General features: G+C 32.0%; 3 protein-coding genes across 3 annotated transcripts; 2 read left to right on the forward strand and 1 right to left on the reverse strand.

Moving 5' to 3' along the window:
* Positions 1–24,849: 24,849 nt before the first annotated feature.
* On the forward strand, positions 24,850–50,858 carry LOC143068964 (metabotropic glycine receptor-like). Its single transcript, XM_076243376.1, has 11 exons — positions 24,850–24,968; positions 26,628–26,754; positions 27,129–27,437; positions 28,760–28,828; positions 29,883–29,992; positions 30,550–30,767; positions 31,413–31,551; positions 36,288–36,393; positions 47,743–47,898; positions 48,552–48,651; positions 50,558–50,858. Exons 1-10 carry the CDS (start codon positions 24,883–24,885, stop codon positions 48,633–48,635), a joined length of 1,404 nt encoding a protein of 467 aa, XP_076099491.1. The 5' UTR covers positions 24,850–24,882; the 3' UTR covers positions 48,636–48,651; positions 50,558–50,858.
* Positions 50,859–52,768: 1,910 nt separating this feature from the next.
* On the forward strand, positions 52,769–70,268 carry LOC143068970 (metabotropic glycine receptor-like). The gene is made up of 13 exons (XM_076243386.1): positions 52,769–52,847; positions 55,099–55,564; positions 57,362–57,529; positions 59,330–59,456; positions 61,592–61,900; positions 62,734–62,802; positions 63,490–63,599; positions 65,566–65,783; positions 66,481–66,619; positions 67,297–67,402; positions 67,879–68,022; positions 68,277–68,377; positions 69,506–70,268. Exons 1-13 carry the CDS (start codon positions 52,793–52,795, stop codon positions 69,507–69,509), a joined length of 2,016 nt encoding a protein of 671 aa, XP_076099501.1. The 5' UTR covers positions 52,769–52,792; the 3' UTR covers positions 69,510–70,268.
* A 2,209-nt stretch (positions 70,269–72,477) lies between these two features.
* Positions 72,478–94,988, reverse strand: LOC143066803 (metabotropic glycine receptor-like). The gene is made up of 11 exons (XM_076239612.1): positions 94,979–94,988; positions 94,051–94,519; positions 89,672–89,839; positions 88,338–88,461; positions 83,188–83,301; positions 81,054–81,163; positions 80,215–80,432; positions 78,999–79,137; positions 77,920–78,025; positions 73,393–73,548; positions 72,478–72,800 (listed from the first exon to the last, which is right to left on the reverse strand). Exons 1-11 carry the CDS (start codon positions 94,986–94,988, stop codon positions 72,681–72,683), a joined length of 1,734 nt encoding a protein of 577 aa, XP_076095727.1. The 3' UTR covers positions 72,478–72,680.
* Positions 94,989–120,429: the final 25,441 nt, after the last annotated feature.

A 120,429-nucleotide genomic window follows, 5' to 3' on the forward strand; every position in this document is an offset into this window, starting at 1 on the left:
AGTCCCAAGATTCCAATAAGTTGTGCCAAATACGGCTAAAGAAATCTTTTCCAGGGATAAGAAAATCCTTAATTTCTCGAAAAATTCAAAGTTTTGTAAACAGGAAATTATTAAAAATGTCGCATGTAATTGCTATTGATATCAACACCTAAGTGCTGACTACTGAGCTGGTGATACCCTCGGGGACAAAACTTCCACCAGCAGTGACATCGACCCAGTAGTGTAAAAAGTTATCAAAGTTATTTAAATTGTGTTCAGTGAAAATGTACGTAACACTATATACGTTTCCATGATACAGTGTATAGTCAGAAAGTAGATAATCCTATGGAGACTAATTGGCTCCTTTGATAGCAGATTTATTCCTGTATTGCTATGAATCGCAGTTTATGACTATTCATGTTGCAGTCCCGGGTAATGTACCTGGTAACTGATATGTCTTATGTTGAATGGTGTGTGTGTTTTTATCCGTTTCGGAGTATGGTGTAGCTATCCTTGATAAGTTTAATTGAATATTTTCCCCAAATGGCTTGCCTCATTTTATTTGTCTTATATTGTACATTGGAAAACTGTATGGTGAGTTTAAAAGTTTTATTTTAGCGTCTTTTAGTTCAAACAGAATAGAAATATAAAAATATTTCTCTGAAGTAACCGTTTTGTTATTAAAGTGTGATTGATATTTGTTTATAAGATAGTATTGAGGCAACAAGGGATATGTATTAAATGCACTTTTATTAAAAGGAAGAATTAAGTGTTTTTTCCGTTTTTGTCAATAATTTTTATGTCTAATTATTTTTTAACACGTATGGTATGACATTTTTTGTTGTTTTATTTAACAATATGTAAGCAAAGTTTTTTTTAAGTAGATATGTACTTCCGGCTTGCATGTACATACAGTCTTGAAGATGTTATACCCATTAAAATTATGGAAACAACATCATAACAAAGGGGGACGAAAGATACCAAAGGGACAGTCAAAACATAAATCTAAAACAACTGACAACGCCATGGCTAAAAATGAAAAAAGACAAACAAACAACAGCACACACGACACAACATAGAAAACTAAAGAATAAACAACACGAACCCCACCAAAAAACTAGGGGTGATCTCAGGTGCTCCGGAAGGGTAAGCAGATCCTGCTCCACATGTGGCACCCGTCGTGTTGTTTATGTGATAACAAATCTGGTAAATAGTCTAATTCGGTAGGTCACATTCATGAAAGGGAAGGGGATTGTAGTTACGACGTAAGGAACATATCCGAGATCATTTGTGAAACGGTCATTCCATAACGGTCAACCAACTCGTGATGGCGTCCGTAAAATTTACAACCTTATTCTTAACTATATAGGATTCTTTCGTCTTGGAAGACAAGGTTTATTGTTCAGTGCTATGACTTGTTTTGTTAGCCTTGAGGTTGACCCTGATTTTGATGTTATTTGTTCTCAACTGAAAAAAACCTTAAAAGTTAGAAATTTGCAAAGACATGGTGAATATAACAAGCACATACGCTAGTGCAGAGGGTATTAACTGATGTCGTATTATAACGAATGGAAAATTGGTGTAGGTGATTAATTTTGCTGATTATTCTGATTTGTTCAGAAACGACTTTCGGGATACAAATTCATCACTTAACCATACTTCTATAACAAATATAATTTGGTTTAACAATAATTGAACCTTAAATTTTGCATTTCCGTAACGACCAAGGTAGTCGTATGTTTTTTAATAGTTAGGAAAGGGGGAATGTAACTTTCTTTGTATTTAAAAAAATATTTTAGACAATTCCAAATATAAATGGTACTACTTTACATAACTTGCAATGTTTTGTATTTTAATAACTACGCTTGCATATAGATTGGCTGTGCAGGATCATACTTAAGATATAATTTAGATGAATGTGAAATATAAAGAAAAATATATGTGTAAGAAATCTATGCTCCTTACACGCCCACTACAACATTTATTTGATACAAAGTTTATAGAAATGCAGAGCTTGAACTTTTTTGTAGACTGAATATACCTGTATTGCCTTATGTGTATCTTTTGGTTATTTGTAACGGTTGCTTGTTTTCTTATTGGTATGTGTAGATCATGATCCTCAGACATGGTTTTAAGAAATAATTAACTACAAATACTATTGTTTAAAACAGAAAACATGGTATATACATTTCTAAACACAATTTAAATATATTTCTTTAATTTCTAAATGAAGTTATTGAAACAAAGGTTGCAAATTCCAAAAATAATTTGACGTAAGATTGCTTTCAATTTCTGATTTGGTCACGTTTGGTTTTGATGATTTCAGATGTTTTCGTTTTTTGACTTTTCAAACTTTTGTTATCGTGATGACTGATTATTGTTTTCTAAATATAAATGTTAAGGGGACATCAAAAGGTTTTTATATTTATCGACACTATTTATTCCAAAATAATGAACGAAAAACAGTTATGACAGACAGCAACAAACGAAAACAACCCGAGTACAGGCTCAGGACTTTGAGAGGCACAATGATATGTTGGGATTAAATACGTTTTATCTTTGATAACTATTTACACCACTGGGTCGATGCAACTGTAGTCAGCACTTCGGTTTTGACATGAATATCAATTATATGGTATTTTTTTTATAAATTTCCTGTTACAAAACTTTGAACTTTATGAAAAACTAAGGATTTTCTTATCCTAGATATAGGAAGATGTGGTGTGAGGCATAGATAACCTTAGCCGTATTTGGCCCAATTGTTTGGTATTTTTGGTCCTCAATGCCATTCAACTTTGTATATGTTTGGCTTTATAACTATTTTGATCTGAGCGTCAGTGATGAGTCTTATGTAGACGAAACGCGTGTTTGGCGTATAAAGTTATAATCCTGATACCTTAGATAACTATTTGAGCGCTCGACCTTTTCCATTTATTTTTATAACTATGGGGAGCCAATATACCTCGTGACCATAAACGAAGATAAAAATAGTAACAATTGTTGAAATCAGGATAATCGAGTTAACTTTGACTGTACTTTGGTCTTCCATTTATTCCCCTCGCCTGATGGTTCAGGAAGAATACATCACTGATTGGAAATATGTTTCAATAGCTGGAGTAAAGATGCCAAATAGCCTGTAACATTTTCATATCCAGCCAGTTTCGGATGATATTTTTTCTAAATTTTCAAATAGCAACTCAAAGTTTATTTTGAAAGAATGGCAAAACGCAATTATTATTTATTGAACAACAACGATAACATACAAAAATAAAAATGGATTTGAATCAGTATATTTCTGTATTATCACAAATACTTCAGACTTTGACCTGTGTTTAATTTGAAAACAATATCGAAACCAATAAGTACTTAAAAAAGTATATTTGTAATGTTCCTTATCATTGTAAATGACAAAGTTCATATCTATTCAACGAAGCTCTTGAGAAAGAGGGAAGTATAAGCTTGAAGAAATAATCTATTGCATTTAATAAACCATTAAAACGTAATTGGAAAGAACTCAAAAGACGTTTTCTTGTGGAATATTGAAAGTAAGTTTTACAATCATTGTAATTGTTTCTTTTAAAAAAGGAATAGACAATAGGATTAATATTTTTTTTGAAGACATAGTTTACTTTTGCAATTAAGCCAGGATTGCAGAACGCTGATTTTTTTTCAATATGTTTGACATTAATATGTAAAATTGAAAGGATTGAAGATAATTGCATTATACTATCTTGGAGAGTCAAATTTTGCAAAGAAGAACATAAGAAACTATAGTAAGATAGGCTTGTATCTGAGGTAAATTTTTATCAAATGTACCAGGCTAATAATTTGATAAGCCAGACGCGCGTTTTGTCTACATAAGACTCACCAGTATCGCTCGGACACAAATAATTAATTTCCAGCATTTTTTTTTTGGATTTGGTTTTTAGTGTAGGCGGTTTGTTAAAAAAGATAACAGGATCTAGCATGATGGCCGACGAGATAACATGTTCAACATAGATCAAATAACATAATGTGAACAAACACTTGGCGCTGTATGGCATTTGATTTTCTTTGTATATTTGTGTATTTCTACGTGTGTCTCCATTTTGAATTGGTCTCTGACTTTTGAATTTTTAAAAACTCTTTTAAAGAATGTACTAATGTGAGGTTAGACAGATTTTTTAGACTCAATCAATTATAACAAATGCAAATATCAGGTCTGATTCTGCCTTTCCAGCCATTTAAAACAAATAAAATTTCTCGAAAAGGAGTTACATCACCTATCAAGATTTTGAGCTTATGTTTGTCCTTAACTAATGCTCTTCCGACTTAAAGAATCAATTTTAATTTCTTGATTTTTTTTAAATTTCACGTTAAACCATCCTGCTGGATATATTTTAAAATCTACCTTTTATGTATCTTTATCGTACAGCGGGTAAATTATCATGTTGTGAATGGTTTAACGCCGTCACGTGGTGACCCCCGATAAGACCGTAGGGGTTAGTAAATTTCATAGGGGGTCCAAAACGCGTTAATGGTGACGTCATCTATTTATATTGTTGTGTTTCATTGTTTATTTTACAACAAAACGCAGCAGAAAGTCCAGCGTGGGTCAGTAGCGAACCATATAACTTATAATGTCATTATATCTGCCATCCCTTAATAACAATAGGAATCAAAATTGTAACATTGTATGATCTAAGAAACATATATAACGACACTTTGCAACGAACAAGGTAAAAATCATTGTTATAAAGTACTTTTTTAAAAGTTAAAAAAAACCCAAATCGGTCTTCAAGGTAAATTAAAAACAGAAAGTGTCTTAACAATGGAAAAAATTAAATGCTCAAGCACATCAAACCAATGGAAAACAACTGTCTAATTTCTGATGTGAAATTAAAGTTAAACAATAAAGACAACATGTGATACACACGTCATAAACTCTGCCCAAATGACAAGTGAGCTTTTTCCTTCACTTGACGTCCGGCGTCCGCCGACCTCCGTCGTCGTCTGTCATACGTTGTCGGTCGTTATCGTTTACTTTTACAAGAGTCTTCTCCTCTAAACTACTTGGCGAAATTAAAGAACAAACATATTAAGTATGATTTGTGTAACTAGTTTACAAAATGTGCCAAGATAACCCACATGGCTAAAAATAGAACACAGGGGTGAAATCCAAATTTTGTCTATTATCTTATTATAAAAAAAGATAAATAAAGAAATTCTCATAGGGCATACTTGTTTAACATGTTGAGCTTTAACAAAGGGTTTCTGACGACTTTTGTAGGTGTGTAACTGTCCTTAAATGACTATTGTTTTCTTCATGTTTGTAATTTATCTTAAAAGCTATAAAAGATGGAGAGAAAGTCGTAAATGATCAGCAAGTCAAGATGTACGATTAAGTTCACAATCAATTTTGTCCCCGAGGGTATCACCAGCCCAGTAGTCCGCACTAAGGTGTTGACATGAATATCAATTATATTGTCATTTAATAAATTTCGGGTTACAAAACTTTGATTTTTTCGAAAAAATAAGAATTTTCTTATCCTGGGAATAGATTACCTTAGCCGTAATTGGCATATTTTTTTTGAATTTTAGTCATCGATGCTCTTCAGCTTTGTACTTGTTTGGTTTTATAACTATTTTGATCAGAATGTCACTGATAAGTCTGATTTAGACGGAGCGCGCGTCCGGCGTATTAAATCATAATCCTGGTATCTTTGATAAAAATTAACACCACTGTATCGCTGCCAATGCTGGTGGCCGTTTTGTCGTATTTTAGCCGTATTTGGCACAATTTTTGGGAATTTTGAGTCCTCGATGCTCTGCAGCTTTGGTCCGGGTGTAAATATTATGATAACAAAAATTAGTATACATTTTCAGAAAATATCAATTTATTTGTACTCGTTTCAAACATTTCATTTTCTAAATTTCATTTTTGTACAATAATTATTTTCAGACAAAGTACGTATTTCAAACATTTTTTTTTCGAGAAACACGAGCCTATGTATCATATATTCTAAATGTCATCTTTAAAACGTGATCAGAATAATCAATTTGTCTTTTCGCATAGATGATAATTTCAATAGTTTCTTTTTATCGTCGTATATTATATTTTCTATTTATCAAAATACAGATTCTAAAGTCTGATTCAGTTTCAGGTTCATACAGATGTCGTTAAAGATGAAAACAGTTCTCATAATCTTACTAAGTCTTACAGGAGTTACATCCTATATCATTCACAAGACAAATGGAACTTGCCAGTTTAATCGGCTGTGTTTCTGCTACAGTGGATATCCCCACTTACTTGTAGATTGCTCGAATAAATACATGAACAAGATTCCGAAATGTCCACCAACTGTTGATATTCTGAATCTACATAATAATTATTTAGAAAGTATACCTGATAAAGCATTTGCAAATCTTCAGGAACTCCTAGAACTTGATATTTCTTCCAACAAACTCACAATTATTAGTATCAATTCATTTGAGGGATTACACAAGTTAAAACGATTGAACTTGGAGGACAATAGACTAAAGGATAGTAATTCGTTTCCCTCAGGTGTTTTCAAATATTTGGTTTCCCTCATTTATTTGAATATCAAATTTAATAATAATGAAGAATCAGCATATAGCATAATCCCAGATGATGTTATATCAGACCTAGTTAAGCTTGAAAGTTTGGAACTAGATGTAGTTGCAATTGATCGTCGTTTAGGCGTTTGTGTCTTTGGAGAGGGATTTTCTAGTTTATCAATTCTTAAAAGAATAAAAACAGGAGAATGTCATATCGATATTGTGAACAATGAAACGTTTTCCAACTTGCAACATCTAGAATTTATAGATCTATCTAATTGTGTTATTTATAATTATGTAGCTGGAACACTAAGCGAGAGAACACAATTGATATATCTGGATATGTCAAACGTTCCCATGCAAATTGACTCCTTCAAGGACTTATTCACGGTAGATATACAATCCTCTAAGGTGAAAATTGTAAAAGCAAATGGTATGCTTGAACTTTCAGCTGATCTTCCGCTGTGCTTTTTTCGAATCTTGAATGATACTGGTATTGAGGAACTTTATATTGCCAATAACAGTTTTGTTGTTGCTGAAAATGTTCACATTAAGATGTGTAATGCAGTTCCAACGACATTAAAATTAATAGATTTTTCAAACAATAAGCTGACAAAGTTTTGCTTTGAAATACCATATTTGGTTACACTTAATTTGAAAAATAATTTTCTTGCACGATATTTGGAGCACAATTCATACATGGATAACGATACCGGTATTTCTCAATTAGAAATGATAGATTTGTCTTTTAACGAAATCAATTCTCTCAGTTTCACAATTTTTCATTTTCAACCAAATCTGAAAATTATAAATCTGAGTCATAATTTTCTATCAAATATTACGTTCGACCTTTCACACAATATCAATTTGCAGCTCTTGGATTTGTCAAGTAATAGGATAAAACTGTTTGAAAAAGGTACAATGGATTTAGTATCATCTATTGCCAAGAATTCGAAACTAACAATTGACCTGACCGGTAATACTCTCCAATGTAATTGTCGAGCACTTCCATTTCTAAGATGGATGAATCAGAACAAGTATGTGTTTTTGAAAATTCAATCATACAAATGCGTATCCGAAAATGAGGCTATCATTCAATTGACAAATCTCCCTAAGACTGTTCATGAAATTGAAAAAGAATGTACGTCGTATACAGTTGTGATAACATGTTTATCTATAGCAATAATATCATGTGGTATAGCTATAGCATCAGGATTGATATATAGATATCGTTGGAAAATTCGTTATTTGTATTATCTGTCAAAAAGCAGATATTACAGTTATAAACCAGTCGATTTTAGTACACACACTTACAAGTACGATGCTTTCGTTAGCTTTTCAGAAATTGACCTTCGTTTCATCAAAAACGGTTGTATACCACAACTTGAGATAAACAATAATCTTAAGCTATGTATTCACCACCGTGATTTCATGCCCGGTGAAGACATTACCGTAAATATAACAAATGCAATCCACAACAGTAGAAAAACTATTTGTATCATTTCTAGAGCCTTTTTGGATTCATACTACTGCAAATTTGAATTTAATATGGCTAGAATGGAAAGTATTTACTCAAGAGGTGGAGAAAATATTTTGCTTTTAGTATTTTATGAACAAATACTTCCAAGAGAAATGCCTCTTGTCATGTTAGAACTAGTTCAGGAGCACTCATATATTGAATACCCACACGATGCTCAAGGAAATGTTGTGTTTTGGAAGAAACTCAAAGACGCAATAGCTTAAGGTTGTATGGGAGTTTAAATTGAAAATGAGAGAATTTGTTTATATACTTTGCCAAACTATTGTAAATATTGTCATATGTTCAAAAATATAATAAAAATCATAGGTCACCGGGAATTACGTAAGAGAGTTTGTGATGTCTTTCGTTTATTGAAGATGTTTGTTGGTGTTCTGCAGTTATCATGTTGCGTCGGCTATTATATTATTTGTTTGTGCATTTTACTGTGATAAGTATTCTTGCTTGTGTTTTTGCTGCATTTCTGTTTCATAATGTTATTTTAGCGTTTTTAAATATTGTCATGTAAGCAGGAGGTTTTGCTAATCATTTTACCTGGTTTAACCCATCATATTTTCTTGTTTTTGTTATTATAACACAAGCTGTTTCCTTTTCAATATTCCAATTTTGTCCGAATTGATTTTTTTTTCAGAATTTTTTTCCTCAAATTTTTGTTCCCAAATTTTTTTTCCTTCAATTTTTTTTGGTCAAAATTTTTCCTCAAATTTTTCTTCTCAAAATGTTTTTTCCTCAACTTTTTTTTTCTCAAATTTTTCCTTCTAAATGTTTTTTCTATAAATTTTCTTCTTCCAAACTTTTTTTTCATTTCCTTATATTCAGTTTCTATTTCCTTATTAGATTTTTATTTCCTAATTCGGTTTCTTTTTCCTTATTTGATTTTCATATCCTTATTTGGTTTCTATTTCCCTACTCGGTTTCTATTTCCTTATTCGATTTTCAATTCCTTATTCGGTTTCTATTTCCTTATTTGATTTTTATTTCCTTATTCGGATTTTATTTCTATATTCATTTTCCATTTCCTTATTCTATTTTCATTTCATCATTATGTTCTATTTCCATATTTGATCTTCATTTCCTTAATCGGTTTCAATTTCCTTTTTAGATCTTCATTTTCTTATTTGATTTTTTCATTTCCTTATGCGTTTTCCATTTCTTCATTCGAACTTCATTTCCAAATTCGAATTTCGATATTCATTTCCCTATTTGGCTTTTATTTCCTTATTTGCTTTCCATGTCCTTATTCGATGTTTGATTTTAATTTCCTTTTTCGACTTTCATTTCCTTATCCAATTTTCGTTTCGTGGTTTCTATTTCCTTATTCGATTTTCATTTCCTTATTCAGTTTCTATTTCCTTATTCGATGTTTCTATTTCCTTATTCGATTTTCATTTCCTTATTCAATTTCATTTCCTTATTTGGTTTCTGTTTCCTTTATCGATACTGATTTTCATCATTCAAGTTTGATGATATTATGCAGAATTATAGTCCTTATAAATTCTCTGAAATATTTTGTTTTCAACATTTTTCTTTTAATGCTTGAAGATGTTTACTTAATTTTGCATATAGTTAAGGTAGCACAATACAAAGATTTTGTTATTTCCAATCACTAACCTTGGAAATGCTGTAATCTTCTTATGAATGCATAGAAAATAATAAGAGGTATATATAGATAGTTAAAAGATTAATCTTTTAAATTAATTCAATATTTTTATTATGCAATCATTATGTAATGAATTATTATGTAATTAGTGGCAAAATCTGGGTAAGTTCACTTGAATGAATTTAGTTCTATCATCTCTTTGACTATGCAAAAAAAATTAACAAAATCTTAGTCAACACATCATGGGCGTCAAAATAGTGTCTCAGATTGTCTCCATGTATTCCATTCTCCCATAAGTCTCTAATTAGTGTAAACATCCTAACCACATAAAAGAAGATAATGTTTAATTAGGTGTAAAATTTGTTCTATACATTCTATTTGAAATCTGAGACACCCTGTTGTAGATAATGGCCATAGGAAAAACATATAATAAATTCAACCCTTTAGGGATACCTATGCAGAAGCTAATTTCATTTGAAAGTGGAAATTTGGTGAAAAATATTTTAGACACAGTTAACATTATAATTGGTTACATAATTGTTGCATAATACTAACATTGCATTAATTTGAAAGAGTAATCTATTAGCTATCCAAAACAACCACTTTTATAAATTTTGAAGCATTATTAAAAAAGTCACAGCATTTTAAAAATTTGAAGTTGGAGTTATAAAATCTTTGTATTGTGATACCTTAAACAATGACAAGTAACAGATCAACTGCGTATTGTGTTTCGGTCTGATGATATTTTTGCAAAGTTGTGGTCCTCGGACCTAGAAAATTCATAAATTTCCATTTATTTTTTTAATTTAAGATTTTGATTTGATATTTGGTTTATAGTTTTACCATTACAAGTTACTATTGGTCTATAATGTTACTATGTTTCGTTTGGTTGATTGATTACTCAGCTTAAGGATGTTCTTAGATGAGGTTAGGTGAGAATTAAGAAATTAAGAAATTAAAATTGATACTTTAAGGGCATGCGATACAGTTTTGATCCCGTATTTACAGTCTGATGAAAATATCTATATAGGCTATTTTTTGCCTTATTAAATCAAATATGTAATAAAAAATATACCTTCATGTGCTACTTTTTGAGTTTAATGAGGTCGAAATTTTGTATATTTGCTAAAAATTCGGATTTGTGGCCGTTTTTTCCCTTTCGAAAGAAAGCTTGAACTTTTTTGTTTTACAAGATAAACACAAATTGTTTTTTGTTTAATTATTTGTAATTTCTGTATTTTATAAGTATCTATGCATTTTTTATTGAAAAATTACTCATATTTATCAAATGGTCATGACTTGAGAAAAAAAACGTATTTTTTTGCTGTATATTCATCACAATTAGAAAAATTGCACTATTTACAGTTTTATAAAATTTGGTCCACATAATCTCCCTGCAAAAAGAAACAAAATGTCGTTTTGAAAAATAGGAGTCCTTGCACTCGTTTTTAAATTAAATCTGTTTGAATGATAAAAATCAGTCGAAAAATGCATCTTTTCCCGATATGTCATAGTTTGACGTCGCGAAAATAATATTTTACGTTAGCAACGTCATTACCTCCCCTGTAAGTGTATCGTATGCCCTTAAGCCGGTAGAGCATTTGTTAAGGATAAAATTAAGCTAATAATATTGATAGGTCATGGACCTTCTTTTCGATATATTTGAGATTTAAAATATGGCGGGAAAAGGCTGACTCAGAATTTTACCTTATATTTACATTGGTATTATTTGAGTCTCAAAACCAAACAAAGAAAATCAAGAATCTTCTTAATTAAGTCTTATATGAAAAAAATAAATGGGTGTTATGGGGCAAAATATTTTACCTGGTATTGTATGGAAAAACACCAAGGAGTCCTAACATTTGACACGAATTCCAAAACCTCACCGAAGTACATCCTTAAGGGGACTCCAGAGGACACTGCTTAATATTGATACCATTAAAAAAGCTAGACCAAAGGCAGATGGATGGAAGTCGTATGATAGGGACCGCTGTGGAAATTTCTTTTGGGCTAGGTTCTTGCAGGAACATATATATTGATATACAATTCCAAAATTCTTGCTTAAAAGATAACCGTGTATATATGCATCGATGAATGCAACCGAAAATATACAGCACCGTGTATGCAACTTCAAATATGCACCAATGTATGCAATCTCAAACTACACGACACATACCGGCATTTACTAAAATGCGGAACGATGGAACAACGGAATAACCTAAAATGCGGACAATTACAAATTACAGATTACGGAACATAGTTACTTTTACCTTATTATTCTCCGTTGTTTCGTCGTTTAAATATATGTTATTTTACAAACGAAAAAAAATCACTGTGACTCCGTCATCTGTACAATATCTTCAAAATGTATCTTAGGCAGATGAACGCATTTTAACTGTATGCAAGTTCATGATGGCACACGGAACTTTTATGTGACATACAACATTGGCATCTGTGTCGAATTCGACCATTAACGTGTTTAATATTTGTATTATTAATAATGTGGAAAACAAAAGCGCCTTGAATGGAGAAATTTTTCAAGTGAGCCGTTTACATCACTTGGCCTCAGTCGTCCGTTAACTTTTTGCATTTTGAACGTCTGCTAGAGAACCACTGAATTGCATGAAATCAACCATAGCATGCATATTCCTTATGAGGTGATGACCACATGTTGTTACTTTGTAGCCGATTTATCATCAAAGATGTCCGCCAAAGGCGGTTTAATTTAACTTAGGACCCTGTGGGAATACATACAAATATCTTCAATAGATTCACATTGCTGAAGCCTTATGTCCTCGTTTAAAAAAAGAAATCAGCACTGACTGTTATGTATTCAATCCCTACTTAAAAAATTCACAAGTAATAAAATAATCATTATACATGTAGTTTTGGTTTTAGACTGATAAGAACTTATTTATTAAACGCCTGTCAAATGAAATTTATTGGTATATAACCTAGCCTAACTCAGTCACAAACTAATAAAAGTACGAATGACTTTTATGTTATGTTTGTGGAGGGAAAAAAAGAAAATGACATTTGAATAAGGGAATAAAAATAAAATAAGGAAATGCAAATCTAAAATTGAATAAGGAAATGGAATTAAAATAAATAAACGGAATTAAAATAAGGAAACGGAAAGAGAATAAGGAAATGTAAATAAAAAAAAAATAATCGAAAAATGAAATATAAATAGAAAATTGAAGAAAATGCTAATTAATAAGGAAATAAAAAGCAAATAAGGAAAAGTAAGTTGAATAAGGAAATAGAAATCAAATAAGGAAATGCATATCAAAATTCAAATTAGGAAATGAAGTTCGAATAAAGAAATAAAAAGTGAATAAGAAAATGAAGATCTAAAAAGGGAAGACATAATCTTTCAATCAGTTAAATTGAAATCTGAAGCTGGCATGTCAGTTAGCTGCTAGTAGCCTGTTGTTATTTATGTATTATTGCATTTTGTTTTATTTCCTTTGGTTACATATTCTGACATCAGACTCGGACTTCTCTTGAACTGAATTTTAATATTTGTATTGTAATGCGTTTTCTTTTCTACATTGGCTAAAGGTATGGGGAAGGGTTGAGATTTTTGCGCCTGTTCCAAGTTAGGAGCCTCCGGTCTTTGTTAGTTTTGTATTATTTTTAATTTTAGCTTCTTGTGCACAATTTGGAGTTTAGTATGGTGTTAATTATAACTGAACTAGTATACATATTTGTTTATGGGTCGGTTGAAGGACGCCTCCGGGTGCGGGAGTTTCTTGCTGCATTGAAGACCTGTTGGTGACCTTCTGCTGTTGTCTGTTCTATGGTCAGGTTAATGTCTCTTTAATTGACACATTCCCCATTTCAATTCTCACTTTTAATTGAAACAGATTACGGATAAGAAGATCTAATAAGAAAATAGAACATAATGATGAAATGAAAATCGAATAAGGAAATGAAAATTGAATAAGGCAAAAAAAAAAAAAAAAATACGTGATAAGGAAATGAAAATTAAATAAAGAAATAGAAACCGAATAAGGAGATGAAAATCGAATAAGGAAAAAGAAACTGAATAAGGAAATTAAGATCGAATAAGGAAAAAGAAACCAAATAAGGAAAGAGTAAACTAATAAGGAAATAGAAACCGAATAAGGAAATAAAAATAGAATAATTAAATAGAAACCGAAAAAAAAAAAGAAACCAAATAATGAATAGTTTTTTTGTTGTCTTTATTTTGTTTATTTTTTTCTTATCTAAAGAACATTTGAGATATGGATATGTTGTTTTATGTATCTATATCAGCATTCATAATCTTGAGATTCGCTCTCATGGAAAGTTATGAGACCTAGAAAAAGAAATGCATATTTATTATTGAAGAAAATTTAAATACACATTTCGTCGTTATCTGTTGACCCCAATGTACATGATGTATAATTGAATGATTCTGACTTGAAGTCCTATACGTTAATACAACAACTTTTAATTTGTTTATTTGAATCACACTAGTTTGATTACTTATATGAACAGTTTTGTAACGTACATGTCGTATGGCTATTCAAATCTAAACATGAATAATTAACATTAATAAACTTTAACATTCAACGATAAAAATGGTTTATGTAAATCAACACGTATTATCAAAATAAACAACACATCAAACGGTTCTCAATCTCACGGGTATATCCAATGAAGACAAACAGACTTGAAAAAAGTCAACATGATAATTGCAATTCAAATACTGAATTCTCATTGGTAGAATCAAATGGAATATTAAAGATGTACTACGACATTGTGAACGTTCTTAAACTACCAAACTAATTTTTGCGTCCAAATATGCAATGTTATAAAATAGTAAACACATCCGTAAAGCTGCATTCTAGCGTTGACGTTTTACATGAATTTGTTCAGAATCAAATTTCCCTTTCTAAATTTATCTTTCATATCTTATTTAGAAAAAAAAACCCTTTCATAAAAAAACTTATGACTAATCTTTATCTTTTTTTTTTCGTGAAATCAACTCCTGGTTTTTATTTAAGTTCGCTAGACGCGTGTTTCTTTTTTACTTAAGACTCCTCGTGGGTGACAACAGAAACATAATAGTGGAAGTTCATATCACCTAACAATTAAAGATATCTGAAAATCTAAAATTCCTTATTGTTGTGAAGTGCAGAACTGGGAAGAAAAGCTGTTTTTGTTTTGTTTTCTACCACCAACAAAAATGTAAACATTGAAACACAATAATAAAGAAAACTGACAACAGCAGAGCACAATGGCGGGATATACAAGTACCGAACCACGTCTAAAGAATATTACCAAAAATGGACCTACAGTTAATGTTGATAATTTACTAAGACATATAAAAGAACACAATAACATGTTGTGAACATGATAAGCAACGTCATTTCCTAGAATATATACATCAAAATCATCATATATTATTTGTGAACTTGATACGGAATAGTTATCAACTAGGTCTTGGTATCTTCCGGTGATTTTGTTTTAGAAAGAACGATACGTTCTTTGGTAGAAGCCTGGGTCATCAATGTTTATTCAGACACTTGTGAAGATTTACAAAGTATGAGAAGAAGCGGGAAGCTCTTGAATAGTGAATGAGTTGTGAAACATATATTCCATATGCAGGTGAAGTTGTTATATTGGTATTAAGGTTGAGGAAATTTGTACTTAAAAAAAATATGTTTCGTTGTAAAAGATTCTGGTGATTGTTCGATCGCTGATGTCATACTCCTTCTTTAAATGAGGCGAAGGAAGCCGTGTCTTTTATTACTTTAATTTCTAGTTCTAGAGGATATACTAATAGAACCCAATCAGAAAACTTTGATGAATATAAAAAAACAAGGATGTGTCCATAGAACACGGATGCCCAAATCGCACTATCACTTTATATGGTCAGTGGACCGTGAAATTGTGGCAGAAACTCTACTTGGGCCTCAAAATTAAAAGATCATATCATAAGGAACATGTGTACGTAGTTTTAAGTAAATAGGACTTCAACTTCATCAAAACACTATCTTGACCAAAAACTTTAAACAAAAAACTTTACCCTGCAGCGGGACAGACGGACGACCGGACGAACAAAAGAACATATGGACTAACGGACGGACAAACGGACGCACAGACCAAAAAACCATAATGCTCAACATTGGGCAAAGATTATAACTGTATACGATGCACTCAAATAATAATAACAGCAGCGGGCAGTATGCAGAATGCCGTACGCGGAATTCCCTAAACGAGCAATGCTATATATCATTTGATTATTTGAAGACAAGCATAATATAAGTTATCTACGTTCATTTCCGTAGATATGGATATTTTAACACCCTGAAGTACCCCAGTAAACCATGAGGCGTAGTATTGGTTTTGTAACGACGTGTGTTAACCAATCAAAATCCTGGATATATACTAAGCCGGGGATAGAATAAAAGAGGGACGAAAGATACCAAAGGGACAGTCAAACTCATAAATCTAAAACAAACTGACAACGCCATGGCTAACAGAAAAACAATAGTACACATGACACAACATATAAATTATTCACCTACTTATAATATGTAAAGTGTAATAAACTGTTTTAGGCATTACATGACACAACAAGTGCTTTTGAATGTTAAGAATTGTACAAGCTCCGAATTGTGAAGATGAATATAGATAAAGGCAACAGTAGTATACCGCTGTTCAAAAGTCATAAATCGATTACGAGGGAACAAATCCGTGTTGCAAACTTGAACCAAGAAAAACAATGCAACAACAGAAACACATATTCAAAAAAGAAGTTATGGGTTGAACCTGGTTATGTGGCTAGTTAAACCTCGCGCTTTATGGCAATGTTAAATTTACCACTGGAATAACAGCATTACATTGTGAAATTTATCATTGTTTAAAAAAGACTGTTTACTTGCTTAGTGGTATTAACCATATATTGATTCTAAAAAAACTCTCAAGAACCTCTGGATAACTTTAAATCGCGATCTTTCTCTAAAATTATGTATATCAAAAATTGTAATTTTAGAGAAACCTTTATACTACTATTTCTAATGTGAGATTGACATATCGTTTACACGAAATAATAGACAATTCTTTTCAATACATAAATGATAGCACAAGCTATACATTTATTGCTAGATATACCACCATACAGTATATTTTGTGAACATAAACATAAAATATTATACACTGATGCAAAAGTGTTCAGTATTCTAGTATTTCATCTTGACAATATGTTTTCTTAATTTGGAGGTAGACTTTTCACGGTATTTCTAATGGAACGAACAGTGCACCTCTGAATTCATTCAGTCAAGAAAATCAAAGGCGAATTTATTTAATTGCACATTCAAAATATATTGATGATGTTTTCTATGAACAATCCAAACTTTTGTGATTGAGTTGCCTAAATATGATCATTAGAACTAAAAATTACAGAAAACCAGACACGGTTCCCTTCGTTTGATGTTTAGATTTATTCCTCGAATTTGATGTTAGCGGTCATCTCAGTACCAAAGTCCATGACAAACTAGACGATTTTAAGTTATAAAATTTTTAAATTAAAATTTTCCCCCACCTTAGCTTCACCTCGTCTCGACTTTATTCTAAAGCCAATTTTTGATGATATTCTTTTGGCGTGGCTCGGAATTTATACATCGCGCCGTTGTAATATTGAGCTTTGGTCATTATTTGTAATTATATTGAGGTAAAGCTAGGAACTTTTCTTTTGGAAATCTCATTGCATTTTTGTAATTTTATTTTTTGTTTACTAACCGTTCAAATTAACGAATTCTTAATTTCTAGTCACAACTAAATTATATTTAACAGCCTATGTTGTTTTCCTACTGATTTCATTTAGGATGGTAATTAACTAAAACTAAAATGATGGAAAACATGCATTTAAAACGAATTCAAATGCTGATTTGATACTTTTTTTATCAACCGGGGATCCAGTAATAGTATATGTTTCAAACGTATTAATTTTAAGGTTTACGTTTTATTTAGTTTAATGTGTTACACAACGGTACAGGGAAATAACAAAGTAAACGACAGCAGCTGAACGTTTTAATCACCACATTCTATTGTTAAGGAACTATTGAATATCTTAATGATCAAACTTAATGTTTATCAAACTGCTGTATATCCATTGAAATTGTTTTCCGATAAAGTTTTCTTGAAATTTTTATATTATTATCATAGAGTCAAAGTATTGTGAAAAATCGTTTTAGCCAAGGTGTTTCGTAGCATCTTAAAGTGTTTTTTTTTTTTATCATTTTGCAATGCTTTGATTTTGTATATTTCTTAGATAATTTTCAAGTCTTTAATTAATTTTTAAATAAGAACATTACAAGACCACGTTTTACTGCACAAGTAAACTTCAACTTATTTTGATTTTTGTTTACATTATTTTAAAATTATTTTAATCATAAAAATCATACTGTAATGTTGATAAATGGCTCCGGACATTTTTATAACGTTTATAGACATTTTTGTTCAGATTTGTTAGTAGGCCTAGAATATAAAGGCAATCATCTACTAAGAACAAGATGTATATTTGTTTTTCATAACGGATACACCTCAAATCCTACAACTTTATTGGTTCAGATCACTTTGGTTAATTCTAGAAAAAGATATTGATTTTTGATTATTATCTTTTCCGCAATAATTACCCCACAGAAAATGTGATTTCAAATTCTAATTGCTTCAACTCGGTTGACATCAGATCAGAGTAAGGATGCTCGTACTGATAGAATTGATGTTATTTTGGCAAGCGCATGTGAACCTTGCAGGTAAGGTTACTAACTTATATTATGTTTGAAAAAAAAACAACAAAAAAACCCCATATTTTTTTTTTAAATTTCAACAAACTTTTTGAGTCTAAAACTATACTTGGTGAACTGAATTTTGAATGGCAATCTGAAGATACTTTTAAAGTAATTGTGTTTTGCGTTAATGTAGGGTTTTGGCTTTAACATTAATAGAATTAATAATTTTTAATTTATTTTTGAATAATTATTATATGCATTTCTGCACGTATAACTATATTAAGAAAGCCATTTGGCTTTGTATCTGTGATTGTGTATATAAGGTTTATCATAGAAGGCATACGAAACTATAATAGAATCAATTGCATGCATTCGATCAGTGAATTTATGTTAACGGTTAAAGAACAGGAACAACTCTAAAAATCAGATGTAAACGTTGTACAATTAAGCAACATTATGTAGCACCTTTTGTAAATCCATATGTAAATTGATGCAGGAGTAAATAATTTGAAGTACTACTTACAACTGTTGATGCGTTTACTGTATGAAGAGCTGGTGTACAATGTATTAAGCGATTACGAATCTATAAAATTAAATTTTATCAATATTGTATTCTGTTGACATCTTTAATATTTATTTCCTTTATTACCAAGGACTGTAAAATATAGATTTTTGTCCACACAATTTTATTTGAAACGATTTGTTGTTGCTATGAACACTTCCGTTTTAAAAATACAACTATATGGAATGACCAGATTCATTAATTTGAGTACAAAGCAATCAGTCTCGACATGTAGATAAATAAACTCATCCTGGATACAAGAAGCGCGTTTCGTCTGCAATATAATCATCAGTAACGCTTGCATCTAAATCGTAAGAAAAAAAAATAAAGTACCAAGTTCATGAATGTTTAGGATTGAAAATTCAGAAAGATTCTGCTAAATAAGGTAATTTACTCCTGTGAAAAAAAAACCAACATTAAAAGGACCCAATAAATAAACTAGAGGCTATAAAGAGCCTGTGTCGCTCACCTTGGTCTATGGAAATATCAAACAAAGCACACTGTCCAATATTGTCGACGCGAATAGACCATGACAGAAATCTCTGTATTGCTGATCTTGTATTACTTATCTTTTAGTTTGTTTAGTTTCTGAGACTTACTTATAGATCTTGCCTTGCCCTTGTGATTTAGAGTGTTTTTTATCTATCATTATGAGACATAACAGAATAAAATGTTTCTCTCTAATTATCAGTTTTCATGATATACGGCAAAAATGAAGAAAAAAATATCGTTAAATTTGAAATGTATGATGTATGGGCAAGACCTCCTTTAAGAATTTTTTTTAACAGTTTTGACGTATACATGGACAATTGAAAGTGCTCATTATCTTGAACAGACTTTCTCTTTTTATAAGGGTTCAAAAAATAATATACAAGACGTGCTTTTAACCCCTATCTTCAGATACCTTTATGATGATTGTGGTCAGCTTTGTTTAAATGTGTCTCGGTAGTTTCATACGAGAAGAATTTGTAAAAGATTACAAAAATTTACAAAACAAATGTCCCAAATTAACTTCGAAGGAAAATAATTCATACAGGGGTCAATTGGCCATTTTAGACTTGTTGACGTATTTGTCGATTTTAGTTTGCTGAACAATTTTGCAGTTTATCTCTATTAAGATAATAACTAAAAAATGTAAAATTTCCTTACAATACCCAATTTTGAGACAGCAATCCATCAACAAGTTGTCTGATGTGTGTGAAAATTTCAGGGCAGAGGAACCTGATGAACATTTTTATCCCAGGTCAGATTTGCTTTAAATGATAAAGTATCAGAGCTATAAGTCAAAAACTGCATTTTACCCCCATGTTATATTATTAGCCATGACGGCCATCTTGGTATTTTTTTTAACTTTATATCCTAAGGATGATATAGGTCAAGTTTGGTTAAATTTGGCCTAGTATTTTCAGAGGAGACGATTATTGTAAAAACTTACAAAAATTTACGAAAAGTCGGGTAAAGTTGATTCTAAAGGGCAATAACTCTTGAGAGGGTGAATTGACCATTCTTGACTTATTTGTAGATCTTATTTTGCTGAATAATTTTGCTGTTTACAGTTTATTTCTATCAATTACAATATTCAAGATAATAACCAAAAACTGCAAAAAACTTTCCTTAAAATTACTAATTTCGAGTTGTCTGATGCATCTGAAAATTTCAGGGCAGATAGATCTTGTTCTGATAACCATTTTAACAAGAGTCAGATTTTCTCTTAATGCTTTAGTTTCAGAGCTATAAGGTAAACACTGCATTTTACCCCATATTCTATTTTTAATCATGATGGCCATCTTGGTCGATGGGCGGGGTCATCGGATACATTTAAAAACTAGATACCCGAAGAATAATTGAGCTCAATTTTGGTTTCATTTGACAAAGTAGTTTCAGAGAAGAAGATTGTGCTTAAGTTAACGGACGACGACGGACAACGGACACCAAGTGATGAGAAAAGATCACTTGCCTCTTTATTGCCAGGTGAGCTTAAAATGAACCGAAACCGACATATCATTATAGAAAGAAAAAGACCAAATCACAAACAACAGTATACAAAACAAATACAACAGACTGAAAAACACGAAGGGTATTTCTGATTCTCATGAGTCAAGTGACGACCATTTTATTCAATTTTCACTTTTCTATATAACCATTGCCTGTCTTCTTTTATATTTTATTGGACCAATTCTCATTTTCATTCTGTGCTGGGGGAAAGTTGTCAGTCATTACCAGACCAAAATAATCCTATCCTGTCAAGCAAAAGGATAGGAAACGGAAAACTACTTTTGTTTTTAATTCTTAACGAATTTAACTTCACCGATACGGTTCTTTTCCCTATATAAATGAACATTGGATCATGCAGTAATTGGATAATCACACAATCAAATATAAGGTATTGGCTAGAAATATAAATTAAAAACACCTCGACCACAAAAAAGAAGTGATCAAATTAAAAAATATATAAGAAGCTATACAAAAAAAAAAGAAGTATGAATATCATTTTGTAGCTGCTGTTGAATACCTATCATTTGTGAATTTTCTCTTAAAATGTATTGTACCAAGTCAGGGATATGGCAGTTGTTATCAAATAGTCCGTTTCTATATGAGTTAGCGTTTGATTTTGTAGTTGCTCAGTGTCTGTTTTTCCGTTATTATCCTCTAATAGTTGATATGTTTTCCTTTTTAGTTTAGTGATCGGGATTTTGTTTCGCTCAATCAATTTTAAATGACTATTGAACAGAGATATACTACTATTGTTGGATTTATTTCCCTTTCAAACTACGGCTGAACACTAGGCCAAAACAAGAAAAAAAAAACCCACATAACTACTATTTGAAAATAAAGAAAAATAAAACAACTGTAATCTAAAAATTTGTAATTAATTATTGTTGATGTGGTCTAACATTTCCTCTAAAATAACATGATTTGTATTTCTGTGAGGGCTTCAACATGCAGTACCATTTGAGAAGAAAGTGTCCAAAACCTAGTAACAGATCAGTTATAACTATATATATTTCATAAAAGTGACCAGATGACCAATAGCTATTTTTGTTAACGTGATTCTGTAACAAAAGTGGATACCCTACTGAGGTCCAATTAAGATATCTAAAATATTCATTACAAATTGTATTTTTGAACAGGAGGTACTGACAAAGAAGCTGCAAAACTGGCTCTAGAATATGTAAGCAGAATCGAACAAAATCCCTGCTCTGGTGGTACCGAAGAGACTTTGGACCTGAACGTTAACCATACCGAATGGGAAACATATGTTCAACCTGCAATTCTTACAGCAAACTTCATCACATCAGTGATCCTTGAAAATAATGGTTCACTCGATTACTTTACTGATGCAATGTTTTTCTCTCTCGTGAGGAATATTGTAAATAGTCATACAACACTATTCGGAGCATGCATAGCAATAGAACCCGAGATATATTCAAAATATTCTTTGTTTGCACCATACGCTTACCGTAAGAATGGGATTTTGTTTGCTCATGATATATCTCTATCATATACATATCAAGACAACAAAACCGTGTGGTATTTTGAACTTAAGAACAGGGTCTGGGAAAATGCAACACGAACAGTGTCAAAAACCAAATATAGGTAATAAAGTGTAAATAATTTTGTTTCGTGTAATACATATCTTTCTTTCAGGTTTTAGGATACATTTATTTATAAAAAAATGTTCTAGTCTAGTAAAATTGTTTAACAGGTCCAAAAGAGACTGACTTTTTATAAAGAAAAATCTATATCACGCAGGATATGATAACCCTTTCCTAAAACTTGACATCATATTGCTCAGAAATGACGTTTTTATACAATTTTTTTAAAATAACATTTACCATTCATTAAGCACGATTAAAGTCGTAAGCAGATTCCTTCTATAAGTGATTGCCCTTGATTGATAATTTTAACCATTTTATTTTGTATTTTCAGTTTATTTCAGAAAAAAGTGAAATATTGTTTATACCACCAATTAAAATCAAAATAATATCTACAAATAAGCTAAGATTGCCGAATATATTAGTACTCCTTAAAAGAGTTAACATAGTTAATGCCATTTTTTAGTGATTCTTTTCTAATCTTAATATAAAAAAATACAGAAAAATAGTATTAACAAATTTAAAATAAGGCCGAAACGGGGGAGTTCATAAAACTTGACAAAATTAAGTACTCGAACATATCAACGAGCTGGAACAGATGGAAATAAACTGTCATGTCCCTGACATGATATAAGAAAATACAAAAAATCCTTGTATAACTAAAATTATCAGTAAAATTATATCTACGAATAAATCAACATGATCAGAATTTTCAGTTGACTCCTTTTATGATTTTCATCACTTGACAGACATTTTTTGTCCCTTTTAGTTCTATTACTGGTAAGTATACCTAAAAAAAATAGAAACTGTCATTAGCAAAACAGATCTAAAAAAAAGTCAATATGACAAAAGTTCTAACTGGACTTACTGAAGTATTTACACCGAATGAATATTTTTTCTCCGAAAACCATATGTTTTTAAAGAGAGACCGAAAAAAAAAATAAAAAAAATAGGACATTATAAGATCCAATAATACATTTACATGACATAAATTATCAGTGAACTCCACTATAGTATATATGAGTTGTTGACCTCAAAAACATAAACACTTATTATAAATTTCGTGTGTTCGAAGCAATTTACGGGAATTTTCCTCATTAACTATAGACACACTGAAACGTAAAAACCTTTATGACCTAATGGAACTTAACTATATAGCTAACTTCATATGCGTCCAACTTTGTTCGAGGGAATAGTTTCTGAGTGGTTTCTTAATTTATGAACGATAGTGATGATTATTATCATGATTTTGCATTTTAGCTTTAACCTTGCTATATTAAGTGAAAATAAATAATTCCAACATTAACAAAAGCTGTTGCTTATTAACTTGAAACTTTAATGGAAAAGATAAAAACTCAGTCCAACAAAATCTATTAGATAGACAGGAGTTTGGGCAGCATAAGATAAAAGTGTAGTATTGTATCAATATTAACTAAACATACCAGCTAAGCGATACAGATTCCGTTGCACGTAAAAGGACCATTGTACTAATATTTCAAATTGTACGAAAGTATCAGACTTTTATATATAACAAAGTTGGAAAATCCTGGTAAAGTTAAAAATACTCTTAATTAACATATTCTAAAAGGTGACAGTTGTTATCCATTTGTTTGATGTGTTTGAGCTTTTGATTTTGCCATTTGATTATGGGCTTGACTTTTCCATGGAGTTGAGTATCTTGGGTTTTTACTTATTTTATTAACCCTTTCAATAGATTACAACTTATGTACAAGTTATTTCATTACAGATGTGTTACACTTATACATTTGAACGCTCCTACATTCTGTAGATTTGTGTTACACAAGATGACGTTCTTTTTTCACGGTTAATGATGTTTTTACACTAAATCCATGGATGTTGGATGTGTTTTGATTTATATTTCATTCTTTGATAAATGATATTTTTATTATTGCTATTGGCTTTGAATATCTTTCTAAAACTGCGATTAATATCAGATATTTGTTTTAATTTTTTTTTTTTTGGGGGGGGGGGGAGGGGGTTACATAAATCAGGCCGTTTTATAGTGTGCTATGTAGTATGGTTTTTGCTGATTGTTAAAGGCCATAAGGTGATATATAGTTGATATCATCTACTTTATTTAATCTCTGTCGTCGAGTTGCCTCATTTGCAATGATACCACACCTTTTTTATTTTATATTGACGCATTTTTTATTTTATATTGACACATTTTGTTATATGTTTTTACATGGATATAGATCCTGGTAAAATAAACATTCTGTTGAAATTAAACCCGGTGTTTGCTTCGTTTTAGGTCAGGTAATACCTCGTTACCTGGAAAAAAGATGGTTTTTCTTTCAGCCAAGCTAGAAGACGGTCATTGGACTAAGCCGTACTTTGACTGTGGAGGAGGGAACATTTGGATGGTAACGTATGCATCTCCAATATTTTCATTGGATTTAACAGGAAGACCCAAATTTCAGTAAGTGTCACATGTGAATGATTTCTTCTGCATATATATGTTTCCTATGTTAGTTAACAATTAGATGAAAGCATGCATATCATACAAAAAATCAGCTATAAAACCACTAAATATATTATAGTAAAATCGGTCGGTATAATAGTTATAGATAGAAAATAGTAAAAAAAAACAATTAATTTGAACACTTTATTTACAGTAAAAGAAGGAAGGGAATATTACTCAATCACTAATATTTTATTACAGCATTATAGAAAGTGTATACTTTGATTACTTGCCTTAACGTTTGATCCTTAGCGTTGGTTAGACATGAGTTGTAAGGAAAATGGGATTTTACAAACCACTCTGAATTAGCTTGTTTTGACAGACTATATTACCATAGCTGAGGTTTTTCTCCATTTACCTTTCAATTTTTGACTCATCTACACTGCTTTTCAAATATATATATGTAGGACTCTAAAGTGCGATGGGGACGCTAAAGTACGATGGTTACGCTAAAGTGCGATGGTCTACGCTAAAATGCGATGCCTACACACGCTAAAATCCGATGGTCCGCGAAAGTATAAAGTCTGACGTAATAAACGTATACTATGGATTATGACGTGAACAGTCTTTTATATAGTATACAAACAAAAAATGAACATGCCGAAAGATAAATGTAGAATATTTGATTAACAACTTTAAACCAAATGTCCTTGACTTACTCATTTTAAACATAACCGTGCTTTGTCGGCTGAGGCAAATGTGTATTTTTTGGGATGCTGAAAGAAGGACTTGTGTCCTGCAGTCGACTATCTTACTATACAGATACAAAAGAATACGCATAAGTATCCTTTATCCTGGTTCTATTAGAAGCTAACGGATACATTGAAATAATTGTTTATGTAGCAGTTTACTTTCCGGTCCCCGTTAAACTATTGTCGATTTTGTTGAAAATTAAAGTCGGTAAAATAAAAGTACATGTTTTCATGCGTAAATCATAAATTGTCTGCTAAAAATTAGTTTGTACATTGTAGGAAAATACAACCTGTATTTGTATTCGCGAAAACAAATATTTTGTGAAAAAAGAAGAAAGCTCGGAGAAAATTGCATTTCTCTCATTTAAATTAAGAATGTTTTATACAAATAAATGTTTCACAATAAAGGATTTGTATTTGTAAATTACAATGACGACGTTAAGGGGAGATATGCACAATAGTGATAGACTGTGTGAGCGGCAAGCTTCATCAATTATCCAATATTTGATACGCCCAAATTTCTTCTTAATTTAGAAACAATGACTTAAGCCTACCGGTAATTATAAAGCCTTTCACATGTGTTATAAAACCTTACCATATCGTAGCTTTTGCAAAAGGAATATTTATTATATCCGTGTTCCATAAAGTTTTTAGCCCTTTTGGTCCATCGCACTTTAGCGTGATAAACCATCGTACTTTAGCGAACAAACCGCCGTCGCACTTTAGCGTGATACACCATCGTACTTTAGCGTAGACCATCGCACTTTAGCGTGACCATCGTACTTTAGAGTACCATCGCACTTTAGAGTCCTACATATATATATTTTTTTTTATATTAAATTGTAGTATCAAAGTTATTTTTATATAATTTTAGAGGTAAAGCGTCAGTTGATATAGAGTTGACAAATATTGACATTAACCAGTGTGACCTAGACACGAGACACAGTTACAGTGATTTTGACGTATTTCGGGGAACGCACAGATGTCCTTCTACAACAGAAGTAATCTAATATTAGAAAACTGTTAAATAGTCTCTAATTCAACCAGTCTTAAGTATATGGTTCATTTTCATTTTACATATTTACATCATGAGATTTTTAACGGAACTGTATATATCATGCTACATATTAGAATGAGGTCAAATTCCTGAAAACCTATTTTGTCAAAAATGAAAAAGACCATTTAGCTTTACAATTAATATTACGGGCGAACGATTTCATGGATATATTGAATACAAAGTAGTTGCTGAAGTTATCTTTATAGCGAACAGTATTTATCGCCTGTGAAAGCATAGTTCTATATACTTTGATAAGAAAACAATGCCTTATGTAAAAGATGTATTTAATTAACAATACTCACATTTTATTTTTTTCAGTGCAAGTTCTTAAAAGGACAAGGTTTTAAAAGAGGTGCTTATGAGTGTTTCTGCACCAAAGGATACTACTTTCCAGATATGAACGCTCAAGTAAAGGCTTTCAGTGGTTTGGAAATGGAAAATTCTTCCGATACGGCCCAGTATAAGTGTTTACCTTGTAAGGAAGGATGTTCCAAATGTGTTGATGACTCACCATGTCTTTACCAATTCCAATTTTTATTCCGGTTCCTGCTTTTATTGGCTAATCTCCTGACCTTTATTGGTATTGGAGTGTTATTTGCAACTACAGTTTACTTTAGGGATGAATCGGTATGATTTATATTCATTTTGTGAGGTCTCAATAAGTACACGTTTAAATGTTACCTGTTTTTTATTGTTTTTTTTAATCACAACTAGCGTAAAGTATTCCTTTTAACTTAAACCAAGGTAATTATACAATTAATTGTCAGAGAGCTGAAATTAGTAAAAAATATGAAGTTATGATTAAAAAAAACCCCAATTGTTCAGTAATAAAAAGTGGATAATGGATAAATGCTCGATTTTAGCATAGAACAACAACCATACGAATCTATAAATGAAATAGAACTGTAAAATGACATCTTAACGTGTTTGCCTTCGCTGTCCATAGCCGTGCCAAACTCAAAATTCCCCAGTGTCATTACTGCTGATAGAACTTGATCGGTCTTATTTATTTTATTTGTTCTTTGCTTCTGAAGAGAAATGATGCAAAATATTTGTTACACCGATCGTACTTTGACTGAAAGACAAGCCGATAGAGAATATACACGAGGAAAATTATGTTCTTATCAGTCCTACATCTTGCTTAAGGACTTATAATTTTATCTTAACAAATATTTATGACACTCAAACGCTTCTCATTTATAATCAAACTTTTGATAATAATGCTTTTAGGAAAATTAATTTAACAAATTATAAAGGTTTTCTCTTCGGGCTTTCAAAGATAATCATGAGGATGAAATTTTCGTTTGAAGACTGGTCTGCAAATCAGATAAAACGAGCACAATTGTTAGAATTGGAATGCAATAATATTAATTTTAAACACACATTATTTGATAAATGAATGATTTCAACTACAAAATCACATTATACAATTAAACTCAAATTGGCAACACTATCTGATTGAATGTTTCAACAAAGTGGAGTTTGTATTTTAATCAGAAAAAATAATAACCATACACATCAAAATGTAATGCACTACATATAGCATACTCTTATCAAGGGCAAATTCCATATTCTACGTCAGAAACATTACAGTTGTTATCTATTCGTTTGTTGTGTTTTAACATTTTATTTTGCCATTGTATTTGGGACTTTTGCGTATTGAATTTTCCTATTTGGTATTTTGATTAGTTTGATTTTTAGCATTGCCAATCAACATCTACCTCTTGGTGCTCAATACTCTACAAATTCGTACTTTATTTGGCTTTTCTAATTTCTTTTTTTTTTAAGTCGAGCATCACTGATGAGTCTTTGTACACAATTTCATTGCTGGTATCTATGATTAGTCAATTCATACCAATTTATGATTGTAGGAAGTAAATGTGATAATAAAAAAACCAAAAAAACCCCATATTTTTGAATTTAATGTATCAAATATTTCTTATCACTAGGTAATGAAGGCCGGAAGTCCTATTTTCTTGATGCTTATGTGTCTTGGAGGTCTAATGATATGTAGTACGGTAGGTATCATAAGTTAAAGATTATTAAATCACAGAGATGTATTTCTTGTGATTTCAGAGATAAATTGACATATTTTATAATCAAGTCGTCGCGGTTATTTGTTTAAATATGAAGTATGCTAAAATATATGTTACAATTTAAAAACATATTCAAAAAGTACTATTCTTTCGATTGCTTGAAAACCTTTCGTTGTCGTTATCTTACAATTTTATGTTTAATTGAGGTCTGGAGCTGATATTTCAGTTAACTGCTAGTTGTCTGTTGTTATTTATGCATCATTGTCATTTTGTTTATTTTCTTTTGTTACATCTTCTGACATCGGACTCGGACTTCTCTTGAATTGAATTTTAATGTGCGTATTGTTATGCGTTTACTTTTCTACATTGGCTAGAGGTATAGGGGGTGGGTTGAGATCTCATAAACATGTTTAATATCGCCGCAATTTTGCGCCTGTCCCAAGTCAGGAGCCTCTGGCCTTTGTTAGTATTGTATGATTTTAATTTTAGTTTCTTGTGTATAATTTGGAGTTTTGTATGACGTCCATTATCACTGAACTAGTGTACATATTTTAAAGAGCCAGCTGAAGGACGCCTCCGGGTGCAGGAGTTTCTCGCTATATTGAAGACCCATTGGTGGCCTTCGGCTGTTGACTGCTCAATGGTCGGGTTGTTGTCGCTTTGACACATTCCCCATTTCCTTTCTCGATTTTAAACATATGTTCTTAAATTGGTTTGCCGTCTACAAGCATAAATTAGAGTGTTGAATAATATATGATGGTTTACCAGTGGTAGCATAGATAATTTACTATGCTTTGTTTTGTGAACTGTTGTTTGTATCTTTATAATTATTTTTTTGATTTTGCTCATTGCACTGTCAATTTGTTTTTAACATATGCGTTAGCATTTTCTTTTAGTATCGTTCGTCTCTTTAAAAATTAAATTGAGTTGCACGGTTGATGATTCATTTACGTGTTCAATATATCGTTTATTAATGTTATTGTGCTGATTTGGTTTTGAAAGTTAGATCAATAATGAAATATACATTTAATTTTAGGGATTTTTCGCCTATCCTCAGCCTTCAGAATTTCTTTTTATTACACAGCACTGGGTATTTCATACAGGATTCTGTTTAATGTATGGCGCACTGGTAGCAAAGACTTGGAGGTATATAAATATGGAAGTATAAATCACCTGATTTAAATCAAATAAACTCATCATAGATGCCAGGATTTAAATTGTGTATGCCTGACGCTTATACGTTAAAAAGGCCAAAAGGAATATAATCGCGATAGTGATTTTGAGATAGCCAGGTCGTCTCGGGAGCAAGTTATCTCGATGAAAACATTTACTTTAAAAATAAGCATTTTCTGCTTGGTTTATCAAAAGTTAATTTCTGAGCAAACAAAACAACAATTACTGAAACTGTTGAAGTTCAACTTTGCACGATGGTTCTATATTTTGAACAGTTATATTACTTATTTAACTTGAAATATACAAAAAAGAAGATAATGCTAATCAAAACATGTTCTTGTTTTCATAAATGCATTTTCACACACGAATCATCAACAAAAAAGCCTTATTTATATAATATTTTATATGAAACGAAACTATGTAACTATTTGAATGGATTGAATAAGAGTGTTAGTTTAATATTAATTAATATTTTACTGATTGAATGATATATTTACTATATCATAATAATTTCATAATTTGTTTTTCAGAATAGCTATTATATTTAGATCGGCAGACAAATTTAAAATCGTTTACCTGCCCGATAAGGAGCTACTAAAGCGGTTTTCTCCACTTATTTTCATTCTTGCTTTATGTCTTCTTATTTGGACAACATCGGAAAAAAGGAAAACACAAACTTTGAAAACTTCCAATCATCTGAAATATGAAGTTTGTATGAGAAGTTATTGGCTATATGCTATTAATTGTGGTATGTATTTAAAAAAATGTAAGAATTAGAGAGTACATATATTCAAGTTTCAGTTGTTGATATGGATTAACTTAAATAATGGAAACAACAAGGTTGATATAGAGTTCAAATTGTGAGGATTTAGAAATCATTTAATTAGAACATCTCTGATTAAATGTTTTTAAGATGAAAGCAATTATATATTATTTATATATATAAACAGATAGTTATATTTTACCGTAAGCATATATTCCTTTTGAAGCTTAGATTAATTTTATACCAAAAGCATCTGACATTTTGCTTTTCTTATTGCCAATAAAGTCTTATTGTTAGATATTTTTTTTGTAATTATATGACGGTTTCGAAAAAAAATCATACAAAAAATGTTGCATCTAAGAATGTTATTCACTTAACTCATTACACATCAATCAGGAATTTGATTAATTTGCAAATCAAATATTTAAAAAAAACCAGTAGATACTACTGCCTATTTAATCTACAACCTCCCTACAACAACAAAAAACATAATCCAGAACCAAAACAAACAACAACAGAAAGTTAAAAAACACCCAATCAACCTTGTTAGAAAAACAAATAAAAACAAACAAAACAAACCAAACAAAAAAATCATATTTCTATGTTATAAACTTTCGTCTTTGATTTTAGTCGAAGCTTTTCTCCTTATGATTGGTGTGTACATGTGTTATATTGGGAGAAAGGCACCTGGACATTTCAATGAGAGTAAATACATGACTTGGGCTGTCTATAACGGAATCCTCCTCGGAAGTTTTCTTTTGATCCTGATGTAAGTGGACATAATCACATGAACAATGTAAATAGTAGGGTTTATACCCAATTGATGCACAACCCACAAAATATTTTATTCTTCAAAAAAGCGACACCATTTTCAATTGTGTGTCTTCCTTTTCAATATTAAAAATAAACGCCTTTCTATATAATTGTAACATTCCCAAACGTGTCCTTCTCATCAAACGTGTCCGATTCCCCCTAACCTGTCTATTATCCCCAAATGTGCCCGTAATATTCATTATCCCGAAACGTGTCCGATTTCAGAACCCCCGATAACTGTTATTCACCAAAACGTGTCCACTTTTACACGCCAGAGCGTCGCACGTCTTTTAGCGTTATTACACTCATTTACCGAATGAAATAACGTTTACGGCTTTCTATGATGGAGGACACAGTAAATGAAGTTGGTATTTATTAGTTTAGTTTGTTCGATGCCGGTTATTAATGATTATCATAATTGAAAATTCAATCTTTAACATATGAATTACCTTTTTACTGTATTTGCTTATTGGCCAGTTGCAAGTATTTCATGCGCATTTTGAGCGAACATACAAATGATTCTTGTACGGTTGAAATATTCGTTTACTATGTAAATTATTTTGTACTAATAAACTACGATGATGCTTTTATATTATCCCGAATATAACATGGCGGACTTTCAGCAGAATTTACTTCCTTTTTTCAACTCTCAGTCTGGTATTGAAAAAGCTCTTCAAATCCTAAACTGGTTGTCAGGTTTTTTTTAATAAATTTCAGGTTTCAGGCATCACTAAAGACACACGAACATGAGACATAACTCAAGTGTCAAATATTTCATGCATTATTTGAACGATATTATGTCAGCAGAAATACATTTGTCCTTTCGGGGCCTTTTATAGCTGTTTATGTGGTATGGGCTTTACCCATTGTTGAAGGCCGTACGGTGACCTATACAATGTGGTTGTTAATTTCTGTGTCATGTGGTCTCTTGTGGAGAGTTATATCATTGGCAATCACACCAAATCTTCTTTTTTATACTGTAGATAGGTTCTATTATCATACCAGGAATTAAGGATTGGACCTAAATGTTTACGGTTATTCGGGGTTAACACTAGTTGGGATTTTAATTAAAAAATTCAAGAGCGAGTAAAAACGATTTTTTTATGACTTCAGTTAAAATTGCGCAGTTAATGGGAAATTCTTTCTACACGAGATATTTGATTTTATATTTACAATTAAACTGAGCATGACTGCTTACATTTACATTCAACATAGCTTAACGAACTTTTACCCAGGTTATTCTGCCGGTTAAGAAAAAAAGACCTAAAGTTATTTTCTATTTCTTAATGAAATAGCAAAATGAGTATTAGTTAATGAAAAAGCAATTACCAAATAACCTATGTATTTATAATATTGTCACGAATGACATTTCCAGTAAAAATAAAAATATGGACACATTAGAAGGATTGGACACGTTTGGGTGTTTATTAAAAATGGACACGTTTGGGTGTTTATTAAAAATGGACACGTTTGGGCGTTTATACAAATGACATGCTTTGGCGCTGTTTCACAACTTAGACATGTTATGCAGTTCAGTAACGTCATGCGGACACGCTTGGGGGAATCGGACACGTTTGGGAGGAAGGACGCGTTTCTGAGTGTTACATATATATGGGCACAGGATGTTTGCTCTTTTTTACCTGTGAAACGATAGGACATTTGCGCTTCAAATACTATGGACATTTCCGCTTTAAATTTTGATTCACCTGTATTAATTGACCGGACATTTGCGCTTATAACCTATAGTCGTATATCTTTAATTTTAATAAGAAGTAATAATTACGTAAATAAATTCAACTTATATTTGTCATTAGTTAGTTCACATTAAAACAGTCTTAGATATAGAGTTTAAAGTTATAGAGACTAGTAAGGGAACAAAATTATATGTCATGATAGATTTTTATATATATCGTTTTGATCAAACCTTCAAAAGTGAAGATCTTTCTTGGATATGTACCGAGAAAAAATGTAATGCTAGAATTAAAACGGACATGCACAGAGACCATGAAAAACAACTCGTGCTGGATTGAAAGATGTTGGTGAGAATTCTTTGCAACCTAAAGATTTTCAGTCAGTATCAAAAGCTGTGTGCAGAGTTAGAAGAAAATCTCAACCAAATTTGCCTAAGTCAAGAGAAGATGTTCACTCTCTCTTCGACGGTTATCCTGAGTACGACCATTAAAATCCGAAAAAAAATCTTCAAGTCAGTGATAGAGAAAACGAAATAATCATTTGTTTCATTTGCAAACAATTTAAACTCTGCCTGGTCAGGCCTGTCAGTCCCAATTAAGCCCGGGTAAAGAACAGGGAGTAATGAAAACCAACTATTACAAAAGCGCAAATGTCCTATGTAAAAAGCGCAAATGTCCTTTTTTAAAAAGCGCAAACGTCCTATAATTTGAAGCGCAAGTGTCCAAAAAATAAAGCGCAAATGTCCTATGAAAATGCGCAAACGTCCCGTGCCGATATATATATATATAGCGGAACAAAGTATTTAAACAAGCTCCTCCATATATAAATGTTAAATGTCATCTTTGATATACGTTTAGATTATTGAATACTTTTGCTAGTAGACAAAAAGAAAAAGCACCTTGCGAAATTCTTTAATTTTACTTTCCGATATATTGATGATGTTCTATCATTGAATAACCCATATTTCAGCCAATACTTACATCTCATATATCCAAGTGAACTTGAAATTAAGGATACCACTGATACTAGAAGGACTGCTTCATACCTTGATCTTTTCCTCAATATTGACGTAGATGGACGACTTCACACGAAAATCTATGATAAACGGGACGATTTCAACTTCCCAATTATCAATTTCCCATTTCTCAGCAGTAACATACCCTCTGCCCCTTCGTATGGTGTTTACATATCACAATTGATACGTTATTCTCGTGCTTGTTCACATTATACGGACTTCATATACAGGAGTGTGCTCCTTACGCAGAAACTGCTCCAACAAAGTTATGAGGAGGACAGATTAAAATTGACACTCCATAAATTTTATGGACACCATCACGATTTGGTGGATCCATATGATGTTTCGTTGACCAAACTAGCTAAGGACATTTTTACCACATGGTAGATTGTGTTTTGTCATAATGTCGTCTAATCTTTTAATTACCAAACGTGACTTATTCCCGATTGTGACTGTTTTGCCGAGTGTGAACTCGCATTACTATAAGACGTGGTACGGTACTTATCCTTCCCAAATTCATGTATTTAGTTTTAATGTTTAATGTTATATTTGTAATTCTCATCGGAGTTTGTCAAATGTGTTGACGTCTTTTCTATTATATTTATGTGTTATGGTAAAGAAAATTAATCACCGCCTTCATTTATCAGATTTGATTTCGTTCAAAGTAATCAGTACGATATTTTACGTTTGAAGTTAGATTCATAACAAACCGAACATAGTTTTATAATATAGTTAATTGCTACCTCAGTTTTATATTAATAAGAATTAAAATGTGCTTTGTTATTAAATGCAATATCAGTATTTAGTTCAAATATATAATCTTAAATTAATCCTAATTCTATCTTATTCATTCTTATGTGACGTCATTTTTCATTTTTTGATGCTCTGTTTTACTAATTCAAATGACGTCATTTTTTCCTCATTTTTCAGTTTCAAATAGGACGTCACTTGGCGTAGAGGTTTAAACGTATTCGGATGTGTCTACTTTTGTGTTTCAAATGTCTGGTTATGTAAATGTATTTCAGTTGTTTCCTGTAATTAGTTAATACTTCAGCTTTATCATGTACATCTTTTGAATATTCATTTTATTAAATTTACTGTTTGCAAAAGTATAAATTACTCTAAATTATAGGGATTTTCTGGTAACTTAACAGAAAACCCTTGCCGTTTTTGGCACAACCTTTTTGATCTTTTGGTCCTCGATGCTGTTCAACTTTGTACTCGTTTCGGCTTTCAAACTTTTGTATCTGTGCGTCACACATAGGTCTTGTGTGGACAATATACACTTCTGGCGTATTAAAATTTTGAACTTGTTGCCTTTTGTTGGCTGTTGTTCGTGTGATTCTTTGTCAGTTGTGTTCTCCAATTTATTTATATTGTAGTCCTGTGTTATATTTCACATGGCCATAAAAGTGCGAGGTTTGGCATGCCACAAATACAGGTTTAACCCACCATTTTTCCCTTTAAAAATGCCCTGTACCAAGTCAGGAATATGGTCATTGTTATATTATAGTTCGTTTCTGTGTGTATTACATGATAACGTTGTGTCGTTTGTTTTCTCTTATTTTTGAGTGTAAATTCACATTGCGATAAGACGTGTCACGGTACTTGTCTATCCCAAATTCATGTATTTGGTTTTGATGTTTTATATATATTATTCTCGTGGGATTTTGTCTATGTGTGTTACATTTTAGTGTTATGTCGTTGTTCTACTCTTATATTTAATGCGTTTCCCTCGGTTTTAGTTTGTTATCCCGATTTTGTTTTTTGTCCATGGATTTATGAGTTTTGAACAGCGGTATACTACTGTTGCCTTTATTTATCCGTTTATATAGAGGAGAAATGTATTTGATAGTTAGACAAGTGTATTTTCGTGAGCTATAATTAGTATTTTGAAACCGATGTCAGTACACTTATGTAATTCTGCAAAGTTAATATATTAATTTGCCTTCATAAACATTACATTACATCAATCTTTTTTCCAGACATTTGATTGGCAATTCGTATGGTCCAGATATACTATACCTGTTCCAATGCCTTCAAATTCAAGTGTTTGTTACAATAACTTTGACTTTGATATTTATTCCTAAGGTAAGCAAGCCTAATAAATATTTGTTTTATTCTATTTAAGTTTTCCCAAATGTTCTTATGAATATGGTATAAGATCGTGACTGTAAGCTCTGTTAATAGTGTTCCCAATAGGAGTTAAGAACGACATGTTTTCCTATTGTAGATTATGTACTTTCAGCTCGATATATTTGAGATGTGTGTATTATTGTAGCAGTCGTACGTAAAATGTTTTTTTTCTCTCGGTATTTTTAAATTAATTATTAATAACTTAAATGCGTTGAATAAACCTCGCGGTCGGAGTTGACTATACGGAACAGGTTGTACATGTACTCGTAAATGAAGATCGTACGGTGACATTTGAATGTCAAAATCCGCACAATTGGATTTATCTTTGATATTTGTCTAAATGGCAATCATACCAGATCTTCTTACTTTTCTTACTAGTTTATAAATATCAGTTTTATATGTATGAAAAAAGATGTGGTATGATTGTCAATGCGACCACTCTTCACAAGAGATAACATTTCAGGAATTAGCAAATATAGGCCACCGTTCGGCTTTCACAATGAGCTAAGCTCATACCGCATAGTCAGTTATAAAATGCACCGAAACGAAAAATGTAAAACATTTCAAACGAGAAAACTAGCGGCCTAATAAATGTATGTATCAAATAATGAACGAGCTAACAACGTCAACCACTGAATAACAAGCTCCTGACTTGGGACATGTACGTAAAAATGTGGCTGGTTAAAACATGTCAGCAGCCGCCCAACCCTCCCTTAATAGTACGGTGACCATACCCAATACTTTTTAGATTTAATCGTCAAACATACTATATGGCTATATTATATATCATTGGATTCGGAAAAATGAGTACTATTGAAATATCGATGTCGTCAAAAAGAAATGTGGTAACAGTTTTGCATAAAATGGGGTCAAAGATCAAATTCTGTTTTTATTTTTTCTTCTTCTATACTTTCAAATTTTGAAGAAATATACAACAATTAGGTTAAATTCTAGATACATACATTTTCTTATATCAATTTTCAATGAATCATCTCGAAAATGTAAAAAAGAAAACTGAAAAAGAAATCGATTTATTCTGGAAATTGGCGTTTTTCAAATATTTGTTCTATTACACAAAACCAACACATATTCTGTTAAAATTACTGTAGTTACCTTGCCGGCTAACATCCAACCTCATCAATAAATGATGAATATAATTTTTACCTGCATCCTTCTGTCATGAAGGCATATTTTGCATAAGACATTCATGAAATTCATTAAAACTAAAAAGCACTCAATTATTCGAAAATAGTTACAATTCAACATTCCAATCAAAGAGATCCACACAACAGAATTATATCTTCTGGTTAATTGTCAAGGAACATGATTTGAAATTTCTTCATAATTCTGACCCTTTACAGGACCAAAGCCCCGGACATGTAAGGTTTTGTAGTGAAAAAACACACGACTCTTTCACATGCAGATTTTCCTTCAATGAAGACACAAGATCCTGCAAGAACTTTGCTGAAATATGTCTTTTAAAATACACGGGGTGTAATGAATCATTTTACTCTCGCCAACCGTATTCTAAAGGTGACCGGATAGGGGTTTAGCAATGTGTAATGCGTTTCAAATTTTTAGTTTGAAACGAAGTACGTAAAACATACTGTTTCAGTGCCGTCTCGCAGGAATGTAACCTGACTAAACATACATCTTACTTGTGGTAAACTTGAATAATTATTATGATGGAGTGGTTTTAAAGAGATAGTTCTGATCATAAACCTTTGAAATTATCTTTCATGCCAAAACAAGGGCTTCATCATTGTCAATATTACCGAAACTCTAAACACAACTGAAATAGTCGTGCGTGTCCTTCGAAGTCTTGTAGACAGTTTGTATACCTACTCTAAACAGAGACGAAGTTGCGTCGCATCCGGTAAGTACATATGCAGCAGGCAATAGTTTACAAATTGTTGGGGAAAGACAGACACATAGTTATTGAATGTGTGAAAATCTCCGCCCATCATTTACACTGCTAATGTTCCACATCTGCAACCACAAGTCGCTTGTATGTGTCCTATTTTTATAGTAGCGAACACACAAAACAATTACAATTCTATAAGAGGTCTGTATGATTGTTCTTCCACTCTTTCACATTTCCTTTAACTCCGTGTCAAAGTTTAAGGCATTGGGTATAGGCCTTCTCTTGAGTGCTGAACAAGTTACGACAGCCATGAACAGTGTTGGTATAAATAACTAAGTTTCAAACGTTCTGACTATGTAAAGCTCACATCAGGTGGAATCTTATCGGAATTGTCAATGTTTTCTAGTCAGGAATACTTCTCCGCTCTATAATCTGATACACTTTGATGGAAGCTGTAGTCTCTGTGCGGCGTTCCCTTTCGGCAGACTTTATAGAGTTGTTCGTGTCGTAGCGGTCAAAAACATGTGCTACTATGTGCGCCATAGAAATTCATTGGGACATATTATTTTAATAGTAAGCTGCAAGGTCGCCGCATGTTTTATCTTTCTTAGCATTAATAAATTGAACCAATGCCATACCATCTCTTATGTAAGTTGTGAGCGATGATATAAAGGAAGGTAGGGAAAGTGCACAAGAGACTTAAGATTCGAATTGCTTCACAAAATCCTACTTGCATGATTTTCTCATGGTGCCGTCATTTTGAAAAGGGGATAATAGAATGGGTGCGACAACACATGTTCTATGATAACATCATCTCTACATTTTGCCGAAATTAGTGCACGTCTAATTACAGGTTATGGATTGATGCGACCTGAAAGTATTTCCCCCGATTTATTTTTCAGGTTTGTGTTTGACTTTGATATTGGACTATAAAAACTCCTTGTGATCTTAAGAAAGAGCAATAATGATAAAATGTTTAGACATTTTCAAGCCTTCCTCGACAACTGTGAGCAAAGAACCTCGAATATGTCTTGAGCATGCATATAAGAAGAGATATTGATAAGACATTGAGGGTGGGATTCCACACCAAAGGGATCAGTCATGGATCATTTAGATGGTTCACAATGGCAATAACATGTTCCTCATCTCTGTTCATTGCTGTTGGCTTTGTTTCTTACTGTGAATTTGCATAATTTTCAGCATTTCCATCCCTTTTCAGTATTACACGACTAATGGATTCAATGAAATGTCTAGTAAGGGCCCATCTAACAAGCGCAGACTTTTGAATTGTTATGCCTACAGTGCCACCTAATCCCCTTGAGGTTTTTATAACGGTCTTTTCTGTTGCCATGTCATAGTACTTTTAAATCTGTCTAAAAAGCAAAGTAGCCATCTATAAAAGGTGATCAAATGTTCACAGAAAATTGAAGCATATCGAGTATGTAAAATGGCATCCACCTTCGTGGAGTACGGTTGGTTACAAACATAAATTTTACATTTGAGATGACGATCTCAAGGAAGAGACCAATTTCCCTCTCGTTCTGCTCTAACATTTGACAGCTAAATGTCTACTGCTTCAGGGAACATATCCCAGTATGTAAATGTAAGTAATACATCACATCCCAATAGCGTATATTTATCTATAAGAGGCTGTATATGAGCTTCGAATAGCTCCGTCATATGAGCGTTATGAATTTTGTCTGGCTTGAATTGCTGAAATAGTGCTTCTGAGACAAATGAATTTGATATTATTGATTAATAAAGGTACAAATGTATGAAATAACATATAAATGTTAATTATTTTACATTTTGCGTTAAAAAAAATCATGACATTAAATTGGAACGTACTCTATTAAATGCAAAGTATTCGTAGTGTTAAACTTTTACAAAAACTCTTTAATAACGAATTAATTTTGCTAAACTTTCTTTGAAATCGTTAAAATAATATGAATAAGGTGTAACAACAATGTATATAATAACAGAAATCATATCACGGATGTTATTTTACAATGTTGACCTCAAACCTTTTCTTAGTCCATTTTTCGTTCAAGTTAATTAACGTACTTCAAAGCCCATTTTACGAAAATTGCACCGTACGATTTTTTGACGACAAGTCAAAATATTAAGTTTAACCTTTGAACTACCAATACTGTGATTTATAGCCGTATAGTCCGAATGACGATTAAACTCCTTAAATAAGCGACTTTTCCTTACTCGGTCACCGTACTATAAATTTGAACAGTGATGTAACAGTACAACAAGGATTACTGTGAAAATGATTTGAAAAGGTGGCTTAAACCAAAAGTTGGACATACATATAAAAAAACATATTGTGAACGTGACCGGGTACTCGTACATCCCAACAACAAAAAGACACTCAGTACAGTTCTGAGAGTATTCATAGTCACTGACAGCTAGTTCAAAGCCGATAATAAAAAGAAAAAAATAACGCATCCAAGACTAAATTGTCAACTCATCCAACATTCAATGGATTTAGTTTAAAAACGTCATAAACAGCCAGAGAGCCTCTTATTGTTTAATTCTAGGGATAGCAAGGTATCAAAATTTTCTTAGACAAGTCATTTTTCTCCATTTCATAATAATAAAAAACAAGTATTTTCTTATTGTTTTGTTCATTTTTACTAGTTAAATTTAGAATATAAAGAAAGCTAATGAATAGCAGATTTAAATTCTGTATAACATGATGCATATTATTTGTTGTAAAGCAATAAAATTTCTTCCTAATAAAACATGAGCCGGAAGAAATAGCGCAAATGACGTTTATTTTGACCGCCGACGTCGCCGGTATTTTTATCATGTCTGGAAAGAATGCAAAACCGGGATAGGTGGTAGGGTACTAGGTATTTCAACAAAGTATGAAAACGAAAGTAGAGATTCAAAATTTTCATGTTATATAGGTTTCCAGAAGTAGATCGTATTAAAAGTGTATTTTATTCAAAATCAAACTTTTCGAACAAAATTTTACTAATTTTTTCTTGAAACTCTTAAATTGAAACCGGCATCATCGTAAAATTCAAAACATTTACCTAATAGCACTATCATGTCTCAATCTCTCTTTCGTCTACCACCTACCCCGAAAACATCCCAAAGATTGCAAAGAAGACATCAAAAGGGATTTTCGAAAACGTTGAGAACGTCGCCGGCTGAGTGTCATTGATACTTTGCTTCTTTGCAACACGCTTCCTTGTAATTAATATAAATTATATGCATATTCCGCACATTTAAACAATAACTGATTAATCTTTGCACAATATTCGCGTAGAATACTGAGTTGAAAAAATGTTTGAAATAATATTTTTTAAAAAGTAGCACGTACACCTGGGGTTAATTTCTAGAACGTAAAGTGCGATAAAAATAGATTAGTTCGATTTTCTAAAAATCAACAGATGCTCTAAAATTAAATCATCTGAAATAAAAGCATGGAAAATAACAAACAGATATAACTTACACGGTAACATAATAGTTGTCGACAAGAGAAGAATATACGGCAAAACAATGATAAAATTTACAATAAACTATGAACATATTCTTACGTTACATCGTTCAGATGGGTTTTACAGAATAAAGAATAATGTTAGATGGGTTTTGGTAATAATATGGTGTTGAAATATAAAGAATACTGGGCAAAACTTATAAAGTCATTTAACGAATTGAAAAAAAATAACGCTAAACAAATTAAGAAAAGGGAATTTAAGTCCACCCCCTCATCGAGACCCTTGTGATAGACACGTCAAAAAAAAAACAAGAAAGAAGAAGTCACACGTGGCAGAAATCCAACACACAATAACATTTTTAAAATCAATATTCATGATGAGAAAGTTCTCTAATTTCAATGATGAAAAAGAATATATACTATATGAACTAAATCGAATCTAAGACATGTCAATTTCCATATGAATAAAAAATAATATCCAAAGAGCAACACATTACATGAGGGGGTAAGAGGGATCCTTATCCCGAAATCCCTGGCTTAAAAACACGATATCCCGAGGTCCGGAATTTAAATAAATTTAAATCCTGACATCCCAAAATTCGAAAAAAGAATTTCCGGATCCCGAAATCTCGAGCTTAAAAACACCCGATCTCGGAGTCCCGATAAGGTCCTTACCCCCCCCCCCCCCCCTTCATAACAACTATCCAGCAAAACAAAATTATAGAAATAATAAAAAAAATAACGTGTCCTATCAGTATGTCCTTGTCAATATTCAAATATTCAAGCATTCTAGAAATCTGAAAACGTAGATGAGTTGTTATATAGCAATTTTCATGCTAGCAACTCGATCCCAACACTTTGATTTATTTTTAGCTACAAATCTGAAGGCTATTCACATGCATGGTAAAAAAAAGTGGAACCAGTTTCATTCTATGTTAAATCTAGGGAAAAAAATGAAACTTCTGCACGCACCTTCTTAACGGCGATAGAATACAGTAAAATCTACTTTGTAAATAATGAATACCGTATTACACAATTATTAACTAAGTAAAAATGAAAAACCTGTTCACGCTATTTATAGTAAATAATCAGAGGCATTATTGCTTGTAGTCATACAGAAATAAAAAAAATCAAAAAAAAAATCAGTGTTAATAATAAATGGCAGCAATCCAACACCAAAAGAGTTAGACATCTACTATATTTGATCATTGACGATCGAAGTAACTAGAACATTGTAATTTTTTTCTTAGGTATATTGTGCATACATGTACAAATACTCAATTACATACTACAAACAAAAATGTGTATATATAAGTACATGGATGCCCCTTCCGCACAACCATTTTCTATGCTTAGCAGACCGTGAAATTAGGGTTAAATCTCTAATTTGACATAAAAATAAGAGAGATCATATCAGAGGAAACATTTGTACTAAGTTTCAAGTTGATTGAACTTCAACTTCATCGAAAACTACAAGGACGAGAAACTTTAAACTTGAAGACAAAAAAAAAAACTTTAACCTAAAGTAGGACAGAGGAACAGAGAAACGGACCGACAGACTAACAGATTCACAGACTGAAAAAACATTATGTCCTAAGTGGGACTTTCTTGTCCATGTTCACGTTATGTCCAAGCACTATACTATAATGGAATTTTACAAGCACATTTGACCTCACTTCAAACTTGAAGATTTAGAATTAGCCTAGGATTGGAAATACAAAATATAGACTCACAATCTGATAAAAAATATTTTTCTGCACTTACTCTTGTGGTTTATATATCACAAACCACATATAAATTTTAAAGGACGAGTAGCAAGTGCGGAGAACTAATTTTAATAAGATTTATGGTATCAGGATTTGGAAAATTAAACTCATGAAATCATGCGCGACATATAAACAAAACGACTCGAAACAATATCAACTGATATACCCACTAAAAAGTTTCCGCAAGAAAAAGGAACATTGCTTGTTTGACAGAACAGGTATTTTTTCTTCTTGGTGAAAAATTTCAATTGATAAATTTTCGGATGTGAAGTATCTTCCAGCTGTCCGTCAAATTGTTCAAGACTTGCATTCTTTTGTGTAGAGTTAAGAATATCGGTCAAACTATTCACTCAGTACTAAAGCATTTCTGATGAATTAAAATTATTTCTGATTTCAAATATTTATTTTGAATTATAACTTACTCTCAAAATGCAAATTTGATAAATATTGTTACACAGTCAAACATCAAACACACTACATTTGGATGCAACACTTTCTGGGTTTTCAAATTTCAACTCTCTATGAAAACTTCTCATTATCTTTGAATGAAATCATACGAGGTGACACAGTTAAGGACAATTTTATGAAGATAGTGAAATTTAGTTTCACAATCATATATAGATCTCAACTAAAATTAGGCAAAATTAATGATCAGTATTAAAAAATTGAAATTGGATCTACAGATTGTTTAAACTCTAAATCATGAAAACAATATGCTATTAGCTTGTAATGCTAACAATGAACTTAATATCCAATGAAAGAAGTATACAATTTCTTATAGAGAAGCAAGAAAATATGTTTTTGATCAAAAGAAAACTGTTGAGAGTTGAAAGTGGTGTTGAAGAAGAATATATTTTAAATGCTTAAATGCGTCTCTGCCAAACTTATATGAATGAATCTTTATTTGCAAAAACCAATTTTGGTTATGGCAAATACATTGACAAAACAAACATGATCAAACATAATGAAAACTCGACAATATTATAAGAGATATGATAAAAACCGTTAATGTTCTCCTTTCCTCAGTTCTAACGACTCTTTAATAAAAGAAACAACTGCTTTTACATCATTTGGTGTTGATGGATTTAGTATAATCACCAGTTTATCAGTAAAATTAAGTGTATTAAAATTTACATATTTTTGTATATAATATTTTAGAAAGATTTCTCTTTTATTTTTATTTATTTTACAGTTAAAGAAAAAATGGAATTCATCGTCTAAGATATTACATATTTTACATATATAATACTTTTATTTTCTGTAACCTATAAAATAAGGAGATGTGGTAGTTTTCCCAATGAGAAAGATAACAAGAAACTTAAGGAGCATGTCAGATTTATATTATAGGTGTTATCAACATTCATAGATACTAGTATCGACTGCTTATATAAAGCCATAACATCTTTATCTATTGTAACAAACTCAATAATAAATTGTTGCATTTTCATGCCCCTGTGAAAAATGTATGTCCCTGTGACAAAATGTCTCTGTGCATATCAATTTACCCCTGTCTGTCCGTCCGTCCGTCTGTCCATATTTAGATACATAGATTTCCTCTTCCTACAGTTTTGGAAGTACAACTTTAATATTTTGTAGGATGATCTTACACATCATGAAGGTGTGCAAGATCACAGGATTTTGTTTTCTTTCAAATATTCTAAATAAGACAGGTAGCTTTTTTTGTACAAGATGTATAAAGAGATCGTTGATTTTCTGGCTATCTCATCCTACAGTGTTTGACATACAGCTTAAACATTTTGCAGGATGTTCAAACACATAGTTGAGGTGTGCATGGCCTGGTGTTTTTGGACTTTGACATTTTTATACCCCACGCAACGAAGTTGCGGAGGGTATAATGTTTTTGACCCGTCCGTCCGTCCGTCCGTCAGTCCGTCAGTCCTGTTTCTTGTCATCGCAACTCCTCTCAAACCACACAACAGAATTTCACGAAACCTTTTCAGATGAAAAGGACATACTATGTAGTTGTGCATATCGACAGGAAATTGCGATTCAATTTTTTTTTACAAGAGTTACGCCCCTTTGAACTTATTTGCTTAATGTACTACTGCAACAGTTTGTCATCGCAACTCCTCTGAAACTACACAACAGAATTTCACGAAACCTTTTTAGATAATAAGGACATACTATGTAGATGTGCATATCGACAGGAAATTACGATTCAATTTTTTTTCTAGGAGTTACATCTCTTTGAACTTATTTGCTTTAAGGTACTACTTCAACAGTTTGTCATCTCAACTCCTCTGAAACCACACAACAGAATTTCATGAACATTTGTAGATAATAAGGACATACTATGTTGATGTGCATATTGACAGGAAATTATTATTCAATATTTTTTCTTATGCAATTTTTTTTTCTTACACTTATTTAATTTCTCCAATGACAATGTGGGGACGTGGGGTATGTGAGCGTGCTCACTAAGGTTCTTTTTTTAGTTTGTTAGACGGGGCATCATTTGTGTCTCACAGACAGCGTAACAATTTCAATTTGTATGCCAACATCACTGTTTGTCAAATCTAAAACATGTGTAACTATACTCATGTAATGGCAGAACAGAAAAAAGGTGCATTGTCCTTATCTATAGTTTTTCACTGGTATTTCTGTTTTCTTTAATAAGTTTTTATTGGCTTATTGAAAGACAATTATATCAACTTCCATCGTGATCCCTGCTACTATTGATAACCTTGTAACCTGCTTTGTTCTTTCTTTCTGAATTTGAGTCACCCAATACAGCCGAGTCAACGTGTCATATGTATCTTAATACTTGTAGAACATTAATAAACAAATATGGTTTGTTCCGGGAAAATATGCATTTTCAATTATTATTTTAAAATTTTGCATTAAATTGGTTGCCATGGTAACACAAAAACATGATTTTAATCATTTTTTCAATTCTATATTCATTTAGTATTCACAACATATTGGAAATAATATCATATGAAACATTAATTACTAAAAAAAAAATTTGAAAAAAAAAATATTAATTTTTCTGTAAAAATGGCAATTTTTATACAATTTTTAGTGATAAATCACAAAAAAAAAAATTTCAATAAAATTTTGGAATCGAGACTAAATTTTTCACTTCAAATAAAAGCAATACTTGAAATGATGCCAGTTTTATATACTTTGATGCAAAAGAAATCATGTACTAAAGGGTTGTATGCCAAAAAATGGCAATTTCGCATGTCTAAAAGTGCATATTTTTGGCAAAAAAACAGAAAAGTTCAACTTTTGAGACTTCAGATTTAATTCACCATAAATGTTTCATCCAAGAAACTTCAGAATATCGGTTATCTATCTAACTAGTTGCAAAAACAGTAAAAATTTCCTATATTTGACCTATGATTGAAGAATGGCATACCAGTAAAATGTCCTAAAATTGGATATCTGTAAAATTGCCCATATGATCCCAAAATACCTTTACTTTTATCATCTAAAAATAACTGTGTATTTTTTATTTTTTGTCCGAATTGAACAATCTAAAGTGATTTTTTTATGGAAAAGTAATCTCTCTAACTTAATGCCGATAATCTTTTGTTTTAACTGTATATAATTATTTCCTTACTATCCCTATAATAATTCCTTAATCGAGATTGTAAGTGAAAGAAGACAGTAAATTTACTTTCTTTTACATGTGTCTATTACAATTTTGAGCAATATCGCATATTTTCAAACGGTGATTTTTGAATGTTGGACGAAGCCGGAATACCCATAGAAGGCGCCAACCTGTGACAGGCACTAAATCTGTCAATCATACTCAATTAAGAGTCGACTGCTACTACCTCCTACGAACTTCGAATTCACAATCTCAGTGTTGATAATGTAGCGATAAAGTAAAATAATTATTAAGACATTTCAACAAATGATGTCCTAGTTATTGTATATGGTTATCTCTTTATATTGTTTTAATGTAATTTGCATACCTTTGAAAGTCTTTTCAACATTTATTCGATTTTTGTTCAATTACATCATCAAATGAGACTTGTCAAATGTATTGTACTCACTATGATTAACTTTACTGTTGCCACAAATAGCGCACGATCAGACTTCCATTCTGAAATCACCCACAGATTTGTCTTTATGCGTTTTGTTTTTCATTTCAATTTCAAATTGTTTTTTCTTCAATTCGAATAAAACAAAACATTAAGTTAAACATCTATTAACTGTGTAAATATTCTTTGTGTTTTGTATTCTTTTAGTTGTTATCATTGTACAGAAAGGATGATTTAAAGATGATAAATGATAGCTTCAATCTAGCTTACGGTTGCAAACATATGCGAACAAATAGCAAAGACATAACTCAGACGAAGGCAGTAGCTACTCAAACACATGAAAATGTTGGAGCCTATTCAAAGGTAAATAATTTTAATGTGAAATCTGATACATTCTTGAAAATCCAATATGATAATATTGCGTAAGCTTTGAAAACGACTACAAGTAAATTCATTTATCATGTGTAACAAAATTAATTCTAAGTATCTAGCGGGGTAATATTTTTCAAAGTTAAAGATTTCTCAACAGAAGTATCAATGAATATATAAATAATTGATAAACAGAAATACTGACATTTGAAAATCTTTTCTATAATATTAATTACCACTTTTCATCTAACAAAAATGACAAAAAGAGATGTGTATTATTACTACGGGTGTTTTTACGTCCTTGTGTGAAAACTGCCTTAAAAATATACTAAACATATCAGAATGAAACTTTTTTTATCAATCATTCTTATGTGTTCAGTTCAAAATTGAAGATATGAATAAACGTATTAATCAACATGACCACGGTAGTTATAAGTTACGGAAAATATTAAGTCAATTAGAAAATGTATTAGTATTAAATTGTGTAGAAGTATTAAAGATAGTATGTGCATTTCGTTATTTGTTATTTTGATTTATGTCATTGCTTTATCTATGAAAAGACACAATTTGCTTCGTTTTGATATAAAACCTCTCTTTGACAGATCTGAATCTTTTACATAACAAATGAATTTCACTATTTTTTCAAGGATGTTAACCCCTCCTACAATTGCAAACTTACGAAATTGGAGCTTACCCAAGGCATTCAGTTGGTACACAAACTATGGAAATAAACTCATGGAGCAAAAGGTATTTACTTACTTCATTATGAAGGTCAATTTGATTTAGGAAATTTACGGTTAAGACTTTTTATATGAAATACTAAACTCGTAATAGATATACTGTTGTTTAAAACAATGACTGATCTTGCAACCAATGATGAAGTTGACAGTTCAATTATTATACACTTAAAAACTATATAGTGGTGCGTCTCCCATTGGCCTTGTTGACTTTGAGAAGCTTTTAAAAGTTTTCTGTATCTTTGTGTTTGTATAAAAACAAATAGAGAACGAGGCAACAGTAGTTGCAGTATGTTGAAATCTCATAAATTGAATACACTTTTGATATGCATGTACATTACTTGCCATGCAAACCAAAAATGTTCACAATAGAGATTTACAAGTCAGGGCTGATATGCATAAAACTACTTAAATTATGATTTGTTCCGAAGAGACTGAGTTTTCAACATGCCCTACGATAAATTAGAAATACGACTGGATGTCAGATTTGTTCCGAACAGACCGAGTTTTCAACATGCCCTACGATGAATTAGAACTACGAATGGATGTTAGAACTTAAATGGTTTTATTGTCGTTTGTTTATGTAATATATACGTGTTTCTCGTTTCTCGTTTTGTTAATATAGATTAGACCGTTGGTTTTCCCGTTTGAATGGTTTTACACTAGTAATTTTGGGGCCCTTTATAGCTTGTTGTTCGGTGTGAGCTAAGGCTCCGTGTTGAAGGCCGTACTTTAACCTATAATGGTTTACTTTTTAACTTGTTATTTGTATGGAGAGTTGTCTCATTGGCACTCACACCACATCTTCCTATATCTATATTATGTATATCAGCCTAGACTACTATTATAGTTTTCTGGTATATCCAGCTATAACACCGCAAAAATGTTGTCAATGCACTGTTATCCAAGCTAAGATATGTGTTTCTCGTAATTCAAGCAATCAAAAAGTAAATCACGAAAAGAAAAATTTATATTTCAGTGAATGTCCACTAAAACATTATTTTATTCGTAAGACAAAATTTTATGTGTATTAAATTATCGGATACGTCTGGTACTTTTCCAAGCAACAGCAGTATACCTGCCAAATTCATAAATCGATTGAAAAAAAAATAAAAAAATCCGGGGTTTCACATTAAATATCAGAGGATAACAACGACACAACAGAAACACTAAAATGCAACACACACAAAAACAAACAATAGCAATTTTCCTGACTTGGTACAGGACATTTAAAGAAAAAAAAAGCCAAGTACATGTAGATTTATATAAATGATTCGATGACATCAATACGATTTAGTCGTCAAATTGTTCATAATCATTCTTCTGAAAATGTAAAATTATTAAAGTAAATGTACAATTTTTATAAATGTTTCGATGACATCAATACGAATTAGTCGTCAAATTGTTCATAATCACTCTTCTGAAAATGTAACATAATTAAAAAAATAATTCAAATTTTAAATGTTCTTAATACTGACTTATTATTACTTTATGCATGGTATTATTTTAATCACTTTATGTTATCATCTTATGTTCAAACAAGTATTACATATTTTATTGTTAATCAAGAAATTGTGCTAACATTAAAAAAGCTGCATATATATATATATGAGTATTATAAAATACTGCTAAAGGCAATGGATAGTCCGAAATATTCATTTCGATATTTATAGTCCAGTCAAAGTAGATGAAAAACGTGGCCAACCTAAAAATTGCAACAGAATTGTGTTTGGTATTTTTCAACTATAGAAGGCTTTCTATGTAATATACTAAACGTCTACCAAGATATCTGAGTGGATTTTTGGGGTGAAAAGTAGCATGATTTTATTGAATTGTATATAATAATTTGGAAAAAAAAACCACCATTCACATCAACCTCCTTCCGGCTATCTTATGTCTTATGTTTCTTCCTTCAGGTAACATGGGGATTACTCCACAGAGGAACAACTTATCTAATCGGCAGAACCGTGGTCCGAAGATTTAATGAAGGAATGTATTTCTTCCATAGCGGAGTCTTAATCTATCAAAGACCAAACTTGTGTTTAAACTATACATGTTTAATAGTCATTTACAATACACTAAATATCAAATTTGGATTTTTATCCTTTCGTTGAGAAGAGGTCAGACGTATAGTACAAAGCTCTTATTACTTTATCTATTATTTATAAATGTAAAATCAAAGTTGATGATGGAGCTTTCTTAGAAATAAACTTAAAAGTGAACAACATTATGTTACACAGATCTTTGTTTCTAATAGGCGAGTGAATGTATACTTAATTGTATGTCTTTTGTGTAGTGTTATGTGTTCTGTTTTTATTGCATTTTTTTCTTTTTATCGTTACGTATCTGGGTTTCGACTTGATGATTTTTATAAACCTCTATGTATATTCATCCCTTTTTAAAGCATAATACATAATATGACGGGTGTCACATGAGGAGCAGGATCTTCTTACCCCTTCATAGAACCTGAGATCACCAAAAGATTTTGGTGGGGTTTGTGTAGCTAAGTCTGTAGTTTCTATGTCGTGTGATTTTGATTGTCTGTTTGTCTTTTGCTTTATTAGCCTAGGCGTTATAAGTTTATTCTCGACTTATGAGTTTGAAGGTCTCTTTGATATCTTATGTATTTTTTGCCTCTCTTTTACAGATATCCAAATGTAACGACGAAACTATTGATATATATTCTACATTAATCCCTCATTAATTAAACCAATAAACAAAACCACTCTTTGATTTAAGTCAGACAACATAATTTGCAAACCACCTAAATAAAAAAACCAGTCATAGAATGACCAATTAGAAGTTAGATGCTTAGTCATGGCTTGTATTCCTACAGTTCCAAGTTAATATCACATTTTGCAATAGATTGCAAAAATACGGCTTCATTAATTAATTGAAAAGTTTTTTATTAGGACAAGTAAATGTCAAGCTGCTTTCAGTATTTTTAAAACAAGTTCTGATAGAAACTCTTTTTGGAACTACCCAAGAACTTAGGACATAATTATTGTGAACACGGTCCAGACTATTCGCTTCCAGTCAATTAAAAAATATTTCAGTCCATGTCCAAACTGTTCAGTAGGTGTTTTTTTTTACCTATGCAGATCCATACCATACTCATTAATGGCTGAAAAGCTACTGAAAATAATCTCATCATAGATACCAGGACTAAATTTTATATTTACGCCAGACGCGCGTTTCGTCTACAAAAGACTCATCAGTGAACAGTATTCATGGTATTGAATAGGCTGCAAGCGAAATGTCTGAACAGTACTGAATTTATCGTTGATTCATCTTAAATTTGACAGAAAGACTGAACATCTCTCAAAAAAGTATTTTACAGATTTTTGGATGATAAAATCAGAATGATAGTTTCAAAGAAACCTTCGTCTATTAGTAACTCTAACTTTTAATGAAACTTCTATATGAATACTTAAGATGAGAGAATATTAACGTTTAATATAATAGGTATACTCAGCAAGATAGATGGGCAGTGATGAAGGGATATTTGAATCACAGCAAATAGACAATAATAGTTTTTTGAAAAGAGGCAGACATTCCGCGTTACAATAGGACATCTACAACCACAAAAATGATACAATGGTTCTTCTATGTAAAGAGATCATGATATACGAGATAGACAGACAAAAGATTTAACTTCCCAATTTTGACTGGACGAGGCTGCATAATCACACCTAAAACGAACCATACACGTTAGAAAGACTTCACGTCAAACATGAAGGATGACAATATTTATATGCCCTTGTAAACCGTTGGAAATTCAATAAAAGGAGAGTCTACAGATGGCTATTTGTAGTGTAAATATTTCCCCTTTTAAACTCGCTCTGTCGAATTACAAATGGCGGAAAATCATGAGCAATAAAACCAGCACAGGAATAGCACTTAAAATAGAATAACAAACAAAACACAAGTACTAAAAAGTCAACAATACAATTTAAAAATACTGAGAGTGTTAAAAGTATCTGATTTAATGATTTTATTCTAATAATCGGAAACTACACTACAATATCAATGGCCGATTTCCCTGTAGATTTAATACATTTAAACAGCACAGGAAAACCAAATTTTGTGCAATACTAAGAATACTCATTATAAAAAAAAAATACCCCGTTTATGATTAGTACACAGTTAGAATGGTCTTACTGATTATACTAATGTTATTTTGGCAAACTTATGATAACTATGCAGGTAAGGTTATTAAATAGTTTTGCGTCTTAAAAAATTATAACAAAATGATATTTAAATTAGTTTTCGTAAACCGTTTATAATTCCGTGAGACTGTATTTTATGACCTGGTCCTTGTATGGCAAGCTGAAGACATGTTTTTAATAGGGCAAAAAGAGACAGAAATAAATTAGAAGTTGATCCAAGAGAGATAATCATTGTTTAGTTATATTCGTTAAAAGTGTATAAACACATATTTTCTTACAGTACTTTGATATTCAAACAAGCATAGTTTACAAGATACATGTTTGAAAATGAAACCGGTTTATCGTCTGTTCCTCGTGGAAGTGAAAAACTTTCAATACCTGAAAGAAAAGATAGTTTCTGACTATCATTCGACATAAAGACTGTAATTATAAGCTAGTCAAAATTAAGATAAATGTGTTTATTCCTTGGTGATTTTATTATTACATAATATCATTAAAAGTTATTATATATAGAATTTACGAAAACAGGCACATTTCAATGTTTATGTTATCGATGACGCATTATCTTTTATCACATTAGCAATCTATTTGAAACATTACACACATGATTGGTTAATAAATCTGACAAAATATTATGATTATCAATAAGTTGTTTGTTTTTATCAAAAAATCTTTAAAAAAAATGAAACCGGATATTTTGTCGCACAACTTTACTTAATGATCAGAACCGATTTATATCATAAAATTTCCAAAATCCGGAAATAAACAAATTTCATCAATGATGCAAATCAAGGATTGTATCGATATTATCCCAAATATAGGCATAATTAGTTAAAATGTTTGATATTGTTTATGACTAACAATACTAATAATATATATCATAATCGCAGTCTTCCTTAAAAATAACATTTCATAAAAAAAAAAAATGAATGTAAATAGAGTGTATATCACGATATTCCGTCGATACCTCTGTTGCCGAGACCTTTTAAAATAACATTAACTCATCATAGATACCATCATTAAATGTTGTGCCCTAGGTGTATACGAAAGGCTTATCAGTGACGCTCGAGTCAAAAAGTGAACAAGCTAAAACAAAGTACGATGTTATAAAGCTATTCATATAGCTATATATAAAATTTTCAAAACCTGAGAAGTGGCTGAAAAGATTATGAATCAATTTCAGAAAGTTATATAACAATTTATGTTTGATTATAAGTTATAGGCATTGGAAATTTCAGGTATAAAGGGATGCATTGTGTTCATAAAAGATTCAGGCCACCGTGTTTTTTTGTTAGCATGTAGCCCAGACTTTATCTTTGGGTACGAACATATCTAATTTCTAAAAACAGACCGTATAAGCTATAAACGACCTCGTCCACAAAAAAGAAATTTACTTTATTCTAGAGGACGAATACGTTTCTTTCTTGAGTTTTCTCTAAACGCCATAAGCTCAACACTAGACTATAACAAATATTCATGCTTTTTAAAATAATGTGTGACGTACAATGTTTACAGAAACGATTGTAATGTCAAGTTACAAGATTCTTTGTATCTGCATACGGGGCATATATCTCCAAATTAATACGATATTCCCGTGCTTTCATTTCCTATAGGGATTTTCTTAATAGAGGGTTGCTGCTCACAAGAAAGCTATTAAACCAAGAGCTCCAAATGGTGAAGTTGAAATCATCCCTTCGTTAATTTTACGGACGCCGTCCCGAGTTGGTTGACCGTTATGGAATAACCGTTTCACAAATGATATCGGATATGTTCCTTACGTCGTATCTACAATCCCCTTCCCTTTCATGAATGTGACCTACCGAATTAGACTATTTTCCGGATTTGTTATTACATGAGCAACGCGACAGGTGCCACATGTGGAGCAGGATCTGCTTACCCTTCCGGAGCACCTGATATCACCCCTAGTTTTGGTGGGGCTCGTGTTGCTTATTCTTCAGTTTTCTATGTTGTGTCATGTGTACTATTGTTTGTCTGTTTGTCTTTTTCATTTTTAGCCATGGCGTTGTCAGTTTATTTTCGAATTATGAGTTTGATTGTCCCTTTAGTATCTTTCGTCCCTCTTTTAAAGCAACCTTATTAAGAAAAGATGTGATGTAAAAAAATAAAGAACAATGACACAATTGCCATTCTAATTGTTAATGCCGTTCCAATAATTGAGTTATTTTTTTTTTGTATTTGATTACCGTTTTTTCTGCAATTTCTTCTTTACATCATTGTTATATTTTCATTATGAACACAAAAGTTCTATACTTTGTATTTTTAAATAGGACATACTGGCAAGGAAGCAGCTAAACTAGCTCTTGAATATGTTAGTAGAATCGAACAAAATCCTTGCACTGGTGGTACAGAGGAAACATTGGACCTGACCTTCAACCATACAGCATGGGACAAGTACACTCAACCTGCAATTCTCACCTCAAATTTCCTGACATCAGTTATTATGAAGAATACTGGTTCACTCGATTCCTTGACTGATGAAATGTTCTTTTCTCTTGTTAGAAATAATGTAAATAGTATAAAAACCGTATTCGGATCTTGCATAGCTATCGAACCAGGGATATATTCAAAATATTCTTCGTTTGCACCTTACTCGTACCGTCAGAGTGGCTTTGTACTGGCCCATGATATAGCACTATCGTATATGTACCAAGATAACAAAACTGAGTGGTACTACAACTTAAAGATCAGAAATTGGGAAAATGTAACACAAACTGTCTTCAAAAGAAAATACAGGTAATGAAACATTAATAAGACTGTTTCAGAAAAGTATTTATTAATATGTACTCGTCGTCAATACGTTTATATATATATAAAAAAAAAAAAAAATTTGGCAGGGTCAAATTAAAGTAGCACTTCATAAATTTAGTATAAAATGATGGATTGAATCTGGTTTTATAGCGCTAAACCCCTCACTTGTTCACATAAAGAACACATCCGATATCATCTGTAAAACGGATATTCCACAACGGCCAACCAACTCGTGATGACGTCCATAAAATCTCTTTTGTTGTAAATTTTTGTTTTCAACCGACCCTCATAGTCAATTTATAGATATTATTCATAATAAAATGAAAAAAATCAAAAGCTAAAAAACATCAAACGAATGAATGGATAACAACTTGTCGTACTCCTGACTTTGTACACGCATTTTCTCATTTAAAAAATGGTGAATTTAACATGGTTTTATAGCGCTAAACCTTTAACTTGTATGACAGTCGCATCAAATTCTGTTATATTTACAACGATGCGTGAACAAAACAGACATAATCGGTAAAATAGTCAAAATATGGTTACAGCAGTCATCACTGTGTTACAATCTCAAAACAAACAAACATTTATGAAAAGCATCCATCAAAATAAACAAAAAACACATTTATTGTATCGCGTGTTTTGCGTCAGAAAATATAAACGTCATATAGGAAGACAGTTTGTCGTTCAATAGATATTCAAAACAATTATATTTTCACATGGGGAATGGTGGTATGCAGGGGAAAAAAATCAAAAGTTATGTGTAAATATCGATCTAATGTTTATTTTATTGAAATTGTCAGGTGACACCTTATTGGAGTTACTACCCTCAAATGACGACTTTTACCAATTTTTATTATAATATGTAATGATATATCTGATAGACAAAGATCGTAGGAGCAACAATGCTTTGCAGAATAAGACCTACAAATAAGTCAACATGGTCAAAAGCTCTTTATATGATAGTTATTGTCCTTGTTTTACTATTATTACCCATTTTTGCATTTTTAGAGGGATATGTTAATAACAAATATGATATGAAGATAAATATGGTGTTTTTTCCGGCAATTTTCGTATAGATATAGTAATAGAGTTCATGCTAATAACATTAATGATCTGCAAAGCCAGATTTGAAATTAATCAACAAGACCATGCTCCTCAGATGACTTCTATTAGTATGTTAGCCATTGAATGTTGATGTTTGTATTTTTTTCATTTCGGTTTTAGTGTGATGATTCGTATTGCTCAGTCTTTTGTTTTCTGTATTATGTGTTGTATCTTGTTGTTGGTCTTTTAATCGATTATCGTATTGTGCCATGTAAATAAACTCATGATAGATACCAAGACTAAATTTGCAGTTCGTTTTTTGTCCATTCAGGTTGATTATCCTTTTGAATATCACTTTGGTATGATTCGCCTATATTTTCCTTGTAATAACCTTTTGAATGGTAACTAGATGACCTTTCGCAAATGCATAACTTTCTTTCAAAAGTAAAATAACAAACATTAAACTCCGAGGAAAATTCAAAACGGACAGTCTCTTATCAGATGGCAAAATCAAAAGCTTAAACACATCAAACGAATGGATAACAACTGTCATATTCCTGACTTGGTACAGGCATTCTCTTATGTAAAAAATGGTAGATTAAATCTGGTTTTAAAGCTAAAAGCAATCTTTTGGAATCTGTATATACTTTTAGTTTATTTAGTTTCTAGTTGAACAAAGATTGACCCAACCATTGGTATCCGTTGACATTTAAACATGTCATTGCTTAATTGCAGGAAAGGTAAAATATCATTGCTGGAACATGAAATAGTTGTACCCACAGCCACGCTAGAAGACGGCCTTTGGACTAAGCCGTACTTTGATTGTGGAGGAGGGGATATTTGGATGGTTACATATTCATCTCCCATATTTTCACTGGATATAGCAGGAAGACCCAAGTTTCAGTAAGTGTCTTATATAATAACAGAACTCGATTAATTTCATACATTTAAAATAAATTTATCAAAAATACCAAACTCTAATTTCAATTCAAAGAGTGGGAGGTCCATTAAACATGCCAAATCGATTGTTAGACTATATCGACCAATGGATCGGACAAAAACTTTCGATATTCCTGACACAGGAATTTTCAGAACTAAATGATGGGTTAAACCCTAGTGTCATAGCTGGTTCTACCTCCCGCTAGTATGACAATTGTTTACAGTCCTGTTATATTGTCAAAACTTGGTGAGCAAATCAAATATGATTTAAGGATGCGGATTTTATGAATTATCCATCACTGGGAACGCTTAAGGCCGAATATTTGAAAGCCGTTTTTCGTTTAGAACTAAATTTATAGTGGAGCTTAATGACAAAAAAAAAGACGTAAATGTTTCTAGAGTATACATATTTTGCCTATATTAGTAAACTAATGGGATAAAAATATGTATTCGATGTCATTACAACCACTTAGATATAGTAGAGCTATATATAGATTGAAAAACATAACTACCGTATAGATAATACTCGCAATTACAAGTAACAAGCTCAAAGAAGGTAATCTATAAAAGTTATTAACGTGTTTTTTATCAGAATTCTAGTCATTCAAAATAACTGATATTAAAAGACAAATTTCAACGAATATACCAGGACTATCATCTTATACGTCCGACGCACGGTTCGTCTATATAAGAATTACCAATATCGTTGTATTCAAAGCAGATACCTGATAATAACCAAGTTGAAGACTGAAAAACTGAAAAACTGAAGAAAAAAAATTGTACTGGTGAACACCAATTCAGACTGAAGAAAAACTGGAAAAATAAATTGTGAAATTTTTAAAAATTTGTCAAAAGAAACTAAACAAAAAAAAACATCTAAAAATATAGTTAAAAACGATCAGTTCAATTTTGGCATTTTATTGCATCTCTTCCTATAAATAAAGGCAACAGTAGTATACCGCTGTTCAAAACTCATAAATCGGTAGAAAATAACAAATCTGGGTTACAAAATAAAAATGAGGGAAACGCAATAAATATAAGAGGAGAACAACGAATCAACATTAAAATGTAACACACACACAGAAACGAAACGAATTGAGCATTAGACAAAATCCGTTGAGAATAACACTTATAACACCTATCCCAGCCAGGCCAGATATGACCACCTATGTTGTAAGCACAATAGGTTATTTTTCGTCCTTTAGGAACACAGGTTTTATACGTGCTTGCTTCGTCTAGACTTACTTGTCACAATTTATTTTTTTCTGTTTTTGTCTTATTTATGTTACCTAACAACATTTCCCATTTCAATCCTTTTTTATTTTTATTTTGTAGTATTGAAAAAAGGTAAAATCACAAAAATACTAAACTCCGGCGGTATTTCAAAAAGGAAAGACCCTATTTAAATTGCAAAACTCAAATGCTCAAACACATAAAACGAATGGATACTAACTTTCACGTTCCTGACTTGAGACATTAATTTTCTTATTTAAAAATGGTGAATCGAACCTGTTTTTTTACCTACTTAAACCTCTCACTTGTTTGACAGTCATATCAAATTTCATATATTGACAACGATGCGTGAAAAAAATTAGACACAATAGGTTAAAGGGTAAAAAAGGGGTACATGAAATGGATATGCAAAAAACAGACTTAACAGTAAAAGTAATATTAATACTGACAAATAAAAGAATATTTTAACACGTTATTACGATGATAAGTAACGTCAGTACTTTAGTAGAATTTATCATTTTATCATTTTAGAGGCATAGCATCAGTTGATATACAGTTAACAAATATTGACATTAACCAGTGTGACCAAGATTCAACGCACATTTTCAGCGATATTGACGTTTTTAGAGGAACGCATAGGTGTCCTTCTACAACAGAGGTACTCTCATATCGTTACACCTATTTTTTCGGTCTAAAATATGATGCTCATTTTCCATTTTTATCGCCATGATATAATTAAACCAAAATGAACTATGTTTCATACTAGAATTAATTCCTGTAAAACTTGATTGTTTATTTAGCTTTAACAAGTAAATGATAAACAAAATGTGATAACAAGACATCAGGGATATACTACATAAAATAGTTAAACATGCAAAAAAAAAAAGAAAGGCAGTGGTAGTATACCACTGTTAATATGCATAAACCGGTTGAGCGAAAAACAAATTCATATCACACACCAAAACCGACGGAAACATATGAACAATAAGAGGTAAGCAACGAACAACGATACAAAAAGACTCCTCAGCCTACTAGTCATATAAAAGGACTATTTCATAAAAAAAATCCATATTCCGGACTGGTACAGGACATAATAAGACAAAATGGTGAGTTAGATCTCATGGAATGGCTAGCCAAGCCCCGCATATATGGCAATGTTAAAAATACCAATGAAATGACAACATTGTGTGACAGTAATATAATATAAATAAACGCAAGAAAACTAAAAGCAGAGAAACTCATAAATAAATAATCTAATAGTACATAATAACATGACAACTACAGAATAACAACGGACACTACTCCCATTAACTTACGACAGTACACCAGTATACAACACTAGAATATGTTCATTCAAACTCACAAGACGAAAACGAACTGATAACGTCATGGCAAAAAACGAAGAAACTACAAAAAAAATCAATCAATAATACGAAAACTGGGGAGGTTATGATATCCTGCGCTCCGGAAGGATAAGCGTATCTATTTTGTTTATTCGCATGTAAAACAATCAATGTGCTTGGTAAGGGTAAGCGTACCTATCCAGTTTATCAACAATTATTAGGTCTTTCCACTTTCTGTGGAAAGACCTATTGTTTTTCTTCTGATTATTTTTTTTTCTTCCGCCAAATTTTGTTCTTGCGATAAACATTTGTTTCGCAATATGTCGCGTAGATATTTGGTATATAATATCGAACAGTTTATGCGCTTTTGAAATTTACCCTGCGTAACCGAATACTTTTCTTTGTAGGAGTTATCTCCCCAAACACTGTTTTCCTTGTGATCACAACTCCTTCGCAACCGTAAAAGATTACGACAAATTTATTTTATAAAATTGCTCGTTACATCCTTCGCATGATTTGTCCAATTTCGACCGAAGCAATATGAACGCTCCATATGAGAGTTATTTCCCTTTTTGTATTTAAAATTTTGAAATGTATTTTAAACTGGAACACCATAAGTGATAGAGACCTAGGATCTTTTGATTTGAGGTCCTTGGTCCAAAAAAATGAAAATTAGGTCAAGGTCAAAGGTCAAGGTCATATTCTAATTTTTGAATTTGTCTTATTTTCACTTATTTTCATTAACCTTATAAGATATTGACAAATTATTTTGTATAAATTGTTAGTTACGACATGTGGTAACTAAATAATTTTAGTTGAAAGGGTGCGTAAACAATGAATCGGAGTTTTAGCCCCTATCATATCTTAAATTATGTTTAAAGTGATATCACTTATTAACCATACATATTAGAGACTAGGGTCTTTTAATTTGAAATCCTCAGTTTGTGACCTTGAAATTGAGGTCAAGGTCATAGGTTAATTTGACGTTCTAGATTTTGACCTTTGCTTTAAATTCATATCTATACATCTTAAAGCCATATGAACTGACATTTTAGACTGATTTTTTATATTTTAATATCAAAATAGATATAAACTGGTGGAAAGGCCTTCAATTGTTCTCTGAACAATTGGTTTTTAATTCTGTTCATTTTTTGTTATCTTTATTGTAAAATATATTGTCAGCCAGAAGGGAAAAATTATTTTATCTGTTTTGTTAAAGTTACGAAGTATTTATCATACTAAAACTTAAATGAAGCAAAATGCCTGAAACATTCGTAATTGTAATTGCAAGCGACCATCCTCTAGTATCTTAAACGAACATATGACGTTAAAAATAAGGTAACTCTCACAGCACTGGTAAACTATATTGAAAGTCAGGCAAATAAATTTCTACCTATATCAATAAATGCATTTGTATTTAATTTAAAATGCTTATATCTTATTGTTTCAGTGTAAGTTTATAGAAGGACAAGGTTTTCAAAGAGGTGCTTATGAGTGTGTCTGCTCCGAGGGGTACTTCTTTCCAGATATAAACGCTAAAGTAAAGGCGTTCAATGGTTTAGAAATGGAAAATTCGTCTGATACGACTCAGTATAAGTGTTTACCTTGTAAGGAGGGATGTTCCGAATGTGATGATGACTCACCATGCCTTTACGAATACCAGTTTTTGTTCCGGTTCCTGCTATTACTGCTTACTCTCCTAACATTTATTGCAATCGGAGCGTTGATTGCATTCACAGCTATCTTAAGGAATAAACCGGTAAAGAACTACATCCGAATATGTAAATGTTTAAATGTTTCCATACAAGTGTTTAAACATGCAACACAAAGCCAAAAAAAAATTGTTTGAAGGAAGTCACAGAGTTTTCATATCAGGAACATGTTTTAAAATAAGCATGGCAACCGTATGTGTCTAAAAAATATATACTTTAGTCGTACCCTTATAATAAATTAAATGAATTTAACGACTTTCTTTCAGACAGCACTAGAATAACTCGCGTGGGTCTCACCTTGTTGACATTACTCATTTCGATATACAGCTAGATTTAGTTTTACACCCTGTAAATCAATCATGACAGTTGATTCTGCGGTTTTATTGTTAGGTTTTTGATATAACGTATTTTCTGTTGTGTTTATTTTTCATACGATTTCAGAATCATTAACTTTAGAAATTTTAACCTATAGAATGATAGTTTGAGCAATACTTATAACTATAATATTTTCACTCGAACGATAAGTGTTTGCAGTTTCTAAAGATTGTTTCTTCTTTTATTAAACTGAAATGTATAGATAGATAGATATTTTTTTATTTTAAAGTACAACTTGGTACATATACATGAAATACAATATACTACAATTTTAAACATTAGCAGTCAATTAACATGTACATTTATACCAATCAGCCTTTAGATGCTTATGATACACTGTCATTTATGCACGAAAAATTATATGAAATAAATTCAAATAATATATAGGTACTATGTTCAATCATTTGAGTGTATACATTATTGAAAAAAGTGTTCCTTCATGTTATAGTAATATAAATGCTTGAAACACTTGTTTGAGATACTTAGTAATTGCTTTCTTTTTCAGGTAATAAAAGCTGGAAGTCCTATGTTTCTGCTGCTTATGTGTGCTGGTGGTTTACTGGTTTGTACAACGGTAAGATTATCAAATTGGATGAAGTTTTTTTAATAACTAATGACAAACATTTAATTATCTTGTTATCTTCCTTTTTTCAATTTTTTCCATGGTTTGACTTTGTTTGACAATTTGAAAAAGGACATTACTGTTTTAGTTGTGTGTTTATCCTTTCAAAATGCCACGTTTCTTAAATTCTGCAACTAGTCATTATGAAATTGAAAAAAAATGGTGTTTAGTCATATATCGATGCTTCGAACAAAAGTTATAAGCAGACTTATATTTTCGTATGCTACAAATGCGTTTACTCTAAGCAAAGAGAGAAGTGACACTCGAATATAAATAATAAAATTTCGAACTTTCCTACTCGAGTTGAAGAGCATTAAGGGTTCAAAATTTAAGGAAGGTTTTTGAAAAAAATAGCTTAAGTAATCAATTCATGGAGGAAAAAATCTCAAACCTTTAACGTACAGTCCCAACCAGTTGTGTTGTTTTCAGCCTTATAAGTATCTTCAAAATCTCGTTGTTGGAGCTCTCAAACAGTCGTAAGTACACACAATGTAAAGTTATTTCTGAATCCAAGCCTTGAATTTGATTTATTTGACAAAACCGGAAAATTAAACTTATAAATTAAACAGGTAATTCGTATCTTTATATTCGCTTTATTTTGAAGATGACATACATAAAGAAATACAAGTTCAATTGTAGGGATTTATTGCGTATCCAAAGCCTTCAGAATTTGTATGTGCTACACAGACCTGGGTGTTTCATATAGGTTTCAGTTTGATGTATGGCGCACTTGTGGCAAAGACATGGAGGTACATAACATCCTTATCAAAATCAAAATAAAATATCAGAACGGTAGTGTATTCGATTATTGATTCGGTTAAATCTTAAACGTCTATTAGATATTTGTTATTACTCGGCCAGCCTGGCGGTAATTACATTAAAACAGAAGATTGATGTGCTCGGGTAGGTTGTTACGTATTCGAAATAAGGTAGGTATAGAACATCTATAATACTAAAATAACAAGGTCCAATTTGTCAGCCGTCATCGGGTAACAACGAAATACCAAAGAATTCAACTTTATATATAACGTATATAGGAAAATGGTGTAGATTAAAAATTACACCACTCCAGACCCTTTTGTTTTCCACATAATTAATATTGTCAATTATTAACAAGTTCCAGGTCGAATCAGATACCGATACCAATAGTATATTCACCTGTTACCTATTACCTTACCTGTACGTTCCGCATCTGACAGGCGCACCACCAAACGGTGTATTTAGGATTTTGCTATATACACGGGTCATAATCACAGGGTTGACACTACTAAATTCAATCATAGTCAAATTGTTCCCTATTGTAGTATTTTAATCAGTAAGACTTTCTGAGATAATAATACGAATACTAAAAATCTGGACTTAAAATAAGGCGTATATAGGTACAGTTTTCAATTTGTTAGCGAGCATGACGTAAAACAGCGAATAAAATAATTCAACTTTATTTACAATGCTATTGATTAAAAAATACTACATTCTAGGCCCTTTGTTTTACAAATAATTAATATTACCAATAATTGATAAGTTACAGATCGACGCTTTCAAACAGAAAGATTTTGCAAGCAGAGAAAACTGTGTATCTGATAATCGGCATGACTTTATCAGATGACAATACCAGTACAATACTAAAATAAGGCTTACACATAGTTACATACTTTAATTCAGTCACGGACACGCGATATCACGGATATATTCTAGTATCATATACAATGATTTTACTTTTTATCGTCAACAACATTTTAACGGTCTGCTACGTTTGTTCAATAATTGATGTACGGCAACAGTGAAAAGAATTTACACGGAAAACTCAGTATGGATATGAATTTTAAAAATAACATGGAAAACAAAGATTTGAAATCGTTCTTGCATAATTCAGATTGTTTTTTTTCTCGTTTGCATTCTGTCATGTCGATCCCTTTTAAAACCGACATTTAAGTATGAGGTTTGCACATTGTTTAATGCAATATGATGACCCTTAATTCGTTCCATCATCGTAAATTGGTCTGTCACGGAAAGCTGTTTCATTAGCAAGGATACCACATGTTCCTAATTATAAAATAATATACCGAATAAAACAGTATATAAAAAAAAAATAGTAATTGCTATACATGTCATGTATTCTTCAATAACTTTATTAACCAGAAACTGTATATTTGTTTAAAATAAGGACATTTATCCCCGCCACATTCTGCGAGTATTTGCCTGTCTCAAATCAGGAGCCTGCAATTTAGTGGTTGTCGTTTGTTGATGTGTTATATATTTGTTTTTCGTTCATTTTTTTGTTCATAATTTAGGTCGCTAGTTTTTCTCGTTTGAATGTTACATTTGCCATTTCGAGGCCTTTTTAGTTGACTATGCGATATGGGCTTTGCTAATTGTTGAAAGCCGTATTGTGACCTATAGTTGTTAACTTATGTGTCATTTGGTCTCTTGTGGAGAGTTGTCCAATTGGCAGTCATACAACATCTTCTTTTTTTTATATGTGGTATGATATCCAATTAGACAACTATCCAACAGAGTCAATACAACATGGCCTTCAAAAATGAGAAAAAACCATCCCATATATTAAGCTTTAAAGCCACAAACATGATAAAACGTGAAACAATTTGATCGAAAAAAATCAACCCCCAAATTTTTGTCAAGACTGATGAAAAGACAGAAACCAACGAAAGCCACTATATTATAGACGTCTGACTTTAATTCTTTTTCTATTTTCAGAATAGCTATCATTTTTAAATCAGCAAACACACTACAAAGAGTGTATCTTCCAGATAAAGAACTGCTGAAGAGGTTTTTTCCTCTAATTTTCATTATTGCTATGTTTCTTCTTATTTGGACCATATCAGAGAGTGTCAAAACAGAAATCTTGGAAACTTCCAATCATTTGAAATATGAAGTGTGTTTGAGCAGCTATTTGATTTATGCTATTCAATGTGGTACGTTTTTACAGTTAAGATGAAATTCAATTAGTTAGTGATACAAGTATTAAACCATGCACTACGTTTTGTTAATACGTCGTTTCCTAAACAATGGTAAATATTCTTCTTTAAAAATCATTTATTACTATTTACTTTCAAGAGCACATTTGTTTACAACTTTTCATCGCGATTTTACCTCCTATTTGCGCTGTGATAGGTTGAAGTTCTTACGAGATGTCTCGTTGTAAAAGACACTGTATACGGAAATATATTAGATAGTTAGTATACGGGAAGGCCATAATTGAATAGTAGTAAATTTAAGAATATAGATTACCTTAGCCGTTTATGGCACAACTTTTAGGCATTTGGGGTCCTGAATGCTCTTCAATTTATATTGGTTTGGCTTTCTTAACTTTTTATCCTGAGAGCCACTGATGATTCTTATGTAGACGCAACTCGTGTGTGGCGTATCAAATTATAAGCCATGTACCTTAGAGGTCTAGCAGGAATATTTTAATACAAAAAAATCTCATAAAAGTTACCTGTATTTTAACCAATTTAGCCTCGGGGATTTATTAATTTTACTTATAACTTATGATTTGAAATTCACAAAAAGCTCATACCCTAAAAACACAATTGACAGCTGTTTCCTGATGTGTATTAAAAATCTATGCGTTTGAGTCTTCATGATAAAGAAATGCATTCTATATTTCAGTTGAAGCGTTATTGTTACTACTAGGTGTTTATTTGTGTTATGTTGTGAGAAAAGCACCTGGACATTTTAACGAAAGTAAATACATCACATGGGCAGTTTATAATGGTATCTTGCTTGGAAGTTTTCTCTTGATTCTGACGTAAGTGCAATTATCACAATGATAAACAGCAACATAATGGCGTTCAGTTGCAGAAACTCTCTTCTTCTATTATGTACTCACCAAGGCAAAATAAACATTAAAATACTTATGATACAATCGACAATGAATATCGGACAAAGAAATTAAGTTTTTGTTTCATGTTGATTTCACGTGTGTACGTGATCACAAGATCATATCGTATTGACAATTCTTAAGAAAAGATACCGCAGGACATTCAATCGTATAAGCCAAAAAAAAACCTGACAAAGCTCTGGCAGTATTGTTTTTTCGAAGAAATAATTTCAATTTCACCACTTGGAACAAATGATTTAATAGTCTCTTTTTGAGATGCAATATCATCATGATATGAAATGCAAACCCTTACCCATGAATGTCGTATCAATTTGAGATTTATATATATACTCCATATGCAGGCACTGCTGGAAAGTTGTTACAAAGAAATGGAAAATTCACAATTCGGAAGCTGAAATGATCTCTTTTGTCGTAAGTTTTGCTGTCACCCTACCCTCATTGTCAATTAGTAGATGTTAATCAAGATATGAGTCAGATATAACTGTATCTGTTGTATATTGTATTTCAAGTTCAAAAATAAATATATGTGTTAATGTTCCTTTTTGTAAATATTTTTTAACCTAACGTCAAATTTTGTTTTAAAGTCATGTAATTGGCCATCACCACGGACCAGACATGCTGTACTTGTTCGAATGTCTTCAGATTCAAGTTTTTGCTACGATAACTCTGACGTTGATTTACGTTCCTAAGGTAAACAAAACTATAATTCTCTTTCATTATTTTTTCTCTCTTTTCATCAGGTTGACTTGGAATATTGTACAATAGTTTCTCTTCCTGCACAACTGATGGCATGATATAACTGTATGAAATCTTCAGTAATGTGAAGCCATCATATTTTAAGTGTATTACCATATTCAGTCCTTCTGAATTCCTTTTACATATTATTGTCATTTCGAGCATTTATTGAAAGAGGCACTAGCTTCGAGATATAAACAAATATATGATTTTGTTTATGGTTCACTCATTAATAAAAGTACCATGGTAACTTTAAAACTCATTTTAACTGCCTGTTCGGTTCACTTTTGTCAAAATAAGCAAAGAAATATCGTGTGCCTCTGTAGATCTCTTTATAGGTATCTATATTTCCATTTTGTTTTCGTTCCTGTCATTGTGCAGGTCAAGGAGAAACATGGGCAGTTGTTTATAAGTTTTCTTACCTTTTGCAGTTAATAGCATTATACAGAAATGATGATGTAAAGAAAGGCTCCAATACCTTCTCTTATGGCGGCAAAAATAATAAAACAAACTCAATTGACATCGTTCAATCAAAGGACATACACAGTTATGAAATAAAAACAGCAGTCTCAAAGGTAATAGGTTATCCATAGTTATGCAATGATGTCTGGGTTTCTATATTTATAAAAATTGATATTGTTATAAAATTAGCAGGAAAGCTTAAAATCAAACATTTCTATAACCAATGATATATCAATACAGCAAAGAAAATTTCCACGCATGACTGTTGCGCATTCAACTTTTTTCTCGCCTGAAATATTTTGATGATTTTTTTTTATATAAATTTGCCATCAGCAAGAATTTAAAGAAACTTATATTTTACTTTTAGTCAATTTTTAGCAGCGAATATTTAAAAATGGACACTGATAAACGTTGTCCAACTGAGTCGATTGGTACGCAAACTATTCTAAATACGGACATGGACAACTTGTAAGTAAACAGTTATCCTACATAATCTATGAAGTAGTTACATGAGATTTGCAATCTGTGAATTATGCATCACAAATAATGAAACAATATGAATTTCTGTTGTATAATAATAATTTAAAGTCATTGACAAGGACGACATTTGACAAATAAAAACAAATACTAGTAAACTGCTCGACTGTTTTAACGTGTTTAAAGTGCTTAACAAAAAACAAGTACTTTTGTATCTGACTGACAAAAGTAGTCGGTAGACAAAAGTAGTCGGTAGACAAAAGTATGAAATTGAAATATCAAACAAAATATTTTTAAAGCTGCTTTACCATCGCTGGTATGTTTGTGTTTGTGCTTTGGTGGTGAACGCAAAGGAGGGTATACACAGTACAGAATGAAAACAATGAGCAAAAATATACTAAATAGTTAGTTTTCCTAATTAAAGACTCCGGAATTACAAAATGTGACGAATTTTGAAGTCTTTTTTTTTTTTACTAAGAACAAAAACGGCGGAAAGTCACAACTGACAAACTGGATTACAAGTTTCTGGTTTTTTAAAATTCATCTTTTGCGAGTTTTGACATATTTATAAACGCCGAACCCTCTTTAATTTGGAATATCAGTATACAAACACAAAATGAGAAAACACTAGAAAAATCAGTAGATAACTTTAGAGCCTTGGTTATAGAAATTTTGTAAGCCAGATCAACGTTTTGTCTACTAAAGACTCCGAGACGCTGGAATCAAAATTTAAAAAAAGGCAAATTAAGTACAAAGTTGATAAGCATTTATGACCACACTCTCCGAAAGGTTTTTATGAGATTCAGCTAAGGTAAACTATTCCCGAGGGTATACATTTATTAGATTTTCGAAATTTTAAAAACAGCTAAATGTTAAGTTAAGTTTTCTTGGACAAATACACAGCCATTTTAAAGGCTGTTTTAACATCATTTGTATGTTCTTTTGCTGCTTTGGTGTGGAAATTAATTAAAGGATGATTGAAGGTGGTGAATGCTTCTACGCATTTCGTTCAAAATAACTGTGTATAATGCATGAATGTCAATAGATAATTTAAAAACAATTAAAAGTGAAATCATGTGAAATTTCTATTTAATTGTTTATTGGTGTTTTTAATTTTAGATGATTCCGGAACAGTGCCGTAGAAGAAAAGTTTTTCCTAGCTAGGTATTCATCTTGACATGTGATGCAAGAATATCACAATCACCAAACATGCCTTTTGATTTATTGACGTTTCATTTCACACAATTAGTAGTGGTAGTCGTTTGATGATGTGGTTCATACATGGTTCTTGTTTCTTGTTTTTTATATAGACTAGACCGTTGATTTTTCCGTTTGAATTGATTTACACTAGCCATTTATAGTTTATTGTTCGTTGTGAGACTAGGCTCCGTGTTGAAGACCGTACTTTGACATATAATGATTTACTTTTACAAATTATGACTTGGATTGAGAGTTGTCTCATCGCCATTCTTACCACATCTTCTTATATATATATCTAAATCAAACCTCTACATAAAGATGACTCCCGGGGATGAGGGAAGATTAATATATTAGTGGTGACCTCTGATATTGAGACCAAAGTGCATAAGTAGTTAGACAGTCGGTCCTACAAATGCTAATCTGACAAAGCAATTGTCCGCCCTAACAGATCTAGATGTGACACTTGTGGAGTATAAATGTTTCAACTTATTATACGATGATAATTACATAAGATGTATGTTTCAATATAATACGTTATTTTGATTGGCTAACTGCACATCACATGTTATTCCTTAGTTATATACTTATATGGAGTTATTTTCTTTCAGAACGACAGGTCATTCTTTTTCAGAATCAACCTGGACGATACCATGTTTCAATGATATATGCTCCAAGGCAAAAAATAATGACCTGTGTGAGGTCATTATTGTCCTTGATAAACATGCAATCTATGATTTACTTCAAAACTTTATTCGTCTAATAGTTTTTTGTTGCCGATTTGGAAATTTATTTCTTAGAGTTCAATCGATGATAGGTGTAAAAGAAACCGTCATTGTAGTCCCGCATTTTAATTTTAGAAAGAAATAACGTGGACTTTTGTTAATTTATCGCTACAATAAAGAAACATTATCATATATGTCAGATGAATTTTGATGTAGACTTTCATCAAATAAATCCAGATTTAACATATTCGTGTGAAAAATTTTGAAAATCTTATTGGGTCAAACTGAATAGGTTGATTGATTTTTGGTTGCTTGCTTAACGTCCAGTGGCAAATATTTCATGCATGTTTAGAACGATACACACTGAATAGGAAATCATACTGTGACCTACATGTATTTATATGCGTCTTCGTGTCAGTTCTTAACTTTTTAAAATTTATGTATACCTTTTACTCTATCAAATGATCAACTAATAAGATAATCTTATATTCTATTGAATAACATCAACGTAACTCACGAAAGGGTCGGGTGCGGAGGGTATATAATTATATCCTGATTATCTTTTAATAAAATGTATTGCTATTCAAAAGACAATCTTTCTGAATTTTTCATTCGATTCAAGTAAAATTGTTAAAAAAAAAATAACAACTTTTCTGCACTAGAAATAACATAACAAATAGAAAAAAACATACCCCTCCCCCTTTTCCATAAGCTAAGTGGTACAATAAATTACTTACAATGTGTCTTGTTTTTGTCATACACCGTTATCGGATGGTAACAATGCACTTGTGTCTTACTTCATGCAGTTACAGTAATAATTTTATTGTGTATGGATAATAATTTTTAAAAGGTTTATATATCTAAATTATTTTATTTCACATTCTAAATGAGCCGCAGGGCGTAACCTGAACGCATTAGAAAGGAGTATCCCACTTTAGTGTTGTCGGTAAAATAGGATACTAAATTTTACAAATCTTTATAATATTAATATTTTTTTACGGTATATAAGTCAGATAATGCATATTTTAAGGTTTTTCTTGTCGTAGAACACACCTCGGGGTGTCAAGATTGTTCAAAGAAAGACCGCCCTCCGGTCGGTCTTTCATTTGATCAATCCTGACACCCCTCGGTGTGTTCTACGACAAGAAAAACCTTAAAATATGCATTATCTATAACGTAATTGTATCACTCAATAAAACTTATCATTCATGATAACACGTGGTCCCACAATAAAGTGCACAGGTGAATTAGAAAAAAAAATCAGAAAATTCGTGTTTTCATGATCATAGCTAAAAAATGTAATTATAAGTATTGAATGCTTTTGTAACTTCATAGTGTTGTAAAAGCGTTGACCGTGCGCACATTTCTAGAATGAAGCGCGGAAAAAATGTACTTCGGTCAACGCTTTTACACCCCAATTAAGTTACAAAAAGAAGCATTCAATTCTTAATTCTTCCACTGATTTTCATGCTTTGTAAAGTGTCCTGAGTTTAACATTATTGAGGCTTGATTGTTTTCAAAAAGATCACCAGAAATTACACATACTTTATGGATTATAACTTAGTTATAGATAAATATTCAGTGTGTCACTCACTAGTAAAACATGATTGACTTCAGTTCTAGATTTTGGAAGCTGACGTTGTGTTTTTTTGTATTTACAATACAGTTTTCCTTTTAGCTGCCTATGTACTCTTATTTTTCTTTTGGTCGTATGACCTTGGAGCGGCTTGATATTTGTACATCCAGATTTTGTTCTTTTATGACTATGTTTCCGTGGTGCAGTTGGGTCCAGAAGTACGATTTGAATCATCAGATTCTTGTATTTTTGATTTTTTGTAACTATTTAGTAAAAATAATTTGTATATAATTGTTGTATGTGTTTGACCTTTTGATTTTGCCATTTCATTAGGGACTTTCTATGGTGGCCGGTTAAGGCCATTTCGCGTTTTCGCGTTTTCGCTCTATAGAATATGAAAGGCGAAAATGCGAAAACGCGAAAACGCGAAATGTCCTTAACCGGCCACCAAAACTTTCCGTTTTGAATTTTCTTCGGAGTTCAGTATTTTTATGATTTTTTTTCCCTATCAATATTCGCATATGTGAAAATATTCTAATTAAAAAAACAAATTGAAAAAAGACATTAAATTGATCATAATCATAATATTTGGGATACCAATTTAACAGACCAAGATGCACATTACAACAATATATGTCCTTTCAATCATGCCCAAGTTGGCACTGTACGTGTTTTGTATATTTGTATAAGTAGGATTCAATAGCAATCTTTATTAGAATAATGTCTAGCTAACATAAAATTCATTAAACAGTACTTTGTTTTTGTTCTTCAACATAAGGCGGGTCTGTTTATTTAACTAAAAGGATAGTTCTTTGTTGTTTTCACAATTTGGTAAGGGTAAATGATCAATCATAGGTTCAACTCTAGTCTGACTGTTTAACGACAACTTGGAAACAGACGTCCAAAACATTTTTCTCTGTAAAAAAAAAGATACAAAACATTGGAATATGCAAGATGAACTGATCATAATATTTTATAAGCAGAAAATGTCAAAATTTCAGAAACCCTTATGAATAAATTCATTATATATACTAGAATTCAAATCTCGCTCTTTTGACTATTAAACTCATCAGCGAAACAAATTACAGCACGACGTTAAAGATTATTGAAAACCCAAATGTCCAGATTATTTTGTCATTTTAGAGCTGAAGAAAGCCAGTGAATGCAATATTGAGATTGCTACTATTGCACTTTATAAAAAATCACTGGACATATGATAAGAAAAAAGATAATCTATAAGTCTATTCAACAAACTAATTAGCAAATAAGTGATAATGACGAGAAATTTAGCATTGCTTCGTGCAAAGTTTCATACTATTCTGTTCTGTTTAAAAACTTATCAATTACAGGTTTTGAGATTTTCAATTCCTGTACTACTTTCTACGTTGTTTTTTTCGATTCAAATAAACTTAGATAGGTATCCTTAACTTTAAATTCAAATGTCAGAGATTGATTTTTATAATGTTTTGGGAAATAGGAATATAAGAATCTTTTTTCAGAATCAATACCCTTTTATCTGATGCTGCATATTCATATGTCTGTGTCCCAACTGACTTTAATGGTGTAGCTTCAATGGTATTTGTCTTCAGATATTTGCTGTCGTATTCGGTTTTGAAAGTATCGTTAGCACGCTTAATGTCTTCCTTTTTGTACAAAGCTGAAATCTGCAACAACACAAAGTAGTTAAATCGGATAGTATTTACTTTTATAAATGTCAGTATCATAGAATAGTTTAATGCTAATTCTGATTAGTTTTTAATTGGCTTTAATATATGTTACCGCTTGTAGACAGCCAATAAGTAGTGGTAATTAAGCTCTTTGTCTGAATCCATCTGATAGATCAGCATCTCCTAACCCTTAAAGGTCAAACCCAGTTTTTAAATAGAATTCGTGAAACTAAAATATTTCTGGACAGTTGTGACCGTGCGTCTTTTATCCTTTGAGTATGACATTATCTTGAAAACAAATGTTTACTTGCAATAAAACTTATCAAATAGTTGATGGAATGACTTTGTGGCGTGTTAATGTCGTGAATTCGTTGTAATACACCCGCACAAGCAATAGTCCAGCAGATAGGTGCAATATATGAAGGAATTGTGCACTTCGTGTTAAAAGCACCAAGCTTTGTTCAAACATACTTCTATCTATACTATTCAATTTTAGATATGGAGGCAAGCTGGAAATATAGTTAACTTCCGGTAAAATCCAAAATGGCGGATGCATGTTTAAATATCAACTTTTCTTAATTCTCTTTCAATTTTTTTTAGTTTAAACTAAAAGAACTGATGTTTTAATTGATCTGAATCGTATTAGATGGGTATAAGTGTTGCTGAAGCAGCAATTTGGATGAGTTTGGTTAACTTCCGGTCGAAATTTCATGTCAAAATTCAAGAAAAATGTATTCAATTTGCAAAAAGTGAGAGAAATGGTGTAATAGAATTAGGTATTTATTTCTTTGGAGATCATTAAAATTCAAATGATATGGTGAACACTACTGTTTCATTATTACATTTGAATGAAGATAGACATACACTTCGATAAACCAAGAGTCTAAATAACAATTGAAAGATGAGCTCTTAAAGATTTAAACTTATTGAGGCATCAGATAATCGAAGACCAGGTAGTTCGTCCCCAAATGTTGAAGAGGTTGACTGGATTTTAGTTCATTTATATGCTTTGGAATTTAGTGTGACATCCATTTACTCCGAATTAGTACACCATTTGTATAGGGACCAGCTGGTGACCACATCCGGTTGCAGGAATTTCTCGCTGCATAGAACACCCATTGGTGGCATTCGGCTATTGTCTGCTCTTTGGTCAGTTTGTTGTCTCTTTGATATATTCCTATTTCTATTCTCAATGTTAAATCTATAATTTGTCAAAATATGACAGACAAATAGCTGCAATGCCCTACACCCTCAAATTGTATCAATATTGCTGCTAGATATGTTACTTTGGCTGGAAATCTCGTTAAATACAAAGAACTTCCATGTTTACCGTCTACGACCCATCTGTATACACAATATGATGGCAGGGGTCTTCCACGTACTACGTACAAAAACAATGCCACATGGCATAAGACCTGCCATCTAAACACAGAACTAAAGAGAGCTAAAATAAGACATCAAAAGGATACAGATGATGTGTAAACAAAACAGGCAATCGGAGCTGGAAATCCACCCACACCGTCAATGTGTACAAATGCTTCAGTACACAACTTTATTAGAGAAGCTCAGTGCTTGGGACCTCATTGTACAAGAAACGAAATATCATGTTCAATGTCTTGCTTATCTTTATCGACAGGCATCAAAAGTCTCTAGTGAAGATCAGACTGGATAAGGAAGAGACGTACGAATAAGCAATGGAATCGCATTAGCTGACATCATCAGCTACAATGAAGATTCCATAACCGAAGAAGATTTAGCACCAGGATTCAAGATGTCAGGTTTTTTTCTATTGGCGAATAAGGAATCTAGATGTTGACACTGAAGACGGAGTTCATAATTCAAGATAAAAGAATAGACTTCTTACATTTTAAAATTATGGGTTGTTTGCCTGTGAGAGAGCTTTCACATGTTTGACATGGATGGAGATTTGTCTCAATGGCACTCATACAACTTCTTATATCTAATGCTTGCTTATTTACCTGATATTCAGGAATAAAAACAAGAGAAAGAGAATTAACTTGCTTTCAAAGATAATATAGAACCCTCGTTTCAGAAAGCAGGTGATGATGCCTTTGACTAAAACTAAATGCAGATTTATAAAGCAGTAACAATAATTCGCAGAGACATGTTTAGTGTTACATTTTGGTTTGACGGTAGTTTTCCAGTGAACTGGGAGGAGAATTATGTTCCAATATCTCTTGTAGCTCTTGTTAGTATGTTGTTGTATGGACAATATATAACAACCGATTCTTATAAGCTGGAAACACTAACGATTGCTTGGATATTTATATTTAACAGCTACAAACGAATCCTTAACGTTAACTCTCCAAAAATCCGTCATCATGCATCTAAAGAAACATATGCACTTAGAAATAATGGTTCACTGTCTGACAGAACACATGAAATAAACATGTTGTTAAGTCGGATGGAGGCACTGTTAACAGATAACCCATTAGCCCTGCGAAGATGGATGGCAGCTTGACAAGAAATGGCAAGACATGCTAAAGAGTTTGAGAAGAGGGGCGAAAGATACTAGAGGGACAGTCATATATATCGATTTCTTGATGAAGAGAACACAACTGACCATGAGCAGAAACTAAGAGTTCAAATGTCGTTTATCCATGATGTAGGTTCTGTGGTAGAAGAGATAGGAAATCAATTTCTTGAAGACAGCAACGAACTGCTTGTTCTGTATACCAATTAAAGATATAGCTCCTTCGGCAGTTGTTGATACTATTCGTCGTTCGTTGAATAGAAAAGGGACTTTCCGATTTGATTTTCCTCTGAGTTTAGTATTTTTGTGATTTTACTTTTAAGAACCATTGACAAGATGTAACTATTGTAGACAATATAAAGATTGACAGTACAAGGAGACGTTGTCAAAGGCAATCATGCTAACCACTAAACTGATAGAGCTTCTCACGTGTAGATAAAAACAAAACAGAGCTCATTCATTTTCTGTCAAATTAACAGATGGATGAACACATTTTCGAGATGAGAATTATTGCTACAGTTGTTACCGATGTATTAGTACTTGTTTCATGTCATTGTGACAATGCAGCTGATATTTATGGGTTGCTTTGGGACTGGAAACCACTTCGTATACATTTTAATTCATGAGCTTGCTAACTTTTTAGGACAAGAAAAAGCATATGCATTGCCTGTTTTCCATGCATTCACTGTATTCGACACTGTGGCATAGATCGCTGGTTAAGGTGAAAAAAAAAACAGGGGATACATGAATGGTATTGAATGGTGTCACAAGAGTATACACCGTTATGAGAGACCAGAGTTGCGTCCAATATCGTAGCAGCTACGTAGTGCTACGTAGATGTTTGTCTACTGAACGAGTAGCTAGTCTAGCTGCTATCTATATCTATGTTGCAGCTAGGCTAGCTACACGTTCAATAGTCATACATCTACCGAGCCCTTTGCAGCCGCTACGATATTGGACGCAACCCACGTGAGTACTCTGAATGTCGACACTACTATTACGCAATTAATCGAACGATTCGTTATGCTGATGTTTGATCGAACAATATTAATGGTCAAGGATATTAAACCTTTTTTTGGACAACATTGTTTTTTTTTTATCAAACATATGTGTTTTGTCTCTAAATTACGTTTACTTGTGATATTTTTTACCGGAAGTGACAAATTTCTGAATAAAATACCCCGAGGGTTTCAAAGAAATGATACATTATTTCAAACCATGAATACACAATAATATTATAGTCTACACAGCAAACTTTGGCTACCAGCTGTGAGATTTGAATAACCATTAATCAGTTATCAAATGCATGTCCACCATTTTGATGATAAAACCGGAATTGGATAAAATCAAGCTTGCCTCCATAACTTATTTTGTTTAGAATGGTCCAAACTATGTTTCTACCAAATTTTATGCTTTTAAAACATAGTGCACAATTGTTCACCTATCTGCTGGGTAACCATTAATCAGTTATCAAATGCATGTCCGCCATTTTGATGATAAAACCGGAAATGGATCAAATCAAGCTTGCCTCCATATCTTATTTTGTTTAGAATGGTCCAAACTATGTTTCTACCAAATTTTATGCTTTTAACACAAAGTGCACAATTATTCACCTATCTGCTGGACGGACGCCTTTCCATAACATGCATTTACTTTTTCCTACCGGAAAATAGAAGTTCAATTAACCATATTCCTACAACTTGAATGAGAATAAATGATAGCTGAACTATCTTGTCTTATAAGAATATTTTTTTCATAGATACACTCAAGTTTTTTTTTATTATCAGAACAAAAATTATCTGACACATCAAAGCGTTTTTTTGTAAAGATAATATAGTTCAAAACAATGTATTACCATTGTTTTTAGCACTCACCTTTGGAATAAAGATTAATGTCAAAGTTATTGTAACGAACGCTTGAATCTGCAGCCCTTGCAATAGGTACAGCAAATCTGGTCCATATGAATGACCAATCAAATGTCTGAAAATGTCAATAGATTAGTTTTTCAGCATAAACAGACAAATGTATCTAATGTAGTACATGTACAAACAAGTCAAATATCTTATAAATTCATTTTGATGTCAGTTACTATGAAAATGAGTCAGTCTTAATAAGTAAGCTGTATAGATATATTATTATGAAATACTGGAAACTAAAATGCGTTTTATAATGCAAATATTATTCATACACTAGTCTGGTTACAGGACAGCGTTCGGTTAAGACATGTCTCAATGACTAGTTTTTATTCGACTAAAATATTTCTACCATGATAATTTTTTTAATTTTTTTTTTGGCTAAAATACACTAGAACCCAGTACTATTTGTATTAACATTTTGCAATACTATTGTATAATAAACAGATTCATGAATAGTTTTTATATCTATCAATATTAAAAAAAAATCCGTAGTAGGGGAGACAAATAGAAGTCATGCTATGTATATCGCATTAAAAATCCGGTTTTATAAGCGATTTTGAGGAAAATTATAGTTGGTGTTCCATACAGAGGATACTTTAAACAAATGAAAATGTTTTTTTCAACATTTTCACCACATAAAGGAGACTCTGTCAAAAAGGCTTTCAGAAACGGAAAGGTAGTAGACTCTGCCAAACATGAAAAGAAAGAAAAAAATAGATTCAAGCATAATGCCAGAATAAAATAACGATAATTATCTTAGGCTCTGTGTATCACTCACTATATTATGCACTAGTTAAGAAAAATATTTAACGAAATACGTAAAGAAAAAGAAAAACGCCAGTAAACATAAACTAAATTATAAGCCTCTTATCTTGATTCGTTTCTACGAGAAATACTTAATATCATATCACAAGTAAATAATGTTTAATAAGAGGCTATTATCTAGTAAAACAGAATGTTTCCGCACAAGACTAATAACTATATATATGTTGTACCATTTCATAATGAACTAGTTAAAAGATAACGAATTAACTTACGTTAGAATCAGCAGAAAACTGCCAAGTATTATTCCATTATACACTGCCCATGTGATGTATTTACTTTCATTAAAATGACCAGGTGCCTTTCTCACCAGATAACACATGTAACCACCAACAAATAAAAGAAATACCTCAGCTGAAATATTAACAAAACGAAACTCGTTGAGATATACTTTCCTGCTCGTTTGATGTATTAGTTTTGATGATTATCTCAAAAAGATTGAGTAATTGTTGTTTTATTTACGTTGAGTGGGTCTCATTATTTGGATTAATTGATATATCAATATAGGTGTTTCACGCCAGATTAGGATTTATAAAATATATCGTAGCGTTCAGTTTTTATTGATAAGGGCAGATTAAATGTCTGGAGTAATGAACTGACCTTCAGGTAAAAGAATTGTAAATTTGATAATATTTTGCAAAAATATTGCAAGGAGATGAAATGCAATATTTAAAAATTTCTACAATGGTACCAGTAGGTTATCTGATTTATCCAGTCCAGTAGGTCGAAGAATTGATATTAAAGTCCTAGCCTCGTAAATGACTTTTAAATTGATGATTTAATTATAGAGATTGGATGATACGTGTAACTATGCAAAAATCTGTTTCTGTCTTGAAATCCTCTTCTAGTGCCTTCCGCTTTCCATAAAGTTGTCAATTATATTTTCATCTATTTTCACTCTATGATTCATTAGTCGAAAAAGGTAATGATCCTTAGACTCATCCGATAATCTTCTGAGATCTCTACAAGTTATTTTGAATTTATTATACTATAATGGTTCTGTTGTACCATTTAACAATGAACTAGTTATTTTGTAAAATAGTCGAGCAATTTTTATATGTTTACTGCCGACTGTATTGAGTGTATAACTAAAGGTTACGTCTTTGTTTAGCTTGCTTGCTGCTGAACCGTGCATTCATTATTAGGTAAAGTAAACTACCCTCATTGAAGAGTAGACTAGTCCGACAGATAACCAATCTATCTGTCTGTAGGACTATGCAACTTACAAAGGAGGGTAGTATATCTTAAATAATAATGACTTCATGGGTCCGCTAGCAAACAAGCTAATCAAAGATGTCTTTACCTATACACTAAATTCAATCGGCTGTAACCTTTTTGATATTCAACATTATCTATGCTCTTGATATAAATACAAACATAATTCTATTAATGTCTTTTCTGATAAACTCGACACAAGAAAAAAATACTAACCACATTGAATAGAATAAAGCCAATATCTGTTTAAACAAACATCATATTTAAGTAAATTAGAAGTTTCCAAAGTTTCTGTCACCCCTTTCTCCGATATCGTCCAGGCTAAGAGATATAGAATTACAACACACATAGGCGGTAAAAATCGTTTTAAAAGCTCCTTGTCTGGCAGATGAACTTTTTTGTATTTACTTGCTGGTCGGAAAATAATTGCTATTCTAAAAAGAAAATAAAGTAAATAAAAACAAGATCTAACAATCTTTATCTGCTTTATCTCCTTTTAACACAAGAAGTTGTATATGATTTGCTATAGTCTTTATTTCAGGATTTGTCATCCCCTTTCTTTGAATTCCAATTGATAAATTCTATAATAACGCACCTGATCGATGTAACTGTTATTTTATCAGTTGTATTGCACAAATGCAATATCGATCTCATAGGAAAGCACAATGGGAAAATGAGACTTTGTTTCTTTTTAAGAGGATATATTTTCCATAAAATTTGATTGAGATTTATGCAATTGTATTCGTGTTGTGTTTTATTCAAACACCCGATGTAATTTCTACGCATGGTATATATTTCCAATGTCGTATTTGGCACAGCAATTTTGAAAATGCTCTCTAACTTTGTATGTGATTTGGATTTTCATCTGTTTTTGATTCGAGCGCTATTGCTGAGTCTTACGGAGGTAAAACACACTTCTGGTGATTCAGATCAGTTTATATTTATTTACTGGATTCTAAAAAAATCAACCATAGAATGATCTATAAATCTAATTGAGAAAATACAAGCATGTAACAATAAATACATATCCCTAAATACAGGAACTACAAACATACCTCCATGTCTTTATTACGAGCGCACCATACATCAGGTTGAAACCTATATGATACACCCAGTTCTGTGATATGCACAGAAATGTTGTAGCTTTTGGATAGGCAAAGAATCCCTGAAATTTTAAGAAATTCTTAACACCGATTATTTTATTTCTGTTATTGCAGGATATGCATTTTTTTTTATATATATATAGAAAACTGTATACTAAAACATAAACATAATTTTAAGGGTGATCAGTCTTTTAGGGATGATCAGCACCATATTTCAATTTGACTGAATGTCATAGAATAGTCTACAGTACAGAATATAAACATAAAAGAAAAACTGTATAAACTTTTAAAACTTTGAGTGACGAATGTAGTTTAAGGTGGCTCGTGGGTATAAAAATTTCAGCAAAAAATTGAACCTTTATTTTTTCATAACAAATTTTATTTATTACACTATCAGTTATTACTTTATGATATGGTAAAAAAATTAACCAAAAAATCGATTCGGTTTGGCCCCAGATGACTTTTGGTGCAAAAATGCCATTTTTTGGCATTAAATTTAAAATATCTTTTTTAACTCATCGGTGACCTATATTTTTATTATTGTTTTCATATAAGCTGTACATAAACTAAATAATTGTAAAATTTAAGCGATTTCTGTAATTAGTTTATTTTTTTATTTCGATATTACCTCTATTTCTCCTATTAGTTCAACAGAAAAAAAGGACATTAACAAAAATGTTTGCTTCTTCCGGAGTCAAATTGTGAGCTTAAATTAACGGTGACTCCATTTTTTTATTTCATTTTTCTTTTAAGTATATGATAAAGTTCATTTATAAAAAAATATAGCCAAATCCTATATTAGAAAAAAAAAGATTTATACCCAGGAGCCCCTTAAAAGAGGAGAAAAGGACATTCTAACTTTAACCATGTAGAATTTATTAAGAAAATGATAACATATATCACTAATTTATTTTTGCTATAAGTAGACCTACCGTACTGCATATCAATGTTCCCCCTCCACACATTAGCAACAAGAAAATTGGACTTCCAGTCTTTATTGCCTTGTAAAATTTAAAAAAAGGAGATTTGTTTCCAAGGTGATTTTCTGATGGCACGACACACTTTCTCCACTTCATTTCATGGATTGTTTATAATAAAACGTGTTTTGGTGTCTGTTTGTGAGCTCATTATAACTACTCATTTGAACACTGCTTTCTCCTTACATTCTATAAGTTTTAGGATTTTTAAACTTTTATGTGTGCTTCCATGATTTCAAATATATTCGTAATCAGCATCCTCTAAAACGGTTTGGTGCATTACGATAGGTACCATTCAGCGTAATGCATATGAATTAATGAAGATTTACGCAACCAATATAGAACGAAAAGATAGGAGATGAAGATATTTATATCTCCTCTTCATCGACATGCTTATGCTTTAGTAAAATTTTCTTCTTTAGGAGATGTGTGAACGAAATTTTGATACTTCTCAGTGTTTACAAGCTCTAAGTCCCTCTCTTCTTACAAAAATATATATATACATTCAATTTTTATTAATCTTTTATACATTCAAGTATTCCCCTTCAACGCTCACAGAAAGAATGAAAGACATATTTGAAATAATTTATGTTAAATTGTCGCCCAGACAAAATCTAGTTCAACACAAGGTTTTTTGACTGTATTATCACTTTTGATTTTCGCTATTTTTCTTGTATGCTTTAACGGTAGGGCATGAATGTGCTCCTTGTTTTGTCTGTTTCTTCCATAATAGTAAATACTCAGACCATTGTAAGTGTAAGTATATAGTATAGAGACTTATATTACTGTTGAAGACAGACATTTACACTAAACGTATTTTTTGTTTTCATATGTGAAGTGTCGGCGTCTCCTTTATCGTATAACCTAATGTTTTTATTCATAAGCATATTCTAAACTAATCAAAACAATTGTACCAATTTATTTCTGAAACAAACAGTTACAGCAGACAAAACTCCAATACCAATACACGTCAGCAGAGTAACAAGTAAAACAGGAAACCTGAATAAGAACAAGAACTGATAAAGGCATGGTGAGTCATCAACACACTCCCTGCAACCCTCCATACAAGGTAAACATTTATATTGTGTTGGATCCGAGGCGTTTTCCACTTCAAGACCATTGAAAGCTTTAACCTGTGCATTCACATTTGGAAAGTAGTACCCTTTGCTGCATACACACTGATAAGCACCTCTTTTAAAACCTTGTCCTTTCAGAAACCTACACTAAAGAGAAAAAAAAATAAAAATAAAATATAATTTCATTTTAAAGAACTTGGTTTTATTTCTTTCCGTTTTAAATATATGATTCTTTAGTTATGTCAAACTGGCGATAAATTGCGACAAATATTCATACAGATCTCAATTTTTTTTTAACTTACTGAAACCGCTTCCGTCCTTAAGTTGAAACACATAAGTCAAATGCAAAACAGCTGTCATATTTCTGATTAATACAGGCATATAGAAAATGTTTGATCAAACCTGGTTTTATACTTAGCTAAATCTCTGGCAGTCGCATAGAATTCCTTTATAATGACAACAATGTTCAGCTAAAACAAAAGATATAATAAGTAACATTGTCAAAAATTAAAGTACAATAGTCAGCATTGAGTTATAATCCTAATCACGATAAAACAAACAACTATGTTAACAAAGATAAACAAAATAGACAATATAAACTCTAGAGACAAAGAATAACTTAACAGACGACCGTGGAATCATGTTGCCGTTTAATTTGTAAAAAAACACAAGAAAGAATATTATTTGAGTAGCTCCACCTTTTATGTTAATTATATAATTGTTTGAACATTGTATCTAACTATATCTTTCCCTATGGATTATTCTTCTACATTGCGAAGAAAGGCAGACATAATTAAACTGTCAATTGTTCTTGAACAATTCAGAGGTCTTTCCTTTTGTAATGTAAAATACATGTTCAAACAGACGTGGAATGTATTGAAAAGCTTTAAAACACACTGAAAAACCTTTAAATAAGGTTAAAAACACCAAATTCGCTATATGGGACATGACCTTGACCTTTGACCTTTTGACCTTTGTCAAGGTCATTAGTCCCCAATGTCATTGCCGAAGACCCCATGGGTCTAGGACCTTTGGTTATATAGTAAAAGATGATTTTGTCTTTCCAGAAACCTAAAACAGGTGTTATGCCCCTTAAACAAAGGTCAAATCTCTTCGGTCAAAATGTAACAAAGTTGTGCCGTAATGACCCAAACATTTTCCACTATTTAAAACTTCTGTAAGTATAATGGTTTCTGAGATTATCCCATAACAAGGTGTTAGGTCAAAGGTCAAGGTCAACATACAAATTTGACCTTGAGGTATTTTTCAAAGATACATAAATTGATTATGATTGGTGAAGATCCTAGGTGTCTACGACTTACGGTTTCTGAGTTTTGTTGGTCAGCCGACACCGGTTAATTTTCATAGGGGCCTAACCCTACCAATGAGTCGTTGAATCTTTTCGATCCAAATGTAACGAAGAACCAGGGTCTGGTCCTGAACAAATTTCACCCTTTGTTTTTTTTCTACCTATTACGGTTACGGTGTTGGAACGATAACAAGGTTTTTGGGTTTCGGAAGGATTACTCCGAACCGACAAAATATTTCGACTCACAAGGTGAGTTCCAGATAGGTATTCATTACACCAATACAAAGTGTGAACATGAAAGCGACACGTCTTACGGTTACGGAGGCTAACTTCGTCAAAGTTTGGCGGAACAAAAAGAATAATAATAATAATAATAATAATAATAATAATAATAATAATAATAATAATCAGAAGAAATACAGTAAGGTCTTTCCCTTTAGTAAAAGGAAAGACCTTAATAATTGACGACCGAATTAGGACGTATACTTACTGCATTTATTAAGGTCTTTCCTTTTACTAAAGGGAAAGACCTTACTGTATTTCTTCTGATTATTAGGTCTTTCAACCTTTTTGGTTGAAAGACCTATTGGTTTTGTTCTGATTATTATTATTATTATTTTTTTTCTTCCGCCAACTTTTTTTTCCTTCGCTGTATTTTTGTTTCGCAAGATGTCGCTAAGACATATGGTATATGATATCGAACAGTTATTACGCTTTTGTAACTGACTCCGTGTAACCAAAATCTTTCCCATATAAGAGTTATCTCCCCAAACACTGTTTTTCTTGTTATCGCGTAATCTTCACAACCCTATAAGAAACCGACAAATTTATTTTTGCAACTTGCTCATTATATCCTCAGGATGTGCTGTTTTATTTTGACCGAAGCCGTATAGAGATTCCATATGAGAGTTATTTCCCCTTTTGTATTTGAAATTTTGAAATGTATTTTAAACTGGAAAACCATAAGTGATAGAGACCTAGGGTACTTTGATTTAAGATCCTTGGTCCAAAAAAATGAAAATTAGGTCAAGGTCAAAGGTCAAGGTCAAATTGTAAATTTTGATTTTGGCTTATTTTCACTTATTTTCATTAACCTTATAAGATATCAACAAATTATTTTTACTAAATTGTTAGTTGCGACATGTCGTAACTTATAAATTTTGGTTGCAAGGGTGCGTAGACAATACATGGGAGTTTTTGTCCCTCTTATATTTAGAATTATGCGTAAAGTGATATTACTCATAAACCATACATATTAAGGAACTAGTGTCTTTTGATTCGAGATGTTTAGTCTATGACCTTGAAATTGAGGTCAAGGTCAAAGGTTAATTGGACGTTCTAGATTTTGACCTTTGCTTTAAATTCATATTTATTCATCATAAAGCCATAGGAACTGACATTTTCAACTGAATTTTAATATTTTCACATCAAAATAGATCTTTATTAGTTGAAAGACCTTCAATTGTTCTCTGAACAATTGGTTTTTAATTATTATTATTATTCTTCTTGTTCCGCCAAACTTTGACAAAATTTCCCTCCGTAACCGTAAGACGTGTCGCTTTCATGTTCACACTTTGTATGGGTGTCATGAATACCTATCCGGAACTCACCCTGTGAGTCGAAATATTTTGTCGGTTCGGAGTAATCCCTCCGAAACCCCAAAACCTTGTTATCGTTCCAACACCGTAACCGTAATAGGTAGAAAAAAAATGAAGGGTGAAATTTGTTCAGGACCAGAGCCCGGTTCTTCGTTACATTTGGATCGAAAAGATTCAACGACTCATTGGTAGGGTTATGCCCCTATGAAAATTAACCGGTGTCGGTTGGCCACCAAAACTCAGAAACCGTAAGTCGTAGACACATAGGATCTTCACCAATCATCATCATTTCATGTATCTTTAAAAAATACCTCAAGGTCAAATTTGTATGTTGACCTTGACCTTTGACCTAACACCTTGTTATGGGATAATCTCAGAAACCATTATACTTACAGAAGTTTTAAATGGTGGAAAATGTTTGGGTCATTATGGCGCAACTTTGTTACATTTTGACCAAAGAGATTTGACCTTTCTATAAGGGGCATAACCCCTGTTTTAGGTTTTTGAAAAGACAAAATCAGCTTTTACTATATAACCAAAGGTCCTAGACCCTTGGGGTCTTCAGTAATGGCATTGGGGACCGATGACCTTGACAAAGGTCAAAAGGTCAAAGGTCAAGGTCATGTCCCAGATAGCGAATTTAGTGTTTTTAACCTTATTTAAAGGATTTTTAGTGTGTTTTCGAGCTTTTTAAGGTTGACCTTGACCTTTTCAATACATTCTACGTCTGTTGGAACATGTATTTTACATTAAAAAAGGAAAGACCTCTCAATTGTTCAAGAACAATTGACAGTTTAATTTATATTTCTTTTCTTTAAAACCAAACAAAAAATAGCAAGATGCAGACGTTATAGCATCTTGTTACACAAAAGCAAAACGCATAGTTTATTCCAACTAATTTGCAATGTGTACCCATGTATGTAATGACTTTTTGGAGTTGAATGCACCTTATCCATGTAGCACTGGTTTCTTATTATGCCTGTACCAAGTCAAGAAAAAGACATCTGTTTCATTCATTTCATGTGTTTGAGCTTTTGAATTTGCATTTTGATCTGGGATTCTCCATTTAGAAGTTCCTCGAATTTGAGTATTTTTGTTTACTTTTGTTCCTATCGAGTTAAAAAAGAGGAACGAAAGATACCTGAAGGACAGTCAAACTTATAAATCGAAAATAAACTGACAACGCCATGGCCAAAATTAAAAGGACAAACAGACACACAATAGTACACATGACACAACATAGAAAACTAAAGAATAAACAACACGAACCCCACCAAAAACTAGGGTTGATCTCAGGTGCTTCGGAAGGGTAAGCAGATCCTGCTCCACATGTGGCACCCGTCGTGTTGCTTATGAGATTACAAATCCGGTAAATAGTCCAATTCGGTAGGTCACATTTATGAAAGGGAAGGGGATTGTAGTTACAACGTAAGGGGCATATCCGATAGCAAATGTGAAACGGTTATTCCATAACGGTCAACCAACTTGTGATGGCTTCCGTAAAATTTACGAAGAGATGATTTCAACTTCATTATTTGGAACTCTTGATTTAATAATCAAGTATTGGGTTACTGCAAATTACTTAAATAAAGGCAACAGTAGTATACCGATGTTCAAAACTGATAAATCGATAGAAAAAAACAAATCCGGGTCACAAACCAAAAACGAGAGAAATGCATTACATATAAGAGGAGAATGACGACACATGTAACACACACAGAAACGAACTAAGAATAAGACAAAGTCCGATGAGAATAACAAAAATAACATCAAAACTAAATACATGAATTTGGGATAAAAAAGTACCGTGACACGTCTTGTAATAATGTGAATTCACATTCAAAAATGAGAGGCAACAAACGACACAAAAGAAACACAACGTTAAAATGTAACACACACAGAACCGAACTATAATATAACAATGACCATATTCCTGACAAGATACAGGACATTTTTAAACCTTTCATAGAAAAAAAATATTTGGTTTGGAAGTTTGGCTGTACCTTCAGAAAAATTATATCATATGGAATTTTTACGGTGTTTTTTGTTCACCGAGCCGGTAAATTAAGATACAACACGGATCAACTTATTGATCAATTGAATAAACTTAAAATAAAAGGTAAACAATTAAACCCTGTAATTATTTCTTTGAATATTATTTTGGACTATATTTTAGAGTCATCGGTTTATCATGATAGTGTATTATATAAGGAAATATTGAATCAATAAATAGTCGAATAATACTGACGAAATAAATTATTTAAATATCTATTTACCTCTGTTGTCGCATAACATCTATGAGTTTCCCGGAAAACATCTAAGGCATTATGTTTACTGGTATCAGGATCACACTGGTTGATATCAATATTCGTTAGCTCTATATCTACCCCAGCTACACCTCTTTAGTAATAAATAACACAGTAATCAAGTTAATATAGAAAAAGTTTTCCCTTAAAAATATATATGAAGTGATAAATTAAATATAAAAAATAAAAATAAATTTTTTTTATTATAGATTATTATGACAGGCAATCGATTAAAAGTAATATTAAACGAGTTACTTGTGAAAAATATTGTTAAACTTATTTTTGTGTACGATTTTTATCATTTTTAACGCATTATTATTGATCGTATTTCAACCCGGCGATTAAAGATGGTCACCTGTGTTAACAATCAACAAAGAAGCATGGACATTCAGATAAAAACGTGTAAAACATGTACAAAAAGATAAAGTTTATTTCGTAGACGGAGCGATGTTTACGTTTGTTTACTCTCTCTCTCTGCTAATGTATTTCCCCCCTTTGCACATGCGTATTGCGACTAACGGAATTTTACGAGAAAGGTCACGCTGAGTTAACTGCATACGAAAAAAATGTCGGCGAATTATTGCCTAGGAAACAAATAGATAAAAAAAAAGTAAAGTTAATTTCTGCTTGATTTGGACAAATTACAGAATTTAATTCAGAAAAAAAAGAATATGTACGTAAGTTTTATAATAAAAACTGCTTCATTTATTTTTTAAATTTAAAGATGACTTTAAGGCGATTATCTCATTAGAATCATTCAGCTAATAAAATTAAGAATGTAAATTGGGAATATGTCAAAAAAAAAAAAAAAAAAACCCAACCAAAGAGTAGACACCAGCTAAGGCCATCAATGGGTATTCAACGCTGCTAGAAAATCACGCACCCGGAGGGAGTCCTGTGTGTGCCCCTAAATGAAATTGTGTACTAGTTTCATTGAACATGGACGTCACACTAAACTCCAAAACATATAAATGAACTAAATTTAAATACTTCAAGATGGATTTTTTTCCCGGACGAACTTTTTTGTTCGCCTTCGGCGAAAAACAATCTATTTTATTGGCGACAAGTCGAAAACAATTTTTTCCTTCAATTTTAGCATTACAAATAGTGGCAGCTGAGGGTGAAACAAAAATTTAATTTTGTCAGGGTAAAATTTTATTTCTCAAAAAACTGAAAACAAACTTAAAAAAAGTTTCCATATTCAACTGTCATGAGTTTTGTTATTCAGTTTTATTTAACTTAAATATTTTATATTTAAAAAAACATATAAACTTGGTTATCAGAAATTATCATATGTCACTTACTGAAACTTAGGTTTTCCACTTATATCTAGGGAAAATATCGGTGTTGTATATGTAACCATCCAAATGTCCCCTCCGCCGCAGTCAAAATACGGTTTGGTCCAAAAACCGTCTTCAATCTTTGTTGTCAGTAGAACTGTATCCTTCTCTGCCAAGGATATATTTCCGGACCTGATAGAGAGCAGATATAAGCTTAGTGTTGGCTACATTTCAATTTGATTAACCACTTTAGCAAACTGGTTTTTTTTTACGAATAACCAGTCTGCATTTAGACCGACAACTCAGTATCAATAATAATTTTCTTATTTCAAAGATAAAATTTTCTTATTTAGTATTCAACACACTGAGTTTAATGTATTTTTTTATTACCAATCGTATATACTTTTATATTTTAAACAAATGTTAAGTTGCATTTTGATTTAAAATAAAAATTATGTACCGGATATGTTTAAAGGTGAACTTAGACTTTATACATGATTTATACTAACATGAGCAACACGACCGGTGCCACATGTGGAGCAGGATCTGCCTTCGAGTTCAGTATTTTTAATTAAATCGATGTAATGTCATGTTAAAACTTTCTGTAAATCAATTTATTCAATTATCGATATCAATCATAATCCGCGTCTGGCGTACACGACTGTATAATGGTATCTATCTTGATTTTATTTTAAAAATATTCAAAACGTTCGTTATTCTACTTACAGGCAATAATATTATTTATCTTTCATCCGTACGCTTTTAATGGATTTTGTCTTCTAACTATTTTGTATTCTCTATGAGATAATCCGATGATTTATACTGGATTTCCACCAGTTTTAATGTCTTTTTAGGTTGAATTGTAGAATGATTGAAAATATTTTATAATATACATTTGTAGTAGGGATGGCAACGATTACTCCAGTACTCGGATAATCGCTAAGAAGACCGAGTACTCGAGTAAAATTTCAGTACTCAGATACTCGTTTGCCTTTTATAAAATTTGAGATATTTCGTCTATTATTTCCCCTCGCATTAGATAGTTGAAATATCCCCTTCGTACTACTAGTTTAATCTATTAACAACGTCAATACGTTTATCTTGAGACTTTTATGTGTTATAGTAATACGACGAACGTTTTTTTAAGTTCCGAGAAATTGTTGTATGTGCAAGAGTTGTTGTAACAAAACTTAGAAAGTCAAAATGACCTTCATGCGAAGTTGTGTTTACATATCACAATTGATACGTTATTCACGTGCTTGTTCACACTATACGGACTTCATATACAGGAGTGTGCTATTTACGCAGAAACTTCTCCAACAAAGTTATGAGGAGGACAGATTTAAATTGACACTCCGTAAATTTTATGGACACCATCACGAATTGGTGGATCCATACGATGTGTGTTTAACCAAACTAGCTAAGGACATTTTTACCACATGGTAGATTGTGGTTGTCATTATGTCGTCTAATCTTTTAATTACCAAACGTGACTTATTCCCGATTGTGACTGTTTTGCTGAGTGTGAATTCGCATTATTATAAGACGTGTTACGGTACTTGTCTATCCCAAATTCATGTATTTAGTTTAAATGTTTATTGTTAAATTTGTAATTCTCATCGGATTTTGTCAAATGTGTTGACGTCTTTTCTATTATATTTATGTGTTATGGAAACAAAAATTAATCACCGCCGTCATTTATTAGATTTTATTTTGGTCAACATAATCTGTACGATAATTTACGTTTGAAGTTGGATTCATAACAAACTACATATAATTAAATGCAATATCAGTATTTAGTTCTATTTTAATCTTTAATCAATCCTAATTCTATCTTACTTTTGAGATATAATTTTTCATATGTGACGTAATTTTCTGCTGTTTCAGAAATTTCATAATGCCTTTTCACCATCGTATGTGACGTAATTTTTAATGCTTTTTCACCATCGTATGTGACGTCATTTTCATAATTTACTGCGTTGAGGCCTGGACTGAGTCGGGTGTGTCTATTCTGTGTTGGTCATTCATTATGTATTCGTGTTTGTTTTATGTAATGAGTTAATACTTCAATTTCATTATGTATATCTGTTATATTCATTTGATAAAATTTACTGTTTGCAATAGCATTAATTGTTCTAAATAATAAGGATGTTCTTATCCCTAGCATAAAAACTTAGCCGTATTTGACACAACCTTTTTCAACTTTTGATCTTCAGTGCTGTACAACTTTGTACTTTTTTTCGCTTTCGATCTTTTATATCTGGGCGTCACTGGTGAGTCTTGTGTGGACGAGGCGCGTTTTTGGCGTATTAAATTTTAAACCTGATGCTTTTTGTTATTCATTAATCATGTGTTTCTTTGTCTAATACGTTTTCCTATTTATTTGTATTGTAGTCCTGTAATATTATGTTGTCATTTCTATGTTATATTTAACATTGTCATTAAAGTGCGAGGTTTGGCATGCCACAAAACCAGGTTCAACCCACCATTTTTTCCTTTAAAAATGTCATGTACCAAGTCAGGAATATGGCCATTGTTATATTATAGTTCGTTTTTGTGTGTGTTACAATTTAACGTTGCGTCGTTTGTTTTCTCTTATTTTTGAGTGTAAATTGACATTGCGATAAGACGTGTCACGGTACTTGTCTATCCCAAATTCATGTATTTGGTGTTGATGTTATATTTGTTATTCTCGTGGGATTTTGTCTGATTCTTGGTCCGTTTCTGTGTGTGTTAGTTACATTGTAATGTTGTGTCGTTGTTCTCCTCTTATATTTATGCGTTTCCCTCAGTTTTGGTTTGTTACCCCGATTTTGGTTTTTGTCCATGGATTTATGAGTTTGAACAGCGGTATACTACTGTTGCCTTTATTTGTCGATCATATTTCTAAAGGAGAAAAAAATCAAAGTGCCCAGCGGTGAATCCTACGCACCTGATTAGAGATATTTGTAACGGTGTTTGTACAGGGATCAACACTTTCATGGATTAAAAACTCACAAGCCGTTAACTTACTTGAGTCTGTCATGTAATAATTAAGACTTCTTTGTAAGTGTGATTGGTATGAGATGTACATTTAATGTAATTACTTTTTACTTAACTTAATTTTTGTTCAATTTATAATTTACACATGCGAAAGATACTAGAGAGACATTCAAACTCATAAGTCAAAAATACACTGACAACGCCATGGCTAATAATGTAAAGACCAGCAGACAAACCATTATAATAGTGCAAATAGCACAACATAAAAAACTAAAGACTGTAAAAGACGAACATATATTATCGTTTCGTACAAGTAATTTGAAGTCCAATATTCTTGAATGGACTAGTCGTTATATAAAAAATACTAACTCTAAGGGAACAGATGATACTGATTGTCTACAAAGTCGGACTTTTATATGCAAATATTGATTGTTTTACAGGAATGTTTCTAGTTTGGTTCATGACCAAATACACAAACAGTGATTACTATTTTGATATGTATTTTTTAGAAACGGTGGTCAGTAATTCATCGTTATATTGACACTAAAATGGAGGACTAATAGATATTACTAAGGACCAAGTTATATTTTGTAGTCATACATTTTGAGTTCTGCAATAATACGTTTGTCTTTTATACAGCTGTCAATCGGTGTGACTGTCATACTATAATGAGTTTATGAAAGGTTAAAAAAAAAAAACCCACCGTGTCCCATCAAAACTCTAAATTTTTAAATAGACATTTTAGATTTTTCCGAGTATTCGAGTACTCGCGAGTATCATGAGCGAGTATTCGAATATTAAATTTCAGATCTTTTGGCATCCCTCATTAGTATTAAAGTGATATTAAAACGATCAATCAGTAACTGTTCCATTTTATTAATTCTAGAAACAAAATTTACAAAGAAAGGCAATTGTATACCACTGTTCAATATACAAAAAAACTGAAGATAAAAACAGCTATATTTTTTTTTATCTTTGTACGGGACATTAAAAAAAACGGTGTGTTGGAACTTGGTGTACGGCTAGCCAAGACCCCTACTTATATGGCTATGTTAAAAATCCGCTTAAACGATAACATTACGTGACAGGAATACAGTACAAACAAACGCAAGACACTCACCACAGAAAAATACATATTACATAATACTATAGTTCAACAACATGTTAACCGTAGAATAACAACTGACACCTTCCATAAATTTACGGCAGCACACCAGGACACCACAAAAATATATAAACTGCGCTTCACATGAATGAAACAAACATAATCTTTTTTTTTTTATTAAGTTATAATGGATCAATAAGGGGCAACCTGGAAGTTAGATACTTATAAAATATGCCACGTAGTGAAAAAATATAAATATCAAATGCACTACTGCACTTTTCATATGATTAATGCAATAATTAAATTTACAACCTACCTTAATTTAGTTTTTGAAAGTGTTCTTGTTGCATTTTCCCAGTTTCTTTTTTTTAAGTTATGATACCACAAGACGTTGTTGTTGTCTTGGTAGTTATACGATAATGCTATATCATGGACATATACAGTACCATTTTTATGGTAAGCATATGGAGCAAATGATGAATATTCAGAGTGTACTCCTGGTTCTAGTGCAATGCCAGATGCAAATATAGTTGTCTGCCCATTAACAACACTCCTAACTAAAGAAAAAATTGTTTCATCGGTCAGTGAATTGAGTGAGCCGTTATTTTCAAGCAAAACTGATGTGATGAACTTTGACGTAAACATTGCTGGTTTGATGTAGGCTTCCCAGTCGGTATGATTAAAGATTAAATCTAGCGTCTCCTGGTTACCGCCAGTACAGGGACTTTGTTCTACTCTGCTGACATATTCTAAAGCTAACTGAACGGCTTCCCTGTCGGCATCACCTGTGGAAGTAATGAAAGAAATACAATAAGTTTGAGAAACAAAAAATTAGATTAACAAGGAGTGTGTCGTACAACATCACATGAGTTTTTTGACTTTCTAAGACCTCACTAACATACCTCGTAGTATTAATAAAATACAGTGGAGAAGTCCAGTTTTTGTTAAATTATTGAATATCTTTTATTCAAACTAAGGATGTTTTATTATAAAATGTGGGAATGAATTGATCAACATTATCATTAATCGGAAAGTCAATGATAAGACAAGGTCGTCTAATTTGTAATATTTTGAAGAATTGTAATGGCAAGTTGTATATTCATCGGAAACGCCAAAATCAAAACTTTAGAGTCGAAATGTATAGACAATTTGGGAGTTATTTCTCCAAAAGTGACATCAACATAATAGCAAAAGCATTTGAGGTGAGATTTTCTTGATAAAGACAAAAGCTTAGATTTCCTAACAATTCCTCATTAGATGCAATATATTTTGATAACACCAATCATAACTCTATTCAAGGAAAAAGTAGGATGAAGTTCATAAAACCTTACAAAATCAAATGATCGACTTTATTAGTATCAATACCAAGTAACAGTTTGTCTCATTTGTAGCAGTTTTGAAAAGACCCTATTCATCAAAGTATTAGGCAGTGTTCACACCAAACGCCGTGTAGAGTAAACATGTTTACAATTAGTTTAGTGTAGTGTACACTGGTTTCACATTACATTTGTTCACATCTATACACCGTGTTTAGCTACCTGTACTTAATATATGTTCCCACTTGTAAACTATATGTCATTTAAATGTTCATTACGTAGAACTAAATTCAAAATATTTGGACAATTTTTCTAGCGATAAGGGAACAACCATTTGACTTCAAAATGGGGGTGGGGATGGGGGGGGGGGGTTGGAATGGAAATATTCCGATCCCCAATTTGATAAAATAAAAATGGTCATACAGATGATAAAAAAATATTATGAATCAAGAGTTCCCCCATACATTATAGTGTAAAATATTGAAAAAAAAAAAAGAATTTGATCACCAGCATCGAAAAAAAGGAATAAAAACGTACGCGCGAAAAAAATCTGACTCAGATAAAAAAAAAATAACCCTCCCCCTTTTTTAAGTTAAGTGGTTGCTACTTTATAAAAGCCATTTTTATAATTTGTAGTAGTTTGAATATACTAGAGATGTCTCGATTACGCATTAGAAAACGTTAGCTGCAGCAGCGTGCTTACAGCCGAAAAAAAGGATTGAGATATTAGGGATCACTACATTTTTATCTTTTCTGTTCGTTTCAAATGGTATTTCTTCTCCAAGGAGTATTTAGTAAAGGAATAGGGTAACGTTTTTTTTTATTTATTTTAAGTGTTATTTAACGGATCTGATATACTAGACAAACATATCATTTACCTCACACTTTTTTTAGTCAGTGGCGAATATTTCTGTGTACGTCAAGTTGATTCGGGAAGACCTTTTCAAATGAATTAGGCAGCAACTATTTACTTCATTTTTTGTGGAGGGGAGGGGGAGCGGAGGACGGGGGACGTGAGCTATTGATTTTTTTTCAGGACAAATTTTGGTGACAAGTCAAAATCAATTTTAGCATTATAAATAGTGACAGCTGAGGGTGAAACAAACAATTTTTTTTTCAGGGCCAAAAACTGGAAACATTTTTTGTTTCCAAAACAAAATCCATAGCTCACCACCCTACCCCCTTGCCTTTATGTTTTATACTCAACAATAATAATAGCCTCCCCCCGAACATCAATTGGTAGCTGCCTTATGGGTTCGGCAATGATGCTGCTTTGAGTCTTGATCAGGGGTTAATGAAGTACGTTATTTAAAAAAAAAAACAAAAAAAAACTGTAAAATTTAGACAACAATTTCTGTAAAGAACTATACTAATAATTATATCAATTTTACTCAAAAATAGTTTCCTCCTTAAATATATACACGGTAAAACTAATGTCCTAAATGCCTAGTTTTGTGTACACAAGGCCTACATTGACTATCGACTGTGTGTAGATAAAACATCATTTAAACTACATCACGGCCGACACTCGGCTAACCGAGATATTGGTCGGTTAATCTATATTGAGTATGCGGCTATATCGGCGGTTGGTCTGTTAATCGGGTTGGCTAAAGTCTGTTAATCAGGTGTTATCGAGAAAATCATTGAAAACTCAGCATGTTTCATTATATAACCTTTTAAATATATGTTTATCATAAAAATATTTATGTCTAACAAAAACATTCAATGTACTGAATCCAGTGGTGTAATTATTATTTTTCTAGCTTTTTTGTACGATCTATAAAATGAAAAGGCAAGTTACTCATCAATAAATTTATACACATTTTACACACACAAAATGTACACAAAATGACACTTAAGTTGAATTTACTTGCATGCAATATTTTGAACATCGAAAAAAGATCGGCATTATGTGTGTTAACCAAATTGATATCATTGTGTGAAAAATCTGCACGAAAATCTGTATTTTGGTGACATAAATCAATCTTTATATTTAAAACCTGGTCTGTTAATGGGTCGGATGTATAAAACCCGGTCTGTTAATTGGTCTGTTAAGAGTTATGAATGACAATAAAAGTATAATTTTATTACTTTATTGTGTGTTAATTTGGTAGGCTCAAGACGAGCGGCTAAAATATACGGAAACAACACTTGAGCAATGAAACATAAAATATATACGGAAACAAAACATGAGCAATGGAATATAAAATATATGGAAACAAAGCACATGAACAATTAACAATTTAGGCAATGGATATTGAAAATTGATAAAAATGGTTTCAAAAAGTGTTAAATTAAAGTAAAATTGATTTTATCCGAGAATGGTCGCCTATATATATCATGTGGATTCTGTTTAATTGTCATGCATGACACCAATTTGTCATGTACATTGGTAACCATTATATAAATCAGAGATTAACGTCGTAATGTAACTAAACATCAGTAAGTAAAATGTATTGGATGCCTAAATATAAAGAATAGAGAAAGAATAATGAGTAAGATAAATAAAATGTAGAGAAAAGTAACATAACAATTTAAAGAATACAGAAATAAACAACACCCCCAATCCGGACCATCATGGTATACACGAGAATCTGGATGGAGATACAGAATATAAATAAAAGATAAGGACAGTAGAGAGTGATGCATTGCTAAAAAAAGAGAAAAAAACCCAATAAATGTTTAAGAATAAAGACATGAAACCCCCCCCCCCTTTTGGGTGTTGCAACAGTAACGGATTGCGATGTACTCATATTGGTGACAAATGCTTGAAGTTTACATGTGACAACTGCAGTTCTCCTCTGCACATATGTAGAAAAGGAACCAAATGGAATAAAATGAATTAAAACTTAATACAACCAAATGTAGCTGCATTCGCTCCTTTCCATTTACTTCTTTAGAATGAGTTGTAAACAACAGATGATTAAGTAATAGAAGAAAAGATGATGCTGACGAATTAGGGTTAAACGTCCAGTGACAAATAGCATGTGCATATGAGAACGATAACACGTTATATGTACCCTGTGTTGTATTAGAAAGACACGTTCAGTCGGATTTGAGAGCATGCTACTTTGAGAAGACGCAAAAATTAAGGCTGATTGAAATCGTTAATAATAAATTCATGCATATTCCAGCGGCCAACCCAGATCACGCTATATTGAAGTGACACACTCTTCAATAAAATGCAAAGAAAATCAAAATAAAAATGCTTTTACTGGAAGGATAGTGATGCACCGCATGCGCGTAGCTACGTTTACGTCAAAACGCCCGGGCGTACACTTGAATTTTGTAAATGAAAAAAAAAATAAAAAATAAGAAAATCTGGTTAAAAGCACATCAGCCGTGTGATTCTTTTTGCAGTGGATTGTAATTGTGAATAAAAAGGGACTGAATTTAATTTAATCAACTAGATCCTATTATAGATTTTTTCCAATTTTCTGTAAAAGTCTGAATCTACTTTGAATTCTGCGTACTTTTCTTATATTTATACAATTCATTATCTGCTCGGAGATTCGATATGCGGTTTGCATTTTTTGTCGAGCCTGTGATTTATGTCTAAAAAGCGAGTCAAAGCGTCGTCGGCGGCGTCAATATTAAGATTTCGAATTGATAAAGTGTTTTGAATGGCTCTCCGTGAAATTTTACGAAAGTTGGAAGAAAAATGTTTATGATCAAAAGAGTATCCAGAGCAATATAATATTGCTTTAATTTTCCCGCATTTAACTGATAAAAGGTATTCTTTTCTGCAATTAATAAGTGGTCACAGTTTGGGCTTAAAGTTTGTTTATTCTTAATTAAACATTGTACTACTTTTTCAAACCATGGAAGTATGTCAATATAATACTTCCATGGTCAAACCTTTATCGAATTTGATAAAAGTTTGAAAGAGGTTTTTAAAATGTTGAAAGCATTTGTTTACGTGTATTTTCTGATCTTAACGCATAGCCGGACTTTCTTTACGCAATTAATTGTTTTTTCATGATCAATTTATAAAACATCATAGATTGTCATGAAATATTGGCACACTTTAATATTCTAGATCAAGAAAAAATATAAAAAGAGAATTTTTTTTTTTTTAAAACAATTTAAGGGACTGATAAATTGATTCACTTTTTGTGGGAAGAAATCATAGGTGTTCCAGGGAATTTTTATTTTGCACCTGTTAGAATTAAATTTGCATGTCCATTAAAAGATGCTTTTGTCGATTGTATGCTCACTCACGGCTCTCTTTAAACATATTTGAAAGTAATATTGGTTTGGACGTTTTCTCTAAAACCAATGACCACTAGCTTCCAGTTTAACACGATGAATAAGTTATTAAACATATTTCAAAATTAAACATAAAAATAAACCAATTAGATTCAAAAGTATGTTGCTATTAGTGAATTTTTACTGACAGGAATGGTATATCTCATTCTCGATAACTCGATAGCTTTCGGGGACTTCGTCCCCTCGAAACCACTACCAGCAGGTGCTTTGACATTGAGCTGTTGGCACTCCCGTAAACCCCTCGCCAAAGCTCGGGCGTACACGTAAAAATGACCCAGCTACGCCACTGCACCGTATTATCATTTTTGTTTTTTACTCAAGAACATCTCATTCTTAACTTTTTCAATGGGAAAATATAAAGGTAGCAAAACTATTTTCGTGGCTAAATAACTCTTAACTGACACAATTTCAATTGTCCAACCCATTAACAGACTTTATTCCCATAATTTTCACTAAAACGTGGTGTTACTCACGTTATATTACAATTATGAAATATTTACTAATGTCAATTTATATTTAAGAACCAAAGTAGTATTTTGTATCTTTTAAATGATATCTAAAATTATTTGTTCGCCTTTTGTTAAAAAATTTGCTATGCGTGTAATCATAAATACTACATACTTGCGGGACGCCTTTTACTTTTACTGAACACTGCGCATACTATGAAATGTTTTTAAAGCTGGAAAATGTTCTATGATAGATATCATTTTGTCAGACACTTTTCTTTTTTTGATTTGATTCTTATAATATCCTAAAAATCTGTATATTTGATAGAGTTTAACATTAAATTGTGCGTTTTACTCTTAACAGACGTATAGCCAACCCGATTAACAGACCAATCGCCCATATAGCCGCATACTCAATATAGATTAACCGACCAATGTCTCGGTTAGCCGAGTGTCGGCCGTGTACATGTAAACATTGAGTTTTATCAATGGGAACGCAATTGTGTTTAGTTTACGTGTGAGTTACACTAACACAACACCGATTTTAGGTCAATGTGAACACGGCCTTAGATATATTTAATTTACTATAACACTAGTTTAGAATCTTACCTGCATAAAGAGATATAATTGTACTTAGCAATAATGTCAACATTTTAACCAGTGCGAACATCTTAACAGCAGAACCAATTATCGTTTACTAGTAATACCTAAGTCGTATATATCCGATTTATATAGTTGAAGTTTCTGTCGTGCTCTAATACATATACAACACAACAGAAAATTATATTGTAAATTGTATTAACAGAAATGTCAAAACTGAAAAAAAATAGATTTCAATTCATTTCAGATTTGATCTTCCCTTTTCGTTTTCCCTGAATGATTGCTAGTATGTCATTATATGTTGTATATCTTTATATCAGACCGTTCCGTCAAATCGATATTAAAATAATGAAAAAAAATAATAAAATTTTATGACAAAAATCAGACAAAAAACTGTTGAAATGAAAGGTGTTTTTAAATCTATTAATCTTATTTCTTAAAGCAGGTCTTTGATCTTAGTGATAGATGTTTCAATGATTAAAATGCATTTTGAAGCACTTATAATCATTTACTGCGTTTCTGAAATAATTAAGATATATGATACAATATTTCAATTTCAAACGAAAACTATAATATGTAAAACAAGAAATGAGCTAAATAGATAGCTACCAGGTTTGGTGTATTATCAATTTAGTTATCAAAGATACCAGGGTTATAATTTGATACGCCAGAAGTGCGTTTCGTCTACTTAAGACTCAACAGTGACGCTCAAATAAAAATAGCTAAACAAGTACATGAAGGCATTTCTAGGCTTGTTTTTCTTGCCAAGATATGTAAACGTATAAACAAATTTGAGGATGTGTATATGTGCCAGTTAGACATCTCTCCATACAGATAACAAAAAGTAAAAAAACTACAGATCTAAATAAAGGCAACAGTAGTATACCACTGTTCACAACTCAAAAATCCATGGACAAAAAACAAAATCGGGGTAACAAACTAAAACTGAGGGAAACGCATTCAATATAAGAGAACAACGACACAACATTAAAATGTAACACACACACACACACACACACACACACACACACACACATAAAAAAGAACCGGAGTAAGTGCGGACTTCAAAACAGAGCATATTTTCCAATTAATCAAGAATCATAAGATGACGACCAGTGTGTCGTCAGTAATAGATTATTTGAATTTTTAAAGAGCATTGGTTGAAAAGTAAATAAGTTATTGCACAAAACGACATAAACTTCAATTTCCTGTCTATCGGTGATCATATCTGCTGACTTGCAAACATAAAAATCACCATTATCGAATTTGTCATCAGTAACACCGTATTAAAACTCGAAAAGCATTGGTTGTACGTTTAATAAGTTAAACTAAGTAGTTCAGAACGACATAGAGTGCCATATTCAAATTGATGAATGATCAAACCCCTGAATCATAAAGTGGAAATCGTTAATATCAAACTTCCATCTTGTCATGAGTTTCCACATATTATAAATTGAAAAGCATTGGAGTTCTTGCACGAAAACGACAGAAAGTGCAATTTTCAATTATCTAACTCTTGGACGGTACTAATGAAAAAATTTATTGCACGGACACTGTTGGTGGACGATAGCCGCTTTTGCCCACAATTTTAATAACGTTTTTTCCTTCGGTTGTCTCTCTCTTCATATATACTGATTCATTTAAAAGGAAGAAAAAAAGAAAACACAAAAGAAGAACATTGTTATAAAACCCACTTGCACTCATTACAGTGACGTAGTTTCACAACTCAGTAGTCTGTTTCTCTAGGTATAAAAATAGATTTTCTGAGTGATGACCATTTACCTTGAATTAAGGCATGTCGGCAGTAGTTGATAAATTAGATATATGTGACCCAATCTTGATTTTGCTTACAAGTACAAGTATTAACGAAACTAATTTTCTAAACGTAGATGATTGAGTTTTCAGTGACAGCTATTAGACTGTCATAAAGTATTAAGTAATTTAAATTTTTAAAATTGTCCTCTCCGTCGCTCAACTTATGAAGTATTTGAATGTTTTGTTCTACTAATAGGGAAGTGAGATTTTTTAAAAGTTTGATTGGCGTTGATCTACCAGCAAAATGTCCATGAATTTTTCGGTACAATGAAGACACATACATGCACATTGAATCACGAATAGACATTTTTAAAATAATTTCTGTTTTGAAAGAAAGTTATATTTTTATTTGAAGTCGACCTATAACGAATACATGAATGAATCTTTATTTCCTCCATCTATATGAAGATTTTGCTGAAAAAAGAAAACTATTAATTATTACCACAATAAACAAAATATCATACATTTTGAGATAAAGACACATAGAAAAAAGATTTTTTTTAATATTTAGATAAACACACAATACACAGGTAGTTGTATACATGACAAAAACACATTTTTGTTTTAATCAATGTCTATCAATATTCAAAATTAAACCTGTTTTAAAGTAATACATGTCTGAATTATTTTTAAACATGGAGTACACTCACCATTCTACAGCCCGTAACAGAGAAGTGATCGAATTGATGTTTCTTCACCGTCAAAATTAGCTACGTTATCGACAAACCTAATTGAGTAGTGACCGAACTATTGGTACTTTAACGTTAAAAAATTTGACATTTGCTGACAAACTTGCATGTGTCGATAACCAAGTTAAATACCGATAATATTGAAAATAATTCAAATAATATGAAACAAAATATGTCCATGCACCATTTCGATTGGGCGAAAAGAAGTCATTTCTTCAAAGTCAGAACAGAAAATAAAGATTTATGGAAGGACGTCTTGATAATATTATTTCCTTTACAATTTTACCCAAAACTAAAAGAAATATACTGGTAAACAATTAAAATTGATAGGAATTCATTAATGAAGTCCTTTATTTTTTCGGACTACAATGTGTACCGTATGTGTGATGGATTTGAATTTAATCAATAACTTTGAAATGTTTTCTCATATGTATACACAAAAGGGAGGACTGGTATTTGTACTTCTGTTTGAATATGTCTTCGTCCGTTTCACATGCCAAACTTTTTTCTACAAGTGTCCTCGTAGTGAACGCACCCGACTACGCGTGAAGTAAAAAGTGTACTCTTACGTTGGATACCGGGCAGTTTCTTTGTTATATCTGTACTTTATCAAATACATGTACATGTTGATATTTACTTAATATTAAATAGGTAAAAAATATTGCTGAAAGCCTGTTCAGGGTTTCTTTCTTGTGTATGATTATATAATTTTTCACATGCCTGAACTCATTGACGATAATGTAAGGTGCTCTATTAGAAAACAATGGATTTCTAGTTCGGGTTTGAAAAAGAAATTTCGCCTTTTCTTGGGCCTGTTTTGTATATTTAGTTTAACAGATATGATCCAATGGAAATGTTCACATGTAACCTTCGGTAAATAGGAAAATGAAAAGATATGGGGTAATTTACAGAGAGACCACACTCCATCCATGAGAAAAACGGAGGGAATTTAAAAATCTAGAGGTCTCCACAAGGCTTTCAACAAGGGTGGAATCTCACTCCTTCTGAAAAGCTCTAAATCGCCCCAACGTGTACATACGTTTGGTCATCAAGAGATTCTGGTTTCTCTTTTTGTGTGTCATAATCATTCAATTCGGATTTGAATTTAATTTACCGAAACATTTCCGAATATTAAATCTTAGGACAGTCAGAACATTTTAAGGACGCAACAGATCGAAGTACAATTTTAAGTAGTACATAGATGTGCAATAATTCAGCTTCCTGTACATGTTCATGAAGTTCTAAATTTTGAATGTTGATTTTTAAAAAAAACATCATTTTTTTACAATAAAAAATCTCAAAATGTCCGTTAACAATGAAAAAGTTTGACCATGAAAAATCACATATCTAAGAAAAGCAGTCGTTTAATTGATTATAAGAAAGTTTCAGTATATCATGTCAAATTTCTTTAATTTGAGAGTTTTCCTTTAGTTACAAATGTAGCTCCATGTCTGATGGTGAAATAAAAATGAATGTCTCAGAAAGTGGTGAATTAGTTTCCATAAATGACAGATGAATCGGTCCAAGCTTAGTAACTTACAGTAAACAGAGTACTGTAACATTGACGCACTCGTCGAACTGTTTAAAAGATTTGTGTTTATGACCAAAAATTTATATACAACTTCATTTATAAATTAATCTGAATTTCATAGCGCGTCGTCACAATTATGAAAGTTATAAAAAAAAATCTATAACCAGCAGATCTATACTTCTATAAAGAAAGTATTCTTGTACAAAAGGGTATTTATTATAAAATGGTCCTAACTATAGAATAGATAGTTTACCACAGAAATCTTAAACGGAAGTTTCGACAATTTTAAACAGAAGAGATTTGAAAATAAATTTAACTTTAAATAAACACTGAAATAATTTTAATGCCTTGAAGGTGTAAAGAATAAACCAACAATCTCAACCTTTAAAAGTGTCTTCATTGCACTAACCGACGAGTTCATGTTTTATTTACATTAGAAACAGTGGATGTGACTCCAATAAATTCATTATCATTGTAGTCATGAATATTTATTATCGACTCCTAATTACTAGACTCCTAGGAGTCGATATTAAGAATTGAACGATGGACAGTCAGTGCGTGAATTTTTCTTGCTACCTGATTGGAAGATATTACGAGACGTGAATACTCAAAGTTTATTGATTGGTTAGGACAATCCAAACCTAGTAAATGTCCTTCAATCCCGTAGAGTATCGGATTTGTCCTCTCTATTTTAGCAATTAGATATTGCCTGGTCATTAATCATGCATATTCATGATATTGGTACACAGGTAACGTTTATCTATAAATAGTCGAATCTTCTGGAGTTTCGTAAACAACAACGTTAAACGATATATACTACTTCATAACGTGTGACGTCACGTGTGTGGTAAAATTTGTTGATTGATGCACGTGGCTATTCGACTAGTAAATGAATAAATCTACAAAGCGAGAGCACTTTCCATTTTCATCAGCTAAGAGTCGACTAGCCCTTTTTGAAAGGCTAATGCTTGTCGCTTATATCAAATTGTTAAAGATTTTATCGAGGTCCCACCAACTGTTTCTACAGCTAAGATCAGTTACATGTAACATGACCTCGTCGCACGACGAAGCCATTGTTTATGACAGAACACACATTCTAGATTATGTATTTTTGTTTCCGTCAGTTCGAAAGTATTTGATCATTTCAACTCCTTTGTATTTCATAATATGTGTCATGAACAAAGACGTATGTTCGATTGAATAATGATTTCCTCGTAACAAATGATAGAAATTTCGGAGATCCCGTATATGAAAATGCCAATGACAGAGGTTGATTATAAAAAATGTTTTACTGTGTTAAAAAAACTTCGACTTCAACAATGAAAACTTACACGTTGGACATGAAATATTTTGTCGATGAAGAAAATTAAATTATGTCACTTCTGAAATAAGTTTGTCGATAACGTAACTTATTCTGACGGTAAAGAAACGCGAATTCGATCACTACTCTGTTACGGGCTGTACATGTTCTATGCCAAACTGTATGAACGAGATCGCCTACCGTATCAGTGACAGCTCCTACTAGTACTTCAAAAGTCATCCTCATCTAAATTGAAAATATCCACGGACTTTTGAATGGAAGTTCATCAACAATTTTAAAGAACATAACATTTAGTTCTCTTAATGAAATATGATACTCCATTATTGGATGTTTACCAATATCAAAAGACTGTTTGTTACATAGAGAACATGCAGCTTTCTTTATGGCTGCTGATCCTAAAGCCACAAGGGTCCGTGTATATCTGCGTCCATTCGTTTTTCGTTTTGAAATATCAAAAACAAAAAACGAAAGTGTTTTCATTTTTCATTTTTGATTTCATAAAAACCAAAATGAAAAACGAAAGTGTTTTCATTTTTCGTTTTTGATTTCTTAAAAACCAAAACGAAAAACGAAGGTGTTTTTATTTTTCGTTTTTGATTTCTTAAAAACCAAAATGAAAAATCAAAGGTGTTTTCGTTTTTCGTTTTTGATTTCACAAACAAAAAACAGAAAACAAAAGTATTTTCATTTTTCAATTTTGATTTCTCAAAAACTAAAATCGAAAAATGAAAGTGTTTTCATTTTTCATTTTTGATTTCACAAAAACAAGAAACAAAAAACGAAAGTGTATTTATGTTATCTTTCCAACACGGTTTAATTGTCATTCAAAAAATGACAATGTTGTCATTTGTCATTCATTTAAAGGTCGTTAAAGTATACATGCACAGCGATTGTCAGATCAATACTACTTTAATCGAAGATAATGTCGACGGATGCAAAAGTCTTTATCAATCTAAACAATAAGGGTGCGTGATCTTTACTTTTAAGTTTGGAGAGGTTAATCTAAGATGATAATATTGTAGCGTAACTAGCCTCTTTTACAAATAAAGCAAACTATATATTGTTGGCGAGGGAAGGGCTTAAGGACTCCAGAAGAACTGGAAAAAATGATACAAAATCTTTCACACCCTTTCTTAATCTAAAGCGCAAGTTTTAATTTATCTATTTTATTATGTTCTGGTCTCGGAGCAAAATATATAGATACAGTGTAAGACTTTTAGTATTTACATGTATGAACAATATCAAAAGACATATGTAGGATGATGAAAAAAATAATGTAATCCACAAAGTCAAGTGTGTGGCTATTGTTAGTTTAAACATATTTATTAATAGTGGATTGGAAATTTTCTCACCGGAACGGTGATCGAACCAGGAACTTATGTTTTTGTATAGTCCGATGCACTAACCTATGTTACTTTTGTATAATGAGGATCAATGGTCTAGTTCCTCGTTGAAGACCCTCCAGCTCCTTTCAAGATGAAGAACAGGCATAAAAGCCCTGTTCATTAATAATTTGTATTTTTTCTATATATTGTGTGCGATTTTGTCCCGTGTACATTTACTCCACATCTCTTTATTTTCTATTTCGGACTTGGACACGGCTCAATGCTAGTTTAGACCTCCAATGTTAAAGGTCATATGTTTTTTTTTTTAAATTATTTGATGCCGTGGGATTGGGATTTTTAGCTTTAATGTAAACCATGTCAGGTTTTTAACTTGTATTTACAGCAAAGATAGCCAGTTTTGTGTTCTGTAATATACTGTAACAGTTTAATTTTACTTGTCCGGTCGCATCGGAACTTCTCAAAACATCTTCCGAACAATATCTGGACGTCGGTTTCGTGGGCATGTACAATTGCTAAACCACACATGAACGTTCTTTAGTCTTCGTAGATCTATTCCAACTTGAAGTCTTTTTGAGTCTACGACAAGCAGAATATGATATTTTATACCATTAAATATTGAAGCCATAGTCATGAAGATCGATTACTTGATTGATGTTCCGTTAACGTAGCCGCAGAACAAAAACGCGAGAGCTACTTTTGAATATTTCTACAATTTTAAGTAGTTTTCCACTCACAAATACAATAATATTTTCAACATTTATTAAAATAATTTTTTTTTTACACTTTTTTAACTTTTATGTTGTTTTAAAATATCAATTTGACTTGAATTTGGGATCCCGTTAACATGTTTAACCCCGCCACATTAAAAATGTATGTGCCTGTCCCAAGTCAGGAGCCTGTAATTCAGTGGTTGTCGTTTGTTTATGTGTTACATTTTTGTTTTTCTTTCAATTTTTGTGCATAAATAAGTTAGTTTTCTTGTTTGAATTGTTTTACATTGTCATTTCGGGGCCTTTTATATCTGACTATGCGGTATGGGCTTTGCTCATTGTTGAAGGCCGTACGATGACCTATAGTTGATAATTTCTGTGTTATGTTGGTCTCTTGTGGAGAGTTGTCTCATTGACAATCATACCACATTTTCTTTTTTATATTTATATGAATATATTAAATAAACATGTATATACCAAGCTAAGTCAGTTTATATCTTGTTTTTGTCTGACTATACAAAAGGCGAGGAGAGCTACTTGATAGATCAGGTTGACTATATAAAGTAATGGGACAATGCATGGCATGAAGACATCACCAAATCACCGTATGCAATACTCAAAAAGACATCCAGAGCTTACCATATAGTCATCAACTACCCACCAACAGGCCGTGAGCTTTGGTTGGCTCTTAACTCAAATCCAAGAGCACAGCAAAATGTCAAAATATTCTATTCAAACTGGGTGACCTGGGAGAAAAACATTGAAATTTTCCAAAGAAACACACACACCCCTCAACTTTTAATAAGGAGATTTGGTATTAATGCAAATGAGTCAACTATCCAACAAAGTTCAAATGTAGTGGATGTAAGCAATTATATATAGGCAACCATATAATCTTCAACAATGAGAAAAAACATACGGTATTGTCGGCTACAATAGTCCATGAATTGAAAAATATGAAACAGTTCAATTGAGAAAAATAACAGCCTATTTTAAAACAACATGAATTACGAAAAACACACATAAAAGACATCAACAAACGAAAACCATTGAACTACATGCTCCTGAGTTGGAGCAGGCACATACAATATATTGTGGCGTTTAAAATGCTTGTAAACAGCCGGGACAGTTTTGTTACAGCACAGCATAAGAACAAACTATACAAATCAGTGGAAAAGGGCTTAACGTATGAGATCGATACAAAACAGAAGGAAAAAAAGGTCTAACAAAAACACATACCGAATGTGGCAGGGTATTTTTACCTCGTTTTCAAACAATCAAAGTACTGAAGTACTGAACATCGAATGACTGCAAGTTCTTTTGGATTGTCACAAGCACTTGTCTCAGAAAAAAAATCACATCTCTATACTTGAAAGTGAAGTTAATGTACAGATATATTTTTTTTGAAACTCAGTACACATATTCTATATCATATGATCTTTTTAATTTCAATGCCAAATATAGAGTTCTGACCCTCAATTCCACGGTCCACTAGACATGCATGGAAAATGATAGTGCGAGTGGGGCATTTATGTGGTATGGACACATCTTATTCAAATTCTTTATTAAAGAAGTCAGTAAATTTACTACAGATAACACTCAGTGTATGTAAAGTGCGGATCCTAAAATATCATTTTCACTGTATATGCCAGAAATTTTTGATGTAGAATGATAAATAAACAGACCACTTTTTTTTATTTTTGAAGAAAATGAAGAAAATTAGTTAAAAAGTATATGTTAAGAAACACATAATACTAATAAAACAAAGTAAGAGATGCGAACGGGGTTTTTTCGCGCCTAAATCCAAATAGCTATGAAATATACACCAAAATAGGTGAATATTTAGGACATTTCACGAACAGATCGTGCAGGTGTTTTATAACTAACAGGTAAGATGTTGTTGCAGAAAAAATATTCATTTCAACACAATTATTAAAGTTATATAACGTAGAATAGGTTTTGTCATTCAGTTTCTTCATATTGAACTGAATTTCACTATGATGCTTTCTTTATGCGAGTCCTGTTTACTGTCGAATAATGATACTATTCTTTCATTTTCACTGTAGAGCGATTCATTAGTATTGTATATGCGGCGCATTTTCACTGTATGATATATTTATTTTTTTATTTATTACAGCGTATTTTTTTAAGCATGTAAAGCAAGACTTTAGTTAGCGTGCTTGCTTTGTTTTTTTTAAACTATGCCGATACATATATTGTTTACAGATGTCAATCTTATTTACAAAGTTTGTATAAACAATTATACAAACTAAGCAATCAAGTCAACCAAAGTTTTGCTTTACATGTATTAGGAAATTAGCTGTAAAGCCTTAATTTAGCCCACTTGCTCAAACAATAGATAAAGTAAGAGACGGATTTGATAAAATTTAACTTACGGAGTAAAGTTTGGTTTTAAAACACTCTAAATAAATTCAATAGAAACAACATTTATTTCAAATGTATTCCATTTTTAAAATTTCTTATGAATCGTATAGGGATCTTTATCCTTGTTTTTTTTTATCCATTTCCATATCCTTGTTTTTTGTATCCATTTCCATGACACTTCACCACTAATTACGTACATCTTGATAAAGATTGAATCGTTGGTTTTCCAGTTATAAAGGTTTTACACTGGGGCCCTTTATAACTTGCTGTTCGGTGTGAGCCAAGACTCCATGTTGAAGACCGTATTTTGACGTATAAAGGTATACTTTTATAAATTGTGACTCGTTTTGAGAGTTGTCTCATTGTCACATATGACATCTTATCTATCTGTGGCTCAACCCGAAACGAGACGGGATAAAAAGGGATAAAAAACACACTTTTTAAATATATTTATAATGGGCTTAATATGAGTCAGAAAAGAGTAGAATAATGGGTCGCGTTGGGGTATAAGCGTGACGCGGAATTGCCGATTTTTTTGTAAGCGTGACACGTGATAGTCAAATGATTGTGTCGTGAAAACGAGAAATAAAGTATAGCGGGACACGGAAAATTTAAAAAGAAATGAGAACTGCATAGTATAAGCGGGATACGGGAATCTGATAAAGCAGTAAGCGGGATCAGGGATCAGACCCCCCCCCCCCCCCAATAAGACCCCAGAATAAGATATTTTTTTATCTTCATCCTATTGTTACAGTCATGCCTTCAATAACAAATGTATCCCATGCATGCATTTTTATAGACAAAAGACCTTATGGATATTTGGGGTTCTTTGACATGCTGAATCTAACCTTGTATCCAGTTTGGGGATTTTTACCAAGTTGCCGAAATAGCCCACATAGAGGTCCAAAGGGTCTAAGATCATCAAACATGAATTGTAACATGCATGTTGTGTACAATTACCCAAATGTGCATTGTTTGACCTCTGTGGTAGTATCCACTCGCGGATCTAGAAATTTTTATAAGTAAGGGTCCAATGACTACCTAAGAGGGGGCCCGCTCCAGTGATTCCATATAAAAGTAACCAAATGTTTTCCCAAAAAAGGGGCAACCCCCTGTCCCCCTAAATCCTCCTCTGGTATCGAGCTGTTCATTACGGATAATTTTTTTTGTATCAAGGGTGCTCTACTTCACGTACCAATGCAAACAAAAAAGTTCACCCACACCTTACATTTCATGTTTTAATGACTGTGGATAATTTATGTCACATACCGTTTCACCTTATACAGTTAAAATCATGCAAGCAACAATCGAGTCAAGAACATTTGTTCTACCAAAACTGTCTTTTTCAGAATATGGAAATTGAAGCAGTTGAGGGTACAACTGGGGAAAGTTAATCTTTTATAAGCTTTTCTGTCACCATTGCGTTTCTAGATGCATATTTCTCTGTTCGCAAGTGTATTTATTGCGTGGAAGATAACGTCCTCAAATGTACTCGTCTCTATTTTACACAGACTGCACTTAAACTCCGCAATATCAATCTTTGACTTCAAAAAAAATACAGAAATATCTTTTAATTATTTTTTTTAAATCAAGGAAAAACGTAATTTGAAGAATACAATATGACATTTTGAGAAGCGTTTTTGTTACAAGTTTGAAAAGCTATTATATTTGATAAAGAATGAATGAGGAGTTTGTATTTCAATTTGAAAATACATTTATCATTTTTTCATTTGGTTTCAAGTGCATTTGTCACATAATTCTACAATAAAAATTCCTCGCATCTTCGAAAATTCCACATCAGAAATGACTGCACTAACAGTGATAATTCATCGCATCTATAGTTAAAATGGATCGCTTTCAAAAATCGATATGCTATATTATGTTGCTTTTATAACACTTATTTGAACTTCAATGCTATGTTTGTACATAATAAAGACATATCACAATGAAAATATGTAAAAACTTTCTTTCAAATCAATTAATTTGGTATTTTCAGAACGTAAACAAATACAGTTTTCCCATGATCCTTTATTCTACAACAGACATACCCGCATATGACAGTGAAAATGAACTAGCTGGATTCGCACTTTATATACACTGACACTACATTTGTAAATTAGACGAACTAATCTAATCAAAATGTATATCTCTGATTTCGTAATACTTATGTGTATGAGAAAATTAATATATATATTGATTTTAATAAGATTGTTGAACGAACGCGTTCAATCTTAGGATTTTATTCTTGTCAATTTTTCCGACCGAGCAGAGCGAGTCGAAAACAATTAAATAGACGTCTTTCAAGCCAAAGTTAATATGTTTGCTATACACACATATGATTTTATTAAACTTGGTTATCAATTGTTAATCAAAAATACAGTCCTAGATAATAAAAAATCATGACATATTTGGTCTAGTAATAAAAAAATCACACAAAAAACAGTAGTTGTCGTTTGTTGATGTCGTTCTCGCTTCTCGTTTTTTAGCTCACCTGGCCCGAAGTGTCAAGTGAGCTTTTCTTATATCTTGGCGTCCGTCGTCCGTCGTCGTAACTTTTACAAAAATCTTCTCCTCTGAAACTACTGAGCCAAATTCAACCAAACTTAGCCACCATCATCATTGGGATATCTAGTATAACAAATGTGTCCGGTGACCTTGCCAACTAACCAAGATGGTCGCCATGGATAAAAATAGAACATAGGAGTAAAATGAAGATTTTGGCTTATATTTCAGAAATCAAAGCATTTAGAGCAAATCTGACATGGATAAAATTGTTTATTAGGTCATTATCTATCTGCCCTGAAATTTTCAGATGAATCAGACAACCTGTTGTTATGTTGCTGCCCCTGAATTGGTAATTTTAAGAAAATTTTGAGCTTTTGGTTATTTTCTTGAATATTATTATAGATAGAGATAAACTTTAAACATCAATAATGTACAACAAAGTAAGACCTACAAATAAGTCAACATGACGAAAATGGTCAATTGACCCCTTAAGGAGTAATTGCCCTTTATAGTCAATTTTTAACAATTTTCATAAATTTGAACATTTTTACAAAATATTTTCCACTGAAACTACTAGGCTAAGTTCATTATAGATAGAGATAATTGTAAGCATCAACAATGTTTTTTAGAGTAAGATCTACGAACACATCACCATCACCAAAAACACATAGACCAAGGTGAGCGACACAGGCTCTTCAGAGCCTCTAGTTATATATAGAGTTTAGACCTTTGGTTTTCCCGTTTGAATGGTTTTACACTAGTCATTTTGGAGGATCCTTATAACTTGCTATTCGGTGTGAGCCAAGGATTCGTGTTGAAGAGGGTACTTTAACCTATAATAGTTTCCTTCTACACACTGTGACTTGGATGGAGAGTTGTCTCATTGGCACTCATACCATGCACATATTCTTATATCTATATATTCTTTCGATATTTTTGATTGGGGTCTGGAGCTGGCATGTCAGTTACTGCTAGTAGTTCTTTGTTAATTTATGAATCATATTCGTTTTGTGTAGTTTCTTTTGTTTACTATTTTGTCATCGGACTCGGATTTCTTTGAAAATGAGTTTCTCTGTGCATATTGTTGTGTGTTTGTTTATTCTACATGAGCTAGATATAATTGTATAGCGGGAGGGTTGAGATCTAACATAGCATTTTAGCCCCGCCGTATTTTTGCGCCTGTCCCAAGACAGTAGACTCTGATCTTTGTTAGTTTTTTTTATGTTTTGTTTTGTCTAAGTTAAGTGTGACGTCCATTTTCACATTACTAGTATTTATTTTTATTTAGAGACCAGCTGGAGCCCGGATTTTCTCGTTGTGTTGAAGACTCATTGGTGGCCTTCGGCTGTGCTCTTTGGTTAGGCTGACTGTTGTTTCTTTGACACATTTTTTATTTCCATTCTCAATTTTATTGATTGATCAATTGATTGATTGATTGATTGATTGATTGATTGATTGATTGATCATTTTACTACAAGCAAAAGTCATGATCATTTGAGAATCCTTTATTTGTATTGTAGTGTTAATTTCACCAATGAAACTCGACATTAATAAAATTGAGAATGGAAATGGGGAATGTGTCAAAGAGACAACAACCCGCACAAATAAAAAACAACAGCAGAGGGTCACCAACAGGTCTTTAATGTAGCGAGAAATTCCCGCACCCGGAGTCGTCCTTCAGCTGGCCCCTAAACAAATATATACTAGTCCAGTGATAATGAACGCCATACTAATTTCCAAATTGTACACAAGAAACTAAAATTAAAATAATACAAGACTAACAAAGGCCAGAGGCTCCTGACTTGGGACAGGCGCAAAAATGCGGCGGGGTTAAACATGTTTGTGAGATCTCAACCCTCCCCCTATACCTCTAACCAATGTAGTAAAGTAAACGCATAACAATACGCACATTAAAATTCAGTTCAAGAGAAATCCGAGTCTGATGTCAGAAGATGTAACCAAAGAAAATAAACAAAATGACAATAATACATAAATAACAACAGACTACTAGCAGTTAACTGACATGCCAGCTCCAGACTTCAACTAAACTGACTGAAAGATTATGATTTCATCATATGAACATCAGGCACAATCCTTCCCGTTAGGGGTTTAGTATTATACCATCATAACATATATGAGAAGAACATAATGTTTAATGTTTGTCTTAATATTAAATTTCTTTGTAAACTCTAAAATTACCGTCTGATTATAATAAGACACGCAAGAATAAAAAAAAAATATTTGGCCTTCAATGTCTCAACCTTTTTTAATGTGAGTAACTTCATTGTTCACTTAGATTTCGATTTTGATATTGTTTTTGCAAGTTTCCATAATAGATTTCCGGTAATTGTTCTGCATAAAACCCTATGGGAAAGCACATTAACTAAATTTTCCAAACGTTTATTGGAACCTAATGATTTGGCAAGGTGTTGCAACCTGTAATGTAAAAAAGTTACAGCCGATTGCACTGAGTGTGTAGGCAAAGGTAGCCTATCCTTGGTTAGCTTGCTTGTATTATAAGGTTAGGTAAACTACCCTCCTTTAAGAGTAGACTAGTTCGACAAATAACCAATCAATCTGTCTGTAGGACTAGGCTCCTTCTACAGGAGGGTGGTATACCTTACCTAGTTACTTCATAGTTCAGCTAACAAACAAGCGATCCAAAGATATTACCTTTGTCTACACACTCAATGTAATCGGCTGTAATGAAAATGCGGAGTTTGTGAGACCAGGCTCAAGCAACTAGTCGGTAGCAGTCAGTTTTCAAATATATAAAAACAAATATTGCATAAGACTCAAACGTACTTAAAATGTTTTTATTAATATATAACCACTATATCATCAGTTTTTAAAATATAATTAAGCAGTCAAAGACACTTTTCAATGAATTTTAAAATTTCATTTCTGGTTTATTTAAGAATTGAATGCTTTTTTTTTTGTTACTTCATTGAGGTGTAAAGCGATGACCGAAATACATTTTGTATGAAAAGCGGAAGCGCTTCATTCTGAAAATGTACGCACGGTCAACGCTTTTACAACCCTATGAAGTTACAAAAAGAAGCATTCAATATTTATAATTACATGTTTTAGCTAGGATCATGAAAACACGATTTTTATCAAGTTTTTATTAAATTCACCTTTGCACTTTATTGTGGGACCTCGTGTCATCATGAATAATGATTTTCGTTGTGTAATGTAACATGAGATGTGCAGTTAGCCAATCAGAATAACGAATTATAATGAAACATACATCTTATGTTATTATTAGTTATATAAAGCCAAAATCAATCGCTTTCGATATATTACACAGAGTACTGCCCGCTTTACATTTTAAATAGTCAACACTTGGAGTGTTTATAGAATCGTAAATAATTATGATTTTTTTTAATGATGGCAAAATTGCACTATTGGGTGAAATAGCTTTCCTTATTATCGGCATCCTGTCAAATAGTTCATGAAAAGTAATAATAATTCTGCATTAAAAGAAAAGAAAGTTGCACTCGTGCTTTAACTTTTTTTTGCCACACGAAAACTGTTTTTACAAAACATTCTACCTCTGAACTAGTCGATTTCGCTTAAATATGACTGGACAAAAGGTTTGTTTTTTGTATTCAAAGTATGGGGGCGAGTAAATTATTTATTAGCTTAAAAAAGATTGATCCGTGCTATAAATTAACTTGTAATTTTGATCAAGTAGGCCCTAGATCTCTAGCTTACGTTCCCACCTAGAGCAGATAAAAGTATTGCCGCAGAATTTTTTTATTAACTGTCTGGTAAGGGTTTTTGTAGGGTATACGACCTCAACTTTAGACCTACTTTAGAAAAAAAAAACTAAGCAGAACAACACCCTGGATTTTTCTACTGTAGACCCCAGCTACCCAGCTTCCCTTTGCACCTGTGAGGACAATTTTTATAACATTTTCGGTAAGGATGGGGTTCGGTGTTCGACCCCAACTTTGGACCTATCTTTGAAAAAAAATAAGCTAAACAGCAACCTTGATTTTTTTCTCCAACAGACATCAGCTACCAAGCTCCCCTTTACACATTGTTCGGACAGAAGTATTTCCGTAGACATTTGTTTATTAACTTTTATGTAATGATGGGGTAGGGTGGGTAACTGCGGTCCACTTGAAAAAAAATTACAGGAACTCCAATGTGGTGTGGTCTATGCAGAACAATTACCGGAAATCTATGGTAATTTGCAAAATAATAGTCCTTTTTTATAATGTGATATGTAAAATGTTGGTAAATAATGAAAGCATGCTTCTGAATTAATAGACATAGAAATAAAGAGAAACCATATGATAACCAATAGCAATCTCCCAGAGACAAACTAACGTTCATTAAGGCAACTACAATGTAGTATGATGGTCTGGATTCGGGGTTCTTAATTTCTGTATTCTTTGATATTTTATGCCATATTTCTCTATTCTTTATACTTTTTGACAATTATTCTCTTATCATTACATTTTAACACCATTATTCTAGCTATTTTATTTATTTCTTGGTCCATTGTCTCTATTACATGTATTTATATTTTTTGTCCACTATTCTCAATTCCATAATCCCCAATCAACGACCTCTAGTTAACGTCACCTTATAGTCTTCACAAATAAGCAAAATTAATACCTTATAGGCTCCTAATGACAAACCAATTTAATATCCCAGTTTGAATTGTGAAATTGCGGAAATTTTGAAAATTAAATCAAGCAAAATACATTATCGTCCTCGTAGTTCGTAAAATACTGACAGATGGATCTTGGTCATCAATTCTAATAATCTTGGATCGACCTTTCTAAACTTAAAAGTAATAAAGTTCACGCATCCATATTGTTCCGATTGTTAAAGACTTTTGCATCCGACGACATTATCTTCGATTAAAGTAGTATTGATCTGACAACCGCTGTGCATGTATACTTTAACGACCTTTAAATGAATGACAAATGACAACATTGTCATTTTTTGAATGACAATTAAACTGTGTTGGAAAGATAACATAAATACACTTTCGTTTTTCGTTTTTTGTTTTTGTGAAATCAAAAATGAAAAATGAAAGCACTTTCATTTTTCGATTTTAGTTGTTGAGAAATCAAAATTGAAAAATGAAAATACTTTTGTTTTCCGTTTTTTGTTTGTGAAATCAAAAACGAAAAACGAAAACACTTTTGTTTTTCATTTTGGTTTTTAAGAAATCAAAAACGAAAAATGAAAACACTTTCGTTTTTCGTTTTGGTTTTTAAGAAATCAAAAACGAAAAATGAAAACACTTTCGTTTTTCATTTTGGTTTTTATGAAATCAAAAATGAAAAATGAAAACACTTTCGTTTTTTCTTTTTTGTTTTTGATATTTCAAAACGAAAAACGAATGGACGCAGATATATACGGACCCACAAGTTCTAAAAGTTAGAGTTTTGCATCGGGATATAAAACTGTCAACCAAATTAATCATGTTCACAGAGGTTAGGGTGAATTTTGAAATACTGTATGAGTTCATTTCTATTTTCCTAATTACTCTTCCATCTATTATCTTCATAAATTTCAATAGACTGACGGGCGATTTTTCACCAAAGATTTTCCGGCATGTTATCCTCATTTACATAAGTTTCAAGGAAAGAAAATAGATCGTTTTATTAATTATATAAAAAAAGGGATCTTTGAAACAAGAGCTTAAAGGATATAATATATATTTTCTATTTTCACTTGTTAACTTATATTTTGAGCAAAAAATCATTATCAACCAAACAAAAAACAAACTGAGGTTAAGTGAAGTTTAAAAACATTTAAGGCATCAGATATGTGGTAGAGAGCAGAATACAATCAGAATGGATTTTAAAATGATGAATATTTTAGTCATTGTACACATACATGTAAAACTAAGTCTGCTCTCAAATCAGATTAGTGTATTGTTCAAGTTCGCAAGGATTTTTAAAACAGTAATGTCTACCATTAAATGGTTTCCAGTGCCAAACCATTTGAATGCATAGGTAGCAAAATAACTGAACATTAATAAAAGTTAAGAATTGTGAAACCAGAAGGGTTTGATGTAGCAGTTAAATTGTTCACACGTTACCTTTATCATACATGCACAAACTGTCTTACTGATTGTCTCAAAATCAGTGTTCTATTATTCGTGTTCAAAATTTAAAGTTTGTCCCCTTAAATAGGGTTTTGAGTCAAGTGTAACTTGTGACCCTTCCAACTCCAATGGGTTCTGTCAGGTATCAGTACAAAAAGATTTATTAAGATAGTAAAAATTTTAATATATTACCTCTTCTTAATGTTGTCGAAGAACTCACAAATGTCCTACTATAAAAAAAAATTTCATGTTGTACACATAGATGTTGTCCGATACATAAAATGTTAAAAGATCAAGAATAAGCAGATAATGAAGTAAAGGGTGTTAATAATGCGTCAAACTTTTATTCTGTCAAAAATTCTAAATTCAAATTTTTCACTAAAATAACATTAACGGTACCTATTTTCCTGCAGCAGATGCGCATTTCGACAATCCATGTCTCTTCAGTGATGCCCGTGGTCAAAATATTTGAAATCCAAAGCTTATAGAAAAGATGAAGAGCTATAATCCAAATGGTCCAAAAGGTATAGCCAAATCATAATACTATCCTACATTTTAATTAAAATCTTGCTTGCGTGTAAAGCAAAGTTTTCAAATGACTCGTACTCAAATTAGGTGCTTATCAATGTGTCTGCATATAAAGATTTTACTTTCCAGATTTATATGCTCAAGCGAGAGCTTTTGGTGTATATTACACATGATTGCAGTTTGCCATGTATGAAGGTGTATTCGAATGTGTTGATGATTTTATGTTGCACTGGTGTTATTATATACTGCACTATTAGTGTTGTTCCGTTGTTTTCCTCGGTTTTGGGGTTTTGGTTTGTTACCCGGAGTTTTTCCTCTTTGACGATTAATGTGGTTTACTACTGTTGACTTTATTATTCATGATAGTTCAAACTCGGTGGTACCTCTTATTCGGGGAAAGGGTACCAGATTGTATTTACCACATTTGGAACATATCCCCTAGCATCTGTGAAACGGATACTCCATAACTGTAAACTCTCGAATGCGTCATTAAGATTTACGGAGGGGTTATTTCAACTCCGTTGCTTGGAAGTCTTGATTAAAAAGCTTCTTTCTGAGCAGCAAACCCCTGTTTAAATCATGATTTTATCAACCAGAAGAAAGTCCCATCTATGTACTGGCTTCCGAAGCTACAAATACACCTTACAAATATAGATTGATTACGTCTTCAAGTCATTGTTCCAGTACTAAAGTATCTATCCTTCTTACTAGTACACTTGGTACAATCAAAAACATGATAATAAATTGTTCAAACAAGGCCTTTGAAAATAGTTGAATTAATTACTTGTTGAGTGTCAAAAACTCGTTGGAAGTACTGATAGATAACATGCTTATATTGGTGATTTTGATTTTTTTACCCTATATACCAATATGCCTCATATTCTCATTAAGAAAAATATTACACACCTAATTAAATATACAAAGCACAAAAATGTAAGTATTCACCTCAGAAGCTAACACAACCTTTAAACAGACTAATTAAAAAGGGATATAGTTACGATACTGTTGTCAGGTCATTAAAAATTGTATATTTTAGCTTTAATATTGATTCACAAAGTTTTGATTTTTCTACGCTCTAGTTTTTTGTGGGGTTCGTGGGATTTATTCTTTAGCTTTCTATGTTGTGTCATGTATACTATTGTTTGTCTGTTTGTCTTT

Source organism: Mytilus galloprovincialis, chromosome 3 (genome assembly GCF_965363235.1).
Source record: "Mytilus galloprovincialis chromosome 3, xbMytGall1.hap1.1, whole genome shotgun sequence".
Classification (NCBI taxonomy): domain Eukaryota; kingdom Metazoa; phylum Mollusca; class Bivalvia; order Mytilida; family Mytilidae; genus Mytilus; species Mytilus galloprovincialis.

What these genes read in the sequence shown, in the direction of transcription:
- LOC143068964 (XM_076243376.1), top strand. Translation starts at nt 24,883, where the DNA reads ATGGTTTTTCTTTCAGCCAAGCTAGAAGACGGTCATTGGACTAAGCCG. An exon ending in GGGAACATTTGGATGGTAAC is followed by an intron (nt 24,969 to 26,627) that starts GTATGCATCTCC and finishes ATATAATTTTAG; the next exon opens with AGGTAAAGCGTCAGTTGATA. An exon ending in TTTACTTTAGGGATGAATCG is followed by an intron (nt 27,438 to 28,759) that starts GTATGATTTATA and finishes TCTTATCACTAG; the next exon opens with GTAATGAAGGCCGGAAGTCC.
- LOC143068970 (XM_076243386.1), top strand. Translation starts at nt 52,793, where the DNA reads ATGGTCTTACTGATTATACTAATGTTATTTTGGCAAACTTATGATAAC. An exon ending in CTTGTGGCAAAGACATGGAG is followed by an intron (nt 63,600 to 65,565) that starts GTACATAACATC and finishes TTCTATTTTCAG; the next exon opens with AATAGCTATCATTTTTAAAT. An exon ending in TAAAAACAGCAGTCTCAAAG is followed by an intron (nt 68,023 to 68,276) that starts GTAATAGGTTAT and finishes TTTTACTTTTAG; the next exon opens with TCAATTTTTAGCAGCGAATA.
- LOC143066803 (XM_076239612.1), bottom strand. An exon ending in GATGTTATGCGACAACAGAG is followed by an intron (nt 83,302 to 88,337) that starts GTAAATAGATAT and finishes TTTTCTCTTTAG; the next exon opens with TGTAGGTTTCTGAAAGGACA. An exon ending in CATTAATCTTTATTCCAAAG is followed by an intron (nt 73,549 to 77,919) that starts GTGAGTGCTAAA and finishes GTGTTGTTGCAG; the next exon opens with ATTTCAGCTTTGTACAAAAA.